The 111,857-nt window shown below is 56.8% G+C and overlaps 3 protein-coding genes across 15 annotated transcripts; 1 reads left to right on the top strand and 2 right to left on the bottom strand.

Moving 5' to 3' along the window:
* Nucleotides 1-8,904: 8,904 nt before the first annotated feature.
* Nucleotides 8,905-55,128, bottom strand: TXNRD2 (thioredoxin reductase 2). 2 transcript variants are annotated; one of them, XM_045819916.1, is made up of 18 exons: nucleotides 54,996-55,128; nucleotides 51,648-51,716; nucleotides 45,433-45,489; nucleotides 44,963-45,107; nucleotides 44,285-44,359; nucleotides 42,425-42,503; nucleotides 41,928-41,990; nucleotides 37,988-38,058; nucleotides 31,523-31,542; nucleotides 30,633-30,724; nucleotides 29,080-29,254; nucleotides 18,196-18,332; nucleotides 15,095-15,190; nucleotides 14,560-14,652; nucleotides 12,958-13,029; nucleotides 12,739-12,836; nucleotides 10,166-10,374; nucleotides 8,905-9,188 (listed from the first exon to the last, which is right to left on the bottom strand). In XM_045819916.1, the coding sequence occupies exons 1-17, from the start codon at nucleotides 55,105-55,107 to the stop codon at nucleotides 10,251-10,253; spliced, it is 1,578 nt and encodes a 525-aa protein (XP_045675872.1). In that variant the 5' UTR covers nucleotides 55,108-55,128; the 3' UTR covers nucleotides 8,905-9,188; nucleotides 10,166-10,250. The 2 variants fall into 2 exon arrangements, with proteins under 2 accessions (XP_045675872.1, XP_045675873.1); XM_045819917.1 differs by having other exon boundaries at nucleotides 51,648-51,713; nucleotides 54,996-55,111.
* Nucleotides 55,123-63,072, top strand: COMT (catechol-O-methyltransferase). Of its 5 annotated transcripts, none has more exons than XM_045819925.1 (6): nucleotides 55,126-55,273; nucleotides 56,932-57,033; nucleotides 57,163-57,445; nucleotides 58,318-58,511; nucleotides 58,857-58,988; nucleotides 62,455-63,072. In XM_045819925.1, exons 3-6 carry the CDS (start codon nucleotides 57,163-57,165, stop codon nucleotides 62,653-62,655), a joined length of 810 nt encoding a protein of 269 aa, XP_045675881.1. In that variant the 5' UTR covers nucleotides 55,126-55,273; nucleotides 56,932-57,033; the 3' UTR covers nucleotides 62,656-63,072. The 5 variants fall into 5 exon arrangements, with proteins under 5 accessions (XP_045675878.1, XP_045675881.1, XP_045675880.1 ...); XM_045819924.1 differs by having other exon boundaries at nucleotides 55,127-55,273; nucleotides 56,877-57,033; XM_045819921.1 differs by lacking the exon at nucleotides 56,932-57,033 and adding an exon at nucleotides 55,912-56,057 and having other exon boundaries at nucleotides 55,128-55,273.
* Nucleotides 63,073-64,803: 1,731 nt separating this feature from the next.
* Nucleotides 64,804-109,052, bottom strand: ARVCF (ARVCF delta catenin family member). 8 transcript variants are annotated; one of them, XM_045819813.1, is made up of 21 exons: nucleotides 108,870-109,052; nucleotides 103,795-103,848; nucleotides 103,146-103,289; nucleotides 84,586-84,813; nucleotides 76,061-76,219; nucleotides 75,347-75,873; nucleotides 73,825-74,324; nucleotides 73,117-73,300; nucleotides 72,144-72,261; nucleotides 71,585-71,756; nucleotides 70,940-70,957; nucleotides 69,919-69,990; nucleotides 68,468-68,595; nucleotides 67,982-68,132; nucleotides 67,533-67,731; nucleotides 67,348-67,459; nucleotides 67,163-67,253; nucleotides 66,730-66,783; nucleotides 66,140-66,225; nucleotides 65,428-65,544; nucleotides 64,804-65,023 (listed from the first exon to the last, which is right to left on the bottom strand). In XM_045819813.1, exons 4-20 carry the CDS (start codon nucleotides 84,793-84,795, stop codon nucleotides 65,440-65,442), a joined length of 2,886 nt encoding a protein of 961 aa, XP_045675769.1. In that variant the 5' UTR covers nucleotides 84,796-84,813; nucleotides 103,146-103,289; nucleotides 103,795-103,848; nucleotides 108,870-109,052; the 3' UTR covers nucleotides 64,804-65,023; nucleotides 65,428-65,439. The 8 variants fall into 8 exon arrangements, with proteins under 8 accessions (XP_045675769.1, XP_045675767.1, XP_045675770.1 ...); XM_045819811.1 differs by having other exon boundaries at nucleotides 70,940-71,053; XM_045819814.1 differs by lacking the exon at nucleotides 70,940-70,957.
* Nucleotides 109,053-111,857: the final 2,805 nt, after the last annotated feature.

Consider the following 111,857-nt stretch of genomic DNA (forward strand, 5'->3'; position numbering starts at 1 on the left):
CTTGCCTGAGTAATGGTAAACTTGAGAATTCCTGCCCAGCTTGCAGCCCCTCCTTTGGTAGTGCTCCCGCTTGTCTTGGGGGCTACATGTGAGGGTTTGAGTTGGGAGGCCCAGAGGCAGTGGTCAGGCAGGGGGGATTGGAACAGGGACTTTGGTTCTGAAGTGTTTGGGATTGATGTCAGCACTGTGGCCTCCCAGAGACAGGGGCAGCAAAAAAAGCAGGGACATGCAGCTGCCAAGAGAGCTGCCACCAGCTGCGCAAGGACTTCAGCCTCTCAAGCCTACCTGTGTTTCTTGTCCTTGGACCTTTATCAGAGCCCTTCCCTGGAGTCGGCTGGTTGACATTCAAAGCCTAGAACCAGGAGAGGCAGAATCTCTGTTCATAGAGCCCCTTCTTGCTCTAACAGAAATTTGAACCCTTTGGTGCCTTCTCAGAGGTTCCAGTGTCATTTTCCAGAAGGGGGTTCTTTCCTGCCCTGCTGATGGGCTGTGCCCCACGTAATTAGTATGGGTGCTTCAGAGACCCTTCCAACCTAGCCAGTGGGCTGGGCACCTGAGCCTGGTGCCCCTGGGGTTCCTTGTGCTTCAGCCCTGTTATAGAGTGAATGTTTGTGCCAGCCACCCCATCCATACGTTGACATCCTCGCTACCCCCTGCACCCCATGTGTGATGATATTAGGAGGTGGGGCTTTCAAGGATGTGTATGTCGTGAGAGTGGAATCCTCATAAATGGGACTATTGCCCTTGTAAAACAGCTTAACAATATCAAATCTTCCAATCCATGAACAGATTATATCTCTTCATTTTTTAGGTCTTCATTAATTTCAGGAAGTGTTATAGTCTTCAGTGCACAGATTTGCAAGGATTTTCCTAAATTTATCTCTCAATATCTTAAGGATATAGATACTATTGTAAATACTATTTTAAAGTTTTTATTTTCCAGTTGTTCTTTACTACTGTGTAAAAATGGAATTGACATTTTATCTTATGCTCTTGCCAAATTCACTTAATAGTTCTAGTAGTTGTTTGTAAATCTATAAGTTTCCTTAGGATTTTCCATATATACAACCATGTCATCTACAAATAAAGACAATTATCCTTCTTCCCTTTATATATATGACATTTGTATATCCATATAGAGAGTGTGCATACATACATATATGATTTTTTAATTGGCTTATTGCAACGACCAGGACTTTCAGTAGTCAAGTTCAGTGAAAGTGGTAGGAGTAGGCATCCTTGACCTCTTCCTAATCTTAGAAGGAAAGTGTTTGATCTTTCACTATTAAGTCTGCTGTTAGCTGTCAATGCTTTTCATAGATGCCTTTTTTTATCAGGTTGAGGGAGTTTCTTTTGAGTCCTAGTTTGCAGTAGTTTTGTTTTTCATAACTGGATGTTGGATTTGGTCAAATGATTTTGCTCCATCTTTGCTATGATCACAGTATTTTTTTTTTCATTCTGTTAATGTGACAAATGACGAGGACTGGGTGTTGAATGGAAAACCGCTTGCATTCCTAGGATAAACCCCACTTGGCCATAATGAATTATTTGCATGTAGTGCTAGGTTCAAGCACTCATAATTTGCTAAGGACCTTGATCTACATACTTAAGGGATACTGGTTTGTTATTTTCTTTTCCTGTAATGTCTTTGTCTGGTTTTATATCAGGATAATACTGGCCTCATAAACTGACTTGGGAAGTGTTTTTCCCCCTCTACGTTCTGAAATAATTGGTGTAGGTTGGCATTATGTCGTCTCTATGTCTATACATTTGCTTCCTTAAATGTTTGCTAAAATTCATCAGTGAAACCATCTGGGCCTAGAGTTTTCTTTATGGGATACTTTTAATAATGAATGTAATTCTTTTCATAGATACAAAGTTATTCATGTTTTCTACTTCTTGTGAAAGTAATGTGTCCATGTCTAACTTGTTAAATGTATCAAATTAAGTGTGTTCATAATGTTGCCTTATTATCTTTTTAATGCCTATTAGGATCTGCAACAGTGTTACCTCTTTCATCTGCAATATTGGTCATTTTATTGTCTCCCTCCCTCCCTTTCTTCCTTCCTTCCTTCCTTTCTCCTTTTTTCTTTTCAGTTAGTTTTTTATTTCTTCTTTTGGTTATATCAATTCATTTAGTATTTCATTTTAATTCCTCTATTGGCTTTCAGCTGCACCTCTTTGTGTTATATTTAGCAGTTGCTCTAGGAGTCCCAACACATATTTAGTTTACTGTAACCTACTTAGTATCCACATCGTACCACCTCACACTGCCTGTAAGAACCCTGCAACTGTATGATTCCACTTGCAGCCATCTTTTTGCTGTTGGCATCTGTTCTTTATTCACATAAACCCCACTGTACATGGTTCTAATTCTTACTTTAAGTACTTGGTACTTTTAAAGAAAATAAGAGAGGGAAGCAATAGTCTTTTAAATGTACCTGCATTTTCACCATTTCTGGTTTTCTTCATTGCTTTCAGTCATCAGCCTCGGTGTCCAAACCAGGTGTGATTTCTCTTCAGCCTGGAGAACTTCCCGTCACAGCTCTTACAGTGAGAGCCTTCTGGTGAGGAATTACCTTGGCTGTTATTTATCCAAAAATGTTTTCCTTTCTCCCTCACTGAAAAATATTTTTACTGTACATCCATTTCTAGATTGGCTTTTCTTTTCTGCACCTAAACTTTGTCTCATTGCTTCTGATGTGAAGGCAGACATATGTAATGTGTTCTCATTTCTCTGGCTGCTTTCAAGGTTTTCTCTAATCTTTGGATTTCAAGAGTTTGATTGGTTTTAGGCTTGCTAGGGTGGGCCTCTTGCAGTTTTGCCTTTAGTCCTAATGCAAACCCTTGAGTCCTGGGACATAGTTTTTCTTCCCACAGCGTGGACTCTCTGTGGCTCCAGTGGAGAGCCCACGGTACATACACAACCCCCGTAATGTGGCAGGACTTGTGGCCCAAGCCCTGTCCTCCCCCGTGGTAGGTGGGAGCCGGGTCTCTGTGCAGCTGTTATCCTCCACACTTGCTGGATCTTGGTCATGTGTCTGCAGTTCAGCAGTCTACTAAGGGCTTGAGGGGAGTTTACACGCAGGTTCAAGGATTTCCTCCTTCATTTCCAGATGCTCTGACTGACCTGAACTCTGTTCTCTGGCACCTGGAGCCCATAGGACTACAGCTTCTCACATGCCATCACCTATGCTGTGCCCTAAAGTGGGCCCCCACAGTGAAAGCAGTATAAACAAGGATCTTAGTGCATTTCTCTTCTCCCAGTGGCGGGATTCCCTCTAGTTTCTGGCTGCTTTGGGGTGATCTTCAGTGCTTTCAAAGAGTTATCGTTTCTATTTTGTCTGGAGTTGGTCGTTTCTATCTGTGGAAAAGTTAGCCCTCTCCAACCTGCTCAGTTAGTGCCCAGACCAGCCCCTCCACCCATTTGCCTTACAAGCCTCCATCCAGTAATGCCTGCCTTTGTGCTCAGGACTCTCAGTGCCCGGTGAGATGCTGGAACAGATCTGCTGTCATGCCCTCCTGGTGTGGTCCTGGCCCGTCAGCACTGGGGGGGAGGGAAGCTGAAGGAAGTCAGGCCGGGTCCTAAGGCACACCCCTTTTCCATGGACGTCTAGTGTGTGGAGCACACGCACTCAGATCTTGTGGAGCAGGGCACCGTGGGCATTTCAGAATAGGAAGCGTCACATGAAGACTTCACACCAACATTCACTGGACAGCCGTTCTCTGAGCACCAGTCATGTGCTGGGGACAAAGATGTGAGAAGGAGGCTCCTTTAGGGCGAGAGAGGAAAAGATGGTAATAAAGAACCAGGATTCCATGGAAGCCCTAAGCTGGCCCCTTGCCAGGTGTCAGGGAAGGCTTTCTGGAGGGGGAGCTCAGCACTGAATCTTAACTAAAGAGGGAGGGTTAGACAGGCAGAGGGTGGGTGCACCGCTCTGGGCAGAGGGAACAGCATGGACACAGGCTGAGGGCCAGCGGTGTGCTGTGGGAGGGAGTAGACAGCAGGAGGGAGAGGGGCAGCTGCACTCACTGAGGCATCAGGCCCCCCAGCGGCCCTCAGTGCTTGGGGGTGGGGGGTCAGAGCTTGTCTGATCTGGTCAAGGCAACACTCATTCAGGCTGTACCTGAGCCTCCTGGGGCAGCTTCCCGCCCTGACATGCTTGGGCACCAGGGAGCTGATAGGTATCCCACCTTTGGAGACGTAAGGCGCTGGATGGAACTCCGACTTGCAAAGAGTGGGCTGATGTGAACAACATACTCCATTTATACACCTTCCCCCCTCCCAAAGACTTTGACAATCAAACACTTCCCATACTATGGAAACTCGACCTCTGTTAATTGTTTGGCTTTATTACTATCATCACCCAGGCCAATTCCAGCCACCAGGGGCTGAATGATGAGCCATTGAAGCTGCTCTGGCGGTCTCACCTCCCACCCACCCTCTTCCACAGCCCTGGCACCGAGGCCACGGTGGACAAGGTGGCGGCGTGGCTAAAACACTGGGACCCACGGAGACATCTGGGGAGTCTGAGCACAGGTTTTCTCATTCATCAAGTGGGAACCCTCCCCCAAATACATTTAGATGTTGCTTTGATCTCCTCACATTCTGTCTCCTATCTTGACCCTGGTGGTTCAAGAGCTAATTACATCTGCTTGGGGGAAATTTTGGGTATGAAAATTCTTCAAAGATGCTGAAGACCAAGAGGTGCCAATAACTGTTCCCACCGGACACGGCCTGTGTGCCTCACTAACAGAACTGTAAAAGGGGAGCCTGTGGGGTGCCCCGTGCTGGGTTGTTCACATACATGTGCCTGGCACCCAGTCCCCTGCGAGCTGTGGCTGGGTCAGTGGTCAGTGGTCAGGGCAGGGAGCTGGGCCCAGCTGGCTCCTGACCCCCAGCTGTTACATAACAAGGTCACACGGTCTCTTGTTTATGGTTCCATGTTATTCCCAAGCACTTGGTGTTATTTGATCATCAGTTATAAGCCAAAAAATCCCGCTTTTATTAGGGAAAAAAACACTTAATTTCATGGCCAGATCACTGTCCCATGAAACCCTAGAGGCCGGGACTGCAGCAGGCTTGAGGTGGGCCTGCCTTGCCCGTTATTTCTGCTGTCACCACTGGCTTTGAATTTCCTGCCTAGACCAGCCAGGCAGCCGAGGGCTCAGCTGTTTCCTGAGCTGACCCTGCTCATCAGGGTTGGCTCTTCACCCTGTGGGTGCCCACCTCCCTGCCCTGTCCTGGTGGGGGTCAGCTCTAAACACAACAGGCGCACGGTGGGGGTCTTCTCGCTGCCCCTTCACGTGGCGCTGGGAAGGCTGCTGGGCCCTGGTTTGGGTTTCGGGATTAGGGAAACCCGAGCACCATAGCACGCTGGGGCTGGGATTAGGTGAGCTCAGCTCTAAGATGCTTTGCTGGGCCCTGTGGGGCCCACTTCATGGCCTCTTTGCTGCCCTTGCAGGCACAGGTGCTTGGCTGGGGACCAGGATGTGCAGGGCTCCTGGAGCCCTCAGTGGCAGCACCAGAAATCCGAGAGACTGCTGGAAGCTGGGGAGGTAGATGGGGGAGGAGTGGGGACAGGACAGAGCAGGCAGCAGATCAGGCCTGCTCAGAGCAGGTCTGCAGGGGAGGACACCGGGCTCTTGTCCTGGGCATCGCACCCAGGACTGAAGGTCGTGGCCCTGGACATCCCATGATCAAGTGCATGTGGAACAAGAAGCAGCACCTGTAAAACCAGTCCAAACCTCTGTCTACCCTGCCCCCTCCCTGGGGCATCACTCTTGCAGTCACTCAGCCCTGCCTCTACCTGGTAGGGACCCCTGGGGTTGAGAGGGAGGTGAAGTGGCTTTCATAGGGCACCTGGGAGGTGTAGCCAGCTGTGAGCACCTCAGGGAGGTAGGAGTGGCTCCTGGTGGCCCACCCCTGAGCACCCTGGCCTTGACCCTGCTATACTCATAAGAGCCCAATGCCAATGTGTGCACTTCCAGTAAGTGACGTGAGTAAAGCCATTGAAGGAGCCCCCTCATGGACACCTGGAGCGTGAACAGGGTCCAGAAGGCTCAGTGATGTGGCCTGGAAGCCATGGGTCTCTCCAGATGGCGCAGGCCCTGAGGAGCACACTAACTGGCCGACTCAGAGTGCCCCTCTTGTAGGGTCCTGGGTCACTTGTACTGCAGCAGCTCCAGCAGCTCTGCACCCAGCGGTGAGCAGTAGGTGAGGGGCTCAGGCCTGCATCAGGCTGGGGAGTGGGCCGGGCCCTAGGGCACTGCCTCTGCCACCAAGCTGCTGCGTGTGGCTGAGACGCTGTGGGACAAGCCACCCCAGGGTCCTCAGGGGCAAGCCCAGACATGAAGCCACAGACAGAGACACCCTGAACCATAGGGACCACCTGACCTAGACCTGTTTCTCCTGGGACAGCTCTGCCTACAAGTGTCCCTGGCCCAGCTCAGTGGTCACTTCCTAAGCCAGGCCTCTCCACCACATTAAAGCATGGCTGAAGCATGCATGGGGGCCGGTGTTCCCAGCTATTTCTGAGAAAAGCTGGGTTCCTCAGCAGGGCTGTGGGAAGACACCAGTGACCTGCAGAGGATTTGGAGGGGGATCGCAGACTGAGCATCTCGGTCACCTCCTGTGAGCTGGTGCCACTCTGCACCTCCAGCTGTCAGTCCTAGATCCCCTCCTCTGGCAAGGACCACCCCTCCCTTGCCTATTTTGTCCTCAGTCTAGCTCTCAGTGACTGCTTGTCACCCCTCCTCTGTGTGCCTGCCTCCCTTGGGGCCTCGGACCTTCCGGGGCTGGGAAAGGAAGAGGAGTGGTGGCCAGCCAGATGGTGACGTGCCCACCTTCAGAGCCAAGGGGGAGGAGCGAAGGGGGAGGGGGTGGTGTGGCCCCTGAGCATCGGCCCCTCTCCCTCCCCTGCTGTTGCACAATCTGAGCCATGAGCAGAGTGCAGGATGTCGCCAGGGGTAATTGTAGGTTACACAAAACAATCTGAGGAATTAAAATCATATTTTCATTGCACCATAAAAACATGCAAGGGCGGTGGGAAGGCGGCCCTCAGGCCAGGTGGAGAGCACCTGGCCTGTGGCGCTCTGGCCCCTCCCTCAGTCCCTGGCAGGAGGGTACAGGGTATGGGTGGGCCTAGAGAGGGGCCTCAGGCCATGCAGTAAGCCAGGAGCCAGGCGGCAAGCAGGAGAGAGAACACTGCTGCCCAGTGCTCCATCCTGCCACCCATGCTAGTGTTTAGACGGGAAACCCACGCGCACAGTGGGCCCTTTTCTGAGTGAAGCGACTATTGGAACACCCTGCCCAGCCAGGGGCCCTGGAATCGGGTCCCCAGGCCCCACAGAGTGGTGGGTACATGTGGGATGTCCAGGTTACTAGGCCCCATAGCTGGCAATTGCATACTGACACAGCACGTGGCAGGAAGGTGGCCCAGATGATGGCAGTGGCCGCAGCCAGGCCCTTTGTGGCAGGCCTCCACCTGGAGTCTCCAGGATGGGTGCTGTAGAGCTTCAAGGACACACAGGCAGCATCCCCCAAGAGCTGTCCTGAGCACCCGCATGGCCGGACAGGGTGGCTGGGGGTTCCCAGCACTGTGGATGCTTTGTTCTCTCCTAGGTGACAGCACAAGCCAGACCCAGCACAGAAGTGGGCGCTGCAGACACAGCACGTATGCTGGAGCAAGGTCCATGCTGGGGGAAGGCGTGTGCAAAGAAAACAGCCAGGGATTGTGGGGGGAGGCACATGTGGATGGCAGTCTGGCTGCCAGTGATGGGCATGACTGACCCTCACCACCGCCCTGTGCCCAGTGTGTGCTGAGGGCTCCCACCCCGGCGGCATCATTTCCATCATCACAAAAGCAACAAGGCCATTTCAGGTTCCTCTTTTGCCCCAAGGCAGAGGCTGTATCAGCAGGCCCCTGCCTATAAGGGGCCCCTCTTGCTGGCCGGGCAGCCCAAGTGTCAGCTGACCTCTGCAGACCTTGCCTTTGCCTCCAAGACAGGGGCACACCTCCTCCCAGTAGAGAGGCGGCCCTCCAGCCCTCCGAGCAGGATCCAGGACGGGGCGCGCCGCCAGCCGTGCGTTAAATGGGACACGGCTGATCTCGCACTGCACTTGTCGAGAGGGCCCGGCCCAGCCCAGCACTTGGCATCTTAATTGGGCGTCTGAGAGCTCCTGCACGCGCTTCACACAGAGTCGGAGGCTCCCATAGGCCCATTAAGGTGCAAAGACATTCCTTTGTTTGCTGACAAGCAGGGTCCCATCCAGGGCTCCCAGGCCGGCAGACTAAGTGATGTTTTCTTAAGAAAGACACGAGATTAACCACCACTAAAGCCTCAGCACAATGCCAGGCCCTGCCCGTCACTGTCAGCGCTATCTCTCTGCAGTGACTGACAGGTGCAGCCGGTGCAGACGGATGCTCTCTGGGCCCATCAAGCCTCAATGTGCAGGATTAGCCTGACCACAGCAGACTCGCTGACTTGGAGGCCACTGTGAAAACATAATGAGGTGCCTGACATTCAGGGGCCAGAAACCTTCCAAAACCCCTGCCCACTGCCGTTGCTGGGTCACAGCACTGGCAGGATGCTCTGGAACAAAGCCAGAGGCTCCCCATCCCTCCTGAGCACCTAGCGGGAGCTCAGAGCACCTGTAAGGCACATAGAGGGTCCCGGGAGGGATTCCCCAAGGTCTGTGCTGGAAAGGAAGGGTCGGGGTCTTCCAAGGCACTGATGCTGGGAATGCAGTGATGCTACCCCAGTTCCCATTGCAGAACAACATGGAAACAGCTCCCAAATGATAAAGGGAGGTGGCGGGGGCACTGACGGGGTGGATGGCCAGGCCTCACCCCTACCTGGGCCATCCTGGGGCCAGTAGAGAACACTACAGGCAGCGCACGCTTCAGGAAAACACCCTCTTTATTTGCAGTCCAGAAACACCAGGGGGTTCTGACATGGGCAGCCCACAGGGTGGGTTTCTGCGCAGGTCGTCATCATCTGGCGTCGGGGGCCGGACAGGGCCGGCCCAGGCAGGAGGGGGTGGATGGTGCAGGTGAGGGGGCTGACACCCCCGGGAGCCATCCCTGCAGGACACAGGAGCAGTCCAGACACAATGCCCCACGCCAGCCACCTCGGGGTCTCTCCAGGCTGGGGCTCTCCAGGCCGGGGTGAGGGTCACCAATGTCCTGCCAAAGTTGGGGAGCCAGTGTGAGGTGGCCACACCACCCCCACATACGCCTGGCCACATCTCTCGTGCCTGCACACAGGAGCCTCCCAGGGCAGAAGGGAAGTGAGTCCCAAAGAGCACTCCCCCCAGGATGATGAGTCACAGGGAGCATTGTACTGTGAAAAATATTTTGCGATGATAAAAATTTATGGCAGGCTCTTAACAAAATAGCTCTTTTAGGTGTGACACTCAGACAAGAGTTTCCTCAGGATGCCCTTTGTGTGTATCAGAGGCAGCCCTGGCTGGGGGACTGCGATGGAACTGGTGCCCAGAGCACCCTGGGAGAGGCCCCGAGCCCACTGTGCATGGGCCACGACTCAGCCCGGCATGCCGGGGCTGGAGGATGCTCAGGCTGAGAGATGAAAGGCCCTGAACACAGGCGTCCCCTTGGCAGGGGTCAAAGAGGGTCTTGCTAAGTCTTCCTCCTCAGAAGAGGGTTGGGATCAACAACGTAGCCAGAGGCTCCCGGCAGCCGTGGGCCCAGCCTGGCTGCTCGAGGCTCAGACAGAACCAGCTGTGCAGCAGCAGCTGTGCACAAGGCAGTATCTCCACCTTCTGGGCAGGAGAGAAACGAGCTGGTGCGGCTCTACGTGGAGTAAGGCAGGAGAGGGAGGCCCTCCCCTCCTGCCCAGCGGCCTGCTGAGCTCAGCCTGGGGGATGCTGTCCACACCCACTGTCTCACCTGGGACAGCTACCTGCTATGGGTGTGAGGGAGCATGTGGGAGCAGTGGCAGCCAGGCCAGGGAAGGGGGCACCCTCTGTAGACTCCCGTCCTAGCCTTGTTTCTTTGGCTACTCTGGCCTGGGCCCCGGACTCACCTGTCTGAGGTGGCACAGCAGGTACAGCCTGCCACGCCCCTGAAAAGCAGTTCGCAGTGGCACCACCCCCCTCCTGTCACTGCTCTATCTTCACACAAAGCCCACCCCACCCATGTACCTGGGTCCGAACGTCCGAAGGGCCTGGCTGTGGGGGACGCTGGTGTGCGGTGTGCCCTGGGCCTGGCAGGGATGGTGGCTTACCCTCAGCAGCCAGTCACGGTGGGGTCCAGGCCTGAGCGCTTCGTGATGCGCAGCTTGGCCACCTCCTCAGCACAGGTGGGATGGATGCCCACTGTCCGCATCACCTGTGCGTAGGAGGCCCCACACCTACATGCAGTGGAAGGGGGGAATCAGGCAGTGCAGGGAGACATGTTCATGTTACCCTGTCCTCGGGAAGGTGGTACCTGAGGGAGCGCTTCGAAAGTCTCGCTCTTCTCGCCACTGCCCAGCCCTGGCTCCCACCCTTTCTCCTCCAGCCAGCAGCCAGAAACACCTGTTTGACCCACCCTGTCTCCCTCCAAGGAAATGCCCGCTGCCTGCAGTGGCCAAGCAGTCCCACCTCAAGCCTGCATCACACCTGACCCGTCCCTCACTTGCTCCAGCCTGGCCTCCTGATGCTCCTGGCTCACCAGACACAGCTCTACTTGGGCTGCGGATCCAGCTGGTCCTTCTGTGGGGCCCACTTCCTCAGTCTGCCTGAGCCCACGTTCCTTTCCCGAAGCCTGCACCAGCCCAGCTCGCCTTCCCAGCCCACCCTTCTGCTTAGCACTCAGTACTTGTCACACTCGTGCCTCCTGTACACTCAGCAACAACCACCCCCAGTGCACCGCTTGCTCCTTGGCACACTGTGTATGCGTGCCCACAGGGCACTGCCCTTACCCCGGCACACGTGTGCTGGAAGACCTATCTGGTGGGAAGGGCCCCAGCAGGAACGACTAGTGTGTTCATTTCAAGTGTGGATGGAAGGCCCTACGACGGAGGGGCCAGTCCTTCCTCCCAACTGCGGTGGACACATCACTCTCATCACTCCGCTGACTTGCTCAGACCTTCAGCGGCTCTGCTGTGCAGATGCTGGAAAACTATCACCTTCACCAACCAAAAGGGTTTTTTGGTGTTTCAGCTATATTTTAAAATTCTGATTGAGACATAGCAGCTTTCTATTTATTTTTATCTTCATTTCCACTGAATTGCCTATTCATGGTTTCTATCTTTCTATTGGATTCGTCCTATAATTATTACTGTCAATTTCTGAGAGTTCTGTGTCTGTTAGAGAAATCAGCCCTTTGCAGTTGCATTATTTTAAAAAGCTGCCACATTTGAAAGAGTCTCTCCAGACATTGTTCCAGAAGCTGAGTGTCAGTCCTGGCAAGAGCACCAGCATGCCAGCGTATGGATGGAGATGGCTTTGTGGGAGAGCCGTGGCTCTCCCTGTCCCCCCGGCTCTGGAGATCCTCTGGGCTGTAGCTATGGGCAGCCCGGCCCGCCAGAATGCACACACAGCCCAGTGGGCCAGGTTCCAGGGGTCGCCTTAGCTGTTCTCTTTGTGGCCAGGGTGGACGGCCCTCCCCACAACAGGCTCTGGCAAGATGCAGCAGAGCCTTGTACCAGCCCCACAGGCTTCCTTCCAGTGGTCACTGTGGATGGACCGGGGTGTGACCTGAATCCCGTGATTAAGGACCACACACATGTTCCAAGGATGTGAGTCCAGCCCTGGATGCAGCCCTGCCTGCTGCCCTCGCCTCCAAGGCTCAGTGCCCCTTCCCCTCCGGGGAGAACCTGGCCCCACAACCCAGTGATCACCTTGATGTGTGTGTGAAGGGCTAGGGGGGCAGTGGTGAGGCCTGAGGCTCACTGCCCTGTGATGGGGTGTCCCTATTTGAGGGCCTGTGCTGCCCATGTGGGAGGCAGGCACCCTGGGGTGTCTGGACTAGACCCTCAGCCTTTGTAGCCCTGTATCATCAGCTTTTCTGGGTGTCAACCCTGCTCCCTGAACCCCCACCCTGCCCTCAGACCTCCACCTCCATACCCCCCAAGCACATGTGGAGATCCAGGCAGCACATGCTTCCTCCTCTGTGAGTTCAGCCTCTCTCCTCTGCTTCATCCCACCCTCTGGCTCCTGACAGCCTCACATCCAGCTGCCCAAATTCCTCACTGCCCCGGATGACCCACTCACACCCACAGCCTCTGTCAGCAAAGGCTCCGGGGAGCCCTGAGCCCCACAGTGCACAGCCTGTGCCCAAGACACAGGTGATGGCTGGGGCTCCAGCAGATGAACGCCCATGCAGGGGGCGTGCAGCTCCCACCATACACTTGAGGCTGAGACCTTGCTCATGACCACCTGGGCACTGGGCCCCAGGAACAAGTGCCCCAACTCTGCTCATTCTGAGTAGAAAAGACCCAAAGACTGACTCCCCAAGAATCACTGGGGACTCGAGGCTCTCCCAGGGCCCCCCAGGTGGTCTGGCCACAGACAGACAGTCAGTGTGGCTGGCTTGACAGGGTTTGGCTGGAGAAGAAAGTGCCTCTTGTCTGGCTGAAGCTGCCCCGTCTAAGGACAGGCTCTGCTGAGAACACAGACAACACTACACGAAAGCAACGGCAATGCAGTGGACATGCGGGTGTAGTGCTGCCAGGAACCCGAGGGACACCAGTCTGGGCCTCGTGTAACGGCCGACACTCTTTGGGACTTACTTGATCCCCAGAGCAAATCCTTGAGTAACTTCACCTGCGTTGGGGCCAAGGAAGTGCAGGCCCAGCACCCGCTGCGGGGGCTCCCGCAGGCACACCATCTGAAAGCCACACACACAGTCAGCTGTCACCTGACTGGAGTGGACCCCCAGCCCCGGGTCCACTCTTTTCCTTCTCCTCACCTCCTGGCATGTCCCGACTCAGGCCCACAAGGACACTCACCTTTATGTAACACTGGGACGCATCCCGTTCAGCCACCGTGAACTCCAGTGGTTTATAATAGGCGTGATAAACCTGGGTGATAAGGTACGGATCCCTGGAATCAGCAGCTGCAGCCAGTCAACCCCCTGGACATTCCCAGCTCTGACAGGCTGTGTGAGCACAGCAGAGACCCGTGCACAGGCGATCTATGGCCAGAGCCATACGGCAGGACAGAACCTGCCCCAGGCAGGCCGAGACCCCCATGAGCCACAGCGGCAGAGCAGGCACCAGGTCAGCACCACCCACTGTGACTGATCCCTGAGCCCGAGGCTCTGCACGAGGCACGGGCCTCGCCCAGGAGTGCAGATCGGGTGGACACAGCAGAGTGATCAGGGAGACTGAGGTTAGCGGGTGGCCATCTGGCCTCCCTCAGGCACCCTGGTGCTCAGTGGGCCCTCAGTTGAGCAGGGAGGCGGGGGCAGGCGCAGGGTGGCCCCCGGCCCACACTGGAGCTGTCGGACAAAGGCTTTCAGCACCCGAGAAGGGATCGACAGTGTGTTCAGGGCTGCGGCTGAGTAAAAAATGAGCAAGGCCCTCACATGTGTTGCACAGCCATTATTAATTAATGGAGCTTCAGAGAATATTGTTCTAACTAAGACAGAATTGGAAAAAAAACAAACAAAGGGTATTTGGCCATTCAACATTGTGAAACATAAAACAACATTATAAAATGCCATGAACATATGTCCTAGTGTACTTGTGATGAATCAAACAAAAATAGCAAATAAAGTGCTGAGGGAAAGGCCAGCCTGTCAGGCCTGGCCCGTTGATGGAGGGGACTGGGGCACTGGGGCAAGGGGCAGGCCCTGGCATCCAGCAACTCATTCCCCAAGGGTACCAAGCCCTGCGGTGTTGGCCACATGGGGTCTGGTTTCTCACTGGTCTGCCTGAAGGCTGCTGCAACAGCAAGAGGAAGCCACACTGAAGGCTTCCAGCATCCAAAGCCTCCCTGCCAGGCTGCCTGGGGCATGCTCTGTGGCTACCCCCAGGCCACCGCGGGCCTGCCAGGGCAGACCCCCTGAAGCAGCCCTGTCTTGACTGATGAAACCCCTGCCCTGGGCTGTCATGGGGCTCGTGGGGACTGGAAGGACCTGGGAAGAGGAACAGAGGCAGAAGCTGGCATGGGGCTGCTGGGATGAGGGGTCGCAGACTGCAGGAACCACAAGGGAGTCAGGGAGTCCCAGAAATTCGGGGTACCCGGGGGCGGGTCAAGATTGGGGCAGGAGGATAGGGGACTAAGGGAGCAGAGGTCAGAGTGCAGGAGAAGCCTTTCCAGGCCTAGGGAGAGAAGTGCCCTGTGAGGTGGACCACACCCTGGTTTCTGGGACCCCCCTCCTACACTTCTGCCTGACAAGTCCCTTCCCCCCACATTGCAGCGTCACAGCCATTGCTCTGGGTCCACAGGCCCCACTGGCTCCTGCCCTGCCCAGCTGCAGGCCCTGGGAAGCAGAGAGCCCGGCACTGCTGCTCTCCTGCTGGGCCTCTGTTGGGGAGGGGTGTCGGGGGCAGGAACGCCACATAGGTCATGTCGTGGCGGCCCCTTGTCCTCGGGCCCTGATTTACCTCCACATGCTCCTCTCCATGGCGAGCCACGGCCTCCTCCTCCGACAGCCCCACACAGCCATATTCCAGTGGGGTGAAGACAGTCGTGGGGACCTGGAAGGCAGGTTCTGAGTCAGGCCAAGTCCCCGGATGTGCTGGCCAGCAGTGGGTAGACTCACTTATTCCTGGGCTCCACCCACAAAGCTAAACCTCCCACGCAGGCATGCACACACACACTAATGAGCACACCCCCCCACACACACTGATATGCACACCCACACACAAGCACATGCAGCTGTGTACACATATACCCATATCATGCACACATGCATAGAAATGCACAAAAATGCAGACATCCATGCATACCTGTATATACCAAACGCCCTCATGAACCACACAGGGAAGTGCATGTACATGCATCCCCACACATACTGGAACATGTACAGATGTGTGTGCGCAGACACACAGAGGCACACACACATACCCCCACACCCCAGGACGAGCCACAGCCCTCTCCAGGCTGAACCTAGCCTTGTGCAAGGCAGCAAGCACTCACATTGTCGTAGTCCATCAGGTCTGAGGACTGGCCGCAGAGCCTCTGGGCCAGGAGCCTCCCTGCCATGACAGCTGTGGGCGTCAGCTCGGGCCGCCCCTGACAGAGGAAGGAAGAGTGGGGGGTCAGTTCGGCCCGTCCTCTAAGGAAGTCTGTGCAGTCCCCCATCACCTTCCTGGTGAGGCATCTTCCTTTCAGAAACCCCCAAATGCCGCTTGCTGCTGGGTCTCTGTGCTGAGGTAGCAGCACCCGGGGCCCTCGGCGCATCTGCTGGTTCTCTCTTCCCTCCCTCTGTCTCGCTCCGGGAGACACCTGTGGGGGGGACACCCTTGCCGGGCGGAAAGGTGAGATTCTGACGAGACCACACAGTGCCCACTCTCCCTTGTGGCTTCTGTCTGAACCCCTTCTTCATGTTGGTGACCTTGGAGAGCCGACCCTACAACAAAGCTCAAAAGAGATGCCTCTGCCATTCAAATGTTCACATTAACTGGGCTTCGGGCTCAAACACACAGCTCATCACAGCCCCTTACAAACCCCACATCAAAACTCGGCTCTGCTGGGGGCCCCTCGGTCCCAGTGTGTGTCCTGCTGGGGGCGTGGTGGGGGCACAGCCCCCAGCGTTCCTGCACACATAAGCCTGGGACAGGCTGCCAATCACCTCCATGGCAGCAGGAAATGCAGATGTTGTTTGACATTCCAGAAATGAATGGAGATCCACAGAGATAACTCAGGAGAGCAGGCTGTGCATTCCACTGAGCCTGGCGAGGTGCAGAAACCTCCAGGCACACGGCACGAGGCTGCACTAAACAATGTCCGCCCCCCCCACACCTGGACCAGTGGGGCGTTAACTCTTGTGACTGCTCTGAGTGACCTTTTCAGGAGAGTGGATTCAATGTTTGAATAGATAACACCTTTGTGTGTACCGTAGGTTCCTGACAACATGGTCTGAAATACTGGCTTCTGCCGCATTGGCACGAGCCCTGCAGCTGTCGGGACTCCAACTCGCTCACCTCCCGGGGTGCACAGACAGCACGTTTTATTTGAACTGGGCTCTCTCCCAACAAGACCCTGATGCCATCTTAGGGCACAGCTCACAGAATGAATACAGAAGGCCACTAGCAGAGAATGCCACGGCCAGGCCATCAGAGATCACACTGATAACTATGTTCCCTGGCAATGGGGGCCAGGTCCATGAGACACCTGGGGGTGTGTAAAGCCACTCACTTCTGTCCACAGCAACAGGCCAACTAGATGGTCAAAGGCAATCTGGCAGGAGAGCTAACCAGAGCTCTGACACGGTCCAACTGAGCTGTCATTAAAGATCCATGACAGATGGGAAGACTGTCCCTTCAGGAACAAAGGGAAGTCCCAGTCCATGACCAGGCCCTGCCCTGGCCTGTCCCCATGTGTCTGGGCTCTCATGAAACCCCCTAAATATTAGGATCAGAGCAGAGGCTGGCAGGTGACACTGAGGGAAGGATGGTCCCACAGCATCAGTGACAATGGCCACCTGTGCCCTCTCAGCTCCAGGATGCTCCACCCAAGGATCTGCTCACCTTAACTGCCCCAGGCATTTCCCCAAGTGGATTCCTGGGTGCACATGGGCACGAGCATCCTCGCTGAGCAACAGCTCATCCCCAGCCCAGAGGTCCTTCACTGCCACTCCTTTAGGTCTCTGCCAACCCCCGGTCACTAAGCATCTTCTGAATCTTAAATAGTTTACTTGCTTATTTGTCATCTGTGACCCCTACCCGAATGTCAGCTCTATGAGGGCTGGGGCTTTCATCTGTTCCCGCAGTGGCCTCAGAACTCAGAAAAGTGCCTGGCACCAGAGCAGTGGGCCCTCGGTCAGTATCCAATGAGTGAATGTAAATCAGCACATCGTGGTGGGTTTAATAGCATCCCCCCCACCCCGATTCACTGCTGCCTGGAACCTCAGCATATGACCTTATTTGGAAATAAGAGTCTGCAGATATGACTAAGGTAGGGGCAGAGATGAGGTCATGCTGGATGAGGGTGGGCCCTAAATCCAATGGGAGGGTCCTAATAGAGACAGACAAGAACACACAGCCACCTGGAGGGCCCCGTGAAGCAGGAACAGAGATGGCAGAGCTGCAGCTTTGAGCCTGGAATGTCTGGGGCCACCAGAAGCCACAACCAGAAGAAGGAAGGAAGGAAGGACCCTTTTCCTGGAGGCTCAGGAGGGGGGATCTCAGACTTCTGGTCTCCAGAATCAGAGAAAATAAAGTCCTATTGCCCTGAGCCGCCCGGTTTGTGGCGATTTGTGGTGGCAGCCCCAGGAAACTAACACTCGTGTCAATGGAGCTAGCAGGTCTCAAGGCCAAGAGGTCTGGGGGCCTGGTGCCCCTCTCAGCCCCCTTTGACCAGGGACTCTCCCGAGCCACCTTCCTCAGGACATGCTGTATAATATGCAAGACAGGCTGACTGCTCCTGAGGCTTTGGGGGAGCAGAAGCCCCACAAGTGACCAGCTGCAGGTCTTGCTAGGAGCCTGTGAGGTGGGGGCAGGGGGGACAGGGCTTCCACCAGGGACTCACAGGTGGTAAGCACCCTACTTTCCAGGGGAGGGAGCAGCAGGCCTGTGACTGAGGCTGGGCCCATACCCCTCGAGGCCCCAGTGTCGTCCTCAGGCCCAGCCCCTGTCTGACAGCCCACGGAGAGTGCTGACCTGCCCAGAGATCAGAGCATAAACTGAGGCAAGGAAGTCAGGCCCAGCGCTCTGGGGTCAGCATGGCCCCAAGGCCATGTCCAGCAGCAACATTTTTGGGGCCCTGCACCTGTGCCCACCTGTAGGGAGGTGAGGCCAGCACCAGGGTGTGTGACCAGGTGCCGTTCCCTCAGAGCTGACACAGCGATGGTGCACGACAGGAATCTGCTAACGAGGCTCATAGCCATCTTTAAACCTTCCCCACCTGGCCTCCACAGAAAGGAAGAGCATTTGAGAGAGTAGAGGCTGACATCCACTTCTTTCCAGAACTCGGGTCTAACAGCCCCTGGGGCTTGGCCCAGGGCCTCTGTCAGCCCTGAGTGTCCCCAAGGTCTGGCCCGGGCAGGGGGTGGGGCAGGCACCAGGCGCCAGCCGTACCTCCGCTACATCTCCAATGGCATAGATGTGAGGGACAGAGGTGGCTTCCTGGGCATCGACCAGGACCTTCTTGCTCTCAGGGTGAATGTTTACTCCAGCCTTCTCCAGACTTAGACTTCCGGTTTCTGGAATTCGACCTGGAGGAAACACAGAGGGGTTTATTTACTGTGGTTTTCTTGAGCAGTTTTGACCAAGATTCCTTGATTTGCTGGAAACACTTCTCAGAATGCCCACTTTAGAATTGGTTAAACATCAAACACAAACATTGTCAAGAGACTCCTGGCTTCCAAGGGCCTCAAACACACACCTACACACACACACACACACACACACACACACACACAGCATAAGTACTCACACACACCCCTACCTTTGCACAGGGAATCAAGAAAAGGATGAGGCAGGACTAATGTAAATAGGGGGCTTCAGAAAGGGAGGAAACAGTGGGAGGGGAGAGAGACAAGAAGAGGACTTCTCCAAACATATCCTGTGATAGAATTTTGTTTTCTTAATCACATATATAGTTTATATATGAAAAAAATAAAATTAAATCAAAAATGGAAAAAATTCCCATGAGCTGTAAACAACCCGGAACCAAGGGGCCCGCTTGTGCATGAAGTTGGTAACAGAGCGATAAAAAGACGATTTTTTTCAGGAGCGGCAGGAACCCACATTTTCACTGAGTATCCTCAGAGGGCTGCATCCTAGCAAAAAATAAAGCTACAAGCAGTTCTTGTGTCGTTCAAAACCTCGTAATGTTAACTTTGAATCACAAATTCATGATTTGTTTTTTTAAACTATAAAGTTCCTGGTTCTGACCACAGAAACGTCTAGAAGCAGTGATGCCCGAGAGTGTGATGCTCGCCAAGACTGTGATCGCTGACCCTCCCCAGCGAAGGGGCCAGGACAGGAGCACTGCAGGCCTGGGGCCCTGGGACACAGCAGAGCAGCCTCAGACAGGATGCAAAAGGGCCATGCAGCTATCACAGACACCAAGCTCCAAGGGGAAGGCACGGAACATACACAACCCAGGACCTCACAGAAGCTCCTGTGCGTGCTCCCCGCCCCCACCCCCAAGGGCGTCTCGGTCTCTGTGGAGCCTGTCTATGGGCCTCAGGTAAGCTGACAGCCTCATGAGTCCCCACGCCTTTCTGGGGTCGGGTGCCCTCCCTTCCACTCTCTCTGTGGCCCCAGGGCTCCTCACGCTCCTCCTCAGGCTCAACAGGGAGCAGGACAGCACTTCATGGTGGGCTTATGCTTCTATCCTGCCACCAGGCTGTTTGCATGGATAGGCTGTGGCCTTGTGTCCCCAGTGCCACACAGGGGGGAGCCAACCCAGAGCAAGCAGCGAGGATGCACAAACTCACGCCATGCTCAGGGTCTCTGTGGGGCTAGAGGCCAATTCCTGCGGCAGCTCCATGTTGCAGACCCTCAGCTCCCCCTCCTGTATGTCGTGGCACCTGCCCAGCAGACAGCCCCAGCTTGGAGACCCCCAGAATTGAGAGGAGACCTGGGCCGAAGGGCAGAGCATACCATACCCACCCTTGTTGCAGTCAGCTGGGTTAACCCTGTTTTTGGGTACAAAGGCCAAGAGGGCAGAGCACCGGGGTGTGGGTGCAGCTGCCTCCCCACCGAGTTCCCTATTGGCTACAGCCTTGGGCATCATCACAGCCTTGGGCATCATCACAGCTGAGCTGCCAGCAGAGGTCCCTTTCTCCCTAATTCAGTCGATGTGGCCTCACTGAGCCAGGAGGTGGCAGAGGCAGCTCTTTCTTTGCCGATCCTAGGAGGGTGTCGGGCAGCCCCTCATGGCTCCAAGAGGCTCAGAGTGATCCCCTCATGGCAAAAATTAATGGTTTCTAAGGCACGGTTCCCACAGCTCACAGTGGCTCAGACACGGGTGGTGGGTGGTGCCAATCTGAACATCTGGAAGACCAAGCCGTGTGAAAGGGAAACCACGTCTCCAGCTGCTCTCTTGGAGCGGGAAGTCAAAACAGAGATTCGGCTAAGCCATGCTTCTCAAGTTCGCGGGGAGCCGGCTCCAGCCTCTTCACTCTGCTTGGCCACAGATTTTGGGTGCCGGGCAGGCTGGCACCCACCGCCACTCAGACCAGACACAGGTGACAAGGGGCTCCGAGATCTCTATTCTGAGAGCACTAGTGTCATCTGAATGGAGACCCGTGAGAATGCAAAGTGGGACATACCCCAGCCTGTCCTGCCCTGGACAAGATGGCCTGGGGGCCCAGGCCCCACCCCTGGACAAGGGGCATTGGCCACCTGGACCCAGCAGGCACCCAGGAGCCCTCGTGCATTTGGGAAGGGGCTGGGCTGTGTGGGCAGGACAGGAGGGGTCTGCTGGGTGGGCTGAGGGCCCCTGCAGGCAGAGGGCTCATAGCTCAGCCCTCTGGCTCTGCCCCAGGCCCCTGATTCTGGGGAGCACAGCACACAGCAGCTCACCAGGACCTCGGCTTCCTGCTGACCGCTCTGTGTTGGGGCTGGAGTGTCTGACCACCAGGGCGAGCCGGCGGCCCAGGCCCAACTGGCTCTGATGCCAACCATACTCCTGTGCTCCCGCCTGGGCAGTCACAGGAGGCCAAGAGCATCTCCTCATGCACCTTATGGTAACCATAGCAACTACACACCGTGCAGATGCCAGCCAAACCACAATGAGGTCCTGAAGAAAATACAGTAGTGCCCCCTTGTCCGCAGAGATACAACATTCTAAGACCCCCAGTGGATGCTGGAAACCATGGACAGTACTGAGCCCTATGGATGCCTATTTTTCCGATAGATCAGTGACTTCAAACCTTTTTCATCTCATGGCACACATAAGCTAATTACTAGAAGTCTGCAGCATACAAAAAAATATATTTTTGCCGATCTGACAAAAAATAGATTTAATTTTGATTCATTCACACCGGATGGCTATTAGATGGACTGTTGTCATTTTTAATTTGACAATCTGAGGGAAAAGAGGTCAGTGCCCCTGACTAAAAAGTCAGGTACTACATGTTTTAAAAATTGTGGCACCCCAGTGCGCCACAGCACACCAGCTAATAACCCCTGTTACGCACAACATGCCTTTTCGCTGACCGGGAGCACTCGGTGGCTTCTCTTTCACATGCTCTAACTGCCAGTGTCACTGCTCACATTTTGGGGCCATTACCAAGCACAGTAAGGGTGACTTGAGCACAGCACTGCGGTACCTCAGCTGTCGGTCCGATCACTGACACGGCTCCTCAGTGACAAGCAGGCGGGGTGTGGACCCAGTGCGGAGAAGCTGGACAAAGGGATGACTCATGTCCCGGAGCAGGATGCAGTGGGGTTGTGCAGGGTTGCATCCCTCCACTTAGAGCAGCATGCGATTTAAAACATAGGCTGTGCTTACTGCTGGAATGTTCCATTTAATATTTTCAGACCACAGTTCACTGCGGGTAAGTGAAACGGCGACAGGCGAAACCATGCATGAGAGGGGACTACTGCACGAATGAGTGTACCGGTAGGAAGAGGAGACGACAACAAATGCGTGAAGTAGGTGGCCTCCGCAGTCCACTCTGAAGCCCAAAGTTTTAAGGACGTACTATGTACATAAACTTGGAATGCTCATGAGAATGTGTGAATCAGGCCACTGATAGAAAGAATAAATGGGTGGCTGGCTAGGGCAGAAGGGCGGGAGGGCTAAAGAGTATAGCAAAGAAGATACCTGCATGCAGTAAGCACTCAACAGATGCTTCTGGGACGAACAGTGAAGAGGGAGAAAGGCCGCACCAGGCAGGCAAGGGCAGTCCAGAGGAGAGCCATAGCCCTCCAGGGTTTGAACTATGCCGGCAGGGTGTGTGAGGGGTAAGGGCTGTGACGGGCTGGGGCCCCGGCTCCATCCAGGTGCCCACACCATGGGGCCACATCCCAGAGCTACGACAAGCCTCACAGGGCCATAGCCCTGTGCCCCCACCACAGGCAGCAGTCACAGAGGAGGGAGGGACCCTCCAGAGTTCTGTTCCCTCACGCTCAGAGCAGCGCCATGCCTCCCCATGGGGGCCAGGGCGCAGTCACATGGTGTGGGCCCCTGCCCAGCCCAGGCCCTGAGCCCCAGAGAAGGGGGAGAACAGGCACCAGGGTGGAACCCCGTGGCTGGCCACACAAGCAGGGCAGCTCTGCCACAAGGACAATGCCCAGCCCAGGCCCAGGCCATACGTAAATGGCACAAAGCAAGACGCAGGCAAGTGCACCCAGTCATCTCCTTGACCCTTTTCCTTTTATCCAATGCAAAAATAAAGGTGTTGTTCCTCGGACGATCTGGGGAAGAGAGAAGCCCCCACCGTCTCCCCATCTCTGTCACCCTGCATGTCACACATGGCACTTTCCCCATCCCAGTACAGCGGGCCACCCGCGCCAAGCCCATGGAATCTCTCCCCCTTCAGCCTGGGCTCTCGGCACCCAGCTCGGGTCCACCAAGTGCCCACTTCCGGAGGCTCCCGAGTCTCTGTTCCCTGGACACCACCGGGAAGGAGATGGCGGTTTGTCCACATGTCAGTTTAGTTCCTTGGGGCAGGTCTGCAGAAGACGGCCACCAGGCAGGTGGGGCAGTGCAGGGCAGGCAGGAGGCCAAATCCCCAGGGCTCCTTCTAAGGCTCTGCTCTTCCCCAAAGGGTGTGGCGGGGTGAGGGGATGGTGGCACTCAGCTCTCTCTCAGTGCTGATCTTTACGACTAAAATTATTTCCTGGCCATGGATTGATAAACTCTACTTCCTTGTGAAGTGTCAGTTCCTGTCTTTTCTTATTCACTTATAACATTTTCACGACTTTCTTAACTTGTAAGAGCTTCTTATGGAATACACACAGGACACTCTGCCATTGTTATAGCAAATGAGAACATCAAAATTCCAGGTACAAAGAGTGGTCTCACTTCCTCTGCAAAGGTGACACCCACCTATGTAAATGTGTGAATGGGCCCACACGCCTCTCTGCCCTTGGAGCTGCCTCCCTCCCAGGCCCGACTTTGTCTGTTGGCCAGAGTCTCTCTGGAGGATCATGTGATCTCTGGTGCCTCTGAGGTGAAACGGTCGCTCCTTCCCGGCGCCCACCACCCAGGGCACCCCAGGCCCGAAGGAGGGACAGAATCAGTATTCAGCCCGTGTTCTTGGCATGACTGGACCAGGCCAGCCCTCCTCTGATGGCCCCACCAGCTGCCACTGCTCATTGGCCACCACACCGTCCATCCAGCTGGGGAAGGCTGGAGGCCGGAAACCCCATTGAAGGCAGCTGGAGGTCGATGATGACCTGCCCTGCTGGACACAGGGACGCGGACAACTGGGCACATGCAGTTTCACGTGCCTCTCTCATCCATTATGGGAAGAAGGGCATTCCCTCCAATTTCACGCCTGCCTGGAGCACATGTTCTGATGAGTGAAGGGCAATCCGTGTAACGAGGGAAGATTTAAATGCCAGCAGGAGGACGACAAGGCAAATGAGAGCCTGTGATCAGACATACGCAGCAAGGATTTAAAGGAAGCAGCTGGAAGCTCAGTGCCGGGAGGTCGGGAGCCCAGGAGGCTGGTCGGGATGGTGAGGGCCCAGCAGCAGCTTGTGGAGAGCCCCCTGGGTGACCCTCCTGAGGGGCATGTGGCCCCCCAGGGCTGAATACTCCCACTGTGCCGGGCCTGTGAAGCACCATGGACCAGGCATAAAAGGGAACTCACGCCTCTGGAAACTCTGGTTGGATTTCTGGAGACCTACTTTTCAAAAATGTATTATATATATCTCGTCATCCTTGAGACTTAAGGGAAAATAATACCAATAGCAAAGGGCTTCTTTGATTCTCTCAACAGGCCCCTTCTCAGTGGGCCCCAGGCCCCACCCACAGTTGTAAGCCCCCCAGGGACAGAGGAGAGCAGCTATCCTGCTGGTCTCAATGCCTCAGGCAGGGCTCAGCGTTTGCTGAATGAATGAGTGAGCCCCAGGACCTTCGTGTGAGCTGAGGCCAGCTGCTTGCTGTGACCACCAGTGCCTACCAGTGCCCCCCAGGCCATCAGGAGGGAGTCTCCTACCTCAAAGGCTCCTTAGCCAAGTGGGGGTGATCTTAATCCTTGGGGAGCACACGGGTCTTTCCTGTTTAAACCTGTGTGTGAGCTGACATCGTGTAAGATAGGCCACGCTTGGCCCCACAGTCAGCCCTTGGACTCAATGAAACCTCCAGCTCAGGCCTGGCTACAGCCTAGTCCACGGGACCGCCCCCAGGAAGGAACAGGCTCCACAGCAGGTAGCAATTACCGTTTTAACAATTACAGATATAATTTTCCTGCTGGTTGGCTGTTGCAAGTGGCACTTGTGGAATTCAGATGGTGCCCACAAATACACACGCATGGTGCCCATTTATCTCTAGAGGAGCTTCCACTTAGGGTTTGCTTTTCCTCTTTTCCTAATTGGTTGCCACTAAGTTCCAACCATAAATCCTACATGTGACTTGGAGAGAAGACCCCACCTGACTCCAGGAGCCCCGAGGTAGGCTGGTTGGGTCTGATGACTGTGGGGCAAGGTGACGGGGACACAAGGAGGAGCTGGCCCCGAACAGCCCTCTGTCACTGGCTGTGTGCTCATCCCAAGCAGAGGGTGCTACTAGGCCAGCCTGGGAGCACAGGGTGCTGTTTTCCAACTGCCCCTCCTGGCTCCTGCCATGGGTTCGTGTCACTGCAAGCTGGGGAGGAGGGAAATGAAGGCCATGGAGCCGATGGTGCTGCTTCAGGGGCAGTGGCCATGCAGTGCAGTAGGGAAGGCCATGGCCCCTTTCCTGGGCCTGTGAGAGGTGCCCATAGGCGTGAGCTCCATAACTATCTTCTTTTCCTCCAAAACGAACCACATACACGAGCTGATCTGGGTCTCCCTGATGTCAGTAATTACAAACTTCACATCTGCTCTAACATAAAAAGGCATTAGCATGTTAGAAGCAGGGCTGCATTCTCCAAGGCCAGCATCTTTACTGGGAGAGAAGGGGCTAGTACTGGGTGAATTGAGGTGTCTGTCACAAAGCAGTCTTCTGTATGTGGCCTATGACAGCCAGGCCACTGCAGGGTCCCCGCTGGGAGTAAGAGAGCCATATACATGCTTTCCTACAGCCACAGCAAGATGCAGTCCCAGGGAACAGGCCTGCTGGCTTTGGGCCGGGGCTTCTCCCAACCAGGTTGCATCCAGTCAGCCACCAACTCCTCTCCAGCGTGCCTGGTCTTCAGGAGGAGCCAGGGCCCTGGACTGCCTCTTCCTTCTTGCTGGATCGGAGCACTCCTACCCATAAACCCCCAGCCTCGGGGGCTAAGTTCTGCTTTGCCTCCTGCCCCCAGTGGGGGAAATTCCTCAGGTCTTTGGTGAGCCATGTCTGTGGTGTGTGGGAGCCATCAGAGGACCACAGCTGAGTGAAGATGGCTAGCAGGTACACCAGGGTGCAAAGTCCCTGGGGCAGAGGGAGAAGAGCCCCAGGCTGCAGTCCATCCTGGGCAGGTGTGCTCGCCTCATTGGGCAGGGTGGGCCCCCATAACGGGCTCCCTGGGCACCACCTGCCCCTGGCTGAGGTCCAAGCACAAACGCTGTGTGGGTGGGCTGCACTTGGAGTGGCTAGTGGTGGGGGGCTACAGCGTGGTGGCGGATGGAAGCTGGAACGCTGGGCCTCCAGCACCCAAGAGCCTGAGCCCACTGGCTCCTTTGAGATAATTCTCTTTAGAAGGTCAGAAGCGACCTAACTGTGGGTGGTATACACAGGGGGACGACGAAAGCTCTTCTGCTGAGATAAAGCCTGAGAAAAGGAAATGGCTTTAGTGGCTGATTCCCCCAGGTCTCACCCAGCAGACTATGGGGGCTCCTGAGGCAGGTCTGGGACAGCTCTCCTGGCACTATGCACGCTGGGAACACAGCCATCCAGGCTCTTCCGATGATGGGCAGGACTCCCATGGCCCAGGGATGGATGTACCAGAGCCTTCATCCTTCCCTCGAGTGAGGAACACAGAACCTTCCAGAGAGGCTGGAGATGCTGAGGGGCAGGGGGTTTCAGCGAGTGATTTTTAGGCTGCCACCCAAATGCCTTTCGTCCATGCTTTAAAACAACATCTAAGCTAAACTAAAGCTGACCACCAGCTTGGAAGCTTTAATGCTCGGAGGTGTCCACTCCCGATGCCTGGCCTGCTCCCGCTCCCCCAACAGCCAGGGATTCAGGCCACAACTGGTTAACTGTGCAGGGTGAATTCGAGCCGGCAGCACAGGCTGACTGTCTTCACTCAGCACTGTAATCGGCACATCTGCAGACAGGAAATCCTCCTCGCTGCGAGTTCCCAGTCTATTATCTGAGACACCTGGTGTGGGTGGGTGATTCAGAGACAAACAATGAGAGGGCCCCCTGCACAGCAATTAACTGCTTTAACTGCTAATGTGTTTAATCCACCTCGTGGAGATCAAGGCTGCCTGAGGAAGAGGCTCTGAGTCCTCCTTGGCTTCCAGACTGCAGGGCCGACTTCGCCATCCCTATGTCCAGTGTCATCACAGGCTGTGGCTCAGGCATCAGGCACACAGGCAGCCGGGCTGGGCCCCACCAGAGCTCCCTGCAGCCCTCAGGGTGTGTCCACAGGGCACGAGGGGCGTCCTTCCCTTTTCTGTTTTTAGCTGATGTCAAAACCCAGCTCATTTGCTGGGGTGGGATGTCCGGTCCAAGAGCTCTGTTGAGCCAGCCGAGTGGACCCCCAGGGCATTTTATTTTAACCTCCTGGATTGGATCATCCTTTATTGCAAGTAGAAATCGAGCCTGGTTAAAGGCTTATGGGGTAAACCGGCAGAAAACATTCCCAGTTGTTAAATTGGGAAGTGGCTCCTGATGTTTACAAAACCTGGCCCAGGAGCGAGCAGCAAAGTCAGCACATGCCCGTGCAGCCCCAGAAGGCGTGCCAGAAACCGCCGCCACCGCAGCGCCGCCTGGGGAAGCAAGGTCAAAGGCCAAGGGCTGTGAAAAGCTTACACCCCCAGCATCAATCATGCGGGGCAGACTGTCTGGGGATGCTCTTTCTGAAAATACAAAAAATAAAATGGACTCCTGGTGGGGGAGGGCAGGCCTGCGTGTTGGGGGACCTTGCTTCTTGTCATCCACCAGGCCCCGTCTGGGAGCTGGGGGCCCTCAGGCTTTTAGAGGGAACAGCCCCTCATCCTCTGAGCTGCTGCTCTCAGCATGGTCTCCACTAGTAGCTCTGGAAGTAGCCTCGCACCTCAGTGCAAAGGCCGAGACCAGGGATGTGGGGGCACAGAAAGACACCGGAAGACGAAGGGGTAGTGCCGGGGTGCGGATGGGAGGGGAGAAACGTGCCACCTCCTAGTTTAGAATGCAGTTTAAGATATTAAACGTCAATCTACATCTCTGGGTCTGAATAGTTATATAATCTTTCATGGTGTTCATCAGAATAAACCTACTTAAAACCTACTTTTATGATTTGATCATGAATATTTCCTTTAGGCCCTGGCTGGTGTGGCTCAGTGGTTTGAGTGCCAGCCTGTGAATCGAAGGGTCACCGGTTCTATTCTCAGTCAGGACACATGCCTGGGTTGTGGGCCAGGTCCCCCGCTGGGGGTGTCTGGGAGGCAATAGATTGATGTTTCTCTCACATTGATGTTTCCCTCCCTCTCCTTCTCTCTCCCTTTTCTCCTCTCTATAAAATAAATAAAATATTTTTTTTAAAAAAAGAACATTTCCTTTGGTAATTGATTGCATTTTGATGAAGAGGCACTAAATTCACTCTGGGGCATTTCCGACCTATTTCCTTGTTCCTCAATCTGCTCCTGTTGACCAGACAAAAGGAAGAGCTCTGACTCTGCTGGAGTTTAGTTCACCTTTCGATTTCCAATCATTCTGAGCAACTCAGGGAGAGCAGGCTTCTCAGAAACAGCTTGCTCTGCATGCAGCCCTGCTCCGGCCTGAGACACCCACCTCAGGTGGCACCAGAACCCAGCCACCAGGTCTTAACAAACCCCGACAGGGCAGCCCCTCTGGGCGCTCGGTAACCACGGGCCCGCTGACACTGACGCGGAGCCTGACTACAGTTCTGTTGCCATGTGGACTCTGAGCCCAGGCTCACAGGAACACAACTGACCAGGCTCAGGGCAGAGAAAGCCCCTCAAACTGCAAATCTCAAGAACAAGCAAGACCTCGATTGCTCCAGCTTCTGACCTGCAAGTTGACAGGTGATCAGGAAAACAACACTTTAACCCTCAAAGCCACAGCAGAAGCATCCCAGCAGAGGCCTGGCTCCTGATGGCACGGCCTCCCGTTCAGTTCCAGGCCTCTCCTCAGAGCCCCTTCCCTCCCCCCAACCAGCCTGGTCCAGGCCCCAAGCAAGGCTCTTCTCCCTTGCCCCACAGCCTCACTCTTCATCCTTCTCCTCAAGCAGGCAGGGCTAGGGGTGCAGGAAGGGCCCGGCCTGGGAGGGAGTGTGTCCTGCAAGGTGGGCGATGGATTAGTTCTGCACAGCCACACCTGCCCAGGCTCTGCCCCGACCAAAAGCTGTCCCCTGGCCTCTCAGAGAACTGCAGGATGAGAACACAGCCCATGCCTGGCTGGTAAAGGCCTGAGGCCTCTGCACTATGATTGGATGCCGTCTTTGGAAACCTGCAGTGTGACTTCTGGAAAGGCCAGTAAAACAACCACTCCTAGCATGTGAGGACCTGTAGAGCTCAAAGCAACCCACTGGGAGGTATCGGAAGCAATCCCACGAGGCTTTATGACAGCCCACGAGGTGCGCTCTGCAGCAGCCAGCCTACCTAAGAGCCGGCAGGACGGGCGGAGCCCCTGGGGCCACTGTTCTCCACGTGTGGCTTGTGCATGCACTCATGCATGTGCACGCATGGCTCGCACACCCTTACCTACGGCCCACAGGACAGTGTTGAAGGTATCCATGTCCTCCTTGCCAGAGGCGAGGTCCTTCCAGGTGACCTGAAGCTGGCTGTCCTGGAACCTCCTCACTCTCAGGGGGGTGCAGCCCCTCAGAAACTGGGTGCCATGAGAAGCCATGTGGTCTGTGACCAAGGATGACATTTGCTGCAAAGCACAAAAACACATGCTGTGAGGACCAGGTGGCAGTGAAAATGCCGCTCCTGATGGCTGGGAAGAGAGGACCTGCCCCCTGCCTTCTTGAAAAGCCCCTGAGGTGGGGGCAAGTGGGGTATGTTCAGAGGAGAGGGTTCCATGCCCCCACCCCTTCTTCCATGTGGCCCCATGCAGACCCCCTCCCACCTCTGGGTCCCCTTGTTCTCTGTGGAGCTGAGAGAAGAGCCAGGAGAGCATCTGGCACCGCTTCCTCCACCACCAGCTCCAAATCTCAGGACCCCAGTTAGGATGCACTTGACCTTTGGGCTCTTCTTTAGATGCTAATTAACTGTCTTTGCTGTGTCCCTGTGGCAGGCACTCGGGAACTCTGCACCCAGTAAAGTGACAGGTGAACGTGACAGATGAAGGACAAACAGCACGTGGTGGGCACAGCACGAAGGGGCAAGTGTCTGCATCACCTGGGCAGGGTGGGGAAGGCCCAGGAGCTGGGGGTGGACCAAAGACCAGCAGGGATGTGTGCCGGAAGGTAATCTATCTTCTTTTGTGGGGCACGGAGAGTTTGACATCTTAACAACAACCCCAGACTTGGATTTTAACTGGCGACCCTTCCTTGGAGAATTTTTAGTAAAAAAAACAACTCAACATGCTGTTCACATGGGTGTGTCTGCCGTCAGCACGGAGGTCTGCATCCCAGCCGCGTGTGAGGACAGCCTGCATGGTGCAGCCCCGGTGAGGCAGCGCTCCGTGCTCCTGCCACTCGGCTGTCCGGGGCGGGGCCCACAACAGGCTCCCTGAGCACAGAGTGCCCTGCACTCTGAACAGTGCACATGGAGCTGGTGGGCCTTGGAAGCCGTGCTGGTGCCCGGAGTGCTCAGCTCACATACCGGGGAACTGAGCGCCCACCCTGGCTCATGGGTTGCATCTCTCGGCCTCTGGCAGATGGCTAGTACTGTGGCCAGGAGCTGCTATCCTCTGAGGTAGCCACCCAGGGCCTCACCAGTCTGCCACCTGCTCCCTTGCCTGGTGCTACCCTTGCTGAGGTGGCACCCGCCCCCCTATTGGACCCCAGAGGGGCTCAGCAAGGAGGTGGGGGACAGCACTTCTACTGATATACACCTGCCACTTACTGACACTGGCCCAGCCTGCCCAGAGCTGCCATAGTCTCCACGTGACAATCCTTGCGGCCACTCTCTGGCAGGTGTTTTCTATTGTATGAACAACCTCCGCATTCAACTCAAGGGCCAGTTTCTAAAGACTGAGACACACCCAGCCCACCCCTGCTCCTGCCTGGGCTGGGGCGGTTTGGGAAGGAAACACGTCACACACTGGGGACAGCAGAGCCGAGGGTGGGAGTGGCCCCAGGTGTTACCTGGTCAAAGCCCCGGAGGGGGATGCTACGGATCATGACTGTGGTGTCCAGACCAAGCCCGGTGAGGAAGCCGGCACACTCCAGGGCCACGTCTGCCAGGGACAGGCTAAGGAATGCTAACTAGCTGGTCGTGACCTTGGGAATCGAGTGGCAAGATCCCCAGGGCCTATGCCAGCAGCCCACTCCCCACCAGTCCCCAGACGGCCCAAAGGAGGCTCCCAACACCAGCTGCAGGGTGCCCCCTGCCCCCATCTCTCACATACAGTCCAGGACGAGATAGGGGCTCCCTCTAGCATCCACCGACCAGGTGGCTTCTGCCTCCACGGGGCGCCTGTCCAGACTCCCTGGAGTTCAACCTCAGCCTCCAGGATTAGGCCCATTCTGTGGGGTCCGAGTGGTGACGGAAAGGAAACACCCCCTCCGTGAAAGACACAAGGCAGCCGCCTCTGGCCTGTGTCCTCGGCTAGCAGCCCCAGCACTTTCATCTTCCCGCAATGTCCCCCCTCCTGACCCCAGAGCCCCCGGTGGCTCCTCTCCTGACCTTCCCGGTTCTACTGCTCCTCTAAAGGAGCGGGCCTGAGTGAGTGGGGCTGCCCTCCAGGGAGGATCGCCTGCCCCACGGCTGTGGCCAGCTGGCCCTGCCGGCCCCACCGGCTCAGTGTGTGGCGCAGGAACAGTCTCCAGGAAGCCCTTGCCACAAAGGTCAGCCTAAAATTGTCCCCTGAGTACAGGCCATCCACCCCAAGTGGCCCTATAAGTGCCTACTTCCAGGCAGCAGAGGGTACTCCCTGACGAAGGGGGAGCAGTGGGGGCGGGGGCCCTAGGCACTGAGCCTCCACTCTCAGGACGGTAGGGCAGCCCACTGCCACCTGCACGCTGGCCAAGGATACAGCTGGCTCCAACCACCAACCTGTTGGAGGAATGGATACAGAGAGAAAGAACAGCAGTGAGTCTCGCACGGGGCCCACCGTCACGCACGAGCAGCTGCTCCGAGTGCGGGCTCTGCCGCGGGGACGGGGCCCTGCGCCCTCAGCTGTGCAAGGCCTGTGGTCGGCTGAGGAGTCAGCCGAGGCTGACTGCGCAAACAGCTCGTCCCAGGTACAAAACCCACTTCCCAGAGCCTGCAGCTGTGGAGTACAACATGACAAACAATGTCACTGGATCAGAAAATTGCCTGGTGGTGAAGGACATGAGTGGCCGATGACAAAACAGCACACATCCCACGAAAGGCCCCGGAAGTGGGGCTGACTCGGGTTGCGTGGAGATGTTGAGAAAAGCTCGGTCAGAGGAAGCCGAAGGGCTTTCCTTTAAGTTCTGCCCTGGGGTCTCTCTGGACCTCCTGAAGCCAGGGCGCAAACAAAGAGACACTTTGCAGAGTGGGGAGGGGACCAGACAGCGGGGGCTGGGGGCTCCTAGGAAGCATCATCTAAGGGCAGCACAGTCTTGGACCGTGGAGGGCCAGGCTGGAAGGCCGACACCTGCATACCCAGCCCCCCCCGCACAGGCCCAGGGCCTGGAGACACAGCTCCTCAGGGCAAGGAAGAAGGGACCTGGGTAGAGGGACAGAGCAGGTTACAGGACACTGGGATCTGACAAAACCAAGTAAAATATCTGCTACAGCATTGGGAATCCTCTCCTGTAATTCAGCTCCACACTCTGCATGCACACATACACTCACACACATGCACACACACTCTCACACACATGCACACGTGCATGGAACCTGACGCAGAATGAAAACTCCCAGCCTGGGAGGCGACATGTGGGTGGGCTTGTCAGATCACTCCTTCAGCCTTTGAACAAGAGGAGGTGATGTAAGGATGGATAAGCCCGATGTCAGCTCTAATCCCGGCAGGTACTAATGATATAATTCCATTTCAAGAAGTGGCGTATCCCGTGGAACACTCCCGCAGGTGTCCTGGGAGAAGCAACGGGCGCATGGCTTCCTCTCAGGAGCTGGAGACACAGCCGTGGAGTGGCTGGTAGGCTCCACGCAGCAAGGTCAGCACAGGAGGAAGCCTCGGGGACCCAGGCACCCATGTGGTATCTTGTATGTATGTCTGTGCATAGGTATATCTCCAAAAGGGGCAAAACCCAACTTAACTTTTTTTGGACGTGATGTATATGGTGAAAGGTATAAGCCTTTAAGATATGAAACTATGATACAAAGTCACTGTGATAACAGTCACACTGACCAGTGCAGGCCCTGGCCAGCCAAGGAAGGACAGCAGCGCCAGCAGCATCACAAGTCAGGGGACTAGCTTGTTGGACTCGGCGGGAAGGGGATGAGTGAGGTGCTGAGGGCTGGACACACCTGCCTTATCTCTACATTAGGATGCCAACACAAGGGCATCGGCCCACCCCGGAAGTTACCACCCGAGGCTTGGAACCCGGTTCAGTTTTCCACGTGTTCTGGGCAGTGTTGCTCCCTGTGCCTTTCAGTGTGCAAACATTTTACATGAAGGTATAACTACAGCGGGATTAGCCTAATCACAGGGCAGGCTTTCTTGTTCAAAATCTGAATGGGGGAGGAAACAGAAACAAAAGCCTTAATTCAGGCCCACGAAGCCCTGGCTTAAAGAGCTCTCCACCTGCCTCTCGAGCTTGAAGGTCCCTGATCTGTTCCCCAAGGGGAATACCCACACAAAGTGAGGGCCTCTCGGCAGGCACCTGGCCCCTTGGCAGTCTTGCCAGCTCAGGAAATGCCAAACGGGCCCCCAGGAGGCGGCACAAGGGGTGGGGGCCCGAGGCCTCCTCGCAGTGTGGGCCAGCCCCATCCCACCGTCAGGGCCTGTTGCGGGGCCCACATTCACCAGGCCGGAGCCTCTACACCCTGGCCCCACAACAGATGCCACCTCAAGGCTCTGACCCCATAACCACTGCCACTCTGAGGAGGTGTCTTCCTCGGCCCCTGAGCCCTGCACCTCTCAGTGCCACGGACATGCTCTGGGAGATGGGTTGTCAGCGGTGCTTTCAGCCTGGTAGCCAAGTCCAGGCTGTCGGCTGATCTCCCTTTGCTGCATGTAAGAGTGTCACGCTAAACGAATAAGGGAGTTAAGCAGAAAATGGGGAAAAAGCAACCGCAAGTTTTCCTACATTTACAACTGTGTTTCTTTGCAAAATAAAATTTACGTTCTTCTCCCTTGTTAGGAAGAGAAGAAAATGGTTACAGTACCTAATCAGCTGCCGGACTTAAGAAGGGCCAGACAAAAGCTCCTTCCAGGACCAGCTCTGGGAGGCAGCACCAGATCAGCCCGAGTTACAGAAACACTCCCTGCTTCACACTCCCTGGGGCCCAAGGACAGAGAGGGTCGGGCTGTGCAGTAGCCGCAGGACAGGGCACAGTCCAGGCTGGCACGCAAGCTGGGCACCTGCAGTACAAATCAGTCAGCTCCTCACTCTGCAGACCCTCAAGGGGACCTAGGCTACCCAAGGGGGCAGTGGGAGCCGCAGGGTCCTGGTTCTTGTCCGGAAATGGCAGCTCTGTTGCCTTGCAGGTTCAGCGTGGGAGAAGGGCTTCCCCTGGGTGTCTCCGGTCTCATTCAAGCCCACTTTGCTGTCAGAGGAAGGGCTGACACTGCAGTCAGCCCGGAACTCTAGCTCAGAGTCCAGGTCGGCAGAAAGCCAACCTCAAAGCCTAGAGTGAGCTCCGGGCAGGGAGGCTGCCCAGCAGGCCACACAGGGCTTGAGCACCACCTCTGGAACTCCCCACATAAGGCTGTGCACCCCCTCTGCACCCCCATTTCTTCCCCTGGTGGTGGACAGCTTCCCAAAGTAGCTGTTTCCCCTGTCCATTCCTTCCAAAAGGGCTCCCATGGGCCCAGAGGACACTGTCCTTCCTCCAGAATCATCCACACGTCTTCAACCCATCCTGGATTTTCATAGAAAAGTTAAGAAGCAAGAATAAAGGAAAAGGCAAACAAGCCGGACAGAGAGCTGCTGTTTGGGCAGCGGAGCTGAAGATGCCACCTGTGCAGTCCTGCTGCCTTAGGCCCCACACGTGTTGGCCTAGCCTCGCCTGGCCTCACAGGGTCCTGATCATGAACTTGGGAACTCTCACTGCACTTGCTAGAGTCTTCTGCATGTGATGCGTCACCTCCAGGGACTCCAAATCAGGTACCCAGCTGTGGAGTGAGGGTGCTGATTCTGTTTTCCACCCGCTGGGCTCCGGCTTGGCCATCCCCCTCTACCATCAGGCCTCCTCAGACGTGGGCACAAGCTAAAAAGGAGAGGGGGCTCCTCACATGTCCATGAGAACAGGACACCACTGTGGCCAGGGGGGTCCAAGGAGCAGCAAGGGTGGCGTGGAGCAACCGAGGGAGGCTGAAGGTGGCAGGCCTCACGTTGGGCTCCACTGCCAGATCTGAAGCTGCTGGTCCAGATCTGAAGCCACAGGCCCAGGCAGATGCACCCTGGAAGAAGGTCCCAGCTGCTGCCTGTACCACATCACCCGAGAGAGAGAAGAAGAGAGGGAGGCTGGTGTAGGCTGCAGAACCCACGAGAAACCTGGGGCTGGGTATGCCCACCGAGGCCTCCAACGGGCCGTGGGGAGCCAGTCACTGGACACCGAGCCCGCTGCGGGAGGCCAGGCACGCTGGGCACTCTCGGCCACCGGCTTGGCCTCCTTGATGGGGCCAAGTAGAAACGTCCTGCCCGGTGACGGGAGGCACTTAGGGCCAAGGGGCAGCCCTCAGGTCCATATTAATTTCAGCTCCATTTTAAAGGCGAGTTAAAATAAACACGGGGAATATTTATAAGGCAAATAAATCTGGCAGAAACAGCCCCTCCAAGTGTGAGCAGAGGCCTCCCCCTCAGCCCCAGCCCAAGCTGATAAAATACAGAAATGCTACTGTAGACCCTGCGGGCTTATTTTGACTGCGCGGAGGAATGTAACATGTAAACACTGCCTCCCATATCACACTGTTACAACTTGCATTAACAGCACCGGACAAAAGCTGCATTTTCACAGAAGCATCGTACAGGGATATATCTCCAGCTTAATTTTTTAAAAAAACCATTTCCTCACATAAATCATGCTCACAACGAAACGGGTGACTGATACATTGCAAACACTTTTTTTCTTAAACAATAACATACCTAGATTCCTTCTAAACGAAAGAGCTTGTTTAAAAAAAATCTTCTGAATTTTTTTTTCTGAAGAAAATAAACACTGCAGTTTCTTTCCTGACCAAAGTATCTGGGGCCGTGTCTTCCTGGCCAACCGGGCCACTGCCCCCAGCACAGAGCCTCGGAGGAGCAGCCCAAGCCGGGGTCACCTTGCTGAATGCCGCCGGTACCCATTGCACCCGGGCCTTCCTCCCCGGCCTGGCCCAAGGACCATGCCAGGCATTCCCGCCAGCACTTCAGGAAAACCAGAGTTGAGAGCCAGAGCAAGACAGGGACTCCCTCAGCTCTGGAAGGCACTTTCAGACTGGCTGGAGGGTCCGGGCGGGCAGTGACCCTGGACTCCAGCAGCTTGGTTCCCACCTCGCCACCCCACAGAGGAGTTGCAAACACCCAGGGATATACAAAGGCACGTCCGAAGGGTGGAAGCCCTAAGGACAAATACGGGAGCTTTTTTTCAAAAACAATCTTGGGGGTGGTGCAGGCCTTCCTGAACATGCAATAAATCTAAAAGCCATTAAGTGTAAAAAGAGATCTAAGTTACATTAAAAAAAAAAAACAACATTTGTACTTTGCACAAGTTAAAAGACATGACAAGCGGAGAAAGCCTGCAACATAAACGACATGGGATCACAGCCCTAATATGCAAACCAGCTGGAAGATAGGAGAGAGATAAGCGAGGGAAAAGAAAAACCAGATAGAAAGCAGGCCAAGGACCAAACTGACAATTTACACACACGTGTGCACACACAGATATTCACACACAAACTCACACACGGACACTCAATTTTAAATGGCCAATAAATACACAAAAAGATAGCTAATAATAGCAAACACAAATAAAACCAGGTCATGTTCAACCTGCCGAATAGTCCAAGATAAAAGAACAGAAACCCAGAAATGATGCATAAAGAGAAAAAAATGATAAATGGGACCACATAAAAATTACAAGACTTCTGTTTGAAAAACTATCATAGGTCAAAAGACAAATCACAGCCTAGGGGACCAGCAGAAGGTGACAAACAGAGGGACATGAACCTGCAAACCTGTGTGAGCTTGAGCAAGACGCAGGGAGGGACCCAGCCAGGCCTCAGGCAGAAGCAACTGCAGCTCACTTGGCGGGAGCAGGAGAGGCTCCTTTCTGTGTTATGCTTATGGAAAAGCTGATGCTCCCACGGGGAGGAGGGGGCGGGAGGCGGAAATGCACAGGGTGCAGCCCGCCAGGACGTGCGAAGGTGTGAAGGGCACCTGCCTGGACCTGGGGCTTCTACTTGTGAAAGCACGCTGACAGGTACGTGTAATGTATAAGAGGCACACCGAAGGTTTTTCGTTGCAGTATTTTATAACAATGAACAAGGGAAACTTGTGAATGGTGGAAAGATAAACACAAAATAAACTACACCGTATCCATTGAAGGGAGCCCAGCCTCAGTCCTGAACGAAGATGCTTCATGAACAGGAAACGATGTTGGTGAGCAGAGCACATGACATGCGCACACATTCCCCATGCATACAACACATGCGCACACACCGTTCCACATGTATAGTTGTGCACACACGCCTGTCCACCTCTGGACACACGTTTCCCCCCTTATTTTCTTGTTGGCAAGCCCTAAGGCAGCAGAGTGCTGCAGAGCACCAAGCCTCTGATGACCAAGCCTCTGCCGCCCTCTGGTGGTCTTCCTGGGCCCTAGGAACATGAAGTCCCCTCCACAGCCCACAGGCAGGACTGCCTGGACCTAGAACAGACAGCTCTGTGGATTTGGAAATGAACTTCTTGCATAAAACCACACACACGCCACAGGTCTCATTTCCATAACTGGGCTGTAATTTCCAAGGCCTCTGGAGCCTTCTTTGCTAGATCTCAGGGAAGACCCAGTGTGAACCAGGTGCAAGCCGGGGTGGTTGATTGAGACCGGGGGGGCTGAGGGCCTTTCTGACGACCTGAACCTCTTTCCTTCCTTAAACGCCCCCGGCTGATGTCCCTGACAGGACCCACTGGGACCCTGAGGCTCCTGGGAACCCTAGACAATAAATGTCCGACTCGCTTTGTGACACACCCGCCATCATTTCCAAGACAGTCACAGGGTGGGCGAACGGCCCCCCTCAGGGACACAAGTCAAGGGCTTTCCGTCCTCCTCTCAGGGAGATGGGAAAGGACGCACATGGCCCAGACGGGTGTTTCTGAAGAAGAACAAAGAGCAGCCCCCTCCGGCACACGCCAGGGCTTACGTTTTCCCAGGGGACTCCTTCAGCCAGAAGATGTCATCACTTGTGATTCCGTGTTCCAAGGCGCCTTCGATCTACCCAGAAAGAAGGACCAATGTGAGAAGAGTGTCATGTGGCCTGCCCTGGAGACTCCCTCAAGGGGGACGCCCATCTTGTAGACACAACACGACCAGAACCACCCCAGCCCACTTGGGGGCGCACTTCTCCACTCCACAGACCAGGTTGTGGCCTCTGGGATAGGTCACCTATCTATATCTAACCCCGTGTGCAGGCCAGCATGAGAGCACCCAGGTCTCCTTAGCTGTGCGAGGTGACCCGGAAGCCAGGGCACAGCCAGCAGTTCTTTCCTCTCTGCTTCCCAGGACCCCCACCTTCATCCAGGCGCAGGACTGTGGGAGGGGAGGGGGAAGCTAGGCCAGGTGGGGGAGCAAGCCAGCTCCCAGGGTGCCAGGCTGAAGGCTGGATGCAAAGGAAAGCACATGTGGGCCCTGTGCCCAGGAGTTGTACCGATTGCCCGTGTCCCAGCGGGGCCTGGTGAGGGGCTGCGAAGCAGGCGGGGAGGACATGAGGACAAGCGTCCTCTGAGGCCTATGAGAGTAAGATGTGCTGCTGGAGAGGAAATGGATTTCAAACAGTTTATGATTCCAATTGGCAAAAAAAATAAAGTCAGGGATTTCTTGGGTTTACTGAAGGAAAATGGAAAGGTCTGAAAATCAAAGGAACTAAAACATAAAAACATCTTGGCAGGCACCCAAGGAGGCGGCTAGTGGGGTCATCCTGGGCGAGGCGTCAGAGAGCAGAACAGCCAAGACCAGCACCCGCAGCTCCTGCTGTGCCTCCCTCTGGGCAAACAGAGACATCAGCCACTGCCCAGTGGAGGTCTAGCCGCATTGAGCCAGGCCAGACCTCCACGCACTGGGCACCCTGGCGTGGGCACGCAGCTCTGCCAGGTGCCGCAAAGGAGCCGAGATGACAGTCCGGCTCTCGGGAGCTGACTGTGGACTTCGTGGGTGTTAGGCAGGCCCATCATGGGCCTGGCTGCTGGGTGAGGTGTCATGAAGAATGACCTGCTTTGCCCCTCGCTGCTGCAGCGACCTTGAACAATGGTGCCCTGCCATCCTACAGAGGCATACAGCTCGCCCGAGGGCCAGCCCTGTGCACAGCTGCCTGGTCCCCTCTGGAGGCTGCTCTTGCTGGCCTGACAGCAGAAGGGCAGGTCCAGGGGTCTCTGAGGACTGGAGGATGCTTTTTCCTCAGTGCCCCACTTCTAGAGAAAGCACCAAACAGAAACCGGAGCCTCGGGACCTGGGTGTCTGAGCAGAAACAGAACCATTCCCAGCTCTTCCCTCCACCTGGGTCTACGCAGGAAGCAGGAGGGGCCCCAGGCCCATGGGGCCTCTGGGCCTGTGCTCTCAGCTGTGGTCCACGTGGAGGCTCAGGACTTACGGCACCATTTCCTGGGCACCTTGGAAGACCCTCGAGGATGAGACCTCAGCCAAACAAACCCCTCTGTCCTCCCTCCCTGCTTCCCATTCCCCCTCACCCTACCTGGGGCCTCTTCCTCAGCTCTGCCTTCCTTGTCAGGGGAAGCACAGAGAAGCCCACGCGTATGTCTGGGCCAGGAGGGGACATCAGCAAAAACGGTGTGGATTGAGGACCTCCCGAATCTGCCCCTCCATAAAAACAGCAAAAAGAACTGGCAAAAACGATCAGATTCAACTTTCTCATAACACTGGAAATTAACTGAAGGCTTGTGGCAACACAGGGAACATTAAGTCAAGAAAAATGGCTGCAACTTGGTAAGAATGGTAAGCTTTGTGGAGTTTGAACTCACTCCAGTCCCATCCCCCAGCTCAGTGGCAGCCTTGAAAAATGACAGTTTGGAGAGAGCAGAACTGAGCTGGAGCTGCTCAAAGCTCCTTCCCAAAGAGCAGCCATTGGCTGACCTCTCTGACTGGGGGTTCCCTGGAAGACCCCACTCGATAGGCTTGTCTTCATCTGGCCTCGCCTGAACTCGCCCCGTGCTGAAAGCCTCTCCCAGGGGAGGATTTGCCCCATGACTGAACATCACGGCTGCCTGGAATGATGGATAGCGGTTGACGCATGCAACAGACGAACCAAAAGCATAAAAGGAAAAGCTGAGGAACGCCATGTCCGCAGGGGCTCTGGAAAGCTCCAACATAATCCCGGGGTCTAGATGGCCAGGCACAGGCGCTGGGCTGCGCGCACGCCTGGGAGAGGCCCGGCATGGCACTGAGTGCTCGCCTCCGGCTGACCTCAGGCTCGGCACGGGCAGGAAGTGAGGGCTAAGGCAGAGTTGCTGCCGCCTGGCCGAGTGTTGAAGCCTCAGAATGCCCACTGGGGCCCTTGGCGAAGGCAGGGAGAGTTCTCGGTGCCGGGTGTTTAGAGAAATCTCTGTCTGGTCATTAGCTGACTACTAAGCTAACTGAGCAGAGAATTCAGTGGCCTCACACAACAAAGAATAAAATCTTTACAAAATCAGTTCAGAAAAATCACCCAACAGCAATAAGCAAAATCCTACAGTGGGGATGGATTCTGATTTCCAGAGGTAACATGTTGCTTTATTTGAAAAGTTCCACTACCAACCAAAAAAACTGTAAGACATGCGAAGAAATGAGAAAGGACGACCTTCATACACTGCTGGCAGGAATATGAAATGCTGCAGCTGCTGTGGAAAACAGTCTGGCAGTTCCTCAGAAGGTTAAACATCGAGTTAACATAAGACCCAGCAACTCCACTCCTAGATATACACCCCAGAAAAGTGAAAACTTAAGTCCACAGAAAAACTCCCACACAGATGTTCCCAGCAGCAATGCTCGGTGAGGCTCAAAGTGCCAACAACCCAGAGGCTCCCCCAGGGACAAGCAGAATGCGGTGCGCACGCAGAAGGCAGCATTGTTCCGCCACACGCAGAATGAATTTCCGACGCCGCAACCCCGTGAGCGGGTCCTGAAGGCGGTGTGCTAAGTGCAGGAAGCCAGTCACAGAGGCCACATCTTGTGTGACTCCATTTATGTGAAATGTCCAGAGCAGGTAGAGCCAGAGAGACAGAAAGCGGACCAGTGGTTGCCAGGGACTGGGGGAAGCAGGAAGTGGGGAGTGACTGTGAAGGGGTACAGGGAGATTCATTTTGGGGTGATGAGAATGTTCTGGAAGAAAGGAGTGGAGATGGTTGCACAGCTCTGAAATACCTATTGAATTGTACCCTTCAAGAGGGTGCATTTTATGATATGTGAATTTTATGTCAATAAAAAAAAAAACCTGGGTTCTGGCCAGGTGGCTCACTTGGTTGGAGCCTTGTCCAATAAACCAAAAGGTCTTGGGTTCGATTCCCGACCAGGGCACATAGCTAGGTTTCGGGTCAGTCCCTGGTCGGGGGGCATACGGAGTGCAAGGGATCAATGTTTCTCTCTCACATCAATGTTTCTCTCACCCTCTCTGTCTCTGTCTCGGTCTCTCTCCCTTTTTCTCTTTCTCTAAAATCAATAAACATATCCTCAGGGGAGGATTAAAAAAAAAAAGATTTGGGTTTGGAGGAGGAAGAGCAAGGCTTAATTAAATCCTGGAGGATCCAGTGTTTGGGGGCTGGCTAGAACATGAGGACCAACAAAGGAGACAGGATGAGGGATGCTGAGACAAAAGGAGGACGGACCTGCTGGAGTCCCAGAGCTGGCTGAAGAATGAATTCACAGCTCTTAGGATTCAGCACTGTGGGCGTCCCAGTGACTGGATTCAGCAGAGCAGATTCAAAAGAGAATTGGGAAACAGAAACTAACAATGAGCACAGAAAAAAGATTTGAACAAGAAAAAGAGTGGGGAGTGCTGCTGGTGGGGGAGCGTGAGTGTGAACAGTGCATCGCATGAGCCCAGAGACCAGGAACACGCCAGGACGTGGGGCAGGCTGTGTTTTGAGGACACTCACGTGTGTGGGGTACCTTGGCCGCCCTCCAGTAGCGATAACAATGTGCTCAGCTGAAAGCAGCGTCTGAGAAGAAACCAAGAAAGCCACAGTCAAACAGGTGCACCGTGGTCACCCACGCAGAGGACTTGATGCCAGCAGGTACCCCAGGGCAGAGAGTGTGGACCCTGTGGAGCAGGGAGGCCACCAAGGGTCCAGGGGACAGGCAGAAGAGGGCAGGGGGGTGTCCTAACTCCAAGCGCTTCATAGTTTACAAAGCACCCAGCAGGTGTCTGGTTGCCTGGAATCCCCCCAAAACCCTACGAGGGAGTGATGGCCCACCCTGCCGCCCCATTGCCCATGGCACCCTATGGCTGGCAGCCTGGTGCAACGCGAATCGCCCGAGATCCGTTTCTTCCCTCATAAAGAACCACGAGCAGCCTGGGAGCACCCGGTCGCATGGATTCGGCAGCACCTGTACTGAGAACAGCACCGAGGTCTGCAGATAAGTCTGGACTCACCTCTTTCCCGCCTTTTGCGACACCGCAAACCATGTGCTCATTAACAAAGCTGGCCTTCAGATTAAAGTACTTGACTTTTCTGCAAAATAAATAAGATTTTGAAACATTTCCTATGCAAATTCAGCATGCCCGACGGGATTAAATAGGGAGCACTGTGCAGACTGCTAAAATGTGAGCGTGGGCCCACAGTGCACCATCCCCCACCCACGGTTCAGGTGGGGAAGGGAACAGCACGGGGTGCATGGTGGGGGGAGCCTGCCAACTGCCCTGGGGGTGCCCTGGGACATGGTGACCGTGGCTGCCAGGCAGGGATGGAAGCCAGGTCAGTGCAATCCTAAGAGCTCAAGTCCAGCCCTGGAGTGTGACAACAGAAGTGGCCAGGCCTCCCCTGGGGTCAGTCCTTTTCACCTTGGCACCCTCCAACAGGAAGAGGCTCCCACGTGCACCCAGTTACCCCAAAACACCCAAACCACCAATTTTCCCCTGGCAAGGGAGAGTGCGCAGAAGGCAGGCATCGCCCCTGTCTTCGGGGAACTGGGAGGCCAGGAGCAGGGTCCAAGAGAGCAGGAGCATGGCCAGGCGCAGCGTGTGCAGAAGCTCCCGCCCCTCCCAATCGCAAAGCCTTGCCGTAGTGGTGGCTTTTGGTGGCTCTGGTACCCCTCAGTGCTACCCTGACCTCAAGTTCTCCCCGGTGGCATGCCCCGTGCCTCCTTGTGCCACCGGAAGCCCCTGCAGAAGCCCTCACTCACCCCGCAACCCATTAACAGCTGCGGGACACAGACACACAACTCTGCACCAGCCTCCTTCTGCGGGCCGGCCCGGGATCTGGCCTGATTGGTGCCCCTCAGGTTGGACAGAAGAAATGGCAGAGCCTGATGCCTCCGGAAAAATGCACTGGGGGACACCGAGCCCATTCTGAGAAGAAATGACACGATGTGGCTTAGCTCCCTGGGGGACCGCTGGGGAAGCCGGGGCAGCAGCATCCCAGCTCAGCGTTCTTAGGTTAAAGGGCACAAAACAGCCCAGGAAGACCCCTCGGGACCACAGACCTCTGAGGGGGACCAGTGTCCCCTCCATGACCCACACGGGCACAGGGCAGAACTGGATGCGGAGCAAAGCTTAGCCCGAGTCGAGTGCAGGTGCAGGCACCTCTCCTGGCAGCCCTCGGGGGTGCGGGGGGAGGGTGTTCAGTGGGAGGAGGTGTCGGCACCTGGGCCATAGACCCCAAAGGGCTGCTGGGGCCTGGCACTCTCAGGCCAGAGTGATTGTGTCACACATTTGCTCCAGCACGCAACGCCGGCCCCTTCACCATGCCCAGGGGACCACAAGCGAATGACTAAGTGTGAGGTCCGCAGTGCAGAGGACGTGAGATGAGGAGCGGGGTTCACAGCGTGGAACTGGGGGGTGGAAGAGAGGGGTGGGGTTCCCTGGGCAGTGCCCGGCCTCCTGTTTGCACCAGTTAGGCTGGGCTCACTTGGCTCCCCTCACATAGCTGTGGTAGGCTCCGGAAGGAAAAGGTCTGCCACCCAGGGAGGGGGCTGTCCAGTTGGATGGCCCTGGCCACACCCCCATCTGGCCCGAGTGCCCTCAGCCCCGAGCACCCCTGCTCCTTGGCATGCCCCAGCCCTGGTCACTCCTCTAACCTGCCCCTCCTGTTTTGCTGCTCTGGGCTCTGCTGGTGTTGGACTGCAGGGCGGCCTCCACTCCCAGGGCACTCGCCTGTCAGCTGCTTGTCTGCATGCTCCCTCTTAGGGGCAGCAGGGCCTCTCGCTTTATTGCTGCTGAGCCCCCATGAGTAAGGGCTTGTCAAGGTACGAAATGACCCAGAGGAGGCCAGGGGACTGGACGAGACTTCAGTACCTGTCCTGCAGCTGGACCCGGTGCCCCCAGTTCAGGGACTTCACGTGGTTTTGAACGGCCTCTGCCATCTTCCTCCTGTTATTGCACAGAACAAAACATTAAAAGCCACCACAGAGGTGGCAGCGGTAGATTCCCACACAGACTGTCAGGTGCAAAGCGTCCATTCACAGGACACCAAGAAACAAAGGTGTTTCTAAAAGTGGTAAAATATGATGTCCCTCCCCATGGCCACCATCCCTGGCCCAGGCTTGGGGCTGTGGACCTTTCAACTCATGGGAAACAGGCCTTCAGGCCACAGTGGCCCGGACACAGCAGCAGCCCTCTGTCCAGGTCATCTGAGAAATGTGAAGGGGCCTGTGCGTGGCTCTGAGTGGACTCCACGCCACCTACTAAACCTGAAACGACTCCCACTCACAACCACTGGCCCCTGGGTAAGGTCATCCTCTGTGGGGGTGTCCTGCGTGTAGTCGGACCTGTAGCAGCATCCCAGGGTGCTGCCCAGCAGATGTAGCCGTGCACACCTCACCCCACCCTGTGGTGATAACCAAAAATGTCTCCAGACCTCACACCGGGTGCGAGGCCCCACAGGACAGTGCACGCCCCTGAGAGCCAGCAGATAAATAAGCTCCGCCTCCCCCGTGAGTAGCAGAAAAGCACTGGAACAGCTGGGCTCCTCACCAGTCATGTGGGGCCTGCTGGGCCACCTCCCAGCCATAGTGGGGGGCGTCTCGGATCAGGCCCCCCAGCAGCGCGGCCTGGTGCATCAGCTTCTTGGGGATGCAACCGACATTCACACAGGTGCCGCCAAGGCCCCACTTGGTGCCTGGTATGTTGAGAAGAGCACATTTAGATTTATATTCAGGCGACTCTGGAGGCTTTCCTGTTCTTCTACGGTTTAGAATTCCTTTAACTTGTGTTTGTGACTCAAAGATGGCCCAGGTGACCCTGCCACATGGATGTGTTCAGAGCTGTTTTTAAATAAGAACAAGGAACTTTAAAGTAATGACAGCTCATGCGAGAAACAGGACACTCTCTGGACTTTGGAAAGCAGGTGGTGACTGGCCTGGGCCCAGCCGCCCTCGGGACCATGAACTGCCCTCTCCCACCCCTTTCTGCAGGACACACAGCTCCGGCCGGGGGCTGCCTACCTCGGGGAGAAGGCTCCACGTAGTCTACCACGGCCACCTTCTTTCCCAGCTGAGCGGCTGGAATGACAAGAGGAGAAGGCAGGTGGGCACAACTGGGAGCTGCTTTGAGGCTGGGGACCTCAGGGGTCTATGTGACCCAGAAGAGGGTAGGAGAGGACCAGGGCCAGTGGCGCCCACCAGCTGTGCACCAGACGTTCCCTCTCACTTGAAACCACCCAAAACGTGGCAAAATGCATGATATGATCAGTTTCAGGACAACGACATCAGCAAACAGAGGACAGCACTCTCCGAGAGACAGGAAAGGAGCAAGGTGAGCCCTGTGGCTGGACTCTCTCCAGGACGAGGCACGGGAGAGGGTCCAGCAGAGTCCGGCAGTGTCCCAGGCTGAGGAGAGGGGCTCACAGTCTGGGGAGTCCAAGGCGGCCAGAGTGCCCGGGACAAAAGACCAGACAGGAGAGAGCTGCCTAGAGACCCTGGGTGTCTGATCAGCGCATGTGTGTGTGTGGAAACTCCCCGAGGCTGGGAAAGAACCATCCAGCAGGATCAGAGGGCATGGTGTTCACACAGGGCCAGGAACAGTGCCTATTCTCAGCAGCCAGCCTGGAGAAAACAGTTCCAGCACACACCGAATAAACACAAGTGAAGGTCATGACTCAGGGTGAGGCAAGTGAACCCTAGACCGTGCACAGCTGCAATCATCTTTAGTGGAGGGCCCAAAAAGGCCAAACTGTCTTCTGTCTGCAGAACATGCTGTAAAATAGTTCTAGGAATACAAAATTATCTAGAGCCCAACAAGGGTAAGTTCAAAGTATTTGGGATGCAAACAAAAATTACCAGGTGTGCAAAGAAGCAGTAAACTCCAAGCCCTAGAGAGAAAACAGTGGAGAGCAGGGAGAGCGGACACTGATGTCAGAATTCGGGAAGAACAGCCAAACAGGCACTGTAGCCGAGTCCCGCAGGCGCAGAAAGTTAAGGAGCACCGTGGAAGATATAAAATAGGACCCCAGTCAAATCTGTAGAGATTAAAGTACAATGCAAGGGGTGAAAAATATACTGAGCGGGATTAATAATAGATTAGATGTTGCAGAACCGTTTATGAGTGAATTGGAAAACCTAGGAAGAGAAACTATCCCAAAGTGAAAAGAGCACCAACGAGCTCAGAGCAACTTCAAGCAGCCTGATACATGTGTAATGGAAGTCTCCAGAAGTGAGGGAGACAGGGCTGGACAGGCAACTTTTCTAAAGAAACAATGGTTAAAAATTCTCACGGCCTGATGTAAACTATAAATCCTCAGATCTAGGAAGCAGAAAAGCGATTGAGAACTACACCATGGCACACCATCATTAAATAGCTCAAAACCAATAAAAAGAAAAATGTCCTAAACAGCCAACCAGAGAAAAGACACACTATAGAGCGACAAAGACTAAGGAAGATTTGTCAGCAGAAACAATGTAAGCAAGAAGACAGAGGAGCAACATCTTTAAAGTAGTAAAAGGAAAAAAACTGTCTACCTCAGATTCTACACCCAGAGAAAATATCTTTAAAAAAAATGAAGGCAGCCCTGGCTGGTGTGGTTCAGTGGATTGAGCACCAGCCTGCAAACCAAAGGGTCACTGGTTTGATTCCCAGTCAGGGCACATGCCTGGGTTGCAGGCCAGGTCCCAGTAGGGGGCATGCAAGAGGCAACCACACACTGATGTTTCTCTCCCTTCCCGTCTGTCTAAAAATAAATAAATAAATAATCTTTTTGAAGAAAAAAAAAAATGAAGGCAAAATAAAGATATCCTCAGACATACAAAAGCTGGAAGAATTCATTACTCATAGTGCCACATTACAAGAAATGTTCATGGACACCATCCTTAGGGGAAAAGAAAAATGATGCCAGATGGTAATTGTTTAAACAAAACTAAAAACAATGTGTCATGGCGTTTAGAACATGAAAATGAAAGTAAAATGTATGACAGCAGAGAATAAAGGCTGGGAAGAGAGAAATGGAAGCACGCCGTTGTCAGGTCCTTGTAGGACATGTGAAGTGGGAGAATGTCCCTTGGAGGTGGCCTGTGACTAGTTAAAGATGTTTACACCTCACACCATATTTGTACATTAACTCAAAATGCACTAAAAACCTAAGTGTAAGAGCTGTGACTGTGAAACTCTTACAAGAAAACACAGGCGCAGATCTTTGTGACTGTGGATTAGGCAACTGTGTCTTAGATGTGATACCAAAAGCATAACCAGGAAAAGAAACAAGAGATAAACTGGCCTTCATCAAAATTAAAAACTTGTGCTGTAAAGAACACCATCAAGAAAGTGAAAAGATAAGCCACAGAATAGGAGAAAGCATTTGCAAATCATTTATCTGACAAGGATCTAGCATCTGGAATATTGAGGTCTGTCCAGAAAAAGTCCAGCCATTGTTAATATAACGAGAACGGTTTGCATGGCATCAAGGTAACCTGGCAGCCAAGGAGAGTGGACTGGAATGCGCATGTGTGAACAATGACAACTTCACTGTACTAGTCAGTGGGGGCAGTAGATGCCGCTGTGGAGAGGCACGAGTGAGCACGTGTACTGTGAGGCCACAGCATTCAAAATGACTGAGCAAGCAGAGCAATGAATCTGCATCAAATTTTGCATTAAGCTTGAGCATTCCTCTGAGGAAACTATCGGATGATTCAGAAGGTTGCAGCTATGGGCAACTGGTGACTGGCAGCTTCATCATATAACGACAACATGCCCGCTCATGCATCGTATCTTGTGCGGAATGTTTTAGTGAATCATCAAATCACCCAGGTGACTCGGCCCCCCTACAGCCCAGATTTGGTGCCCTGCAACTTCTGGCTTTTTACAAAACTAAAATCACCTTTGAAAGGGAAGAGATTTTAGACTATCAATGAGATACAGGAAAATACAATGGGGCAGCTGATGGCGATTGGAAGAACTGTGAGGTCCCAAGGTGCCTATTTTGAAGGAGACTGAAGGTCATTATCCTATGTACAATGTGTCTTGTATCTTTTATCTTCTTCAATAAATGTCTTTTTTTTTCATATTACATGGCTGAATACCTTCTGGACAGACCTCATATATTGTTAAAAATCTCTTATAGCTTAGTAATTAAAAGACAACCCAATTTTTAAAAGGGCAAAGGTTCTGGACAGATATTTCTCCACAGATATACACAAAGCTAATGAACACATGAAAAGATGCAAGTTAACCACAATGAGATATCATTTGATGCCTATATAGAATGGGCTGTAACTTTTTAAAAAGGCAGATAACAAGTGCTGGTGGGGATGTAGAAAGATTCAAACTCTCGTACTTGCTGGTGGGAACATAAATTGACACAGCCACTTTGGAAAACAAGCTGGTGTTTCTTAAAACATCCTGAGTTACCATGCCACCCAGCAAGCTCACTCCTAGGCATCTGCCCGAGAGAAATGAAGCCATGTCCATGGAAAAACTTTTACACAAGTGTTCAGAGCAGCGGCCAAAAAGGGGAAACAGCCCAAAGGCCCTTCAGTGGACGTGGGTGAACAAAATGTGGTCTCCACACCCAATGAAATCATATTCAGCAGTAAGAAGCACTGAAGTGCCAGCACATGCTATGTGTACAGATGGATGGATGCTGAAAACATCGTGCTACGTGACACGAGGCCGCATGTTCACACGAAACCTGTGGAAGAGGTGAATCCGCAGAGACAGAGAGGAGAGCAGCGGCTGCCCGGACCAAGGAGTGGAGGGTATGGGGAGTGACCACTGACAGGTCCGAAGTAGGTTTGGGGGTGACGAGAATGTTCCAGAACGCATTGGGGTGATGGCTGCACAACTCTATGAATGTGCTAAAAACCACTGAATTATGTACTCTAAGTGAGTAAAGTGTATGGCGTGTGACTTATATCTTAATAAAGCTGTTATTAAAATATGAAATAGGGATAAATCTAACAAAAGATGTGAAAGACTTATACATCGAAAAATTACAAAATATTGCTAAAAGAACTAAAAAAAAAACAAACCTGAAGAAGAGATATACCACATGCCCTAGCTGCTCCACTTTTAAGCACTTACCCAAAAGAATGTAAAACGTACATCCACACAAAGACACACACACATGGATGTTCACAGTAGCAAAAAACTGGGAACAACACAATCGTCCATCGACAGGTGAACAGACAATCAGAACATGGTACACACACACACACACACACACACAACGGAATACTAATCAGCAAGAAAAAGAAACGGACTGTGGATATATCCAGCAATGTAGACGAATCTCAGAGAAATGTTGCTGTGTGAAAGAAGCCAGAAAAGAATACACATAGCATGATTCCGTTTCCACACCATGTTAGGAGATGCAAGCTAACATATAGTGAGAGAAGGCAGACCACTTGTCTGGGTGCAGCAGGGAGGGGGGATCAGAAGGATTTCTCGAGGTCTGAGGAAAATTTGAGGGGTGTCATGGGCTGAACTGTGTCCCTCCAAAATGGAAGTTCTAACCCCCAGAATCTGAGCATGTGGCCTTGTTGGAAGACAGGGTCTTTCCAGGGATGACTGAGTTAAAATGAGGGGGGTAGGTGTTAATACAGTCTGACTGGTGTCTTTATACAAAAAGATAATAGGACACGGTCACTCACAGAGGGACGACCGTGTGAGGACACAATGAGAAGGCAGCCACACACCAGCCAGAGAGAGAGGTTGCAGAATAAACTGACCCCGCTGGTACCCTCATCTCGACTTCCAGCCTCTAGAGCTATGAAACACTGCATTTCTGTGGTTTAGGCCATCCAGCCTGGGACACTTGTAACAACAGCCCCAGCACACTGATATAGGGGTGACAAACACACTCCCTGTGTTGACTGTGGCACTGGTTTCATGGGTGTGTACACACGTCAAACCTTATCAGGTTGTTTAAAAATGCATGACTGTATGTCAATTATGTTTCCATAAAGCTGTGAAAAGGAGTGTTCATCCACAGAGACAAATGCCACTGTTATAAAAGCCAAAGATAGACCAGAGCACTCTGTTGGGTTGAGATGTTTCCCCAGAGGGACGACACTGGAGTGGATGCAAGGTCCAGGGCTTTCTCCTGCTACAAGGGACAGAAAATTGGACGTCCGTGCAGTTGATTCCCTGCGGTGGCTCAGTGGTCCAGGGGGGTGAGGACGGAAAGTCTCTCTGTGGACTCCCACATCAGCCTGCCCCCAGTGCGGGCTGGTCCCCTTCCCCACCCCGCAGAACAAGAGCAGTGGGCAGTGAATTTCCTTTACACCAGCTGATTCTAAAAGCCTGTATTGGCCCCGAGAGAGCCATAGTTTCACGGCCAGGGTGTCTCCTCAAGTCCTTCTTGTTTGGGGGCCTGTTCCTCTCTTGCCTCCTCCCTTTCACTCTCCCACATCTGCCTCCTTGTCATTTAGACTGGGGAGCAGACCGCTGGGCACCCCAATAGCAGAGCACAGGGTCCACAGTGAAACACTGGCAGTGTGCTCCCTGCCTGGGTGAGCAGCACGCTGTCACACGACGTCTCAGGATGGCTCTGGGTCCAGCCCACTAACTGCACACATCTTAACTAAGCCTCCCTGGGTGCCCAGGCCCATCTGGCTGCCCAGGCCTATCTGGAGAGTGAGGCACAGCCAGCAGAACCAACTGTGACCTCTGCAGGGGGCAGTGCCAGGGCTAAGGACAAGGACAGGGGAGCCAGTGATGGGAACTGGACATGCAGGAGGGGTACAATTCTAAGTAGGGTCATCTCAGCAACAGACTGAAGGGAGATGAGTGAGCCCCACAGCCAACCAGGCAGGTAAACAGCAGGCTAGGCAGGACAATTGCTCAGACAACCACCAGCACAAGGCACACGGCCAAAGGGACCTAGGGAAGCATTTCTGCAAAGCATCGAAGAGGCAGGGGGCTGGAGCCGCGTGAGGGAGGGCACAGATGGTGGGAGACATATCCCGTGGGCAGGGGGAGATCCTGCGAGGCCTAGGGCTGGTGCCAAGGAGGGCAGGCTCAGACTTGGGGTTCCGACCTGGCTGTTGTGTGTGGCACAGACAACTGGGGTGCAGTGGAGCAGGGCACAGTGACAAGAGTGCTAAGGTGATCCTAGCCGATAGGGCCCCGGAGGCCAACTGCAGAGACAGTGCATTCTGCTCATGGCCCCTCAGGGCACATCCCCACCCAGCCCTGAAAGCTAGTGGGACACAGGACATAGGACTCGTACCTTCCTTGGCACAGGCCAGGCCACCAGATCCTCCACCAATCACCAGGAGATCAAAGTCCTGCCGTCCTGCTGGGGTAAGGAGTGAAGGGTAAGAAGGAAGGGCAGGACAAGTCTTGGGCACCGACCCCTGAGGGTGACACACAATTTCCAAAGGGTAAGGAGCCCTGTCCAGTTAAAAGTGACACCGGATGTATTTCACTGGATGGAAGACCCCACCCTGTGGTGGCTGGGGTGATGCACACACACACAGGATGGAGGGCAGTGACTGTGCTCAGGTGGTCCACAGGGATCTCGAGACTGTGCCATGCTGGGGAGACGGGGAGATGCGCAGTCACCTTTGCACCTCCCACCCCCGCCATTCAAGTAGGAAATGTAACTGGCAGGGCCGCTCTGGACTCCAAAGTCACCCAGTGTTCTGAGCCAGGAAGGATGTAAATGTTTTTCTTGCATCCACCTGTCTTTTTGCTGTGAAGGTTACCTTATCATAGGTGAGGGAGAACAAAGAGCTGTCCCCGCATCAGGAAGCACAGCCAGGCCTCTCAGAGTACCTGGTGCACGCCGGGCTCTGGAGGGGACCCACTCTGAGCAACAGTAAGAGCTGTGGGGCCCTGAGTGCCCCACTGGAATGCCTTTGGGGCTCACTGTGGTGTCATGTCAGAGACAGCTTGCATCCTCCACTCCTGCACCTGGCACAGTGGGCTGCTCGAGTCTTCGTTGCCCTATACAAGGCATTGCCCGTGTCTCTTCTGTAAACTACTGACATGGAAGGCAGTCAAGAGACCGCCAGAAAGAGGACGTGGAGGGAGGGAAGGAGAGGGGAAGTAGCTGAGGGCAGGTGTGTCCTTGGGTATGGCCAGCCTGTGAAAACTCTGACCCAGGACCCCAGTCGGGGACACCCAGTGCAGACACAGCCCTGCTCCCTGTGGAGAAACAAAGAAATGATAGAAAATTGTCAGTACACGGAGAGGGAGGGGAGGGCACAGACTGCTGCCAGGGTATCTGGAGTTGACTGCTGCTCCTGGGCAAAGTCCAGGGTCCTGGGTGTGCCATCCAAGGCCAGGGAGCTCACCCCATAGCAGCAGCAGAGCCGGGGCCTGTCAGTGAGAAGAGTGCAGCCATTTCTGCAGCCACCTCAACCGTCCTGGCCACGAGGAAAACGCCCAGTGTCCCACACCCATCAGGGACCTCGGCTCGGTAGATGCCCCACAGGCCATTCCGGGACCTGGGCTCTGCCAAGGACACAGGAACTGGAGCCTAAAGGGGGCCCTGGGGTGCTGTTGAGGAAGCCTAGGGAGTGGCTGCCCAGAGCTGTGTCCAGGCACTCTGCCCACGGCCTGTAGGCAGCCTGTCCCATGGGGATACTCAGCTGTGTCCACCACGCAGCAAGGCTCACCCAGGTTCCCTCCAGGAGGAGGCCTTTGAAGGCACCTGAGATGCCTGCTCAGGTACTTGCGGATCTAGGGGAGCCACAGCTCAGTTCAAGCAGCCAGTCCAAAGTGGACCAAATCCAAAGCCAACTCAAGGACTCTAGAGAGGTCTTAAACTGCTGTCCATTGTTCTGACGGCTTTGCTATGAGCTCAGAGAACCAAGGACCAACTGCTCTTGGAGAAAAGCCACCGCCAGACAAGGAGCAGGAGCCTGCCGGCCAGGGCTGAATTTCTCCGGTGGCCCGTGGGGGCCACAGGAAGAGGCTCTGCCAAGGAGAACACCCCTACCTTCCATTGCAGGTGCCCGTCCTTCCTGCCGCCACAGCAGGGTCCCCACTGAGTCTCCCTGTCCCTAGGCCTGCTGGCCCTAGACCCCCACCCCACCCAGCCAGCTACCAGGCAGAGGGCAGGGAGAGCAGCTGGCCCTGTGGATTGTGGGCTTGCTTATCTTTAGCGGTTTGCTCTCCCACTCACTGTGCACACCCAGGGGCCCTCTGGGTCTGATAATCACTTGGAAGAGGCCAACAGTAGAGCCTTCTGTAAGTGTAGGAAAGCTGCCTTTAAAGTCCGGGGAAGGTTTAGCTAGGAAGGACCCTAAAGAACCCCGGGGTGGGAGGGGTGGGTGCTACTCTGCAGGGTTACCTGGAGGTACCTGTGCACCCCATGCCCGTGGTGCCTCACGGCCTCACCCTCTCCACCTTGGCCAGGCACAGCAGGCAGGGCTGGCCCAGAAACGTCTGTCTGGCCTTTGAGTTCTGAGCCCATTGTCCTCGAATTTTCTGTTCTTCTCTGAGCGTGGTGCCTGGCACAAGACCCTAGCAAGTGTGGCAAGGCAGAGTAAACTGCACGCTGCTCTGGGAGGGCACGTGGCCCACAGGTGTGCTGGCCGCCACAGGGGCACCCTGGCAGTGGGTGTTAGGGAACAGGTGAAGCCAGCAGCGCTGTCCTGCTGGTTTCTGTTCAGGGGGTGCATCAGCTTGCCCCCAAACCTGGGACCGGGGCAGGCATCTTTCTGCTCTTAGAGAAACTGCAGGCCTGAAGTGGAGGAGGAGGCTCAAAATTTGACCAGGTGTCCTTGTTGGGGCTGGTCCTATCTGCTCATCACCCCAACACCGGAGGCAGAATTCTTGGGGTACCGCATCCTGCACAACTGCAAACTAGGCCATGGTGTAACCCGCAGCCTAAAGGGCTCTGGCTTGTGACCACAGGGGCAGCTCCTTTACAAATATTTTCATTGGCTCCCCTGCGTCCCAGAGGCCACAACAGTACATAGGTTAGGACATTTACACATGGACAGTCCTGAACTCCAGCCTACAGCTGGCGGAGGGCCCAGCCTCTCTTCCTCACACACCTCTTCCCACAGCCCCCGGTCAAGGCGCCCTGACCCCATCCTTGCTCAAGCCCTTGAACGCAGACACAAACCCTGCTTGCTGAGCGAACTGCCCTGCCCTGGACCTTGACAGCACTCCCGCACTGCTGTTGTGATTACTGTCCTGGTTTCCGCAGGGTCCTTAGTGGCTCCAGGAGATGGATCTGCTTATCCTTTCCCCACCCAGGGCGCCTGAAGAGCCTGGCAGGCAGTGGGCGTTTAGAGCACATTGGTTCCCTAGCGTTGCCTCCTCACTGATGTCCTGCATGCGCATGTCGTGAGCACTTGCTGTGTGAGACCACCAGGGCCTTGGGGCGGAGATGGCCAGATGTGGCCAATGGCCTGTGTAGGGGATGGTCCCAGGGAATCTCCGGCTGGGTGAGCAAGCACTGGTAACTTTACCCGGCAGGACCTCTGGCAGGGTCATCCAGCCGGCTTTGGGGGTGGCTGGAAACTGCAGGACTCCTGGTCCTAGCTGACACTGCTGAACGCGGGGGCACCGTCACGTGGACAACCCCCGGGCAAACAGCCCGGGCCGGACTCCGCCCTACCTGCTGTGTCCCGAGAGGCGCTCCGCACCCCACACGCCCAGGCCTGCATCCGCCACTGGAAGCGCCCGGGGACTCCCCAAAGCGCCGCCGCTCGAACCGCCATCGCTGCCATTGGGGCCTCGGCGGCTGGGCTGCCCGCCGCGCTGCCTGCGCCGGCCCGGGTGTCCGGGTGGCTGCCAGGGCAAGGCAAGTGCGCGCACGGGCTGCGGGGCTCCACCCAAGAAGAGATCCGACCTACTGCTGAGGTCCGACCCAGAGCGGGAGGATTCCGACCTGGGGTAGGAGTCTGTGGACCGGGAGGTAGGGATTCGGTTGGAGGGGTGGGGAATACGGACCCAGAAGATGGGGTCCGACCGTGGGTGGGGGTCTCTGCACAGGAGTTGGGAGAAGGGGAACCGGACTTGATTGAGGAAGTGCGAGCTCTGTGCCTGTGTGGCGAGATCCGACTTGGGGATAGGGGTGCATACCGGGGTGGGGTATCCCACTTCCCGTGGGGATCCAGACTCCTAGGGCAGGGGCCAGTCTGTGGAGGGAGGACTTTGACCTTGTGATTGGATTGCAGAGACTCGTCCCTCACGTGAGCGAATCACACTTGTCTTTGAGCTGGGATCGGAACCTTGGGCGTGGGAGCATTGTGGAGGCATCTTGGGGCCCAGGTCCAGAGGCGCTCAGTAATACCCCCAACAGGTTCCCTGTGGAAGGCCTTGGGATACCCGCAGGCCTTTCCTTTCAGGGGAATGGCTTCCCCACCAGGGAAGCAATGACAGTAGCCCAAGACCCCTCAGGACTGGATCCAGGGAGTGTGGCCTCATTATACTCCCCGACTCCCCACGCCCCACCTCCACCCTCGCTCTGCCACTGTAGAAAAAGGGGAAGTCACCCCAGGCCTGACTGGCTAACTTCCGTGGTTTTCCAGCCAGAGGCTTTTGTGTCCTTTGCCTGAGACTGAGCTTCCCTGAGTGCCTGCTGCCTCCCAACCCCTAGAGGAGTTCTGAGAGGCACTGCAGGTCCTGTGAGGAGAGTGGTGTCATGGGACCACGCAGCCAGAATCTAGCTGAAACGGTGAGGACAGAGTTTATTCAGTAACTACCGACAGTAGGGAAAAGAGCTTGATTTGCTCAGAGGCAACAGGGTGTTTTAAAAGGGAGATTAAGTTGGGAGGGGGCAGGCCAGAGGGGTGGGAGCTTGAGAGAGTCATTGAAGTGAAAAATTACAAAAAGCAGAATGGGGGGTGGGGGTTGGTCCATGTAATACCCCCTGGATTCACTAACTAGCACTTATGGAAGTTAGGTTCCTAACTCTTTGGAACGCTTCTCTGGGCTGACTCAGCCTTGCCCTGACTCTGGGGGCCCTGGCCCCAGCTCCACACAACTGGGTCCTGAGCTACCTGCCTGAAGGGGGTGGGGGGGGAGGACATGCCATACCTGTAGTGGCTGATACAGCTGGCACGTCTTGCTCACATTTGGTGCAGGTGGCAGGGCTGGCCTTCCTTGTCAAGAGATAGACCCATGCCTTGGCTGGGTCAGTTGGTTAGAGCTCCTCTACCAAAAGGTTGCTGGTTCAATCCCCAGTCAGGGCACATACCTAAGTCGTGGGTTCGATCCCTGGTCAAGGCGCTTAAGATAGGCAACCAATCAATGTTTCTCTTTCACATCCATGTTTCTCTCTCTCCCTTCCTTTTTCTCTTTCTCCCTTCCTCTCTCTAAAATCAATAAATGTATCTTTGGGTGCATTTTACATCCTCGGGTCAGGGAAAGTGACCAGCAGGCTCCCAGGCAGAGCTGTCAGACACACACTTGCTCTGTGTGCCTGAGGATTCGGTCCTAGCTGGAAGCTATTTACAGGAGGGTTGGGCTGATGTTCCCCTTGGGTTCTGCACAGCCCAGGCACCGGGCCCTTCCCCAGGCTGCCTCCTGACATCTGGACTCCAACATAGGCATGGGCATGTGCTGGGGCACTTGGTTGACCTTTGGAACCTTGGGCCCCCATCAGCATAAGGGGTACCAATGGTAGCACCACCAAACCAAGGAGAAAGCAGGTGAGTGAGGAGGACAGGTGAGCCCAGGGGGCCTGGCCAGTCACAAAGCCCTGGAGCTGGCCTCCCTCCTCTGACTTCCTTTCCTCCTCCTCGCCCCTCCTCCTGGACCCAACCCCTACCGTGTCTCAGATGCTGGAAGGCCTACCACCCTTGCTGTTGACAGTTTTATTGTGCCTGGCGCTGCTGGCCCTGCTGTTCTTCCTGCGACACCACAGTTTGTTGCCTTTTTTCTTCTGGAACGAGTGGGTCTTGCAGTCCATCAACAACTGGCTCATGGGTGACAGCAAGGAGCAGCGCATCCTGCGCTACGTGCTGCAGCATGCTGTGGCCGGGGACCCGCAGAGTGTGCTGGAGACCATCGACACCTACTGCTCGCAGAAGGAATGGGCCATGAACGTGGGTGACAAGAAAGGTAGGCGGCCTGGCCAGCAGGCAGTGAATACAGGAATAGGGATGCCGCGCCAGGCAGCATAGCCCCTTAACCAGAGGGGCCTGTTACCACCCCATTTCTTAGTGTTGGGGTGTAGGGACTTATCTGGAGCCCTGGGGGCCACGCCATCTGCCCAGCCAGGAGCAAAGGCTGTGCAGAGAACCCATGTAGAGGGACATTTGATAAACTGTCCGGGAGGTCACTGTTCAGCCCCCACCCCCAGACCAATAGCCAATGTTAAAGGGACACCAGGGGCTCCTTGCAGGGCCCGTACTCACATGCCATCTCTTGGAGTGGGGGCTGGTGCAGGGTGGGCCGTGGGTTCCTGGGTGTCCTGGTCAGGCATGGGGATGCAAAGAGCCCTTTGGGTTCTGCCCAGCTCGGGTGCTGGGCCCTTCCCTGGGCTGCCTCCTGACCTTGGTACTCCAACATGGGCACAGGCATGTGCTGTGCTGCCTCCCTAAAGTCCAGCCCTGGGGACAGATATGACAGCCACTGTCCAGCCCCCTCAGAGCCCTTCAAAGTGTTCAGCTCAAGGAAGCTAGGCAGACCCTGAGTGTGGCCCATGGGCAGGAAGGAATGGGGGCTCCCACGGAGGGCCACTCTGGATTAGGACAGGTAGGAGTCAGCCAGGGACCACGGAAAGGGAGGAACTGGTGTGTGGAAAGGCACAGAGGCCTTAGGGGCCTCTGCAAGCTAGTGGGGGGCTGGGGGTGTATGGTGGGACCATGGCCTTGGGGGAGGGTTGGGGGCCAGGCATTGGGGGGAGCTGTTGCTCAGCCAGAAGGAACAGAGCCAGGACTGGGAGCAGGTCTCCTCCTGCCTGCATTCATCCCCTCTTCCCGCCCTCAAAGGCCTGATCGTGGACACAGTGGTGCAGGAGCAGCGCCCCTCCACGTTGCTTGAGCTGGGGGCCTATTGCGGCTACTCGGCCGTGCGGATGGCCCGCCTGCTGCCACCCAGCGCCCGCCTGCTCACCATCGAGCTCAACCCCGACTACGCCGCCATCACCCAGCAGATGCTGGAGTTTGCAGGCCTGCAGGACAGGGTGCGACGCATCCCCCAGTGACAGATGTGGACACTGACAGGGCCGGGTGTGGGTGGGTGGGAGGTGGAGGGCCCGGGGCCTGCCCCACATGGCTCAAGGCCACATTTATCCTATTGTAGCCAGGCCCACGGAGCCTCCTGGGCCAGGTCTCATGGAACCCCCGCAGCTCTGTGGGGGCGTTCTTGCTGCTCAGTTCCAATGCAGGGCACCCCTCAGAGGGAGGGGGCAGAATGGAGACTCGTTTCGCCAGAACCCCAGAGACACTGTCAGTGGACACTCGCCTGGGTGCCCAGGCTGGTGGTCTCCGACCCCTTGGGCACCGGCACTGACGGAGCCCTGTTGCAGGTGACCGTCATTGTTGGGGCGTCCCAGGACATCATCCCCCAGCTGAAGAAGAAATATGATGTGGACACTCTGGACATGGTCTTCCTTGACCACTGGAAGGACCGGTACCTGCCAGACACACTTCTCCTGGAGGTGAGCTGCGCGGCCTGACCAGGATGGGCTGGCTGCTGGCACAGGGGCTGCCCAGCTGGTGGGCCTCAGCCTCTCTGAGAGCCAGGTGCTCCAGCCAAGCCCTGCCAAGGGTGGCCCTGAGGGTCACAGGTGGCACAAGGAACACAGAGGACTGTAGGCAGCCCTGGGGCAGGAGGGAGACCGGGGGAAAGGGGTTCTGAGCAGCCCTGCCAGGGTAGCAGGGTGGGTGAGCCCGTGGACTGGACAGTCTGATCTGAGAGCGCACGGGGCAGGGGGCAGGAGGGAAGCAGGCTGATGGCCGTGCTGGCTCCCCCAACTGCATGCTGGTGCTGGTTAGGGAAACTGGCGTCTCCTGCCCTCCTTCCTCCTGAGGCCCCTTGTTGTGCAACCCCCCCACTCCCCACCCCCAGACTGTCCCAGCCCTTGGTGCCAGCTGCTCAGCCAGCACCAAGTGGTGACCAATGGGGCTGCCTTGTGTCAGGAGGGTGGAGTGTGGGGCCTGTCATGAGCTGACACATGGAGCTTAATATGAATAACCACTGCCTTGTCCCTCTTGGTGGTCAAGGGGACACTTAGCAGCTCCTTGGCCCTCATGGAGGGCTTGGGATGCTCTGTCCCGCCCCAACCTCCCTGTCCAAGGGCCATCCTGCAGCTGTCCCACATTATCTGCCCTGTGCCCCCCACGGGCCAGATACTCCGCCCGGTGCAGAGGGACTGAGAGCATAGGAGGCATGGCTGAAGGCTGGGCAGCACATCGGACCCAGTGGTTCTGGTGGGTGTGAAAGGGCACAGAATGTTCCAGGATCGGGCTGATTTGGGGCAGTGGGCCAGGGCTCTGTGTGGAGGGCCTCAAATGCCACATGGGGGAGGAGGGGCATGAGGACTCTAAGCACTTGAGGATGAGGTGAGACTTGTCTTAGGGCAAGACCCCTGCTGCTCGTGTGGAGAGTGGGGAGGGAGGGTTTGGTGCAGGCAGCAGGAACCTCAGGGAGGCAGGAGCACTGGGAGGGCACTTAGGGACCAGAAGTTGGGCTGGTCACCTGTGTTGGCCAAGGCTGGCGGTCAGTGGGGAGATGACAAGGAGACCCATGGGGCAGGTGTGGGGCAGGTACGGGGAGCATGCCTGGGCCGGGGGAGCTCCACCAGGCAGAGGAGCGTGAGAACCTGAGAATCGGGTATTAAGGGGGGGAAGCAGGTGGCCAGCCCAGCTGGACCTGTATCACAGAGCGTGAGGAGGATTCTAGCAGCTTTGGTGTGTGCGATGATTACAGAAAGCAGCAGATACTGCCTCTCAGTAACTAGGAAGCTAATGGTTTTCTCCGTGCCCTTGCTCAGCACTGGTCATTCCCTCAAGAGAAGTCACACATGGGAGTGGCCATACTTAAGCGACTGTTCTGCAGCCCCGCACCTGTGGTTATGCAGGTCTCTGGCTTGTGCTGGGTCAGGGCCGGCTGCCCCTGCCCTCCACTGGGAATAAGGGGTGGCGGGGGCGGGTGGCAGTTCAAAGTTGAATGGCCACTTTGAGGAGGCCTCAGTCCCTTGTCACATGGGCATCTCTGCAGGGCTGCTTGAGGTATCCTTACCACATCCTAGCTCACTTAGCTTCCCCCGAAGCCAGAGGCGAGAGAGAGCTAGAGACAGACAGAAGGAGCAGCATTGAGGGCTGGGTGCCTTGTGTGACCCAGTCTCAGAAGCCACACCCTTTGTTAGAAGCCAGCGGCTAACCCAGCCCACACCCACCTCTGGGAGGCTGATGAACTGTGGACATAGTTTAGAATCATCTCACACTTGGCACCCTAGTCCTCCGAACGGCGTTTCCTCCCTTCGGGAATGAGCGCCGCAGGCTTGCTCAGGCTCTGCGGGCTTCTGGCCAGAGGTCTCCAGGGGGCCCACGTCCTCCGTCAGGAGGCGCTTGGTGTCTGGAAGGGCAGCGCTAGTACCGCCTTCTTCTCCTTGATGTCCAGCTTCCTCAGGGATGGCTGGGCCCTAGCACCCTTCTAAGGTGGCCAAAGTTTTCTTCCTTTAGTGCCTTCTTTCCTCGTTAACTAGATGGTTTTGTGTCTGGTGTCTTTCAACTCACTGACAGTCCCACCTGCGGCCAGTGGCGTGCCCTGGTCCTTCAGCGTGACCCTGTGCGACAGCAGCCCTGCTCCCAGGTCGCCTTGTGCGCTCCCTGCCCCACACCTGAGCTGCCCTCCAGGGGCCCCTCTTCTTGGGCTACTCTCTGTTCGGTCTTTTTAGGCAATATTGCTAGAAAGTTTTTTTTTTTTCCTAAGAGAAAACACCCCATGATTCATAATGACACTTTCTGCTCAGATTCTGTCTCATGGGTTGTCCCAACCTCACTGAGCTCACAGTTGCATGTTTTCCGAAGCTCTGGCGGGAGGGCCCTTGGCTTTCCCCACAGCCCACAGGCTGGAAGTGGCCGCAGCCCCCACCAGGAGGGCCGAGGCTGCGGTAAGACTCTGTCCTGGGGTTCACACCCCTGGAGGGGTGAGTTACAGCCCTACGACTTTCAGTCACTTGGAGATGCCCCACGCAGATGGACCCGCCGGTAATGTCAGACCCACCTGGGTCACGTGTTCGCCTTTGTTTATCGAGTTTGGGATTGCTTTTTTTAACTGTTGTGATTATGTGAATAAAAAAATTTTTCTGTGCTTCCAAAGTTAAATCTAGGAGACGAGGTAACTTGGGGTGACCCCTGCCCTAGTCTCTCTCCCCCGAGGTAAACATTTCCTCTTAAGGCTCCTCATTCTACTGTTTCCCGTAACTAAGCAGCTGCTCCAGCAGCTCAGAGACCGTGGTTGCTGGGTGACCTAGGCTGTGTCCTGCTGCTCTTTGCAGAGCCAAGAGCTGGGAATGGTGGCTGGCTGCCCAGGGCCAGTCACTGATGGAATGGGGCATGTCAAACCCGGGGCCTGGGGACGTCCAAAGTGAATCCCTGAGGGGCAGGCTTGTGGGTGGGGAGGTCTGCCCTCCTCTGCCCCCCAGCACTGCAGGTCAGGACGGATTGTACCTCCAGTGACCACCCTCAGGAGCCACATGTTCTTGGCCCCAGGTGATGAGGGACTGCTGGCCTTAGCACTGTGACCCTCCAAATCCTGGCCCCCTTATCACCTCTTCACTCGCCGAGCTGGTGTTCAGTGAGCACCTGTTGTGTAGCACAGGCTATTCTAGGGCCAAGGATGCAGGAGTGAACGGAGGAAGACCCTTCCTCACAGAGCTGAGGTTCTAGAGGTGGGACCTGCACTCAGCACAGCCCTTTGCCACAGTGGTCACTGCCAGGGAGGAGATGGGGGCTGCAGAGGGACCCATGTGACTCCAGGAGCTGGTGAGAGGGCTAACGCCACCATCAGGCCCCCATCTGGAGCCCCCACATGGCCAGGTACACCTGTCCTGTTGGTTTGGAGAAGGTTTGCTGGGCACTTCTGACCCTCTCCCCTCCAATTTGTCTTGCGCCCTGCAGGAATGTGGCCTGCTACGGAAGGGGACGGTGTTGCTGGCTGACAATGTCATCCGTCCAGGAGCACCAGAGTTTCTGGCATACATGCGTGGGAGCAGCCGCTTTGAGTGCACACACTTCTCCTCCTACCTGGAGTACTCGGAGTTGGTGGATGGCCTGGAGAAGGCTGTGTACGTGGGCCCGGGCAGCCCAGCACAGCCTTGATTTCCTACCTGCCCTGGGTCTGGTTATGAAGGGTGGGTGTGATAGGTGTGCTGCCAGCCCCCACTGGCCCCTCTGCACACAGGGTAGCTGGTGCCCATGACCCTGCCACTCAGCCCCACCAGCATTCCCGTAGGGTTTCTTACACGGCCAGGTCCCAGGTCTCTGGGCACAGCAAGTGGTTCCCAGGAACCTCTGGAAACCTGGGCTGTGCACTGTCTGTCCTCAGCCTTCCGATCACCAGGTGGCAGCACTGCCTCGGTGACAGCGCTGTGACCAACAATATACCTTTGATTCTTCTTTTGAGTTCTTTGATTCTTCTTCTGAGATTCTTCTCTTCAATGAAATGTAACTTCACTAAAATTGGTTGACTGTTAATAATCTCATGCACTAATATAATGATTAAAAATACTAAATTAAGCCCTGGCTGGCGTAGCTCAGTGGATTGAGTGCGGGCTGCGAACCAAAGTGTTGCAGGTTCGATTCCCAGTCGGGCACATGCCTGGGTTGCAGGCCACGGCCCCCAGCAACCGCACATTGATGTTTCTCTGTCTCTCTCTCTTTTTCTCCCTCCCTTCCCTCTCTAAATAAATAAAATCTTTTTTTAAAAACACTAAATTAGTAATTAAAGATCTAAATAGATATTTGGATATAAGAGGTCGACTTTGTGTTTCTTTTCAACCACTGCACTGCTCCTTCCCCCTGGTGGCCTCCACTTCAGCGCCAAGCACACGGCACTCCCCTTGACCTTGACTGAGTGCTAATATTGCCTGTGTCCCCTGGGGGCTCCCAGCCCCAGTACACTCCTCCAGTGGCCAGACTGAGGACACCTGCCACAGGCCTGCAGGGATAGCTCCCAGCTGGAGGCTATCTCACCTGGGAAACCAGAACGGGGCAGTTGGCTACCCTTGACAGCCATCCCTGAGCAAGCAGGTGTTGAGGGGGGTGGGGGGGACTCAGCCCTACAGCAGGGCCAGGCACGGTCTCTCCAGCACCTGGCCCCTGTGTGGCACTGAGTGGAGGCACCTTCTCCAGCCCCATTCAGCCTTGTTTATGGAAGAGACAGTGGGGGCAGGCCAGACCGCACAGCTGGTGAGGAGGTGGAGTTGGTTTGCTTCTGCTGAACCCCTCACTGCCCCCAGCCCCAACCCTGCCCCTGCAACCCCCACCCCCAGAGTGTCTGGGCCTCTGGTCACCTCAGAGGCTCCCAGGGATGCTTTCTCCCGGATGAGCCCACCACTCTGCCCAAAGGAGCCTCTGGCCAGGACACCACTGTGGGGCTCCGGGCCCAGGTGACTGCCCAGGAGCAAGCCCACTCCTCTTTGTCCATAGAAAGAGGATCGAAGTGAGTCTGGAAGGACGTGTGTAGGAAACACCGATGGGGCCTGAGAGCTGAGCTCCCACTGGACACCTGGGGCCACCTTCCCTCCAACCCCAACCCCCCACCTGGCAAACAGGGAGGAGTGATCAGCTTGTGGCAAAAGGTCCCAGCCAGGAAAGAAGTTCTTTTGTTGCTTTTTTTTTAATTTTTAAATTTTCTTACAAAAATGTACATGTTTACCAATACAGTCTTATTTTGGTTTTGTTTTTAATGCTTTTTGTCAGTGTTTTTCTTCTGTTTTGAAGTCACAAACAGCAGGCACTGAGCGGCAGTCCCCTGCTGCTGCTGAGGGTCCGTCCTGGAGCTGTCAGGCCCCGGGGCTCCGGCAGACAGGGTGCCGAAGCCACACCAGGGCCAGTGCCCCTTAGAAAGCCCCCCCACTGCACTGGGGTTCCACACGTCCAAGGGCAGGGTGGGGGCAAGGACAGCCTGGCCGCCATTTCACTGTCTCCAATCCTTTCTTGGTTGGTTGTTAGCCCCCCCAGGTGGTTGGCCTGCCACACAGGATGGGAGTCGGAACCCAGGGGATCCCCTCTACCCTCCAGGGTCAAACTCCTTCTGAGCCCCCTCCCGACCCAGCTGCCTGTCCCCAGGGCCAGCCGCCTCGCTCTCCTGGGGCACTGCCTATACAGGGCTACTCTCTCCTATTCCTCTGGTCCCCAAGCAAAGCCAGGCCCCCTCTCCTACTGCCTCCCTGGGGCAGCCCTGCCCTGCAGCCCCGTCAGCCTTCTCTCTCACTCACACACAGCACCATGCACACAGCACCATGTCAGTAAACAGCTAACTCTGTCTAGGGAGTTAGGAGGGAGGGAGCCAGGGGGTGGGAAGGTAGGCAGGTCCAGAAAGTCCAGCCTTGGATCTGGTGCAGAGGCGCTGCTGAGCCCTGCCACCAGGGGGCTCCAAGTTCCACGCAGGGTCTGTGTAGGCCGGCCCTGGAGTTCCCTTCTTCCCACGATCAGATCCCTAAGAATGAAAGGCTGGGCCCAAGCCCTGAGGAGGGAGGGGAAGGCTGAGCAGAGTGGCCCAAGGGCGGGGGGCTGCCTCCACAGACTAGGTGGGTGGAGGTGTATACACAGGCAGCTGCTGCGGGCAGTGTGGGCAGACCCTGAGGATCTCAGCACCAGGGTCAGTCCCAACTTGCTGGTCTTCAGGGGCTGGGATATTTGAAGGGGTGGGGGCCATCCCTGCTCTGGTCCCATCTCCTCAGGGCCCTGACCTGGCTTGTCCTTCCCTGAGAAGGGCATTCAGGCAGCTGGGCTCCAGGTGGTAGAGCAGGGAGGGGTCCCACCAGGGAGCACGCAGGGAGAACAGAGCATGCAGCCAGCAGAGATGAACAAAACCTCTGCCCAGAGAACGGGAAACAGTTGGACAAACAACCAGAGGAGAGAACGTACCAGGCATGCAAGCTAGACCCAGGAGTCAACGGGCTGAGGCTTAGCGTCCCCCACAGCGTCCACCAGCCTGACCGCGGGCCGGCTGGGCCCCGGAGGAGCCTTCCTGCTGGGGTCAGGCTGCAGCAGATGGGCGGTGGGCAGGCGGGTGTTAGAGGCAGAACAGAGTAGGTTAGTCAGAGCTGACTGTGGGCACTGGGCTGGTCAGTGGGGCAGGGCCCATGCTGGTGCACAGGAGGGGAGGGCTGGGACGGAGGGGAGCCGAGTTAATGTGGCTCACACAGATGCAGAGGGATGAGTGAATGCACCGAGGCCTGTGCCCAATGCCAGGGGGTTGGCACAGAACAGGTGGCAGGTGCTGCCCTGGAGGTGGGACCATGAGGGGTCCTTGCCCACGCACACAGGCAGGGTAGGGTGCAGACACACTTGCTCAGACTCCGGGGGCCCTGTGCCCTGTGCTGGGCAGGGCCCTCAGTGACGTGCCCCCTCCCTCCCAATAAGTGTGAGCTTCAAACCATGTGCGCCCACAGACTGACTCTGATGTGAGGTTCCTATGGCGGAGGGGCCACTCCCTGGGCCTTGTCTCCCAGCCCAGCGTCCCTATAGGTGAGCCCCACTTCAGGTGGACCTCAAGGCCCAGACCACCTGCCTGAGCCCCTGTCCAGGCAACCACTACACATGCTACCTCCCTGGGCACCTGCCCACAGGCACTCACTTTTAAAGGCTCCTTCTCAGAGATGTCCCCCGCAGGGGCACTGCCTCGAGCCCTCCACTCCCTCTGGTCTACCGTAGTGTATCCATCTGTGGGCGCACAAGAGGAATTCTGAGGGGTAGGCCCCACAGGAGCAGGGTTCCCTCTTGGCCCAGACAGGGGGCCCCCAGGGCAGGGTGCATCTGGAGAAGGGCACTTACCTGCCCTGCCCCAGCATCACCCTGGAAGCCTAGGACAGGTCTTCTTATAGCCCCTCCCCCAGCTCTCACCATCCCCTGCTCAAGCAGCTCAGGCCTTGCGGGGGCTCACCTGCTCCCCCCTGCCAGCTCAGGCCCCTCCAGCCTCCCCTCAGCTGACAGACTAGAGACCCTAGCTGGGCACTGACCTCTGCCTGGCTGCCCCATCCCTCACTCCCTGAGCACCCCTAAACCAAATCTCTTTTCCAACCAGCGCCTCATGAGAAGCCCTTCCCAGCACCACACACACACACACACATACACACACACACACACACACACGCATGCACATGGCAAAGCCACCCGGCCTGTCTCAGGCACCCCCCTCCCCACTGGAAAACAGGCACCTGTCCACACCTGGGCCAAGAGCCTCCATAGGGATCACGTCCCGGCTGCCTGGCTTCTCGCCATCTGCAAGGCACGAGCAAGCTGCTGGCTGGCTGCAAGCAGCAGTGGGGGACCAGGGCAGATACACCCCCCCATGGCAGGGCTGGCCTCAGAGACCCTGGATACCCTTTGTCACTAACACCTTTGCACCCTTCTCCTAAGCCACTGACCACTGGCACCCGCATACCCCCAATTTGGCACCAATGTGGACACCATGGGTAGGGAGGACGCAGAAGGCTGCAAACAGAGGAAGGGGCTACCCTGGGGCCATTTTTCTGTGAGAAGGCCGGCTTCCCTCCTCCAGTCCTCACCGGCCTTGTTGCCATCAATGCACTGGGTGGAGGGGCTACTCCTGAACCTCAGGGATGGGTTCTGACACCCCCCAACCCCACCCAGTACTCACCGAGGCTCTTGTCCACCAGCGGCAGTGTGCTGTCATCAAAGCCTCCAGAACTCAGTGCTGCCTTGGGCCCCTTGGCATTAGCGGCAGCCGACTAGCGGAGAGAGAGCACAAAACAGGCAGGGGAGGGGTCAGGGGCACTGCGGCAGGGGAGCCAGCCTGGCAAAGGGAGAAAGGCAAGCCTGTACCTGGAAGCGTGTCTTGGTCCAGCCATCCTTTTGCAGGGCACCACGCAGCTCCTTGTAGCTCCACACTGTCTGCAGCACGTGGGACGCGGCCTTCGCCTCTCGCACTGATTGGCTGTGGCCAGGCCCAGGACGGGGTCAATGTCCACTCCCACCCACGGACTCCCCTCCCCCACACCCCTACCCACCTGGAGGCACCAAGGGCCACCAGCGCCGGCACACCACGGGCCTGCAGCAGCGAGCGTGCGTTGTCCAGGCTGTCCGACACGATCTCGTGGATGGTGTTGAGCACGGCCACCACCGTGTCCTCCTCCAAGTGGGCCCCAGGTCGTGCTGGAGCCTGCGCATTGCGCACATTCCGCACCAGCTCAGCCATGGCGTAGCTCCCTGAGGGGCAGGGGCAGGTGTTAGGACACGCCTCTGCCCACCCCTGTGGGGAGAAGGGGGATTCAGGAGGGGGGAGCCCGGGTAGGGGGCTAGGCTCAGACAGGGTGGGGAAGGCTGGAGCTCCAGAAGTCAGGGCAGAGCGATGCAGGAAGGCCAGGCCCCTGACCGCCGGTCCCTCAGCCCCTGCGGCAGGACCCCCAGAGCCACCCACCAGGTTCGAATCCAGGCTCAGCCTCGCCCGTGTCCTCACCAATGAGGTCCTTGTTGCGTCGGTCCAGCGAAAGGTTGCGCAAAGCGATGGCGACAGCGCGCACCACCTTGTCGGTCTCGGACTGCAGCAGTTCCACCAGCACCGGCAGCCCGCGCTCCTTGCGCACGGTGGCGCGAATGTACGTGGCCCACTGCGGCACAGGGAGGCGCTGCACGCTCAGCAGGCAGAGTCGCACCGCCACACGCAAGGGACACTCTCCCACCCAAGCCCTGACCCCTCCCTTCACCTAGGCTGTCCTCCCGACAAAGCCCTGCTCCAGCCACACAACCCCACCTCCCCTAGACGCCCGCACACGCGTCACCCAGGGCACACTGCTTGCAGCCCTAGCACCCCAAGCCTCCCCGACCTTGGGGAGGTACAGTGTCTCCTCCCTTCCCCCCAGCCTGGGCAAAGGCAGGGGCAGGCAGCGACAGGGATGCCTGGGATTCCCTTTCCGTCCCCTCCCTGCCAGATGTGGGCCCTCACCATCCAGTTGCCAGCACTGAGGTTCTGCAGGGCACCGGCTGCAGCCTCCAGGGTGTTGAAGTTCCGGCTCTCCGTGAGGAGGGAGAGGTAGAGACGCACCACCTCGGGCTGGTACAGCAGCTCAAAGCCTGCAGACAGAGCACCAGCTGCCTGCAGCCACCCAGGCTTCTCTACGTCACCACCTCTCCCTCCTCCTCCCAGGGCAAGAGTCACTTGGGACCCACGGATGGGTGGAGTGCAGTCGGGGAATGTTTAACGATGGCATGACCACCCAAGAGAAAGAGCAGTCCCACTTCACGGAGGAACAAACAGAGGCTCAGTGAAGACGCAGGGGGCTTGGGAGATGCTGTTTTTCCCCTGACCTTGCTGCAGAAGAAATGGGATTAGACCTGCCTGGCAACCAGGGCATCCAGGAGGCCTATCGTGGGGTGAAGGTGGCAACCAGGGCCTCTCACCCTGTTAACAGGACTCAAACTCCCTAGCAACAAGGCCCACCCTCCTGGTAGCTAACAGAGGCTCTGCAACTGGAGGGTGGGGCCTAGCAAAAAGACCTGCCTTCCCTAGCAACAGGGTCCAGCTCCCATATATAACTGAGGCAGTGTTACCAGGGGCCTGCCCCTTAGCAATAGGGCCCATCCCCCAAGAGGTCCAGGCCTGGCAGCAGTGCTTCCCTAAGGTGTTCCGGAGATGAGGGGTGGAGCAGCTTTTGGAGGCAGCTTTTCTGCCTGTTCCTGGACATTACCTCCCTGTCCCCTCCATCCACATGCCGTCACCCCCTCTCTAGTCCTCATGCCCCAGGCTCCCCCCACTCCAGCCTGGCTAGGCTTCCGGTTCCCCAAACACATTGCCCCTCAGGTGTTGGCCCAGGCTGATTCCTCAGCCTGTGATGCTCCCTGATGCCTCCTGTGGCGGGTCCCCTCCATTCTGCTCAGGAGCGTCTGGGCTCACAGGGTGGGCTGCGGCTTGGGGTTTCTCTCTCTCTCTGACTCAGGCTGGATTCCCTTCACACACATCAATGCCAGCACATAGGAGGGCTCCAACAGACAGGGGACTAGCGGCACAAACCACTCTGCCCCTGCATGAATTAGGGTGACCTGGCCTAGCCTCCGAACTGGACCTGACTGCAGCCCCCCGCACCCAAACCCCTCGGAGCACACCTGAGCCCCCCGGCTTGCACTAGACGCCCTGCCGGCCAGCCCTGCCCTTCTCTGAGGGCCTCACTCCAAAGCTGTGTGACCCAGCAAGTGCCTGGCCTCTCCAACCCCTGACATGACCTGTGGCACTGACCCCGACTCTAAACCCTCTGCAGGGGCGGAGGGCCTGGCTGGTTTTCTGGGGAAGCCCACACCCGTGGGCCTGTTTCCCCGTTGAATCCCCAGGGCCCTTTCGGCCTGCACAGAGCTTCGCTGGTTGGACCGTCCTGATCCTGGACTCCACCTCCACTCACTCACCCTTGGCAGCCTCAGTTCTCTTGGGCAGGTCCAGTGTGTCGAAGTTTCGGTCCATCTCACCATCCTTCTTCCCTGGAACAGAAGAGCAGTGGGCGGTGAGACGGACCCTGTTGGGGGCAGGTGTGTGACAGGAGGGCTGGGCACAGCACTTTCCTGCCCAGAGCCAAGAAAGCACGCCCATTTCTAGAAGGAGGCACCCAGGGGCCGGAGGAGCAGAGGCGTTCTTAGCTCAGGTAGGCAGGGCGGCCCCAGGGAGGGCAGTGGTGGCAGTGGGCCTGGGGCCATCCCAGCCTTGCCCCAGCAGCCAGGGCTCATCTCCCGTCAGGTGCTGGGAGCTACACTGCAGACACGCCCAGTGGCCTCCTTGTGGCTGCCAGGTGGGGAGGTACAGAGGAGGGAGCCGAGGGCTGGCAGGGACGGGACATGCCAGGCTACACAGTGAGGCAGGGCTGTGGGAAGCCTGCCCGTCTAGGACCTAGACCGGGAGAGACCCTGCACACAGGCCAAACCCCTACAGCAGCGCCCCCTAATGCCTGTCAGCCTCGACCTGTATCCTTCAGCGCCTGCACCACCTCCTCCCAGCCGCCCTCCCCACCACCGATGAATAAGTTTCTCCTCCTCTGGAAGGCAGCAGAGCGGAGTTTAGATGATCTGGGACCTAACCCTGCCTGGCCTCCAGGGGCCTTTATTCGGTCCCGGCCTAAGCCACACATGTCCCATCCCACTGGAGGGACATCCCCGGGCCCTGCCCACACTGGCTCCACTCCAGTTCCAGCTCTAGGACCGGCTCTTCCTGGGGAGCAAAGGCTGAGGCTACAGAAGAACAGCCTTCTGGCCTCCAAACCAATCCAGGGCTGACATTCCTGCCGTTGTCATGGAGACGGTTGCCCAGAGGAGGCCCTGGGGATGGGGCAGGGCTTTGAGGCTGGCAGGCCCTGCCTGAGTAACAAGGGGTGGGGGGTGCCTCCCTGGTGCCCACTGCACCCGCCAGGCCTGGATGGCAGGACAAACAGGGACTCACCTTGATGGAACCAGTCCTCTGGGCGGCCGGAGGAAGCACAGGAGAAAGGAGACGAGCCTGAGCGGGCAGCACCCCCCGAGCCTGCCCAGGGCGTCTCAGCTTCCCACTGCACACCTGGGTTTGAGCGGGTGGCACTTGGAATCTCACCCCAGCTATTCTGGGGCGCTGGGTGCCCACAAGTAGTACAGGGCACTGACTGTGTACTAGAAAAGGCCCACACAGGTGGGACAGGTGAAGGTGGGAGGATCCACCTGGCAGCTGCAGGGTAATGTTGGAACCTGCCCTGGAGGTGGGGGTGGTATTCAGGTGGGACAGGGCGCAGCCTCAGAGCTTCTCCAGAGCTCCAGAGGGTCTCGTGCGCTCTACCAATGCCAGGAGGGAGCATCAGCTTTGGCACTTTCCAAACTCGGGCCCATAGAACCCTCCCTGGAGTTAAGGAACGAGGTCCAGGCACCGGTCAGAACCACCACATAGGTTCTCTCCTGTCCTCCCCTGAGGTCCCCACAGGACAGAGGGGTAAAGGTGGGGCCTGTCGGATGGGTACCCTGGGGTGGTGCACCCTTCTTGGCACCCTGCTTCCCCACATGCCCACTGGGGGGCAGCGGGGAGTGGTTCTAGAGTGGTACCCCAGTCCCACCCACACACCTTTGGCCTTCTTGCCACCGAAGCAGCCAGCGTCATCCCGCCTCCGGTGCTGGGAGCCTGCAGTACTGCCCGGGGGCCCAGGCTCCGCCTCCTGGTACCTGTCGGCCCCGGGCACCTCCTTGTGCACATGGTAGGACAGGTTCCGCATGATGCAGACGCAGTTCTCCACCGACTGTGGGGAGAAGAGAGCTGGTGGGGAACGGCACAGGGAACGCTGAACCTTGAAGAGAAGAGTGGCCACAGCCAGTGTGCGCCGAGTGGCCCGGGGCTGCAGAGAAATGCAGGCCCCACACGGGCAAGAACCCTCAGGGAAGGGCCGAGAGAGGAGCAGGGGGGAACACCTACTTCAGGTAGGACCCTGTCTGGGCTTGGTGGCAGGCCCGCTCCACAGTATGGTCAATACGAGGTGCCCGAGACGTGCGGGCCAGTTCCAGTCTGTGTGCCCATATAGTTCTAGCCCCCGTGGGCCACTTTCACTCCATCTCTAACCTTTTGAGGGAGGTTTCAAGACTGACCCTGCCTGGCACCTGCTGGGACCTTCCTGTCCCTGTCAGCCCACCTTGTTGTCCGTGTCCTTCCTGCCCACAGCTGACTGCAGGGCATGCAGGAGCGCGTCCACCAGCCCTTCACACTCCCGAAGTCGCCGCCGGGCCTCTGCACCATCTGAGCTCACGTTCCTGGATGGCCAAGAGCAAGCTCTGTGACCCCTGGCTCCCACAGAAATACCCCCAGTCCCCCACCTGGCCTTGGGGGTTAGTTTTCCTCTGCAGAATGGGCGCTAACGCTGCCCTGTTGGGATTTTTGGCAGACGGCACCAGCCTGCAGCAGGGAAGGAAGGTGGGGCTGCCTAACCACTGACACCTGGGGAGGGGGCTCCAGCCTGGCATCTCCGTGGCTGGGGTGGGGGTGGGGGCTTTTCTGACTTCCACCTGAATTAGAAAGGGGCAGAGGTGGGTCCAGAGGCCTGAATCTGTGCACAGGCAGCTCTGGTTCCTGCCCCAGTGACATCTCTGGGTTCTGCTTTTCCCGAGGCCAGGACCCTATTGGGCCATGAGGGCACAGTTTGATGGGCAGCCAGGACTGTGGAGACCCAGGACTGCCTTCAGGGTCCCTGCAGGGCCTCCCAGGGTGTCAGAGGAGAGGTCATAGCGGGCGGGGTGAGCCCCCTGAGGCAGATTGAAGATGAGGACCCTGGCTCCCCATTCCCTGGATGTCACAATGATGGCAGAGTGGGTTGAAGCCGGGCAGGGACAGGGCATAACAAGGTGGCAGAGCTTGTCCAGAGGCGGCCCTTGGGAGTAAGTACAGCCCCGTCAGGACCCAACCTCAGGACTCAGACAGGAATTGTGACAGGGCTCTGAGCCCTGGGACTCGGGCAGCTAGCTGCCTTCCGGGTTATCTGGGACATGGGGACACGGCTACCCCAGGACAGCCGTGTGCACAGGGGTTCTGGTGCCCGGCTCCTGCCTCTTTGACCAGGAACAGCCCAGGGCAGCTGCTCAGAGGGTGCCTGAGCCAAGCCCCACCCCCACCTCAAGCAGCCTGATGTGTTCTTGAAGACAGTCGTCCACTCAGCATCCCGTGGCTTGGAGTCCTCATTGGGCTCTCGCTCCCAGCCCGAGTGGGGCACAATGACCTCGTGAGTCAGTGTCTGTAGGCCATGGTCAATGATGACCATCTTCAGGGGCTCGTAGGATGACAGGTTCCAGAGTGTGCCTGTGGGGCACCGTTGACGAGCCAGTGCTGACCATGGGCAGAGCCTCCCTATCTCCCACGTGACCCCGCCCAGGACCTGCTGCACCCTCCACCGTGCCCCAGCTCCAACCGACTGCAGCAAGTGATGAAAGCTGTTAAGAGGTCCTGAGTGCCTCTCCTGGCCTGGGCACATGGTACCCACCACTGGCTCCCACAGGGGTGGGGAGGGTGGGGTCCCGAGGAGCTGGGGCAAGAGGAGGGGCTGGCAGGGAGCCTGGGGCCAGATACAGCAGGTGCCTTCTCTTCCCCACCCCTTCCCGGCCACATAGGTGCGCAGGCCTACCACTTCTGGGGCCACACTGAGAGGTGCTCGCGCAACCCTGCCTGGCAACTCCAGTCCCACAAGACACAATCCCCACCACTGTCCTGTGGGGAGTGGGACCAGTGGGGAAGGGGCCTGCTGGAAGGGCCCAATGCCAGCCCCACCAGTGGCAGCAAAGTCAAAGGTAGAGATTGGGGCCCTTGCTTGGCCAGGCACCACTCACCTGTGACGAGCTCTCGGACCTCGTTGTCCCGGGCAGCCCGCAGCAGGCGCACCAGGGCCGGCACGCCGCCGCAGTCCCGGATGGCGGCCTTGTTGTCAGTGTCTCGGCCATAGGAAAGGTTTCTCAGGGCCCCGCAGGCCCGGCGCCGCACCTCTGCCCTTGGGTGGTCCAGCAGAGCCACAAGCAGCGGCAGTCCCCGCAGCTGCCTCACGCGGCGCTTGACACCCTCATTCTCAAAGCACAGGTGCTGCAGGTAGGCAGCCGCGTTGGCCTTCACAGGGTCCACGGGATGCCGCAGCATGGCCAGGACCTCGGGCAGCTCAGGGTCCCGCCACCGTGGCTCCTTGCGGGCACTGTCCACAGAGGGCGAGTGCCGCACCACCCGGTCCAGGCTGCCCAGGCTGCCCCGTTCTGGCTGGGCCAGGGGAGCTGTTGTGGCTGGGAACGGGGGCCTCTCTTCCATCATCTCACCGCTATCGTCTGCCACGTCCTCGTAGGCCCTGTGCAAGTGAGCAGGGCACATGAATGCATCTCACCGGCTGCTAGCCCCATCCCTAAGCTGCCCCAGCAGGCTTCCAGGGGACTATGAACCCACAGAGGATGGGGCTGGGCTTAGAGTGTTGGTACTTGGCTCCAAGCACCACGTGGGTGCCAAGAGTCATACCTCAGCCCAGTAAGAACTGACTCAAAACCAGTGAAAGAACCAAACCCCAGGCAATGGCCATCAGGGCTTGCATCCTCCCAGACATGGCTCGCTCTCTCCATCACAGGGCAGTGTCCCCTGATTCTGAGCTAAACGTGTTTCTTTCTATGAAACATCTGTCTATGACTGGAAGTCCCACCTTCCCATGCGGCCCATCTCTGGCTGCTGCCAGGATGTCAGGGGAGGAGCTGATCCTCTCTGCACGTGGCCATCCTGGTGGGCCCATCTGAGGAGCCTTCAGACCACCAGTCCCCAGGACACAGATGTCTCTGTGGGTTGTCACCATTAAACCCACTTCCTGGGGGGAGGGGATCAAGGCCAGGAGGGGCCAGGTGTCTTGCCCATGGTCATGCCGCACACTGCGGGCCCAGGCTGCGGTCATGTTCCCACTCTACAGATAGAGAAACTAAGGGCAGAGAGGACAGAACCAGAGGTTTTGCTGAGAAGGGGCAGGGGTGGGGGTCTGGGTTCTAGCTGCAACTACACATGGGGGAAACTAAAGCTCAGGGAAACACCTTGAGCCTCTTGGGTTCCTGTCTTCAGGGCTACCTGCCTAGAGCAGGGGCAACAGGTGGGACAGTGGGACACTGTCACCAGCTTCTTTCAGGCCCCAGACCTACAGGGAGGGCATCTAGCGCAACTTCCACCATCCTAGAGCCTATCCTTGCTGCTGTCCTGGAGAGAAGAATGGAGGCCCAGCTGACATGTGAATGACCGGCTAACTTAGCCCCAGCAGCCAGAGGGCCTGTGGGGTACTCTGAGGCAGGTGAGTGGGAAGGCAGGCTCCCTGGAGGCGGTGGCAGGGCGCGGGGTGCTCACCTAGTGCGAAGGCCCCGCCCACAGTCAGGCCTCCTCCTCGTGGCCGTGCCATAGTCAGCTTCCAGCTCCGGGCCGCCCCCATCATCGGCAGCCAGGCTGCGTGTGTCGTCCTCCAAGCCATATGGCTCTGCCTGGAAGCGCTCAGGCTGGGAGCGGCTGGCCGGCGGCACAGGCTCAGGGCCCTCAGTGAAGGCTTCACGGCGGCCAGGCAGTGTGAAGCAGCCATCCCCGGGCCCTGGGCCAAGGGGGCCACCACGAGGGGGCCGCACCCCCAGCCCACGGGACAGGCTGCCATAGCTCGGGACGTCACGGGGCTCCGGACTGTCAGGAAAGCCAATCCCACTGCTGAGGTAGGTTCGAGAGAGCGTGGCAGCTGGGCCACCCCCACGCAGCAGGAAGTGCCGGTCCAGGGGGCCATCAGCAAAGTGCCCCAGCGGAGGGCCACCATCCAGGATGGGGAGGCCGTCTGGGCCCATAGGCACCTGGCGCACTGTCCGTGTGGTCACTGTCTTGACTGTCTTGGTGACCTGGTGAGAAAGTAGACAGCCAATGGGCTGGGCAGCCTGAGGGACCCAGACACTGCCCCACAGGGCCAGAGTGGCCTGCCTTCTACCAGAACAAGGGGCCCACAGGAGGCTGGACATGCGCCCACTCTACAGATGGGACAATGGCGGCTACATAGCCCACATGCCAACCACTGGGGCCCAGACATACCTTGGTCTCCGTGCGCCTTGTAGTGCCATCTTCCGACATGACGATGGACACATGCGAGGTGGGTGTGCCAGGGTCCTCCTCCACTGTCACTGTCTCCTCTAGCACCTCAGGTGCCTCTGGCATTGTGGCCAGTGAGACCTGGCTGCCTGGGCTCTGCTCCTGGGTGAGGGGTGTGGGTGTTGGTGGGAGGACTCAGAGCTCACCCCGCCCTAGAGTGCAGGTAGGTGCTGGCCTGGATGCCAGGAGTGACTTCATTCTCGCCCCCAAAACCCACTGACCCTAGGGTTTGTCTCAGCCCCAGCTGTGAGAACAACAGTGTGCTCCTGCCTCTGAACGCTGACAGGCTGACCCTGCCCTGTTTCCCCATCCCAAGGGTGGCCACAGGGGCTGGCCTCCCTTCCCGGGCCTCCTGGGGCTGAGCTGGAAAGTAAGGCCCAGGCCTTCAGTGGTGTAAGTGTGGGCAACCGTGTCTTAGCTGTGAGGCCTGACTATTGCAGGCTCCTGGAGGCCCAAGGCCAGGTGGGACCCGCAGGATGCTCTCCAGGTGTCCTGGGCCTCCTCTCTGCCCCACCTCAGGAATGTTGAGTACAGAAGCCTTGGGGTGGCAGCTTCAGTACTGTTCACTGACTCCCTGTGGCCCAGGCTCCCCCTGTTCCTAAGGCCAGCCAGACACCCTCGCAGGCCAGAAATACCCAGTTCCCAGAATGCCCTGTGCACTCAGAGCACCAAAATATCCTCGTTCCTTCCGGCCCAGACACTCTTGGGGTGTTGAGTGGGCAAGGCCTGGCCCTACCCTCACTGAGACCCTGGGTGTCGTATCAGAGCCCAGTGATTGAGGCCAGAGGGCCCTGCTTGTCCTTGACAAGAACACCAGTGACTCCTCCCTGTTCACCACCCCAGGTGTCCCCAAACTTGGCCCTCAGCTCCCAAACACCTGCCTCATTCTCAACCTGTGCTTCCCCTTTGCCAACATCCCTGCTGGGGTGACCATGATGGAATTCCAAGCAAAATGGCCCTGGACAGAGGTCCTTTCAAGGTCCACATGTCTACCAGCCAGTGGGGAAACTGAGGCTCAGAGGACAGGCCAGCCCACAGCTCAGTGGCAAGATCAAGAGTCTACCCATAGGTCTCTGACTATATGGGTCCCCCACATAGCACCGATGTCTCAGGGTCAGCATCTGGCCAGGACGGGTAGGGACTGAAACCCAAGCCCCAGGGGGCAGGCAATGGGGAGCACATTCCTGGACAGCCAGGGCTGGGTCAGCAGAAGGGCAGGCTCTGCTCCGCAGCCCAGGCCCCATGTCTTGCAGGATGCATCCCCTGGCTGGGCCCCAGGCACCTACATCCTGTGCAGACATGGAGCTGAAGCCCAGGGAAGGCCAGCAGCTCCCACCTGCTTCTGCCTGGCATCAGAGCCCTACTCTGTCTCCTGTCCCAGGGCCTCGGAGTTATGCAGAGAAAGGTGGCTGGAGCTGCCTTCAGGGCCTGCCTCCCGAGGTCCTCAGGGTGTAACATTTTCCTAGGTTGGGTCCTGTTCTGAAGGAATGCTTGAGCCCCGCAGCGCCTCACAGTGTCAGGATTGAGTCCCTGCAACCTCTTCAGGGGTCCAAAGAGGGGTCTGACCAACATGATAGGACAGGTGCATCCCTTGGGCTCTGTTAACCCAGAAAGGAAGACGCTACAGAATGCACACTCCCACCCCAGCCCAGGCAGGAAAAAACACGTGATTTTTTAAAAGGGAAAATGAGGTCTGACAGAGGGCAGAAGATCTACCCAGAACCTCACAGAGTGCTAACCGGGGAATTTCAGGCATCTGTAAAGGCAATTTGACAAAGCCTTTTAGCCACACTGCACCCACTGTGGGCCGCAGCCTTGGCTGTCACCTTCTCAGTCTTGGGACACAGGTGGAGTTCCCGTTGGAGACCTGGCCAGGAAGGAGCAGTGTTCCCTGGGAAAGAGAAGTAAACTGAGGCCCAAAGTAGGGACATGCTGGAGGGCTGCCGGGCAGGGTGGCCCGAGAGCTTCTCCGAGGGCACTGGAGAGCCAGGACAGTTCTGGAACAGGAGAAGGTTCAGGAAAAGCTCATCACTGCTGGGGCCTCAGCTGCCCCTGTACTTAGCAAGTACGGGAGCAAATGTGTGGCAGGGAACGAATTCTCTCTGCTGGGCCCTGGGGGACCAGGCTTCGAGGGGCCTCAGGCCTTGCCCTGCTGGCTGCAAATGCGGGAGGGGAAGGAAGCAAGACTGACATGAGGGGACCAAGACTGTTGCCCAGGACACTGCACTGCCAGTGAGATATGGCCCCTCAGTAGGTTTGCGTACATTTGCATATATTAACACTCTCAGACAAGAGCCCATACTCCTTGGCTGGGATGGTGGGAGGGGGAGCACATTTCAGACCCAAGGCTACTCTGCAGTCTAGCTTCATCTCACTCCTGCCTGTGGTGAGGTTCTGACAGTGTAGTCAGGAGCACGAGGGGATGGGGTGTCAAGGGGAGCTGGGGTCCTCCAACAGGCCTGACAATCCCGCAGCATCACCTACCAACCCCAGTCCAGGCAGCCCTGCAGCGTGATCTGGAGGTACCGAGAGCCCCTGCTGGCAAATGACCTCAGGGAGCTAAAAACAGGCGATGACTTCACCCAGGCGGGCAGGCAGGCAGGAGCCTGAGTCAGCTGGAGACCATGGGAGGGCCTGGCCCCCATTTCACATGCCTGGGCACACACATGCAGACAGGGACTTGGACACACGTGTGCATGAGACTGCAGCCTGGCCCACAGGCCTGAGGAAACCAGTTTGTGCACTGTCTTCACAGCACTCAGTGCACAGTGCCCACCCTCCCGAGGCACTTGTCTGTGTGCACACGCCCTCATCGCCCCTCCTGTCCTCCACCATGTGTCCAGACTCCCTCTGCCACAACCCAGGCATCTACTACAGGAGTCTAGAGCTGGCAGCAGATGGGCAAACTGACGCCTAGGGGAGGAAGAGTCCCAGGGTCGACCCACACCATAGAACTCTGCAACACTTTTGGGTAGAGACATGGGATCGTGGGCTGGCGACCAGCACACAATTGGCACTCAACAGAGGAAGCTGCCCAGTGTGCCTGGACCCTTGTCTGGCCTTGAGGCCCTGCTCTAGGGCCCCATGTCTCACCCATGTCCACCTACCCAGGCCAGCCCACCCTCAGGGATCCCTGGACCTGTAGCCCTGGTTCTCCCCATACCCCAGACATGGGTACCTACCTGGACATACCACCCCCAGCCCTCCCCTATGTCCCAAATCCTGCCATGTCCTGTCAACTTCGTCAGCACCCCTTCTCCAGCCCTGGCCTCATCCTTGCAGATCTCACTGGGAGCACTGTTCAGCCTCCCATCACCCACCTCCTGGGCCTTAATCCATCCCATGATACTGCTACCCATGGTCCACCATGGCCCCTGGGCTCTGGCCTGCACAGGGGTTGCTCTCCAAGCCAGGGTCTCCCATGAGCTCCCTTGAACTTATGGGAGGGGCCTGGCCCAGGCCTCCCAGTGGGGGCTGGAGTACTCCAGAAAGGTGATGCTCTCAAGAGGGTGCCTGGAGGCATGGAGCTAAGCACAGCAAGAGGGCCCTGGGCCCCTCCACACACCAAGGGCTCAGCTTCCTTACACAGAAACAGGAAGGGCCTGGGTTGTCAAGGCTGTAGGACAGCCAGGGGACAGTGCCAGTCCACCTTTGTGACCAGATGTGGGATAGCACATAGAGGGGCCACTACCAGGGCAAAAGTCTACTAAAGTCTCTGTGGTGCATGTGGGAATCGTCCAGGGGGTGGGGCCAAGGAAATAAGCCGAGCTGCAATGTGGGGGGGGGGCAGGCTGGACGTGGGTCTACCTGTGCTGCCTGCACTTGACCAGTGAGTGCCCACAGTGTGAGTCACAAGGAACCACGGGGCAGGTGTCTCACTTTGTCCTCGGGCCCGAGGCAAACACAAGGAATGGGTTGAGGTGGGGCCCCACACCTGGCTCCCATAACCTCTGGGCCAGGACCCCAGGCAGTGTAAGATGGGTGCTGCTGAATGGATGGAGGGGTGGAGCAGCCACAGCCCCCTCCCACCAGCATGGCCATCCCAGCTGGACACAAGGACAAGCCAGGCTGGCATTTCCTACCAGGGAGCAAGCCCTTGACCACCACAGACACCCTCTCCCTTGGTGCCATGGCCTCTGCGCAGCCCTGGCAGACTGGAGCTCACTCCTCTATGGCAGCAGTCCTCCTGTCCGGGGAACTGCCTCACATTGAGTGGCAGACAGGCCAAGGGGGTAGTGGATGCCTTGTGGGGGACAGAAAGCCAAGCTGGCTGTCATCCACCCCAATTTCCCCAAGCCCAGCCCATATCCATTGGTCACACTGTGGGTCACATTCCCCAACACCCCCAATGGCCCTTCCATCCCTGGGGTAGTCAATTACCAGTGACCAGACCCTGGGGGCCACATCAGGGATACAGAGCAGGCAGCGATTGGCTGTCCCAAGCAGGCAAGTGCGTGGGAGACCTACCTCATAGCAAAAGGGGCGCGGTGAGGTTCTTCCTCAACTCAGCGTGTTTTCGGGCTTATTATTGGACCCCGCCCCCTCTGGGCAAGAGTGTAGGTAGCCCACATGCTTCCCCCCGCCCCAGTACTGGAAGGCAGACTGCCCGGGTTTTCCTCAGAGACTCCACCCGTCTCTGCACGTGGGCAGGGACGTCCTCCACCCCTTCCCTCACGTGCGCTGCCGCTGCAGACAGGGCTTCCCTTAAAGCTCCCTCCCGAACCTCCTTCGCAGGTCCCCAGAGTCCGAAGCCGCGCTGGGTCTTTGGAGGGGATGGGAGGTCCAGGGAGTCCCCGGGACATGGAGGCCTAGCTGGGCTTCCCCCTCCGGACTCTGCCTCTCTCCTGCACGGAGAAGGGTGCTCTGAAAGGCCTTCGCCCCCCACCCCTGTCGCCAGCACCTGTCCTGGGAGCTAGACCCGGGTGCACCCACCAGGTCCCGGCCCTGCTCCCCGCGCAGGGTCTCACGGGCCAGGGCCCTCGCGCCCCGCCCCCGGAGACCTCGCGGCCCTGCGCCGAGCACAGCCTCCAGCGGCGCGCCCACCCCACTGCCCCGCCCGGCCCAGCCCGACGCGGCGGTCCGGAGCGCAGACAATAGCCGCCTCCGGCCCGCGGCTCCAAGGAACAAAAGCTGGTCCTCCGAGGAAGGCCGGCGCCCCGCCCTCCGCCGCTAGTCCCGGGATCAGGCCCCATCACCCGGGACCAAGTTCCCTCCAACCTGTCTGAGTTCGGCCGGCATTGGGCCGGCTCGGGAGGCGCGAGTCGGAGGTGGGGCAGCAGCGGCTGGACCGGGCTCGGCTCCGACGCCTCGACCGCTCCAGCTCCAGCTCCGCGGACTCGCTCCCCGCGGGGGCGGATCTGGCAGCGGTCACAGCGACCAGCCAATCGGGCGGGGCCGCGCCCAGGCGGGGCGGGCCTGGGCGGGGCCCGGTGGGCGGTCCGGGCGCGGGGCGGGGCGGATGGGAGGCAAGATCTGCAGCCAGAGCGGGTCAGGGTCTCTCCTTCAGCAGGCCTGGGCTTCTCGTCCCTTCCCCGCACCCTCCTTCCCCGCAGGGGTGATATATTTCCTGTCCAGGGACTTGGGCCCAGTCCTTCTCCAGCTTCGGTTTTCCCCCAGTAAAAGAGCTCATAGGTCTTTTCCCCTGTAGAGTTGGGGAAACAATTCTGGCAGTGCAGGGTTCAGTGTAGCTAAGGACAGAGTGCAAGGCCATCTCAAGGGCACAAGTTGCCCATCCGGGCTGCGACTCAGTTTCCTCTTGCTGTGAAATGGGGGGCGATGGGACAGTAGTTACAACAGCGCTAACGGTGCTGCAAGTTCTCTCAGATCCGGCTCCAGGCCCCTGCTCATTCCCAGAAAGGCCCCCCAAGTAAGTGTCCCCACAGAGCTCAACACACATGGCAAACGGACCTGCACTGACCCACTTTATCTTAGGCCTTTCCCCTCAAGACACAGGCCTAGGATCCCTCTGAGGAGTGTCAGAGCAGATCAAAGGGAGGGGAAAACTGTTTAGTGACCCTGCGTGAAAACTTATAGGCTGAGCTGTGTCAGACCCTCTTTCCTCCATGCCTTTGACCTTTTGGGAAGTGGCAAGCGGTGGGAGGCGAGTGGGCGGGGTTGGCGTGGTTCAGAGTAAGTGGTTAATCAGAATGCACTACCCACTCCTTCCAGAAGCCTGGTGAGAAGGTGCAGTCTCTGCTGGAAAGAAATGTAGACAAGGGAAGGGCTGGGCTAGGCCACCCTTTGAGTCACACCCCACAAAAACAAGCTCTTGCATTATGATCAAGGTAACTAGTCTCTTAGAGGAACAGAGCCAGGGCCAGCCTGCCTCCTATCTGTTTTTCCACAGACCCCACTGAGAAAACCGAGCCACCTCAGGGCCTCTCTTCTTCCACAGTGTGCTGTGTACACCACCACACAGCCAGCATGCTCAAGCACTCTGGGTGTCCACTGCATGTCTCTCTGAGCCTCAGTTTTACCACCTGCACAGGGGTGAGCTGACCTGACCACCGGCCCCCTGTGTCATCTATCCAGGGCGGCCCTTGGTAGAGCAAAGCAGGGGGACTGGACCGCTGCCCTAAGGGAACTTGGCCTGGATGCTTACCCTGCGTTCATTTCTGTATTCTCCCAAATTCCACCAGCTGCTAGTGCCCCAGCCCAAGGCTGAATAGATCCCTAGGGCATCCTCCCACCCCACCCCCCACACACAGCACTGGGTGAGGGCCAGCCCTGCTTAAACCAAGGGAGGAGGGAACCCTTCCTGCTGGAGGGTGAAAGGGCAGGCAGCCAGGACTGTGGAGCAGCCTAGGGGGCAGGGGGGCCATAGCAGCAGTAGCCCCTGGTCTCTCAACCCCCTAGCTCCAGCTACCTGTCTTGCCACCAGCCCCCAAGCTGTGCAGAACCTGGCTCTGATCCTGAGGACCAGCTCCAAGTAGCCCTGTGGCTCAGCAGGTAGATCACCAGGCACCTCACACTGCGATGGGTCTGGAAAGCAGGTTTGGCATCAAGGCTGCCAGGCCTGGATAGTCAGATGTGAACCCACCTCCCTGCTCTGTCAGTCTAACCACCACCCCGGGAACGCACGCTCTCCTATCTCAGACTGGGAAGATCATCTCCTCCCAAGGGAAAGAAAATCAAGGGCAGTCTGGGAAAGCCTCGGATGGGGAGGGGTGGTGGGGAAAGAGGGACAGTGGCCTGAGGTCTTCCCTCCACAGCCCCCAGGAAGCCAGGGCAGCTCCAGGCCATGGGAACATCTTCCCTCCAGGGGCATCAACCCTTGGCAGTGCCTTCTGGGCTAAAGGGTCAAAAAGCTTTTTCCGGCCAGGGAGGGCTGGATAGAGCGTCTGGCGCCTGAGAGGTGGCCTCGGGGTCATCAGCTGTTGCTGTCCTCATGTGGCCCAGCTGGGCTCTTCTGCTCCCTCTTGAGTTTGGAGGTACACGCCTCACCTTTGGAAGGCTCAGCAGGACCAGGGAAGGGAGGGTGTGCATGTGCTCGGGGACACATGGAGAGGAGCTCTGGCTGTCAAGTTTAGGAGAACACCCCTGCTGCCCTGCCCAGGGGACTAAGGAGCCCACTGGGAGGGCCCTCCAGTGTCACTACATGGAAATCAGGGGAATCAGCAGACCTCTGCCCGCTACGCCTCTGAGCCTGATGGTGAGGAAGGGCCACAGTGGGAGGCCTGCAGGGTAGACCCCCACCCAGGAACCCTACCCCCAGCTTCCCCCAAATCCCTGGGACAGCTCCACCCTTGCCTGTCCCCTACCCGTGCCTCAGTTAATAATGGAAACCAAAATAACTGCACCAAACTCCAGGATTCCCACATTTCCCTGTCCTGCCCCTACCATCCCGCGAGCAAGGTGCTTTTGTCACTCATCTGCAGGATAGACACTGGGGCACAGTGGGAGGTGGGAGGAGGCCAGGTGGACTAACTCCTGAGCATGCACCCCGACTTCAGAGTTCTCAGGGCCTGGCCACCGAGCAGACAGGTTTCCACACCTCCTGGGGGCTGATCAGGAGCCTGAGCCAGTGGAGAAACTGAGCTCCCAGGTCACCCTCTGAGCTGCAGGCAGAACCCAGGGCCTTGCTTGAGCCTCCCACTGGAGCTGACCCGTTGATGCATGCTATGAAGAACACCATGGCAGGGAGATTCCAGGGCTGGCAAAACCGTCAGTGTCACCATGCTGACCACTGAGCTGCCCAAGACAGACCCTGTCCAGCTACCTGGGTTCTGGAGTCTCACTCAAGTGGAGGGTGCTGTTCTGAGGGTCAGGTTGTGTCCAGCCCATTCATCACATGGTGCCCTGCACACCCAAGTAGGATTTCTAGTCTGTTTGGGGTCCTACTTTTCCCTCCTCAGAGGCCCCAGGAGGTCTTGTAATAAGCCAATGCATGCTGGCTTGTGGCCCACCAGGGCCCCTTGATTGTTTTCCCACTTGGCTGTTTTCCCCTTCCTGTGTCACTGGGCTGTTACCTGCAAGACCAGCTGTTGCCAAGCCATCGGCAGGGGCTGCCCACTGCCCACGCCACCACTGCCCACACCAGGCTGCTGGGCACGCTCCAGCTGCAGGGCAACATGGCGCCGCTCCTGCTCTAGTGCCCATGTCAGCCGCTCGAAGCGAGCTTCCTGCTCCTTCACCGAGGCCAGGATGCTGGCAGCCGAGTGCACGTTGCAGTCCTCCATGGCTGGGACGCCTGCTGGCTGCAGGCAAAGCAGAGCAAGGTCAAAGTAGGGCCAAGGCTGAGGCCTGGAGAGGCCACCATGGGCCCCCTGCCTACCCCACTCACAAATCATACAACTCACTCCCAGACTGGAGCATCCAGCTCTCCAGAGAGAAGCCACATTGATTAAATTCTAAATTAAAAGCCATTAATCTGAGGCTGGCCGGAAGCAGCTGGCTCCTTCCCTGCGGGGTATGGGGATCTGACCCAATCTTCCCCGATGCTTGGCAGGCCCAGCAGAACCATGGACCATGGGGGTCCCAGAGCCCACTGGGAAGGGAAGGGCAGGAAGAGCTTGGTGTAACCAATACTCAGACCTCCCAGGCCCTCTGCTGCCCGCTGCACATGCCAGCTCAGCACAATCTCATAGGACATCCCAGGCTCATTGAGGTGAATTCTGGGACCCAGAGAGGGGAGGGGACCTGTCCATGGCCACACAGCTGGTGTGGCAGAGTGCCTGCATCAGTGAGCAGGGAGTGAGGTATCACTCCACAGCTGCCAGGGTACCCGGGACACCCAGGCAGGCACAGGGGTGTCATCTGCCTATAGGCCAGTGGTCTGGGCTCCATCCACAGCTACGTTGGCAGAAACAAGGGTGACATCTACCCACACCACAGAGTGAAAACCGCACACAGCCTGAGTACAACTCTGTGCCTGAGAATGGCCCACGCTGGACATCGGATCCAGAGGGAGCCTGAGGGCAGGGGCCCCGTCTCCCCAGGCCCAGTGTGCCGCTGGTCTGGGTCCCGGTCCAGTGCTTCCCCTGCAGGTCCCAGGGAATCTGGTGGGGGTGGCGGGGCTTGGCAGCTGCAATGACGAGCCAGCGCTTTTCCTCGCCGCTGCTCCCTGGCTGATCAGTGTGTTTGTTTTTCATGGGCAAAAAGAAGCAGGAGGAGTATTTGGAGTTCACATCCAGCCGCACGGCAGTGTGTGGGGTGCAGACCATGTGACCACACTGCCAGGCACTCTGGTGTGCCTCATGGTGCAAACTGCTGCTCGGGGCCTCCTCCTGGCCCCTGCCCCCTCCACCCACGTAGGGCCTGAGTTTAGAGACACAGCACAGTGGGCAGCACCTGAGGAGCTCCAGCTCTTCAAGGCTGCAAGGGCAGAGCCCCATGGAGGAAGGGTCAGTGCTAGGTTTGGTCACACCAATGGTGGCTGGGCCAGGCACACTCTTGGGAGTATGGGTGCACCTTGAGTTGAAAGGACATCACAGAGTCCAGTCCACTGTGACACCTGGGGAAACCGAGGCCCAGAGAGGAAAAGAGGCCAGTGTTGGTCCCAGAAGCTGCTCTTCATTTCCCCAGCACCAGTCACACAGATAAACTGTCAGCATGACCTAGAGGAGGAGCAGTGAGGTCAGCACAGTGGGAAGAACGAACTGAACTCCTGCTGGGAGAGGTCCTGGCACCCACAGAGAGGTGGGGGTGCAGTGGGCAAGATGTCAACCAGGTCCTCTGGCCAGTAGGGAGTAAGGGACAAACAGCATGGCATGTACAAAGCCGTGGGCACGCAGCCTCATGTACACCCACCACTGCCTATGCAGGGGTCCCAGACACACCTGCATGTGGTGGCCACCAGGCCTTGAGCACAGATCAGCTAAACCTGGCTGCCCTCAGCTGTGAGGCCCTTCCTCCTTGGAGGGCAGCACAGGGCAGGGTGGAGGTCAAAGCAGGTCAGGCTTCAGCCAGCTTTGACAGTACAGGGCAGTCAAAGCTAAGCCTCGAGGTCCTGGGCATCCCTGCTGGGACCAAGGCCACTCGTATGAGGGGAAAGTGTGCCAGGGAGGTGATGGTCAGGACCCATGGGACAGGGGTTGGCCTCATGGCCAGGACCCTCCCTCCTGCGCAGAGATATGAGTTGCTGACTGACCTCAAGCTTCCCCTCCCCCGCCCCAGCAGGACCAGGTCTGCACTGCAGATCCTGGGGTCAGCAGGCAAGGGAGCAGCCTTAGCCTCCAGCCTCCCTGGCCTGGGCCCTCCAGCATGCCCTGCCCAGCTCTGGGGTCCAAGGAGCCCCCTGAAAGAGGCCCACTAGCTCTGGCTGGGGCCTGGCCAGGGGCCCAGAATTCTGAGGCTATAGTGAGAAGGTGGCCAAACCTTGCACTGACCTTTCCATTGCTCAGTTCTCTCAGCTGGAGCTAAATGACTGTGTGTCTCCCAGGTGACACCCTCAAATGCCAGCCAGCTTGAGGGTGTAGTGCCCCGCAGCCCCCGCAGGAGAACAGAGACTCCAAGTCCTGGGCAAGCGCCCTCTGCTCTAGTCTGAGGGTGCACCCCCCTGCCTGTGAGGGAGCCAAACCTTGCAGACTGCAGCCTCGTCACCTTGGTGGCCTCAAGGGCAGCCCTGGCATGCACAGGAGACTGGGGCCATCCGGTAACCAGGCCCACTCTATTGACACAGCAGCTTCCCCAGGTCCCAGGTGTGTAGGAGCACGTGTGGGCACAGGTGACCCAGGCCACTGCCCCAGAGGCAGCTTTTCTGATGGTAGCTCAAAATGCTAGTTTTATATTAGAATGATAAATATGTAATGACATGAAAGGCAAAATGTACATGAATTTTAAGATCGACCATGAGACTTCAAAGATGTTTTCCCAAGCCCGGCCCTGGGGTAGGGCCCGATCCTGGGTAGTGGTGGGCACCAGACTCACTCCTGCTGTGCCCTGGGTAGCTCTGGAGGCAGGCAGGGAGGTGCCACACTGTGAAGCTTTGGCTAAGCCTCGCTGGCCTCCCTGGCTGATGTCATGGCTACTGCTCTCCTGGGAAGGACACTGCCTGCATTGCCTGTGGGGCAAACCCATCCCAACCCCCACCCCAACCCCAGCCACCACCTTCACAAGTCACTTTTCACCACACGCGCTGGCCTGCCCGTGGAGGTAATTTAGCAAGAAGACAGGAACAAACATGCCGCCCAGAGACAGTCTTGTCTGTCCCGGGGAAGGAGTGGAGGTGCTCAACCTGGGGAGAGCCTGTCCAGATTTGGGTACCCAGGAGTGAACCCGGTGGAGGGACTGGTGGGTGGGTGGAGCGATGCAAGTACAGAGGCCAGATGCCAGGGGAAATGAATGGCCGAGTAAGTGGATGTGTGGGTTGCAGAATAAGTAGGTCGTTGTATGAGAGGATGGGGTAGATGGGTGGCTGGCCGGATAGATGGATACTAGGCGGTCGGTGAGTGGATAAAAGTATGGGTGCAGGAATGGGAGGCTGGCTGGAGGAATGAGTAAATGGACAGGTAGGCAGATGAATGCGTGGGCAGGTGGGCAAGAACGAGGCTCTGAAACACCCCTGGGAGAAGGGCGCCCAGCTCCCAAGCCTTCTGGGCACAACTGTAGACAACACGCTCCATCAGGAACGAGAAGGCGCTATCAGAGGGACTCGGGGGAAGACGCTGATCCTCCCTCTAGAGCCTAAGCCCACATTTGACGTCTTTCTGCTAACCCAGACATTCCTGCTCACAGGGAGTACAGCCAAACCCTGCTCCAGAAAATCAAATTATGGAGCCTGAGTCCAATCTGGGTGGAGGAATTAAAGGAATTTCCTAAGGGTCAGGCCAGCAGGGGGTGGGTAGGCAGGAGGCTTGGGCTCCAATCCTGACCCCTCACTGGCCATCTGTCAGTACACTGCCTGCTGCCCCTGTCCACCCTGGGGGGAGACAGGGGACTGGCCAGAGGCTGAACCTTCCCCACCCCCACAACCCCACCCACCTAGATGGGGAGGAAGCCGTGAGAGCAGGAGCAGAAGCAGAAGAGCAGAACCCAGGTTGGTGGCACTGTGTCCCCTCTGCCTGAGGGTGTCACCGCTCCACCTCAGCACTGCCAGCATGATGGGGACTTGATCCCTGCTCCTCTGGCCAGGCCTCGTGGGGGGCTCCCTACTGTGGTTCTAGCCACGAGGATGGCTTCTGTGATCTGTCCAATCAACACACACTGTGCCAAGGCTGGAGGCCTGGGGCATGGGCCCCAGAAATGGAGCAGGAGGCCTGGGGCACGTGGTTCACACAGGGCGGAGTCCTCGTCAGTCTTTCTGTCCCAGCCAGCACCACTGGGTCACTCATAGTCGGTGTGAGACCTCAGGTACCTGGGTGGGAGGAGGCTGTTCTCAATCTTAAAGCACTGGAAGGAACTGCTGAGGGAAGACGGACCGGCTTGGCTTTGTGAGAATGAAACATTTCTTCACGTCCAAAATAAGAGTCGTGTATTGTGGTTATAGGTTGTTTTTTGTTTTTTTTTTAAGAGACAGCATTTACAGTAGCACATGTGTAGAACATTTCAGACAAAAGACAATGAGTTTACTTCTAGACTGTGACGTCATCATGGCGGAAGCTGGGAGGGGTACACGGGGATGTGTCACACTAGCTTCTCTACCTCTGCGTGTTTGTAATCGTCTCTAATGGAAAGTAGGAGAAAAAGACACAAAGACAACCAAAAGACAATTGACACATTGGGATCAAGTCTTTGCAACATCCAGTAGCAAAGTGATATCCTTTGTCTATAAAGTGCTCTTATAAATCAATTGGAAAAACCAAAACCCCAACTTAAAGTAGGTGATGGTTACGAACACGGGATGTGGCCAGAGAGACAAGAAGCAATGAGCGTGGAGACAGCTGTGCACAAAAGTATGGGCACGGAGAAGAGGACCGGAGGGAACCATCTCAGGCTGCAGCGGCTCCGGGCCCCTGGGGCCCGTGCCAGTGTTCTAGGAGGAGCATGAGCTCCTGCTATAATCAGACCCTAAGGAAGAAATGGGGAAAACAGACCCAGTGAGCGAGAAAGCTGAGGAACTCAGCTCCCTGGGGGCCTGGGCGGGGCTGAGCCTTGCTAACAACTGCCCAGGGAAGCCGCAGGATTTTCAGAGAGCTGGGAGAGTCGTCATTGCATTCAGCCTGGAAATTAGATTTCCCCAGCAGAGGAGGCACCTCCACTGCATTGGACCATGCACCACGGGGGTTGGGGGGGGGTGGGCAGAGATGGCCCCTCAGGGACCTCCTTCTGCCCTAAAGCTGTCCATGCAGACCCACAGCTGTCCATGCAGACCCGCAGCAGCACACGTCCCATGACCACATGGAGGACGACTCCCACGTAAGGGGAGAGTGGTCTGGGGAGTTCGCCCTGAGGGTTCTTGCCCTGTGCTAATGGGGCACCCTAGGTCAAGCACTGGTCAGCCCCAGGGCACGGGGGCCACTTGGCAGATGATCCAGAAGAACTGGGAGCTGTAAGGGAGGGCCTAAGGAGGGAAGTTCGGGGTCAGATCCCAGCAGGGACACTTCTGGGGACCCAGGGAACCTGAGGTCTGAGGAGCTGAGAGCCTGGGTAGGGGCTGGGGCTGGGGAGTGGCCAGGTGACTGCAGGTCAGATGTCATAACAGCATGCAGGGGCAGGTAAGCATCCCAGCTGCTGCCCCTCCTCGGTGGGAGGCCTGAGCCACAGAGCACTGTGCCAGAGCCCCCTAAAAGGTCTGAGCCTGAGAGTTCCACTGGGGCAGGTCACAGACTGTGCTTCCTGTGCCAGGTGTGGCCTCCTCAAGTCTCTCTGGTTCCCCAAGACCCACTTGTTGCCCCCTCCCTCCTGCCACTAACTCAGACTGCAGCTGCAGCTAATTCCTGAGGCTGTGCCTCACAGGCTCCAAGTGTGGGTACAGGCAACAAGAACCCACCATCTCTGTGGTCCCTGCAGCAGCCAGCCCAGGGGCACCCCAAGGCCCCAGGGCTGGGGAGTCATGGTGCTCCAGGTAGAGAGGGTTGGGGGCTGGCAGTCACTGTCCTCTTTCTGTCTGCACTGACAGCCCACCACTCCAGTCCCAACCATGAGAAAAGAGCCTGGGGCAGAAGGGAGGGGTGAACCCCATGGTGCCCCACTGTGTGGGACAGCTGACCCCTGCTTCCACTGCTTCCCCCACAAGACACCCAGCCTGCAGGGTGCCCCATGTGGCTCCCCCAGGCCCTCCAGCAGGGTCCTGTTCACCACCCCCTCCATCTCAGGAAGAGAACAATGTGAGGGGGGGAGTTATGAGGGCCCAGGCTCAGAGACCCACCCTGACACACTCTGGGGTGAACACATGGACCCAGGAATTCCCGAGGGGCCTGAGGCCCACAGCCAGGCTGGGGCCAAACCCAGGCAGATCCAAAAGCAACCAGGGCCTGGGAGCCAAGCCTCTACTGAGGGGGCCACAGGATCCCTGAGATCCTCTGATGGCTCCACTGAGACACAGCTGGGACAGCTGTCTAGCCAGGCTGAGGGCCGAAGCCAGGCAGTGCAGCTGTCACCCACACTGGCCACTGGCCTGTGCACAACCGTGCCCTCTGCCTAGAATGCCCCTTTCCCTCGGCACGGTGGACCCCCTTCTTCCAGGCCCCTCTGTCACTATGGTAACACCCAGGCTTCTCTGGGAGGGACAGAGCCTCTTTGTGGTGGTACAAAGCCTCTTTGAGGGGCAATGGGGTTACAGCCCCTGGGAGCCCATGGCCAATAAGCCTCTAGGGGGGTGAGACAGGGCCCCTCAATCCATTGCCCCCCATTATAGAGCCAAGGAAGCTGGGGCAGGAGAGTCTGAGGGGTAAGGGCTGCCCCTGCCCCACCACAGCCACCTGCACTGACCGCCCGTGGAAGGATCCCTAGGAAGAGCCCCGTGGCCCCGGGAAGAGGCTGTCTGCTGCGGGCTAGAGGACTGCCCACTGTCTTCGCCATGGTTGTGACAAGCAGTGCATGCTGCCTAGATCAGTGGAAGAAGGCATCGGCAGTGGGGAAACTCCCACCTCACTGCAAACCAGGCAGAGGACCCAGTAGGAACTGGGGATAGGAAGTCCTTGGTGCTGGCAAGTAGGGTAGGCTGGCCAGATGGCAGGAGGTCTGGGACCAGGGCAGCTGAAGGGACTGTGCATGGTGTCTGTCCCTCCCCCCCACCCCCACCCCCACCAGTTCACTGCTCCTAGCTTCTCTGGCCTGGCTTCCCCTGCTATTGAAGTCCCCACCTTTGCCTGCGTGCCCTCAGGAGAATTCCACCAACCACGCTATGTGGCCTGGGGCAGACTTACTGCAGCCACAAACTTGGGACATGCTTGGACAAAAGGGAACCTTGCTGTGGCCTGGCTTACTCCAGAGTTGGGGAGAAGGGACTTTGTGGGCAATGTAGGTCCAGGACACAGTGACAGGCACCCAACGTGGAGTCTCCAACCCAGCATGTCTGTCCTGTGTGTACCCCAGCTCCACAGTCAGGGAAGCACACCCCAGCAGGTTCCCTGCCAGCCCCTCCGGCCCTGGAGGTGGCCCCAGCCACGGAGCCCCGCCCTGTCCTAGCTAGCATGTTCTTCCCACCCTGACTGCTGCTGACCAGGCACTTGGCAGTGCCCCTGCATGTCGGGCCCCTGCCGGGCCAGCCCTCCCCAAGTGACCTCAGTCTGACCCACTGCAGCTTTGCTCACTAAGTGCCTGGGGTGGGGGATCACAGACCCAGGCAGCAGCATGAAGCGGTAATGACCTCAGGACAGACTCGTCCCTTTGTGGGCAGATCCATACAGGTCCCAGGGAGGGGGGCATGGGGCAGCCCTGACACAGCAGTGGCCCTGCCAGACAGCAAGCGTCCCTGTACTCCCACGTTGGCCCCTACTTCACCCTCCTGGGTGGCCTTCCCATCAGCTAGCTGCTGACACTTTCAGGCGGCTGGACATGCCCGCACGGACATTATCAGCAATACCCGGTCAATCTTCCCCACAGCCCTGGGAGGGAGGGGGTGGCTGTGGGGACCCCAGTGTAGCCCAGCCTGGAGCCTTGCCATCCAGGGAGTTGGCACCTGGGCTCAGCTGAATCCCCCACAGTCCCAGGAGAAGGTTCTCTGGGAAGAGTGAGATGCATGGGGAAATTACCCTCATTCCCTCCTTAGAGAACAACCCTGGGGACCGGAGCAGGGAGGCCCCACTTGGCTTCACCTACAAGTCACTCACAGTAGTGAAGGGGACAGGGCCTACAAGTGGCGCGGGTGTCAGGAACACCCTCCGCCTGCTGTGGGCGGAGGCAGAGTGGCTGTGGCTGCCCGGTTCTGGATGGGTCAGAGGTGGGCTTGCCCTGGGAAGGGAGGTCCCCGACTCTTCCAGTCTTGCTCCTAGCTTGCCACATCAGAGGGCTAAGTCCCCTCTGGTCTGCCCTTGCCCAGGGTCGCAAGTGGCCTCTGGCCAGCTCTGGCTCCTCAGAGGGCCCCCCAAGGACACCTCTTTCCTTCCAGAAACTGAGCTGTGTGCCAACCTTGCTGCTCCCAACCCCTCTCCTCTGTCTGGGAGCCAGCTCTGCTGCTCCTGAAGCTCTGAGTGCCCATGGCAACAAGGCCAGACACCACCAACCTCCGGCCAGCAGTGAAGTCCTGCCTTTCATATGCAAATGACCCAGTGGGACTGGGCGGGGGCTCCACCCCACCCCCACTCAGCACAGACTTTAGGCCTTACACTGTCCCAGTCAGGCGCCCCCAACCCACACACACATATACCACAAGAGCCTGCTGGGAACCAAGCTTGTCTGTGGCTGGCCACAGGGAGGAAGAAATACTGCAGAAGGCTTGCTGTTTTGGGACTTCCTAAAACCCACCTGCAGCACATGCATGCAGCCACCCACACAATCATGCATATATATGCATACATAGGTCTGCTTTGTGTCCAGCCCAGTCCACATGGAGGTCTGTCTGTGACAGGTGGGGGTGGCTGGGCATGCACAGACCTCCTGCAGCACTCCAGCACCCCAGGCAGAGCCTGCCGCCCTTGGGGGACCCAAGAGAACTGCCAAATATATTTATTAGCACAGATATTGGGGAATAGCTGATATGTGTCCTCAAAAGGTTAAAGACAGCATTGAATTGATGAACTGGGAATAGACCATAATGAAAAGGAACTATCATAAATGAGGAGGATCCTGTAGAGATAGATGTACAGGAAAGCATGGCAGAGGCAGCAAACAGCAGAGAGGGCCCAGCAGAAAACCAGGATACAGTGAGGTGGCAGAGAGCAAGCTCAAGGCAGCCCTTCCAAACCAGCAGAGAATGACAAAGAGTGGATGAAAGAGGAAAGACAGGAGATGTAGAAAAATGAGTCCTGGGCTAAGCTTCCACATAACAGGAATTCTCCGAGGGAGAAAAAATAGACGTGGGACCCAAAGAAAAGGTCAGAAACTGCCCTCAACAGCGAAGGCCTCTGGCCGGGAGGTCATTGTCCAGGTCGGAATTTGAGCTTTATGTCCAGAAAACAAGCTGAGAAAGCTGTGGACGTGTCTGTTCCCAGAGTTCCACAATTCGCTCTTTTCAGCTGATGTTTCGTTGGACTTCTTAAACACGTGGTGCCCACTCTGCATGTGGCAAGGAGGCCTGCCTAGCTTGACGTCCCAGCCCACTATGAGGTCTGGGTTCCCGTCTCCCACCAGGCTGTCTGCAGCCTGGACACCGTCCGGACATCCATGGGTGTCGGCTGCGGCAGCCACTGCCCACTCATCACCTCTCATGTTGCACACACTCTTTTTTTAGGTAATAACTGACAGCTTTGTTAAAACAAACAAAAATACTGCACCTCCTTAACTCGGGACCTCTGTTAAACTAATTATATTAAGGAGACATTGTGGGGAAGTTTCTGGATGTTCAGAGTCACGATTTGCTGTTCACACGGTCAATCTTTCTCTGGGAGGCAACAAATATGGCTCACCGGGACCATGGACTATGGCTTTATGAGCCAGAAGAAGTGAAAACATCCGGAATCCAAACGGCCTGGCTAAGCCAAGGGCATCTTTGGGGCACCACAAGCAGGGGATCCAGGCAACGCCCCTCAGGGAACAAGGGCTGCGAGAGGTCGAACTGCATTTTCCAGCAATACAGGGTGGGGCAAACGTAGGTTTACAGTTGTTCGCATGGGAAATACAGTCACTGATAAATAATAGGTTCTCTGTTCTGTGTCCTCACAACTGTGAGCCTACGTTTGCCCACCCTGTGATGCTGACATTCTGCGTGCCTTCAGGTGGCTTCAGGTGTCTGCAGGCATCCTCTGCCTGTGGTCCCTCGGGAGCGTCTTTACCGTCTCGGGAAACCTGCAGCTCTGCGGACTGAACACTGCGAGGGAGTAGGTGTGAATCCGTGAATCCTAAAACAAAGCACAACCAATCCAAACACACACACACACACACACACACACACACACACACACAAATACCTGAGGTGATGGATGTGTTAATTAACTAGATGGGGTAAACCCTTCCACAACGTACACCCGTATCATTCGCCACTATGTACGCATTAAATATCTCATGATTTTGTCAATTATACTCAATAAAGCTGAAAAAAAGGAGAGCAAAGCGATATTTTACCTGCCTGCATTTTACAAATTCGGTTGCTTAAAAATAATCTTGAAAAATGTCAGAAGAAACCCACACTCGCTTGTGTTCAGTATATTTTTCTTGTGTAATATCGTATTCCTCTGTTCCCCTTGCACATATACTAGTCTTAAATGAAAAGATTATAGACTATTCTGAACAATTATGCACCAACAAATTCAATAGCCTAGATGAAATTGATAAATTTCTAAAAACAGAATCTACCCAAACTGATCCAGGAAGAAACAGAAGATTGAGCAGAGAGACCTCTAACCAGTTGGGAGATTAAGTTAGTAATCACAGCCTCCTAACAAAGCAAGAGCCAGGCCCAGATGGCTTCACTGGCAAATTCTACCAAACACTGAAAGAAGAATTAACATCAATCTTCTTCAAACTGTTTCCAAAAATTGAAGAAAAGGGAATACTTACTAACTCATTCTATGAGGCCAGCATTACCTTGATACCAAAGCCACAATAGAAAACTGTGGGCTAGTATCCCTTATGAACCTTAATGTAAAAATTCTCAACAAAATACTAGCTAACTGAACTCAGGGGCATATTAAAAAAAACTTGTACACCATGGCCAAGTGGGACTGAGTCTGAAATGCACGGATATGAGTTGATAATCAACAAAATGAACCACCTTAACAGAATGATGAAAAAAAGATCATTTCGATAGATGTACAAAAAGCATTGGACAAAACGCAAAACTCTTTCATGATAAAGAACATAAAAAGAATGAGGAATGGAAAGGAACTATCTCAACATAAGATCATGTATGGAAAGTGACATCATGCTACACATGCTACATATCATACTACATACACGTCACCGCTGACACCAGACTCAGCGGTGAACAACTCCAAGCTTTTCTCCCAAGACCAGGAAAAGGAGCAGGTTCCTGGTCTTGCCACTTCTATTCAATGCAGCACTAGAAGTTCTAGTTAGAGCAACTAGGCAAAGGGGGGGGGGGGGGAGGAAACAAATAAATAAATAAATGTATCCAAATTGGAAAGGAAAATTACATTATTTGTTTGCAGACAACATGATCTTATAGGTAGAGAATCCTAAAGATTTCACAAAAAACTCAGAACTAATAAATAAGTGAAGTAAACTTTCAGAGTACACAAATTTATAAACAGAAATCAGTTATATTAACAATGAACAATGCAAACAAGAAACTAAGAAAATTATTTCATTTAGAATAGCATCGAAAAGAATAAAAAAGAGCCCTGGCTCAGTGGACTGAGTGCCAGCCTGAGAACCAAAAGGTCACTAGTTCAATTCCCAGTCAGGGCACATGCCCGGGTTACAGGCCAGGTCCCCGGTTGCGGGGGGCGTGTGAGAGGCAGCCAATTGATATTTCTCTCACACACTGATGTTTCTCTCCTTCTCTTTCTCCCTCCCTTTCCCTTTCTCTAAAAATACATACATAAAAATATTTTAAAAAATACAAAAGAGATAAATTCAACTAAAAAGAAGAGAGACCTGTACAATAAAAACTGTAGCCCCAGCTGATGTGGCTCAGTAGATTGAGTGCTTGCCTGTGAGCCACAGGGTCACCAGTTTGATTCCCAGTCAGGGCACATGCCTGGGTTGCGTGGGCCAGGTCCCCAGTGGGGTGTGTGTGAGAAGCAACCACATATTGGTGTTTCTCTCCCTCTCTTTCTCCTTCCCTTCCCCTCTCTCTAAAAATAAATAAATTAAATCTTTAAAATAAAAAAAATAATAAAAAAAATAAAAACTGTAAAACACTGCTGAAAGAAATTAAAGAAGATCTAAATAAATGGAAAGACATCCCGCTCCACACATTTAATACAAGGGTGGGGAGGGGAGGGATACAAGAGGAGGGAGGAACTGTGACTTAGGTGCGCAGGCTACAAAGAGGGTGAGGATGTGGGGATCAGGGAGCTGAGGAGTCCGGAGTCAGGGAGAAAGTGGGAGCACAGGGAGGGGAGGGTGACTGGGGGAGGGAGGAAGGGAGGGAGGGGTGGAGGCAGGGCTGCTAGGAGAAGAAGGCATGCTTCCCCCTTGCCCTGCCAGACTTCCTGGTTGCAAGGTCCCTAAAGCAGGTGGACGGGAAGGTCCATAGCACGCCCTAAGGAGCAGAGCTGGCACCCTCAGCAGAGCCCTGGAGCCCTCACTCACAGACGGCCCTCTGCATAGGGGAGAGTGGTGCTGGGTGCCAGGTGCCCTAAACCCTGTACCTCCAGCTGTATGCAGGAGAGACTCACTCTTACTACCAGAGCCATCCGTGAGCTCTTCCTGAGGGTCCCAGAGACTCACCTCAGAGGTGATCATCTGCAGGAGTGTGATACCACCAGGCCTCCAACTCCCAAGGGGACTAGGCTGGGTGGGGGCCAAGGAAGTGCCCAGGACCAGGACTGAGGTTGGGGGAAGCAGAGGGGAAGGGGATGGCCCCAGCCCTACTGTGCCATGACCACAGAGCTGGGGACCAGCCTGGCCTCCTGATCACCCACACTCCTCAGCACAGCCCAGGAGTAGGGTCACCTCGCACACACCTGCTGGGGCACCTGGGCTGCCATGTCACACAAGGAGGCATAGGAGTGGGAGAGGTGTAGCTCCCTGAACTGTGTGCTTTGGAAGGGGTCTGCCTCCTGTGCAGTTCACTGGAGCGGAGTGGACTCAGTTTTAAGATGGCTCCAGCGCGTGCACACACACATGCACAGTTGGACTGGCCTGGACCGCAAGGTCAAGGCAAACCCAAGTTGTTTAAATACAGAAAACAGCTCTGGGCACAAGATGTTTACCTCAGCAGCCCTGATGGGAAAGGAGTGCGGCAAACAGCGCACGCGCCCACGGTGGACGTGTTTCCTGAGCTCTGTGCTGCAGCAGCCAGTGCACAAACCCCACAGGCACACTGGGGGCAGCCTGTCTGGGGACGGGCAGAGGCCCAAGGGGAAAGGGCCAGGGGTCAGGGGAGAGGAAGGGCAGGGCAGGCACGGTGAGGGGCACCCACTGTCTTGTGCTGGCAAAGCACCAACCCAGAAGAGGCTGGGGAGGGGAAGGGATGTCGCAGCCCCTGCAGCTGAGACGCGCCCACGCAGAAACCGCCTCCCTAGGAGCCTGGGAAGGATCGCCAGTGCCAGGGTGGAGGGGGGTGGTAGGCGTTATTTCTTTTTCCTTCTTTTCTGGTTTGTCTCCAGTTTCTATAAACATGCACATAGTGGTTTATAATTTATTAAAAAGGCAAAACAAGAGGCTCTGGTGCCACTGTCACTTAGAGTCTGTGGGTTGGTCTTGTGACCTCTCCCTGGCTCTCAGCCTCTCAGGGGTGCCTGGCCCAGTGGGATTTAGGAGGCACCTCCATAGTGTCACTGAGACCATGGCCCTGACCCTGGACCTGGGGTGACAGGAGGTGCAGGAGGTGATAAGAGGTGCTGAGAGGTGATGAGAGGTGATGGGAGATGCTGATTTGTGAAGGGTGGGCCTTGCTGGGGCTGAGACCCCTCCATCTATGCCATCCAGACTCTTCAGGGGTCCAGGACTCAGTTTCCCTATCTATATACTCGCCGTCCCTTCCCCTGGCCCTGGGGCCCAGATCCCACAGGCCAGGAAAGGCCATGGCCACAGGGAGGCCTTTCCCTCCAGGGCACGGAGCGAAAGCTTCCCGGGAGGATAGGTTTGGCAGCACCTCCACAGCCTCATTAGCTCACAAAATGCAGACAGCAGCAAACTACATTCAGAGGAATGAATGGCCTAATTAGGTTTTCGGGAGAGTGAAATATTTTGAAAAGAAAAAGTTTAACTAAAGGCATATTCGAAATACCAAACTCAACAACTGCAAACACCAACCTGGCAAGATGCACCACGGGGGCGGGGGCCTCCGGCTCCCCGACCAGGGCCCTGGACAGCCTTCCCTGCGGGCGAGAGAAGCAGAGCTGCCGACTGCAGGTGCTCCAGCTGAGGGTCCTGTTGGGACGGGGCACCCAGGGCCTGGGGGAATGGAGGCCCCTCAGCAGCCCGATGGTCCAGGGGACTTCACAGACAGCTCTCTGGAGGACAGTCCAAGAAGGGGGACAAAGCAGAACAAGTCCAGGGAATGGCTCCAAGCCGACTCTGGCCAGACTGATGGTGAGAGGCCTCTGGGGAGGCTGTAAGAGAAGAGCGCAGGGCGGGCATGGGCCAGGAGGAGAGTGATGGGGCTGGGGGGCGATGGGAAACACACCGAAATAGCCACCGTGGGCTCCCAGGGGCTGCCCAGGGGGACCTGTGGTCAGAGCACGGCTGGTCTCACCAGGCTGGCCGGGAGGCACTGTTCCAGCCACCAGCTGTGAATCACCTGAGTGCAGTACAGCACAGCCAGGAGCTGGCGTGGCACGCACACTAGAACTGCAGTGGCCGGCACGGAGCCCTTCACGCAGCCTGTGGGAGAAACAGAGCCAGGGCTTGAACCCAAGTTGTGCCACGTACGTGTTCTTCCTCTTGCCTCACTGGAGACGCATGGGTTCTGGGGCTGGGGACAGTTGCAAGGGCTCGAGGCTGTGGTCTCAGCTCCTTTCTCCCATTGAGCCCCCCTGGGCATGACCCACAAGTCTAATCGAAGAAGCCCCTGGGTACCTGGCATAGAACAGCCCACAGGTGAGAGGGCAGTTAGCCAGCCTGTACCAGGCTTTCCAGTCATGTGGGCAAGGTCCTTGAGTGGCAGGCAGATTGGCTGACCACCACACGCCTAACAGCTCCCGAGGCTGAGATACAAACAGGACACATGTAAGCACCTGGTCTGGTGGAGCTGCCCCCTGAAGCCACGAGGATGCCAAACCCATAACCCTTGAGGAGGAGGCCAGTTTACACCCCACAGCATGACAAAGCCACCTAGGCAAAGGACACCACGAATGCTGTCACCAGGAGACCCATGCCCCTCACTGCAGGTGGTTCAGGGGCTGTACCTGGCCACACATAGTACACAGCTGTCAAAGCCTGGATGTCTACAAAGGGACCTGGTCACCTTTGGGGCTTCTGAGGGGGCCCCACGATGGCAGGGGCCTGTTTGCAGTAATGAAGGGAGCTCAGAGGGGCTGCGAGCCCAGAACACAGAGAAAACCGAGCAGGACGTGTGTAGGCCAGCACACGACACACTCCCATGCGGGACGGGCCGAAGTGCTTCAGACAGCGTGCGCTCAAGGGGAGTCCACAGAGGGAGGGGACCCGACAGGCGGACTCAACGTGCCCCTGCAGAGTAAACACGCAGGAAGTCTGACTTCTGAGGACAAAGGCTGATGGTGGGAGGCCCTGACCTGATCTCCTTAACAACCCAGTGGGCACTGGCCAAGGGCCAGGTGCCTGCCAGGGACACCACACACCCGAGGACACATTATGCAATATTTCCAATTTACGGTGACAGAAAGTATTAGTCAAGAAACAGTTCAGCATGCTCCCCCTCCCAGAAGCATGCCCATGCCTTCCCTTTCCCCCTCTCCTTCCCGCACAGGCGTGCGTCTCCGCACCTCTAGAGGACCCCACGAGACTTGCAACCAAGGCAGCTGTGGTCAGCGGCAGCTGGTCCTGGGCTCACCCCCCGGATGCTGTCCCAAAGGCCCCTAGTCTCTGACTCTCCAGGGAGCTGACAGCAGCGCCCCCTCCGCTCACCTCGTTCCCTAACGTTTCCAGGGGGCCAAAGCAGCCCCGCCTCCGCTCTCTCCTGCTGCTGCTCCTACCCTAAGCTCTTCCCTGTTTCACTGTCCCAGCTTTCATAAACAACCTCTCAAAATAAAAAACAAGAAGAAAAGAAAGAAACAGTTCAGACACCTCACGTTTGTGTCAAAACAAATTTTAGATGAATGAAATCTTGGATAGAAACACCCAACTAGAAATACCTGCAGGAAAACGTCAATGTAGATTTATCTAGCTACATACTAGGGAGGGCGATGCACAGAACAATGGAAGAAGTAAATGAGGAAAAAATTCAACAGGTTCCACCACAAAATGGGAAAAATTTCCGCACCGTGCAAAACATCACAAACAACAATTAAAAGGCTGAAAAAACTGGCAGCAGGCAGACAGACAAGGGAAGGATTCGTGCCTGAATGTGTAAAGACTCCTACCGATGGCTAAGAAACACACCAAAACCCCAAGGAACCCCGGCTGGGGGCCAGCGCTCGCAGAAGCGCAGCCCTGCTCCAAGCAAAGGCCGAGGGGAGGGTGGGTTCCGAGAGGAGACTATCAGGGCAGGTGTGGCTGCGGTGCGGAGCACCCACGCCCCAGGACCTCTCTTGCCTAGACCTGCCATCATCATCACCCTCCATGCTGCCTTCCAGCTTCCTTTTCTTTTTAAAAAGGTTTTATTCACTTATTTTTAGAGAGAGAAGGAAGAGGGAAAGAGAGGGAGAGAAACATCGATGTGAGAGGGAAGCTTCTTCCATTGGTTGTCTCTCATATGTCCCCCAGCTGGGGACTGAACCTGCAACCCAGACCCGTGCTTTGACCAGGAATTGAACCGGTGACCTTTTGCTTTGCAGTATGAAGCCCAACCAACTGAGCTACACCGGTCAGGGCTAGCTGCCCCTTCTCGGCACCCTGCTATTTCTCACCATTGTGTAATTCCAGAGTTGGCCACTCCTTTTTCTAGTCTGCTGCTGTGTCCTCGGCCAGGCTGAGGACCCCCCCAGGGCGGGGAGGGACCTAATGTGGTTCCAATACCCAGCATCCAACATGAAGCTCAGCAAGCAGGTGCTAAATAGCTGAAGGTGAGTATGGGGGACACATGGGTGCTTGCTATCAGCCCCTGTCCCAACTTCGTCCCAAGGACCCTGCCTCATCCTCCTCTGATATGAGCAGGGCCTTACCCCAGGGCCCAGCAGAACAAGGAGCCCTCCACCAGGGCCCTGGCTCTGCTGCCCAGTTTTTTGACAGAGTCCCAGCCCAGAGCAAAGACGACACAAATACCACCACCTGTCCCACTAGTGCTTATGGCAGAGAAAAACAGTCAATCGCCACACTCAAGAAGGGCAGGAAGGGACAGGAGACAGGAGACATGAGGCAGGCAGAGGCAGAGCTGCCCAGAGAGGGCCTGAGAGAAACAGGGAGAAAACCAGGAGCAGGAGACAGGAAGGGAAAGACAGGGGCAGGAAAAGTGCAAGCAAGGGCAGTGACCGCGGGCAAGAGCGGCAGGCAGCCTCCGGCAGGCCCAGTTATCAGAGCAGCCATTCTGTGTCTGGGGGCCTGCCAACCTGCGGCACGGTGGCCTAGCAGGAGTTAAGGGGGCTGGGGGTCAGCCACCTGCCACCCTCACTTCCCAATGCCATGTCACCTGTGCCATAAGAAATGCCATGTCCTGAGTCCTGGATACGGCCTGAGCTTCTTTAACCCAATCCAGAGCCCCCGCATGGCCCACCAGCCTGGCCCCCGAGATGCTTGGCCGGACCTTAGTCCTCCCACACGCCCGGATGGCAGTGGATCCCCTGCTCCCACCAGCCCAGCTGGTGGCTTCCCACAGCTGAAGTCCCAGGGAACAGACAGGAAAAGAGCCGGGTGCCCCACGCCTTTCCTGTCATATAGCCCTCAGCCGAGGACACTCAGGCATCTGGAGGCCTGAGGGCTCCTCAGTCTGTGGCTACTGCTTTCTCGCCACCACCCGAGCACAGACTGGGCCAGGCCCTCCACACTGGATGCTCAGTGACACGGAGGACCCACGGAGCTGGGCCGGCTGAGCCTCCCGTGGAGACAGCACCCAGTGCGGCCAGGGCAGGGGTGGTGCTGGGCTAAGGGCTGGGAGCCTGCACTGGAAGGACAAGGGTGACTGGGGCATTTTGACAAGCCATGGCCACTCTGTAAATGCCACCACCACAGCAAGCTCTGGCAGACTGGGGTGTCAACAGGGTATACCTTCACACCATTCAGAGGGCCTTTGGGGACACAGGGACCCCTCAGCCTCCTGCTACACTTCCCAGTCCCATGCCCCAGTCCCACCAGGGCTGGGATTCACAGAAGAACCCACAATACGGAGAATTGTATTGCTTACCCAAGGCCATGGGCAAAGCACGTGTCATCCGGCAGTGAGCAGGGTGGTCAGATTATTCAGTGGCTTGTTGTCTGTGGCTGCTTTCACTCTACAATGCAGACTGTCGCTGATGGCTGTGAGTGGCAGACCTCATGGCCGGCAGAGCTGAAACATTTACTTTATGGCCCTAACAAAGCCTGCTGCTTGGCCTCAGCACCCTTCTCCTGGTGCTCTGTCATGTGGGCCCATTGCCTGTCCCCAACTAGTGGCTTTAGTGTCCCCTGGCAGCAGGGACCACCCTGAGCTAAGAGCAGAGCTGGGCGGGCGATGCCAATGTCAGACACTGCTGTGGCAGACGTCCAGTCGAGGCGGGCGGAGAGCAGCCCAGCTAACACCCTGGTGAGCTGGCCCCACTGCAGGCTTGTCCGTCAAGCCAGATGTCTAACGGTGGCTGCTGTCTACACTCAGTGAATCCAAGCAGTGGTGGCAGGAGGTCCCCACGACCAGCCCCGCCCAGCTCAGTGGGCTGTGCCCACCCACGAGAGGCTGACTGGAAGCACATACCACCCAGAACCACGGTCCATCCCTCTGTGGACCACGCTAGCCCAGCCCATCAGGACATTCTGCTGTCCTGTGTGAGATGTCCCCAGGCCAAGCCCAGGTCACCTACCTGTCTCAAGGGGAGATCAGCATGTCCCAATACCCATCCTGCTGACTGCAGCTCCTGCAGGGAAACCAGAGGGCACTTCGTGAGGCTCACCTGCCAGGCTGTCTCTTTCAGCTGTGGTCAGACTCCTGATTGGACACTGTCATCCCTGACCCCCAGATCACCCCGGAGTGCTTCTGACAAGCAGTTGTGGGCACTCTTGTACCCATGTGACTGGGGCCATCACATCTGCAGTTTGCGTCGGAAAACCACTGTCCCTTGTGTTTCTAATGCTATTGACTATTCTTCAAAAGTGTGAGGGTTGGGCCCTGACGGGTGTGGCTCAGTTGGTTGGGCATGGTACCATAAAGTGAAAGGTTACTGGTTCGATTCCCGGTCAGGGTACAGGCCTAGGTTGTGGGTTCCAGCCAGGGGCATGCATGAGAGGCATCTGATGGATGTTTCTCCCTCACATTGATGTTTCTCTCCCTCTTTCTCTCTCCCTTCCCCTCTCTCTAAAAATAAAGTGTTTTTTTAAAAAAGTGTGACTGCTGAGTTGTGGGCTGGTGATGACACCTGTCCCCCTTCCAGAGGGCTGAGTGTGCCTCATTGTGATAAATGGCCCACATAGGGTGTCATGACCTGCTAGGTGTCTCTTCCTCCTGCTCTGTTCCCCTTAACTGTGGGACAGGCCACCGGCCATTTTCTGAGACTCCCTGAGGCCAGCCCAGCTCCCCAGTCCTTGGGTCCCAGGTGCTAAAGCCAAGTGCCCTTCACATGCCTGCAGAAGTGGGGACGGAGGACCCACGTGGCCTCCTGTCTTGGCCAACAACCTAGGGGACACTTTTCCTCTTGTATCGAGCCTGGGGATTTTGCCAGAGAGTGTCTATGTCATGAAAAGTAAAACCAGGGTGGCATAGACAGGGAGGGGGGTCTGGGCCCCAGATGGGAGGCCATCTCCTGGGGGACATGGGTGATGGGAGCTCTCCTCCTCTGCTATGCAGTGCTTTCCAGATTGTTGCAGCCTATGTCCGATCTTCCTCTGGGGACCTCATCACAGCCCCTTTTTCAAGGGGAGGAGCTTCAGGTCGAGGAGATCATGGGGCTGGAGTCAGGGCCCTGGGGCCAGAGGCAGGAAAGGGCGGGGACTCAAGCCGGGCCTGTGTGCAGATGCACGCATGTGTGTGAGCATGTGCGCCCAGGAGGGGAGGTGTGGGTAGGAGTCCACCTGCCCACTGACGCCCTCCTGTCCTGTGGTCTGAGGTTCTGGGGTTAGCTTTTGCTCAGAATGATATTTCTGGGATACCTCGGTCTTGGGCTTAAATGTTCACGCAGATCTTGTCCCAGAGAACTGCGTACCTCTTTAAAATCAGTCCTGATGAGAAGCCTCCTGAAGTGCTGGCTGGGCACCATCATCACACAGATGCTCACTGAACACCTTGCGTTGGCCCAATACCCCACTGCACAGGTGGGGAAGCTGGGTCTGGGCAAGGCAGCGCTGGGCCAGCACTTGAACTCAGGTCTCCCTGCTCCTCGGACTCCCCAATCCACCCACAGAGACAGGAATGTGCAGTCACAAGAAGAACGTGCTCCCTCTTCACAGGGCTCCTGCTAGGCCAAGAACTCCACAGATGCAGAGGAGGGCTAGCAGTAGACACTGGTGTGTGTTTGGGGGGAGGGGTCTGTGGAAGAGCTTCCGAGAGGTGGAGGGTGGAAGCAGAGTAATGGGAGGGCATGGAGGAGGCATGGGTCTCCATCCCCAGGGGCCCCTTGTCACAGCAGTGCTGATTCATGTCAGGGCAGCGCAGAGCCCAACAGGAGTCCTAGGGCAGTGGACAGATGGACAAACAGACTAACAGATGAGATATGAAGGTAGTAGACCCAGTGATGGGATTTGTGATGGGAGAGCAGGGGGGTACCTGTTGTGGGGAGCGCTTCTCACCGCCCCTTCAGGGCTGGTCTGCTGGCTGTAGGGTCACCTACCAAGCCAAGGACCACATTGTGCCAAGGGCCCTGGGGTCGAGGGAGTGACCCTACTCACCCCCAGCCTTGGGAATACCTGCTGTATCTTTGAGGCAGGAGCCCAGGCCAGCCTGCAAGGATCAGCCTGCAAGATCCAGAAAAGCAAGCTGTGGACCCACAGATACTGACAACAAGAGGCAGCTCCCATGGGTGCAGACGGAGTCCAGAAGAAGAGTGGGGCTAGGGCTGGGAAGACCAGGCAGGTGGCTTGGGGCCATGGGGGCCGGGGGAGGGGAGCTCAGGTGAGGGCCCAGCAGGCCTGCCTGGGCGCTCTCTTTGTACCAGAGCCTTGAGTCCTGCTGCACCATGGAGAACCCTGATGGGCTCTTCCAAGCCGCTGGTCACCCTGGTAACTTGGTGCCTGGTAAACAGGCACCCACTTTGGCTGCACCCTTTTGTTTCACAGACAAGGACACTGAGACAAAGAGAGGCACAGCCCCTCCCTGAGCGGCTCACTCGGAGTCCTTGCCTAGACCCCTTGGTGATGGCAGAGCTGGCCTATGGAAGCAGGGAGGCGCCTGGGCAGGCAGCTGAGGAGTCCTCACTCTCAGGGCTGTGCGGGTGCAGGGCCCAGCCCTTACTGTGTTTGCCCGAGCTGGTGCTCAGCCACCTACCCACCATCCAGACCTCTGGTCTCCCCTGCCTGCACCAAAGGTGTTGAGGGGCTCTGAGGGGTACTAAGGGGCCTTGCTCCAGGGATCCTTGCTCCTCTCCAACTGTGCACCCAGAACAGGCAACCTGGAGAAAGCAGAGCTCTGGCCTCCCTACTGGGTGCCTCAGGAAAGGTCCTGGGTGGAGCCAGTCTTGCCTGCCATGGTGGACCTGGGTGCCCTCTGGTGGCCTCACTCAGCTTGCTGCAGCTTTGCTCGAGAGGCTGTTGGACCCTCAGGGTCCACTGGAACAGGGGGTAGGCCTATGCCTGTCCCAGGTGGGGGCAGGGGAAAGGGGGGAACCGTACAGGTGATGTAGTTGCCCACCAGCTCTGGGCTCATCTTCTGGCCTGTGGAATAGGTCAGGATGTGCAACCCTCCCCATGGGGAAGGCCCATGAAAGGATTCCTGACCCCGTATGCCCCCTCTGGTTACTCTCTAATTCAGGGACTCCTGAGAAATGGCCCAAGACCTCATCCTGATCTCGATGGAAGCTGACAGCAAAGGAAGAGATGACTTCCCCCTGACTTGAGCCACTCTCAAGGCTTAAGTTCCCAGAACCCCTGGTGTCCCTCTAATCCCACCCCGACAATCCCCACTTGCCCTCAGAGCCCCCACGTTCCTTCCCTGGTCCTCTACCCCAGCTCTGCCTCCTGCCTCTCTCTGCTGAGGCCAGGCCAGGCCAAGGGCAGTTGTTAGGGGCTGGCTGAGGCTCTGACATGCCTGGTGTCCTTGCTCTGCTGCCCCTCCACCCAGCTATACTTCAGTTCCTGGCTCCTCTTAGAGGCAAATCCTGCTGCTCATGCCCCCCAAGCCTGTCTCTTGGGGTAAAGGAGGCACAATGAACTCATCATAAATTTTTATGCAACAAAAACAGGAATGAAGATAGATGCAGAGGGATCTTGGACTAGAGAGAGACCTGAGGGGCGACCTATGGAAGGGGCACCATGCAGTCCAGATGCGGCAGGAGGTGGGGGCAGCTCTGACTTAGTAGGATTGAGGGCTGGGGGCTGGACCCAGTTCTCCCAGGAGGGACTTGATCATCAGAGACGGGTGTCCTGTAGAAAAGCCAGTGAGGAAGAGCAGGGTAGGCCTGGCTTGGCTGTACTCACGTGACCCTTCTCAGCCCAGGCCCAGCTGTGCCCAGCTCTGTGCTAGACTCTGGCAGACCACAGACGTGTGGGGATGGCAGGGGACAGACAGGGTACAATGGGTGGGATAGTGCCAGGCTGGGAGAAAGTACACCCTCTGGATTCACAGCCGTACACTGTGTCCACACCCAAGGCCTGGACCACCTGCTCGGAAACTGACTGGCCAGGGCCCAGCACATTGGGCAGAAGGCTCTGACTGTCCCTGTGTCCAGCACCATCCCAGAGACACAGTGAGCACAGGACAGGCAGGACTTGCTCAGGACAGGCGGACCTCTGGTGGCAGCCTGGGTCTGGGAAAGGAGGCAGAAAGCGTGGAGGGCTCCCAGCGTGCCCCTGGCGCTGCCCTTACCAGGCAGGTTGCCCCCACAGGTACTAAGCTGCTCATCCCTTGAGCACCTGAGTTTGTAAGTGGTGACCTGGTGTGTGCCCTGCACAGTGGCATGGGTGGCAAGGGAAGGGGGCACGAGCAAGGGGTAATCACCTGAAATTATATTAAGAATCTATGAGAAAGGATCAAACCCCACTGGGTGAGTTATTCTCTTAACCTTGTTTGTAAGCACATCTGGGTCTAAAGTGAATGGGAACCGCAGCGATACACTCTGCATAGGTTAGAAACGGTGAGTTGTTGTAAGTACCCAACATTTAATTATTTGTGATTAAAGGAAGGCTGGGGATCCCAGGCTGCCCACCCATGGCGACACCTCAAGGGAACCCAGACTGAGTAGCATTCCGAGTGGGGAAGACGCTGTTCCGCTAGGGGCTGGGTGTTCCACAGAGGCAGCAGGGGGAAAGTAGGGGTGAGAGGTAGGGACCCTAGGTCGAGGCACCGCGGAGGGACCCCCGGGCAGCGCCCCCTCCCTTGTCCTTTAGGCGGGGGAAGTCACAAGGTGCAGAGACAGCCCCTTGGCTCCACCGTGCCCGGCCCTTCCCGGCAGCGAAACGCCCCAGGAAAGTTCCCCAACCCCACCGCCCCTCCAGCGGTTCGAAAGTTTCTGTGGTTGCACAGCCCTGGCTACAAGGCGCCTAGTGTCGCGCGATGCAGGAGCCCAGGGCAGTCGGGCAGGGCCCAGAGGCCACGCACAAAAGGCCCACTGGTAGAGGGTCTAGCGCTCCGTGGCGCGGAGGAGGTGCGGGTGGGGCGGCTCTCCGTTCGATACCCAGCCCGGATCACCACTCAGACTCCAAGCCAAAGACACCGCCCGACCCGGTCCCTGCCAAGCCCACACCTGCAGTTCTAACCCCCTTCCAGCGGCCCCGCCCTCCGGCCCCAGCCTACCTGGAGCGCGGCGTGGGCGGCTCCGCAGCGAGGCCGCCGCCCCCAGACGGGCGTCCCTGGGTCCCCGAGTGCTCAGGATGCGGCAACCTGAGGGCGCGTGCAGGTGGCCTTTCAAGGGGCCCTGGATTAGACCCGTGCGGGTACTGACCCTCCTGGGCCCAGCGCGCAGCTCCCGGGCCAGCCCTCGCGCCCCTCCAGTGGCCCGTGCGCAAAGCGGACCTGGCCAGAGACTCGGCTCTCTGTCCCGCCCCATCCACCCTTAAATTTTCCCATTGGTCGGGAGACCCAGCGCGGCCTGGCAACCGGCGTCTATTGGCCGGGCTCGGGGAGACACCAGCTTGCCATTGGGCCACATGGGTGTCTGTCTCGACCGACACCGGCTCCCTTATACAGCGGCGGAGGCCCGGCACCTGCCAGGACCGCTGCGGCGGCGGCGGCCTTCCCTCCCTCCTGCCTTCGAGGACAGCCCGGGACCGTCCGGCCCCCAGCGGGCTCTGGCAGAACTAACGCCTCTTCCCATGACTCCGGCCGCGTTGTCCCTATCATAACCTCCCCCCGCCCCCCCGCCCACTTCGCAGGTATCTTTCACTAGCACCTGCTGTTCGCCTGGCGCTGCGCGCATCGTCCTCCTTTCCACATCAAATTGTATTCCTCACACAAACCGCGAGGGAGAGTTCTGCTCTCATCCCATTTTGCAGATGGGAATCTGAGACTCAGAGAATGTTTCACTTGCTTTAGGTCACTGGGACTCAAACCTAATCCTTCTGATACCTGGGCCTGGGCTCCCTCACCCTCAGGGTTCCCACAGCAGAGGCGGGGTGCGGCCTTGGCTCAGGGGGGCTGTGGCGAGTGAGGGCCTGCAGGGTTTCAAGGGTAGGAAGGGACCCGTCGGTGAACAAGGGTTTCCATCTACTATCAGGCCTGAATCCACAGACACCAACCTGCACGGCACCACCCTCCCTCACATTTCTCATTCCCCCGCCATAGATCTGGGCCTGGAGAGGAAGAATTTGTGCCTTTATCACCCCGCTTCCTGGTGTCCCATTTCCTCCACCCTTCCCTGGGGTCACAGAGGAACATCATGGGGGTTCAGCTACCCAGGCTGAGTTCAGCAAAGGTTGTATTTCCCCTGCCAGGTGAAGAGCAGCCACTTAGTCCCTGCAACGACACAGGGCATACATGTGATCATGAATGAGACTATAATCCTAGGCCAACTCCACTTACTTTCGTGGTGTGGTTGGCACCAGTAGGGATGCTGCCCATGGGGATGATTTTGGAGGGTTCCTGAAATGGCCCCTTGACCAGTTATCCTGGCTCATTCTTGGTCCTAAGCTTTTCCTGTCCTGGTTGTGTCTGGAGATCTTGTCCCATGGAACCACACCATCAGTGACACTCTGGCCTGGATTAGATCTCTCCAAGGGGATTGGACCCTGGTCCTCCTGGATCCCCTCTTCTTGCAGTGACCTTGTGGTCCAGCATCACCCCTTCCCCACACACTTGCCACTGGTGGCAACAGGGACTAGGAAACCTCAGATGAGATTGTACATGTAAGTCAGTCCAAGCAGTCACCTCTCTCCCCCTAATTCCTGACAGTGTTCCAGAAACCCGTCTGCCCCTGAACCAGATCGCCAGCACCTTCAGAGGATCAGGGTGGGCAATGACATTTCCAAGAGGGTTCTGCCACTGTCTGGCAGTGGCCCACCATGACCCAGGCTGCAGGTGGGGGTCAGAATGTCACAGAGCCGTAGAGATGGCGTCTTCTACTTGCTCTCTGACACAGGGACCAGGACCCATGTTCCTCCCTATCTCCTACTCTTTCGATTTAGCCAATGACCCGCTCTGTAGAGATATCCCTGGAGCACGTGAGGAAAGCTACAGGGAGGAAAAGGCTTCAGCTAGATGTCAGGAAGAACTTTCCAACAGTTGCAGATATTCAGACACCAAAAGCATGGCCATACAAGGGAGTGAGCTCCCTTGTCTGAGGCAATGGGATGGCAGTGAGCCCCTTGCAGCCTTGAGACCCCAGGGCTCAGATGCCCCCCTCAACCCATCTGATTGGTTTTCCCTGCTTCCTAGCACCAAATGTCATCCAGATTGGAGTCAGTGGTAACAGAACAGGAAGGAAGACTGTGTGTCTTGCTGGGTCTGCCACCTGCTGGCCATGAGTCCTTTGGCATCTGAAGTCCTCTGTTCCCATGCCTGCAAAGGGCTTCTGTTGCGTTTCAGGAGGAACACAGATGAGACGGTGAAAGAGTGGTGTGCTACAGGTCTTCGGGGGTGTCCTGCAGCTTTGGGTTTGACTCTTGCCTTTGCTGATTACGCCCTTCCCCTTTCTGAGCTCCAGTCTTCCACAGGGCTTCAGCATTCTGAGTCAGGATCAAAGTCTTCAACGCCAGGCTGTGGAGCTAATCTAGCCATTGCCACTTGCCACTTTTTTTTTTTTTTAACTTCAAGCATGCCACATAACTGCTCTGAGTCCTGGTGTTTGCATCTGTAAAATAGCATGAATGAAATCTGTGTACTGAAACACAAGGTTTAGAGTGCTTAGCACATTGTTATTATCCTTACTATAACTGTCCTTCTTGTCATAGTTTGCATGGTGCCCACTTTGGAGCAAGCCGCCCTGGGCCTCTAATTCTCCACTTTCCCTACACTAAGGCCCTAGACAGTGGGGACAGAGAGCCCAGTGAATGCCTCTGTCCAGCTGGGAAGGCCCCAGTCAGTGCCCTTTCCTGGCCACTTGCTCACTGATTCACCTAGTACAGATAGGGGTGGGCCAGCCCTTCATCCTTGGGGCCTGGACCTGAAAAACAGCCTCTAGGTGAGCTCAAAGGCTATGGTGGCTGGATGGGGCTGGAATGCCTGGTCCAGGGTCTGTGCTGAATATGGCAGGGATGTCAGGGTATCAGGCTGGCAGTGGAGAGGAGAGGACGACCAGGTTCAGAGGCCCAGATTGGATGGTCTCAGGGAGACAAGGACCCAACCTGA

Source organism: Phyllostomus hastatus, unplaced genomic scaffold (genome assembly GCF_019186645.2).
Source record: "Phyllostomus hastatus isolate PE091 unplaced genomic scaffold, TTU_PhHast_1.1 phas_scaffold_387, whole genome shotgun sequence".
In the NCBI taxonomy this organism is placed as follows: Eukaryota; Metazoa; Chordata; class Mammalia; order Chiroptera; family Phyllostomidae; genus Phyllostomus; species Phyllostomus hastatus.

Bases quoted from the DNA above. Each gene is read 5' to 3' on its own strand.
- TXNRD2 (XM_045819916.1), bottom strand. From the start codon at position 55,107: ATGGCAGCGATGGCGGTTCGAGCGGCGGCGCTTTGGGGAGTCCCCGGG. The intron at 51,717-54,995 runs GTAGGGCGGAGT...TCCTTACCCCAG, and splicing joins CGCCTCTCGGGACACAGCAG to CAGGACGGCAGGACTTTGAT. The intron at 29,255-30,632 runs GTAACACCTGGG...TGTGCTTTGCAG, and splicing joins CCCTCCGGGGCTTTGACCAG to CAAATGTCATCCTTGGTCAC.
- COMT (XM_045819921.1), top strand. From the start codon at position 56,025: ATGGGACCACGCAGCCAGAATCTAGCTGAAACG. The intron at 56,058-57,162 runs GTGAGGACAGAG...ACCGTGTCTCAG, and splicing joins GCCAGAATCTAGCTGAAACG to ATGCTGGAAGGCCTACCACC. The intron at 58,989-62,454 runs GTGAGCTGCGCG...TGCGCCCTGCAG, and splicing joins CAGACACACTTCTCCTGGAG to GAATGTGGCCTGCTACGGAA.
- ARVCF (XM_045819811.1), bottom strand. From the start codon at position 84,795: ATGGAGGACTGCAACGTGCACTCGGCTGCCAGCATCCTGGCCTCGGTG. The intron at 74,325-75,346 runs GTGAGCACCCCG...TCACTTGCACAG, and splicing joins GGGCGGGGCCTTCGCACTAG to GGCCTACGAGGACGTGGCAG. The intron at 67,254-67,347 runs GTACAGGCTTGC...TCTCTCCGCTAG, and splicing joins GGACCAAGACACGCTTCCAG to TCGGCTGCCGCTAATGCCAA.